Here is a 137,913-nt window from a genome sequence, read left to right on the forward strand (position 1 = left end):
CCCCTATGAAACCCACCCTGGCACAGCAGGACACGTGTGGCAAACCCTGCTGGGGAGGAGAGATGTCCCGAGTGGGCTTTTCCAGGCCAGCCTGGGCTGTGACCCCAGAGCTGAGTTCATTGCTGATCAAACTGACTTGATTCCATTCACTGCTGCAGGTTCTCTCACTCCTCACATTGCCAGGAGGAAAAGAATTCCCCAGACAGAGAAGCTCTCTGCAGCTCTCCTCGAAGCAGACTCTGCTCATGCCTCAGTTTCCCAAGGGTTTTTGCCACCGTCCCCCGAGGCCTCTGAGAGCAGAACTGTTAGGAAGGTGCTGAGTGATTATTATTGCATTATTTCAGGCAAGTGCTATAAATACCCAGGGGCACCTTTAGACACAACCCAGCTGCCCAGGGGAGCTGGCTCAGCCCCGCTCTGCGCCTGCAGTGCCTGAGGAGGGGATCGAAGGCTCTGGAGGAGTGAGGAGGTACCCTGGGCATAACCTGAGGGGGGACACGGTGTGGGGCTGGGGGGTGACAGGGCTGGGACCCTCCTGGCTGCACCCTGGGGCTCGGAGGAGCTTGGGGTGGGGGGATGTGGGTGCAGCAGGGTGCTGGGATGCTGCAGGGAGACGCTAACAAGGAAGACAAGGGGAATATTTTACGGGGCTGCAATGTAAACAGAGCTGGAGCAGAGCCCCTTTTTATGGAGTCCCTGTCCTGCCAGGGCATCTGCCAAGGCCCTGATTTACGCTCCTATTTAGATAAGGGAGCCAGAGGGGGGGAGCAGAGCTGGCGTCAAAGTCACAGGACACCCGGGGCTGCCGCTGGCTGGGCGCTGATAAGGAGGTGGCTGAGGGGCCAGGGCCAAAACCTCAGCTCCTGCCCCAGAAATGGGGATGGATGCAGGGCTTTGTGCCCCTGCTGGGTTTGGGGTGCTGGGGTTCACAGGGACCTGGGATAACCTCACTCCCAACATGCAGCTTTGGCCCCCTCACCATCACCTGGCGGTGAGGGAAGGAAAACTTTCTCTGATTTGAAGGAAAACAGGTGGAGAGAAACGTGGTTCCTCCTGCCATGCCAGCCATAAATCTCCTAATCCAAACTTCTTGGCGTTTTCTCCCCCATGCGAGTGGGGAGATGTGAAATTAAAGAAACTCACCAAAAGTTTGAGAAGTGCTAAATTTGGACGCCATGACAAAGGCAGTCTGGTTTGATTTAGAAGGTGTCGGCATGAAAAGGGCTCTGGTTTTATTATTTTATTAAAACACGAAAGATTAGAATGATTTTCCAAAGGAAAAAATCAACCCTCTGGTCCCACTATTTGCTCAGCTGAGCACTTCCAAACTCTGCAGGGTCCAGGGACCTCCATCAGGGGGTGGATTAAGCAAGATAATGCCCGGGCTTGGGCTGGACTTACCTGGCTTGGCAGCTGGAGGCTGGAGGTGACTCTGGTGTATGGCTCTAGGTGACAGCTCCCAGCTGGATGTGGCTGTAAGTGGCCTGTGCAATCAATGCAGGGCTGTGGGATCAAAGGGGTATTTTTGGGAGGTATTTCTAGAGCTGGGGTCGGGTGCCACAGACTCTCACCTGGCAGTTTGCAGGGCTGGGGAGGAGCTCAGTGAGGAGCCTGGGTGGTTTGTAAGAGGAGATCTCCACAGGTGATGCTCTGCCAGCCTGGAGAGGGAGGCATGGAAGTGGTACCCCTGAGCTTTTCCCAGGTGGGCACTGGGCTCCCATCAGCTCTGAGCCGGGCTCGGGGATCCCACCCAACCACGGCTGCTCTGAAGGAAACCGGGGACGCGACGCCCTACCCTGCCCAAGCCTGGCTCTAACAGGACAGTAATCACTAGCAAATGTTCGCAGGGCGCTTGTTTAAAGGGGGTGGGGGAGCGGGGTCTTTGCAGCAGCTGAGAACAAAGCAGGGGGGGAACAAAGCTGGGCAGATCCGGCACGGCCGCTCCCCCCCGGCCGCAGGACCGGAGACCCGCTCGCAGCCTGCCCCGGCCCCCCCAGCCTCCTGCCTCTGCAGCTCGCCTTGTAACAACTAACGATGGAAAATCCGAGGCATTTAAGTGGCTCCCGAATCCGCCCGGGAACCGTGATTGAGAGAAGTCAAATAAAATTTGTCATCTTTAAAATGCAGGAGGACGTTAATGGTGTGTTAGCCCGGATGATTAATACAAGCGCCTGCAAACAACCCTCCAACGTTTCCACCCTCCGCTGCAAGATGAATCGCTGGAAAGCGCCGCTAATCGCTAACATACCTTGGACCCAAAGCCCCTTCCTGCCCCGCCGGGCTGTGATCGCCGCTGCCGTGCCCGGCCTGTCCTCTCTGGAGTCTCTGCAGCAGAGCAGGGTCAGCCCCGGTGCCGCCCTTGGGATGCGGGTGAAGCCCGGGCTCTGGGAGGCATCGTCCCGGGGATCTGTCACCCATGGGTGCAGAGGCGAGCAGGATGCGCTGTCCACTTCAGGGCCCCCGCCTGGGCTTGGGTTTGGGGCTGTGGTGAAGTACAAGACCCCAACCCCAGCGGGTTTCCCCAGCCCTTTCGTGGCCAGGCTGGGACAGGGAAACGCAGGGCAGGTCCCCCTCTCGCTATTGTAAATACATTTGTGTGCACGGACAGTATAACTGTTATATATTTATGTATCTATGCAGTGTCTGTGAGCAGCACACACACGTGTGTTTATAAGCCATGTGTGTGATAGGTGTGCATGTGCCCCACGTGTGTGAGTCATGTACTTATAGTGACATTGTGCACGTGGCACATCCGTGGTGCTGGTGTGTGTGACATACGTGGGTGCACGAGTGTGACATGTTTGTGGAGTGTGTGCACAGCACAGAGTCGTGTGGTGCATGCCGCATCTTCATGGTGCGTGTGGGCAACTCGTGCAGTGCCCAGGTGTGAGCAGCAGTGCGTGGTGTAACCAACACGGGTGCAGTGTGGATTTGTGCAGCGTGCATTGCACAGCGTGGGCGTGTGCTGTACACGCGTGCAGTGCACATCCCTGTGCAGCTGTGCAGCGCAGGCGTGGGCCAGGAGCCCCAAGTGCAGGGAGGGAGCCCACACCCCACCCCTGCCGCCCCCAGCCCGCCTCACTCCGATACCTTCTCCCCCTTTTCTCCCCATCCCCCGGCCCCGAGCGCGGCCCCGAGCACCCCGCGCTGCCCTCCACAGCTCTCCGCTCGCTCGGCCGGGCCGTCGGGGCTCCGGACAGCAGCGGCCCCCCGCCCCACTGCCGGTTCTCCTCCCCGGGCCGGGCGCGGCCGCTCTGGGGGCTCGGACACCCCCGCCCCGGCAGCGGGGAGGCAGCGGGGGTCGGAGCGCTCCGGGACGGGGGTGGGGTGACCCTCGGCTCTTCCTCACCCCCTTCCCCCTGGAAGAAGCGAGGAGCGGGCGGGACGCAGGGCAAGCGGCGGAGGTGTGAGCCCCAAGCCCCGCGCACGCCCCCTCCGCCGCCCCGCTCCCCCCGGGGCCTCCGCGCATCCTCCCCTGCCCATTGGCTCCACGGCGGGGGGGCCGCGGCCCTATATAAAGGCAGGGTCGGGAGGCTCCAGAAGGGGTTAAAAAAACCCCAAACAACAAACCCAAAACCCCAAAGCCCGACCGCCCCCACCCCAAACCCTACAGCCGCCTCCGCCACCGGAGCCGCGCTCCCCGCAGCCCGCCGCGCCCGCCCGGCGGGGAGCGCCTCCCGCCCGGCCATGGAGCGCTGCTGAGCGGCCCCCGGGGCCAGCGGAGCGGATCATGAACCTGGTGGGGGGCTACCAGCATCACCACCACCACCACCATCACCACCACATGCTGCACGACCCTTTCCTCTTCGGGCCGGCGGCGCGGTGCCACCAGGAGCGCGCCTACTTCCCCGGCTGGGTGCTCAACCCGGCCGAGGCGACCCCCGAGCTCGCCGGGCAGAGCCCGAACTACGGCCCCGCCGAGTACGGCCCGGCCGGCCCGGGGCGGCTGGAGGCTCTCAGCGGCCGCCTGGGACGGCGAAAAGGTGTCGGGGGACCCAAGAAGGAGCGGCGGAGGACGGAGAGCATCAACAGCGCCTTCGCCGAGCTCCGCGAGTGCATCCCCAACGTGCCCGCCGACACCAAGCTCTCCAAGATCAAGACCCTGCGCCTGGCCACCAGCTACATCGCCTACCTGATGGAGGTGCTGGCCAAGGACAGCCAGCCCGGGGACACCGAGGGCTTCAAAGCCGAACTCAAGAAGGCGGACGGCAGGGAGAACAAGAGGAAAAGGGAGACGGTAAGAGGCGGATCGGGACCCGCGTCCCGGCTCTCCGTGGGCCAGGAGCGGGCGGGAATAACCCCGGGGCTGGGGGAAAAAATCCTCTAAACTCTCCCGGCCTTGCGGAAGCCTTTTTCCCCAACAATAATAATAATAGTAATAACAAATCTGTGAAGAAAAACTCGTGGAAAAATAGCCCGACGGGCCGGGTGGGCTTCCGAGCCCTTTGCACGAGGGGTCAGCCCGCGGGTCCGGGGCTGGAGCCTCCCCCGCTCTGCCCTTCGCCTCTCCCGGGAGCTCGCCCAGGAGCGATTCGGAGCCAGGGCGGCCGCTTCTCCCCGTGCTGCAGCGGGCGGGTGCGGGGTGGGGACCTCTAAAGCCCCTCTTTGTCCTCGGGCTGCCAAAGCCGCTCGGAGCTGCGGGGCCCGGGACCCCGCTCCGTTCCTGACCGCTCCTTTCTCCCTCCTCTCCTCTCCTCTCCCCATCTCCTCTCCCGCAGCAGCCCGAGGTCTATTCGCAACCTCTGGGTCACGGCGAGAAGAAGCTGAAGGGCCGGACGGGTTGGCCCCAGCAGGTCTGGGCTCTGGAACTGAACCCCTGAGAGCTGCCCCGCCCGCCCCTCCATGTGCAATGTCGGAGAGAGCCCAGCCCGGCCCCGGAGCCCATCCAGGCGCAGGACTCGGGGAGCAGGCCCGGCTGCCCCCCGCCCGGACGGATGCTCTCCGAGCTTTGCGGGCTCTCTCCTGCCCGCCTCGAAGGCAGCGGGGACCAGCCGGGCCCTTTCCCCCCGTCCCCTTCCCGCATTTGCAGTAATCGTTGCTCCCTCCCGCTGCCAGCAGCGACCGGCGGCTCCCGCCCCGCCGGGCCGGACTGGACGGTTCGATTCGTTTGCTGTTGTAAATACGAGCCCCCGATCCCCTGTCCCCGTCCGCTGCCTGACCGACGTGCGGCTGCGGTGAAACTACCTAGAGGTGCATTTGGGAACACTCCTGTGCCGGGTTTTCTACCTCAGATCTGCATGACCACTTCCCGAGGGACCGAGCGCGCCACACCACGTATTTAAAACTGAATAGCTAAAAAAAAAAAATTAATAAAATAAAATTTAAACTTTATGCAAACGGCCTCGGGTCCGAGCCCTCTGCTTTCCCTTGCTCCGGCAATCGCGCCGCTCTGGCCGGGTCCCCTGCACTGCCCACAGGGTTGCTGGGGGATTAAAGGCATCCCTGAAGTCAGTACTCTCCTGTGGGGCCGATCCATGCCAGGGAATTCCTTCCTGGGGAGCCCGGGATCCTTTGAGACTTGTTTATGCCGTCCTCGGTCACCGCGGGAGCTGATGGAGCTCTGCACCCGCCATCTCCTCCAGGGCACGGACTCTGCCCCTGCCCTACCACCCCTTCCCTTCCCTTCCCGCCTCAGGAGCCCAGCTAGAGGTTCTGGACTCGTACTTGGCTTGGGGAAGGATGGCAGGATCAGGCCTTTCCAGCGTCTGATGGCACCAGAGAGCTGTGGAGCCCCAGGTTTTGTTGCTGCCACGCAGAGAGCCGGGGCTCGGCTCCTCTGTCCTGCCGGGGCAGCGCACCCGGCTCTGGCACCGGCAGCACTTTCTGACAGGGATCCCCTGTTCGGCGCTGCCCCGGCCACATTTCGGAGGAGCAGCGTCCCCTCCTCGCCATCCGAGCACGATGGATGTCACCAGCCTCAGACACAGCAACGCTCACGCAGCCCGAATTCTGTCACCACTCAGGCATAAATCCTTAATAATCCTTTATAATTAAAGCCAAATCCTCACCACTGTGCACACACGGTGCTCTCACCAAAGAGTTCCGAGACGTGCGTGCATGGGCTCAGAGCCCGATCCTGCCTTCCCAGCCTGGCCACGCCGCCGTTCCCAGAGACACCGGGATAAACCCTGACACTCGGGAGGCTGCTTGGGGCAAAGAAAAACAGTGCGAGAAAATGTGTACATTATTCTAGGGCTAATCTGAGGGGCCACAGCAGAGACATTTACATTTTCTGTTTGAAACCAAGTTTTTGATTGCGACTGAAGGTATAGAAATAATGATGCAACGTCTGTAAAATACTGACACGATTAATCTGCACACACCAAGAATATTCCAGTTCACCCATCGGGAAGGGGCTTAGGTTTTATAGCCACTTTGTGCATGTGTACAAATACAGATGGAGGGACACACAAACATTGGGGGGTACAGCCAATTACAGTGTAATTAACTCTCGACGAAGAAGAATCTGGCTGCCTAAATCAGCCTTCCCTCGCTCCGGAGCCGCTGCACGGCCGCCTTCCCTGCCCCGATCTATTTTCTGATCCCTTTGAGCGAGGCTGAGATGAAAATTGACTGCCAGAGAAGAGCAGTGCCCGCCCGCAATGTTACTTTTTGTTTGAGCTATAAGAGGTTTAGCATGATAACACTTCCATGAGTGAAGTAGAGTAGGGTACTCCTAAACCCGAATGCATTCAAGGGGGGAAAAAAAAAAAAGAAAACGTACAGAAACTCAGCCTCAAAGATCCTATTTTATGTCTAAGTTTCACAGTCTCCTAAAGGCTGGGTTTTTATGGGAAAGCTCCCAAGCTGTCACTAACACTACAATCCGGCGCCCCATAAATGTGTCCGCAGCCCTGTTCATATGTGCCAGCCGCTATCCGTGTATCCATCCAGCGCCAATCGGGGCTGCCCTTCGGCAGCGATGAGGGAAAGGGTTAAAAAGAGACTCGGGACTCGCTCTGCTGTGAGGCAAAGGTGACTCTGCCCAGGATTCGTGTCCCCGGTGCCGGCACACCACGGTACATCACTCTCAGCCTGCGCACCTTTCACCCCGCCAGAAACCTCCGCTGGTTTTTACCTCGTGTGTTTCCAATTTTGCTTCTGGGAAGGGGCGCCCTGCACAGCCAGGGCAATGTTCTGCCTGCATCCACAGGAGTTTTTCTCTTCTTACAAGAGGTCTCTGGTGGTGGTACCTGCTGGCTGCAAACTGCTGGGGAAGGTGTCCCCAGTGCCAGCCTCCCCTGCTCCTCGGGATTTTGCAAGTGAAAGAGCTCTCCGTTTCCACGGCTGCAGAGGATTTCCCTGCCCAGCAAAAGGGTTTTCCTGTAATGTAGTGGCTCAGCGTTTGGGGGGAGAGAGGGGGAAAAAACCACTAAACATTTCCTACAGCCTCGGGCTCCCCCGCTCACCCAGAACGCTTTGGAAGGGCTGCGTTTGCCAACAGCGAGCTCCGTCCCAGCTCCGCACCGGAGCTCAGCCACTCCGGTGCCGGGAAAGGGAGTCGAAATTCCAGCTCAGCGCCTGTTCCCGCCTCGGATGGGGTCACCCCTTCACCCCCAAAGGGAGAGGAGCTGCAGGGGATGGAAACCTTGCACAGGGACAGCCTCCCTTCCTCCGGCAGCGAGCCACGGCTGGGAGCGGCGTCCCGGCGGCGCTCGGCAGAGCTCCCGGCACCAGAACTCGCTGGAAGAGCGGTTTGGCCACCAGCTTTGAGATTTTGGCTGTCGAAGTGCCCAGCTCATCGGTCAGGGGACACGGCCCTGCACATACCTTCGGCTCGACCCTGCCGTGAACTTGATGCCGTTGGGAAGCAGCCGGCCCGGGGCCCGGGCAGAGGAACACGCACGCAGGGACCGCTTGGCCCCGGGGCAGCGCCTGACGTGCCAGGTTCCTGCCCTGGAATCCAGCCACCAGGGACACTGCAGGGGACACTGCTGCCAGCCCTGCTTGGCCCCTGGCTCCCTGTCCGGCCGTGGGGGCAATGATGTGGGCAAGGAGGCTGTCGGGTGCTTCCCACCCCTCGCTCTGCGCTCCTGGTTTGGCATGCAAAGGAATGGCTCATTTTTTGATTTTTTTTCCCCCCCTCCTTTCCTGCCAAGCCCAGACCCCGCTTCTTGTTGTTGTAGGTATTTATGGGCCTGTTTATCTGATCTCGGGGGAGCCTATTCTTATCTCAGAAGCAGCAAGGGAAGGGTTACACTGGACAGCTCGGTAGACAGGATGGAGCCAAATAAAATACCAATCTGACAAAAAAAAAAAAAAAAAAAAGAAAAAAAAGGGGGGGGGAAGAAAGAAACACCCAGACCCAGCCACCCCGACCGATCGCCCATGAGCACTGTCCAGGCTGCAGGCAGGATTTGCCAGCTCCCAAAACAGCTGCTGGTTTTGGGCAGACATCACAACCCTGGGCAAAAAAATTCCCAGGGACAGAGCAGAGGAGAAGACAGGGTAATGACACTGAAAGATGGGGAAAAAAATTTTTTTAGAAGTTTCAGGTCGGTTGCTATGGCGGTTCAGCCGTGATGCTGCTGTCCCGTGTTTCTCGGGGCGAGCACGGAAATGTCCCAGCCTGGAATGAGAGGCAGAGCCGGTCCCCAGCCCGGGCAGGGACTCGCTCGAGGTCGTCCCGAAGGTCACGGCCAGGGCCAGGGCTGCTGCCTCCCGTCACGGGGCCCCTCTGGGCTGGCCCAGCCGGTGACACAGGGCTGGGGGAGGCGGGGGACAGGGCAGCCCCCACCCCGGACAGCAGCGAGCCCAAAGTGCAGCGGGGATAGGGCGGGATAGGATAGGATGGGATGGGATGGGATGGGATGGGGCTGGATGTCCCCTCCTGCCTTGGCAAGCAGGGCAGCAAGGGCAGCCTCATGCCAGGGGTACCCCCAGTCCTTGCCCCCTCCCCACCCCACGCCCCCCTAATTACCGCTCTTAAGGAAGCGCCTGGGAGTTGTGGCCATTTAAGGTAGCCCAGCCCCTCTGAGTAAGGGTAATTGGGTCATAATTTGTTTTCGGTGTCAAGATGGCGTCAAAGATAAGACAAAAATCTCCAGGTTTGGGGGCTAAAGAGACAGGAGAAATCCTGACCCGGGGCCGACCTCGGAGGAATGGCCACAAGCCCCAGTGAGTCACATGGCAGGTGAAAGATTTACTGCCAGGGGAGCTTTTTGATCCTCTCCCAGCACTTGGAGCCTCTCAGGCCAGTTGCTGGCTCCTAAGTCGGGCTGTCTCCTGGGAGCCCTGCTCAGGTGGGAAGGTTTTCTGCCAGCCGAGCCCCACCCAGCTGCAAAGTTCATGACATTCAATAGTTCTTCCTCAAATCTCCATGCTCCTGGAGTCCCATGATGCCCAGACCCATCTAAAGAGATGATGCATTTCTAACCCTTACCTGTAGGAAGGATGCACGGGAAGACTCTACAGCCAAAGGTAGATGAACACTGACTACACCGACTTTTTTTTTTTTTACTTTCTTGCTTTTATTTTCTAAACCAAATCCAAACTCTCTGGGTTTTCACCCCTGTGGCAGTTCCTGCTTGGCTCTGCTTGCACTCAGCTCTGCCCAGGGTAAATTATTCCATGCAGCTGCCTTTGTTGGGAAAAGACCAAGAGTCCTGCACCTTGGGCCAACCTTTAAACAGTGGACAAACCCATCATCCATCCCATGTCCCTGCCTCTCCAAAGCCAGCCTGCATTGCTCCTTTACTCCATGAAGGCTCTTTCTCCAGTGCAGAGGACTGGGAGACCTACAGCTTTCTGCAGAATTACCTGTTCTTGTCCTGCTCAGTGGCGGAGCAATCCCCACAGCAAACACCTTCTCTGGCAGTGCTGACACTGCTGCAATTTCCCAGTGATCTGCCACAACATCTCAGCCTCAGGTGAGGGTGGGTGCTGTGGGGTGGCACAGCAGCCCACCTGTGTCTCATGCAGCAGCTGGATTTAAGGCCCAGGATGGAAGGAGCGGCAGAGGACCAGAGCTGTACAGCTCAGGGGGTGGAACCATGCAGGCACTTTGCTCAGCAGCACTCAGTGCCACAGCCCTGTGATGCTGGATGAGCTCTGTCTCTCCTGGTTACTCCAAAGCTGAAGTGCAGTAACAAACCTGGAGGTGCTGCAGCTCCAGGAGCCCTGGAGCTGATCAGAGGGGCCAAGGAGTCACATGGAGCTGCTGGAACAGGCTGGGAGGATGATGTGCACTGGTGAGAGGCAGTCACCTAGGAGCAGAGGGGTTGCTGAGATATAGCACAGGCTTGGAGCCTTGCTGAGCCCTTGTGACAGATCCCCAAGGCAGGGAAGGCCCTTCCTGCTGTTTCCTTTCCCCCTGATTCTTCTTTTGTGTGAGGAATTCAGGTCCTGACCACCCTGAAAGACTTTACAGTAACCAGAGAAGTAAGGGAATTTATGGCATCACTGGCAGCTGAAGGCTGAGGGATTGAGAGGAAAAGCATTTTTTTTTCCCCCTCAAACTGCAGCTACCTTGACAAAATTGTCATGGCCTGTGACTGACCTGCAGGAGCAGCTGAGGGGAGAGCAGGGGCCAGAGCAGGCTGGTTTACCTGCCATGGCCAGGAGCTCCTCCCAAACCGAGATGGGAAGGATTTATGAGTTTGAATTTGGAACCCTGAAACTCCCTCTGCTCACCTGGGTTCCTCCCAGGCCACAGCTGCTGGGCTGGGGGCAGGAGCTGAGAATCCAGACAGCAAAGTGAGGCGCAAAGGAGCTGGATCCCACAGGCTTTGCCCACGCAGGTGTCAAGGCCAGGAAGACACGGGGCTTGTGGGGTGCCCATCACTGCCCTCTGGCAGTCCATGGCAGTGGTAGGAGAAGCAGCAGAGCCACCTCAGCTACCTGAGAGTTCCCTCTTCCCCACAGCACCAAGGTACTCCTGCTGAAGGTGCTGGGGTGCTTCCTGCAACAGGTAAAGGGATCAGATCTTGGAGAAAGTGCAAAAGACAATTAAGTAAAAGCACACTGGGGAGTTTTCAGGTACTCAGGAAAGAAGCCAGCACTGCCTGCAAGGACAAGAGATGTAAAATGGACCCCAGCTCCTGGCAAAGTGAGACTGAATGCTGGTGGAGCCGTGTAGTTATTCCTTATTGGATAGAGCATTTTTTAAAAAAAGCAGGAAAAGAAAAAAAAGAAAGCAAGTCCTGAGTTTCTTCCCCCCACACTCCTCCTGCACAGCCACATCTCTAAGACACAAAACCATTAACTCCACATTCACATTTTTCCCTGGTCCTCTGTGCTGCCCTTTCTGCCGGGGAGCAGGGAAGCAATGCCTGGTTTCCATCAAGGCTGCGAGGAGGCCGCGGCACGGCTCACGCAGAGGATCGGACGTGTTCAATTTCAATGTCCAACCAGGAAAAAAACCCTCAAAACCCAAACAAAGCGTTTTTATGATCTCCACATCCCAGCACAGCATCATCCCGCTTCCGGTCTCTGACAGGCACAGCCAGCTCCTGCCAAGGAGGCGTCTTGGGGATGGGGACACGGCCCCGGTGCCCCCGCGGCTGCCCTGGGCTCGGAGGGGCAGCGATTCCCCCTCCGCCTTGCTGAGTGAACACTGCCCTCGCACGGCAGCCGGGAGTGCAGAGAGGGATGTGCTGCTCCCGGCCGCCAGATCAATCTGCTGGCTCCTTTGTCTGGCAGTGCGAATATCTTAAAAAGACTGAGCAGATTCCGCCTTGGTTTCGAGGTTGAAATCTTCTGTGGGTTTCTTGGCAGGGAGCAAACCTGGGATTAAGCAGCATTATTCATTACTCTATACAAATAACAGAGTAACTGGCAGTTTATTTCTGTCACAAGTTTGCATTATACCCTCTTGTACTAAAGGCAGCACCTGCACAACAGGTTGCTGCTTACAGCTGTCCTCCTTTAGCCCTGCTGCCTCTCCTCTCACTGTGCTGGCAGAAGAGCCCCCAGTCATCAATTTGGGAATGCAAATGACAGAATTTTCCCCTTCACTGGGTTATGCTGCCCTTATCCTCCCCTGAAGACTCTCCCCTGACACCTCCTAATAACCCTTGACAGACACAGGTTGTGTGACGTGATCATGGTGCCCACCTGTGTCACCTCTGGTCTTGCCTTCCTCACCTGAGAGCTCCCCAAGGCAGGGACAACCTCCTGTGGCAGAGCAGCATGTTCCAAAATTATCCTTCTTCATGAAGGCCTCCAGACACCTCCACAAAGGCAGGCACTGGGGACACCAGGATCTGTTTTGGGTGTAAAGCTTTTGACATCTGATCATCCTCCTCTGTGAGAACCCAAGTGTGTGAAATGCTACACTACAACCTCTTCTGGCTAAAAATCAAGGCTAAAAGCACAACTCAAACAGTGCCAGCAGAGCCTTTAAAAACACCATGACAGAGTTCAGACAAACAAATACTCAAGTCCCAGTTTCTTTCACTTGCTTTCTCAGTGCAGCAAAAAAAGTGAGGCACCTTTGCTTGTAGGGCTGATGGTCAGGAGGAATATCAGAAAAAGAAATGAAACAAAGCATTTCATGGCAAAGGATCTTGAATGCTGGGATGGTCCATGTCATTACTGCTCTGGAGCAGTGCCCACCTTGTCAGCTGGGCATGCAGCTTTGACTCTGCACAACAGGAACTGTAAATCATGCATGAAACAAAGCCAAGGATGTGCCTGAGAAAGGAGCAGAAGCACAGGGCTGAACTAGACATAAAGAAGATTCAATAGGAAACATGAATCAAATGAGAAGCTGCACTTGACAGACTCCTCATGATACAGGAGGGGAGGAATTCCTATCACAGAAACACTGCCCAAAATGCAGGGGCACGTGGCTCTTCAACAGCCTCTATATTTCTTGCAAGTTGTATTTTTGTATTTGTATTTCTCGCAAATGGTATTTTTGTTGCATTCAAAAGACTCCATGAACTGCACCTGTGCAACCTACCTGGGTTTGTCAGAAAATATCCCATCACCTGAGATTTGTACTGCAGGCTTGGCATTCCCACTGAGCAGTCCCACTCTCTGCTCCATGTCTGCAGTGTTTTCAGCCCTGAGAGGTGGGTGGGAAAAGGCAGTGAATCTGAGAAGCCTGGCACAAAACATCCACACAAAGCAGAACTCCCCTGGCTCTGGAACCATCAGTGCTGAGGGCAGAAAGGCAAACAAGGGAATGTGGGCCTGGTTGCTAGATAGATCATTTATTAAAGTGAAATTCAGAATTTTATCTTTGTCAGACAGTACAGAGTTAAAGTCTCATACACAGTGGAAGCAGGACATTTCCTACACCTCAGAGAAATGAGTTCTACAGTTTTTGCTATAAGTTACTAAGTTGCTTTAACAATACACAGCTATATTACATAGTTAAAAATACAAGGTGTCCAAAACATTTGGCATAAGATCAGCACAACACATGGAGGCCAGAAACAGAAGAGGGAACACAGTTTTCTCTCCCAGTAAGCCTGCCAAAAGACTCCAAACCATTCTGCAAGTTACCTGCTACCCACCTCCCCTGCAGCAGCTGTGGAGCAGAGGTGTGGGTAGGACAGGAGTAAAGCCAGCCCTGGTAAGGCTCAGGTGAGCCAGAGGCTCCTGGAGCCTGCTGATGCACAGGATGGCCTGCAGAGCAGCTTGCAAGGGAAATTCAGGTTTAAAGCAGGAGCCTCCCCCTCTCCCCACACTTTGTTCAAGCATTTAGTTCATCCCAACCAGCTGTGTTCACAAGCAAGTCAAAAACAGGAGACCAGGGATAGCTGTGAAAAGTGCAAGGAGTATCTTACATCCTAACAGTTCATTTACACTCTGAAAGTGGAAAATGAGAACTCCCTAACTTGATAAGCTAGACATGATTAAAGGGCATCAGTGACACGAGGAGTGAGGCATCAATAACATTCCTTCACCTTTGGGACTCTTCTGTCCTTCCTCTGGGCAGCACAAGGACTCCTTTTGGAAGGGAGGCCACCTTGTATTACCCACGTTTCTAAACTGTAGAGACAAAGTGACTCTAGTGCTCCAGGCAGTCCAGGGATCTGCAAACTTAAACAAAGAGTCCCTCAGCAGACCCCTCCTCTCCCCTCCAACTGCAGTTCCTGCTGAAGATCTCCCATTGGTATTTACATTTGGCTCAACCAAAAGATGTAAAGTGCACAGCTCACCCTCCTCCCCCTCTCATAAAACATCCATCACAAGAGCTGACACAGAACAAATCTCCCTCCACGCTGCTGCTGCTGTGGAAGTGTGTTTTGTTCAGTCTCCCTGTGGGCCATGTCCTGCTCTATCCTCCCTGTGCCATCATGACCCACGTGAAAACTCCCATTTACTGTAGATTATTTCAGCTCTTGTGTTCAAAGCTTCTCTGAACCCAGCTTGCACTTTTGGCTCACTTGAAATGCTAGGCTTGACATGTTCTGGTCAATTTTTGCACCCTGGGGTATCTAGTGGTTTACAGCCACATTTCTAAGGAAAACTGGGACACCAGAATACTGGAGAGAAGTGGTACAAAGCTCTGCTTTTCTCAGGCTGAGCATCTAAAGTGCCTGGCAAAAGAAACATTACTTTTTACTGCAATTGTTTACTTCAGGTTGATATACAGTAATCTTTCAGATTATGACATTTTGGAAACTGCATTCTAACAGAGCCTCCTTGGATGTGTTTGCACTTTTCAGCCATCAGGCTGCTACTGACTCGAGTCTTTGCATGCTTCCAACTCCCCTGAGTTGAGCTCAAGCCAATAACTACCAGCAATGATTTCTTCTTCTTCCCTTGAAGTGAGCAGAGGGTCAGCATACAGGATGAAATTAACCCCAGAAGAGATGTTTCTGCATTATTTGGATTGCATACTAATGGCTTTGGATCTATTCAGAACTCTAATTAAGTTAATGGAACACTGCAATGAGAATTGAGCTAGGCTATGGAATTGCATTAGGCTATATAATGGCTGGAGACCTTCAGAGACAATTCCTCTGCCCCAGGGTGAATGTCACCTATGCAGGCTTGTAGGAAATAAGCTTCCACTATTATAAATAGAAAATGACATCTGGTCATCTTCCATGCCCCCAAGGCTTGTGCTCCATGGTTCAAAGCTAGACAGAATTTAAGGCCCATCTGTGAAAAGCAAAATGCAAAAAAAAAAATATCATACCAGCCAAAGCGATTTGGGTCTTACACCTTTCCAACAAGTCCCATCTAAAAGTGCTGAGAAAATGTCCCACCTCATGGCTTCACAAGTGTGAGGTTCAAACACATTTAATCTGACATTTAAAATAAAAAGTTGGAAAGTCTTTTTTTTTTTGTTTTTACTTGGCATGCAGCATAAGGAGTCGAACACACAGCACGGTATCGTACACGACAATTGCATTGTTGCGTTTTCTGGTTATTAGACACTAAATGCTTTTCAAGAATCACAGGCACCCTGAACATGGATATTGCTACTGAATTGACATGTGGTTTCAGTTCATAGCATGGGAGCCAGCAAGTGGCTGACCCTTCCAACAAGACCATCAGCTTTCTGTTGCTCAAGGTGTTTTGCTCTAGCTAAGTTGAGAACAAGGTAATAAGGCATTTGCAAGGGGTTTATAAGGCCATGGGGTCTGACAGCCAAAGATTCTTCTGTTTCTTTGGTGTCTTGCCTCCAAGCTTTCCACCTTATAAACAACTGCTAATGGCTGGTAAACATCTCTTCATCATCACACTTCACTAAGAATTTTTTTTTTTTTCAAAAAAGTAGAATTGCTTTAGAAGTGAAACCAACAAGGATCACGTTTAACATCAATTGACTATTTCAGGAAAAAAAGAAAAGAAAAGTTTCCGGGATACCACCTCGGCACAAAAGCATTCCAGTGAATACACCTGAACAGATGGAACCTGCCACCATATTTCCTTGAAAAGAATCATTTTGCTGCTGGCTACTAAAACACCCCAACAGATTTATTTACTCTTAAAAATAAAACAAAATAAAATACAACCACAAAAAGAAAAGTAAATCCCAAACAAACTACATTTTTACAGTTTTGGTCTAGAATCACAGAATCACAGAATCAATTAGGTTGGAAAAGACCTCTGAGATCATCGAGTCCAACCTATGACCAAACACCACCGTGTCCATTAGACCATGGCACCAAGTGCCAGTCTTTCCTTAAACACCTCCAGGGACAGTGACTCCACCACCTCCCTGGGAAGCCCATTCCCACATTTAATCACCCTTTCTGTGAAGAAATTCCTCCAAATGTCCAACCTCAGCTATCCTGGTGCAGCTTGAGGCAATTTCCCCTTGTCCTGTCCCTGGCTGCCTGGGAGAAGAGGCCAACCCCCACCTGGCTCCACCCTCCTGTCAGGGAGTTGTAGGGAATGAGAAGGTGCCCCCTGAACCTCCTCTCCCTCAGCTATTCCTCACAGGACCTGTGCTCCAGATCCTTCACCAGCTTTGTTTCCCTTCTCTGGACCTGCTCCAGCACCTCAATGTCCTTCCTGAATTGAGGAGACCAGAACTGAACACAGCACTCGAGGTGTGGCCTCACCAGTGACCAGTGGAGGGAAGAATCACTATGAGGCATAACCCTCTCAACTCAGAAACTCCTTTTCCCTTGGTAGCATCCTCTGATTACATGAGCACTTTGAAGGTTAACATGCACTCAGAGAATGTACCCTTCTAACCATCTGTCCTGAATGAGACAAGCCAGATCGTGTTGACTGATGTGGGAACTACTCCACCCTTTCAATAAGGAAAGGATCAGCACAAATAGGAAATTTTTAAACATTCATGAAATACTGACACAAGACATTCTCTCCTCATTCCTTGAACCTCTCTCTTGTATGATGTTCTAAAAATCCATACAGAATTGAACAAGGAAATGCTGAAATAATCACACTCCCCAGATGTCACAAATGGGACATGTACCATAACAGAGTATTTCTGCCTATGACACAGGACTTAAGACATGTTGAAGTTTGTTGAACATGTTTTTGGAGTATTAGCAAACAATTCAGAGTGATGTGAACAACTTGCTTTAAACTGCGACTTCAATTTTAAAGAGACCCTGGGAGAGCTTTAACAAGAGCTTCACTAAGTGAACCCTTCATGCCTTACAAAACACAATGCAGTACTAAGCTGGGACCATGACCAGTGTGTTCAGCTCTTAAACAAAGCTTCATCCAGTTTTGAAATAATAAAACCTGCCATTTACAAAATGCTAGCTGAAGTTTTCTACTGTTCATTTCGTTGCTTAAGGCTTGTTAAGAATATCCTCTCTATGTGGAGTCTTGGCATCTTGTACCAGAATGGAGACACTGGTCAGGACAGCAAAGAAACAGAGCAGTGCTTTAAATCATGAGATCCCCTGAAGAGAATTTGAGGTCACTGGAGAACAGTCAGTCATGACCAACACTTTTAAAAGCTCCTTTTGCCAAAATAATCATTGTATTATCTGTAAGGGCACCTCGGCTTTAAATAAAATCAGGGTGATCTCCTCCTACAGTGCCCTGCCAGGGAGCACCAGTGTACCACCCTCACTCACACAGCTCTCATGAAAGCACATGTAATGTTCATGAAAGGCAAATGCTTTGATGCTTCTTGCCCATTGCAAAGGGAAATGAAATGAATCATGAAATGCTCCAGTCAGATCACTGCCCTGGTTATGGTGCCTCACCCATAAATCTGCTTTATACTAAACAGAGCCCCTGAATGCACACAGCAGTTTTGTGCCACCTGCTAAAGCTTCAGTATAAAATGCACATCACTTGTGACCAATACTGATCTGACACAGAAATTAAGAGACCGATGTCTCAAGCCATTGTTTTACCTACCATCACTGAAATATGCATAAATCAATTAAATAAGCACTTCTACCAACATGATCAGACATAGCAAATAGGTTGTGTTTGCCTTAATACCACATTCAGAGAAATGCAGAAATTTTTAAATGCTTACAGAAAATTTAATTAGTGAGTTCTTAAAAGAAATTAGAAAAGAGACTGCAGAGAGTTGGTTGGCATCTGTGTCGGATGGGGTCAGAAGGAAAAAAAAATGGCAAAAAAACCCCCATCAATTTCAGAATGGTCAAGTAGCGTTCACTGGAGTAGATCTGGTGAGCTGGAGCATTTGTAGAAGTTTGGGACTTGAAGCACTGACTCAAGGCAAGACAGAGCATGTGTAGGTGAGCAGCAAGCTTCAGACAAACTTCTGACCCATGCACCTTGATCATGAATTTTATCTCTGCTGCTCTTCCAGTCCTGTACCAAGACAAACTGCATGGTGGTTTGTGATGCAGCCTGAATTCAGTGAAAAAAATTCCATCTGGCATTTGAATTGCACTGAGATGTAGATTTCCAGAAATGGTTTAAAACACCAAGTTGACAAACTCCACAGTTCTACAGATTTATTTGGTTTCCCCATTATCCTCATTTCTTTATTCCAATATGACTTTGAAATGAGGGGAAGAAGTCTTCGGAAACATGCTGGACACATGTTTTCAAATACTCCTCTTAAGAATGTCTATATTTTTTTCTGTCATCCCGACACTGCATTTAAAAAAATTTACAATATATTTTAACAGTCTTTATAAACCTAAAATGCACAATACCACATGTTCCTTCAAGGTCTCTCTTATTCCAAGCCTTCTTCATCTTCAATCGAGTTGTTTGCTGCCTTCTGATTTCTGGTCCAGCCTGCTCTTGTTGTTCTTCACCATGTAGATGAAATATGCAAGTGTCTCCTTCTCATTCACTGGAATATTCCTGAAATGACGACTGACAGTCTAGAAGGACAACAGGTAAAGGGACAGAAATGCTGGAATTAAAAACTAGAAATACTCAGAACAGGGTTTCTCTTCACTTTCCAAAAACGATTTTATGGCCACTGAGCGCATTATCCTTTGAGTGAAACATGCACCAATTCCAACTGTCAGTCCTCATTTACCTCCCTCTCTCTTTACAGCTGGAATGTGTGTATGAACACAGCATAGCCTTGCTATGTCAGCAGGATTTGCAGCCAACCTACAAGAGGAATTTGGAAGCCAGAATGTCCTCCTGCCAAAGCAGCACAGCTTCTCCTCAGCAACATTTTGTGCTGAGATTATTTGGCGAGGGAGTTTTCCCTGCACCTCTGTGTTCTGAAGGAGAGTGTCAGAAATGCTGCAGCACCTTGCTGTGTGAACCAGGTGGAGCAAAGTTTTAGCCAAAAACATTTCCTCTGCATTCTTAGGTTTTCACTGAAAGGAACATCAGGGAATGTGCAATGGGAGGGTTAGGGTTTGGTTAGGGCTACCCCTCTCTGACAGTAGTAGAAAACATGTTGGAGCTGGACAAGATCTGCTCCTCACATAGAAGAAACTTTTTTTGGTACCCAACACAGCTCTAGAACAGGATTCTGATGCAGGTTGAGCAATAAGTCACTCCTAGGAGATTTATGGAAGCTTGAGTTTCCCTTACAGTGGGACAGCATGAGGAGTGAAAGAGCCTCAGGCAGCAGTGATTCAAGCATGGGAGCTGGATGAGGATCCAGCAGAGAGTCAAAGCTGCTCAGGCTTCACAGGAAATCTGGGAACTGTGTGACAGCTTTAAGTTAGGTTCCCTTTATTTTCTGCCTGCACAGTAATTGAGCTTTTCTTTCCTCTTGGGTACATTCATGGTAAATTCCTTAAGCAGGCAGTCCTTCATGGCAGGAGGCAGCTGACAGACATGAATTGGTTAGTTAAAATATGACAAATCAGGACTGCTAATGAGGAACAACGCCACCCTACTTTGTTCAACTTACTCCTACATGCCCTACACTGCACATTCTCTATATTCTATATATTCACTCCCTGGATGACTTTGAAAGAAAGACAATGTCTTGCTGACTTTTTTGGTCTGTCAGGTTTTTGTTCTTTAAATCAAAAGTAAAAGCAAACCAGACAGTTTTAGGCAGACAGTTGTGAAAGCCACAACTTACAAAATCAACCTCAGTACTAATCAGTAACTACTGCAGTTTTTTCAAGTTTAGAGAAGATTTTTTCCACAGCATGGCTTCAGATCAACTCAGGAAAGAGAGCAGAGCAGAATCACAGCAAGCACAACTTGCCCAAATACCAGAGAGATACAGAGAGTTCTTTCTGAACAAATAGCCCATATGGTGAGAAAGCAGCAGAGGCCCTTAAGAAAAAAGCCTTTCATAACACAGAATTGTCAGGACAAGGGAGGGAAATGAAGACTCTGGATCCATGGACAGTGATGCTGCCTTTAATAATAAGCAATTCCAACAAGTTCAAGTGCCTGTGAGGAAAGAAAAACTAACAGGAGCACTTAGGGAGACGATGAGTGGGTTAAATCTGAGTTTCAGCTGAGCAGCCATCCCCAGATAACACCCAAAAACTGGATCCTGTTTCTGTTCCCTAAAGGGCACCAACTGGGACTATGAAAAAGGTGGGAAAGGAAGCAGAGACAAGCATGTTACTGAAACAGGCTTTGAACAGCCACTGTCTGTGCCTTCCAAGCCTGTCCCAGGTGAAAGCAAGCAGGCAGCTTTCTGTTGGCATCACTCCCTGAAACCTTCCAGTGGGCACCTGGTCCATACCAGTGAGTCCCACAGGTGTGAATGCCCACAAAATCTGCCCTTGAACAGAGGAGATAAAAAGTTTTCTTGTAACAGAGATAACACCACTGCTGTCTTCACTTACTTCTGCAAGCTGAGCCTTGTTGAGTCCAGGCCTAGTCTGCAACTTATAATGTCTCTTGTAACGTCGCAGGGTGTTCACTTGGAGCTGGAACAAGTCAACCTGGAAGTGATAAAGAGAAGAAGAAGGCATGAGCACTGCCTTTAGCTTCTGTGAGTAGTTATTTTATCTAAAAATATCTAAAAATAACTACTTCTTCCTCAACAGGACTTCTCCTTGCTTGCATTCAGAACCACACTGGTTTGTCTTACTGACAAACCTAAGTATATTTTGTATTTGTTAATGCTAAAGGACCAAAATAGCCCCAGGGAAATAGAAATTTTTGTTCTGGTTCACATGCTGTCAACAGAATTGCTGGCCAATTTCTGCTCTCAATTACACCTCTGCAACCTCCAAGCAAAGGGGAACCTTTTGTTCCCACAAGGTTTAAAAAGCTCACACATGAAATAACAATTTAGCAGGCACTGAACAAACGGCTTGTGACATAAAACAGAGTACAGAGATGAAATGAAATTCAAATACTTAAATAGGAAGTGCAGAGTTTAGAAGCAAAGGGGGTGGTGGCGAGGTTACAGCAAGGAAGATGAAAAGATGAAGATCATGTGGGAAATGCCAAGTTTCAAAGACAAAAGGAATCTCTGCTGAAAACTGAGAGGGAAATGACATTAAAACTAACATGGTGCAGAGTTCCCAGTTCAGCTGGGTGACGTGCATCCATCAGGCTTCAGTCACCAAATACTCTGTGTGCTCTACAGCACCAACATTTTTAGATGCCAACTGGGTCTTCAGCAATCACCCTGGCAACTACTGCAAAGCTTGAACAGGAAAGTTTTGATGGAGAAGCTTGTAGAATGGAAACATGAGCAGTGATAAAAAAAGGTCAGGTTATCTTAAAAACAACTCCATACCAAAAACTTGCTACTCTTTCAACACCTCCACACAAGAGGTGTGTGCACCAGCTTTGCACCAAGACACAGCTTTCCTGGCAAAATGACTCTTGGTGGCTTTTTTTTTTTTTTTTCTTTCAGAAATAAACAGCTTTTTGCCAAAAGGGTTGGCATTTCCAGCAGAGGGCTCTGCTTCTCTGAACATCACCTCTGCACAACTTTTGCCATGTCAACAGTACCAGACACATCACTGAAGGAAGTGCAGCACGCAGTGGCACAGAGAAAGGATTATTCTAGAGTTCTCTATCACAGAAAACTTCCCCCAGGCCTATCTCCTGAAAATAAAAATGTGTCACAAACTATTTAAAGGTAGATTAAAATAGTGCTAAAAAATACCATATATGCAAATATCTGGAGCAGCTCAATATCTCTGGGTATCAAATACCCAATCAAAGAGAGTGACCTATTGAATTCTGTAGTGTGTTTGCAAAATGATGCATACACAGTAACAAGGAATTATGTTAGGGCATCAGACACCACCAAAAATAACTTATTTTTAGCCTTAAGAAAAATAGATTAAAATACAGTTTTAACTGTATGTACATGAAGTTACCTTATCACAGCTCTTTTTATAGAAAACTTTACATGGGCAAAGAACTCATAGGGGAATGAAGAAAATTAGGACACTACACGTTAGAAAAAATTCTTCCTTGAAAGTGAAATTAACTCCACGGCAGCTTCAATGGCCTTGCAATTTAAAATATAAACATTTTCTGAAAGATGAGAACATCCAAGTGAAACTTCAAGATGCTAAGAAGGGGTAAAGCAGCCCACGAACCTCCGGGACATCCGTGTCGTGCTCAGGAGAGTCACCTCCATCATCGCTCGTCTTCCTCTTCCTCTTGTTCCGAACACTCTGAATGAAGTTCTTGTGGAAATCACAAATGTACAGATGTCTCACCTGAGAACCAGAAGTGGTGAAAAAGCAATCAAAAAAGATACTGTGAAACAGCATCCAACAGCAGCCACTTCAACAGCAGTGTCAGGTGCATCCCTCAAGACTGGCGCGACCGACTGACATCAAGGAATTTCTAATCTTAAATCCCAGCCCTGATATCACACTCTTTATTCAGAGATAACTCACCTTACAAAGACTAAAGGCAAAGAAAACAAAGAACTCAAGCTCCAGCTGAATTGAACCTCTGGAGATAATAAATTTCTTTTTTATGGCTGCATCATATGTCAGAAAAAAAAATGGGTGCTTGTCTGGAGAAAGTGCATTTATTTCAGGACTTACTAGCAGGTAGCTACCAAAAATGTATTCTATTGCATTCTTGTGAATTTTCTGGCTTGAATAGTACAGAAGATTATTAAGGCAAGTGTTTCAAAACCTTGACAAATAAAACTTGGGCTGATCACCTCAATTAAAACAGATCAAATGCAGAATAGCCTCCTTCTTATTGCTTGTTCAGCAATGGAATCTCCCTTTTACCAAATATAATGTCACTAGAGTTAGCAAAACAAAGGACTTCAAATGATCCAAATTATTTGGTACCTATAATACAGGCAAAATATCTTCAGATAACACAGGCACTCTACATCCAAATTCACTCCATGCAGCCTGCTTTACACTTTCCCTTTGTTCTGACTGCATTAGTCTCATTTCCCCTTTTTGTTTCTAAAGCCTGGCATCTGTCAACAAAGACTCATTTCTAAAATGCAAGAAATTACTACGCCACTAGACAAATCTGCTGAGAACTACAACTGGGAGAAATGCTCTATTTTTTTAAGAATATGTTTCAAACTGAGTCACTTTTCCCGTGACACGATGCATTTCGGCTGTGCAGAAGGGACCCAATCAACTGGGGGAGCTGCCAAACAGACTGACTCAAAACTTCACCTTTTTTTTTTTTTGCTTTTGCTTTGTTTTCAGCGGTTTTGATCTTTACAGATCAGACGAAAAAAAAGCATACAGAGCTGAACTCCGTTAACGAAGTCACTTCTGAGAAATTCCTCCTGTGATCTGCTCTGCTCTGCTCTGCCTATTTCTCTGCTGGGCAAATATCCCGTTTGTATCTCGAGCTGACAGCTGTCAATGTCATTAGGCAGCAAACCGGGCTGTTCTGTGTGCGAATAAACCCAGCTAAAGAAGCAGCGCATCTCACCGCCAGCTCGGTCTTTAACCTGCTTCACCACAACACCAATTCTTACCAATTAAAGAAGTAACGTCAGTGCCGCCTGACTGAAGCAGCAAGCACAGCGCTGTTTTCACCTGACAGCAGCAGCCTCTCCAACCCGAGCCCGCAATGGGAACAGCACTCTTGCCTCCGAACACTGACAGCTCTCTCCTTTGCTTCCTCGCACACCAGCCGCCTCCCAAACACTGCGTTTAGTGCTTTAGCTACGTTGAGCTTCAGCAGGCGGGCAGAGCCACAGGGAAAAGCCGGCTCTGCACCCGGGGAACAGCCGGGTCCACCCAGGCACGTCCTTCCCTTTCCCGAGCGCTGTAGCGCTGCGGACGGGCAGACGCGCTCCGGAGGCACCGGGTGTGCCCCGCACAGCCCCGCAGCCCCAGCGCGAACCCCCCCGGCCGCCCGGGAGCTCAACTCGCCGGGCGGATCCGCATCTCCCCGGAGGCACCGCAGTGCGGTGGCGGCTGGGGCCGGCCCAGCCGCCCCTCCGGAGGGCTCGGCAGCGCCCGGCAGCCCCGGCCGAGGCCGCACTCACACTTTTGTCGATGTCCAGCTTCAGCTTCTTCTGCGAGATGCTCTTCTGGATCCTCTTGCTGAAGGACGCGTTGCCGGCGGGGCGCACGCAGCGGTCCCCGTCGTCGATGAGGCAGCAGCTCTGGCCGTAAAAGGGGGCGGCGGGCGGCCCATCCCGGCTGTCCTCCTCGGTGCTGAACCCATTCATCGCCCACCTGCCCGCCCCTCACCCCGCGCGGGGAGCCGACAACCGGGGGACCAACCGGGGGACGAGCCGCCGTCACTACCTCGCCCTCGGGGGGACCCCGCCGCCTCCGCGGGGGCCCCCCACTACGGCAGGGGAGGGGACCCCCCCTCCACCGCCGCCGTTCAACGCTGCCCGCGGGGTCGGGCCGGGCCGGGCCCCCCAAGCGCCGCCGCCCGCGGGGAGCCGGGACCGCGCAGCGCTCGCACACACAAAACCGCCTCCCCGGCCGCGGAAGTCCCGCCCCCGGCCCGCAAACGCGGCTCTGATTGGTCTGCACGACTGGAGGGGCGGGGCGCCCCGCGCCGCTCCGACCGCCGATTGGCTGCAGGAGCTGTCCGTCCGCCGCCACGGCCCGGCCCCCGCAGCCGGAAGGTCGCCGTGAGGGGCGCGCGGAGGGAGCGGCGGCTCGGCCGGCCGGCCCGGCCGCCCGGCGCTGAGGGGAGCCGGCCGCTCCCCGCGCTGCTCGGCAGGTGCCGGGCTGGTTCCGCCCGGAGGAGGCGAGAGGCGTTCCGGCCCCGCCGGCCTGGAGCTTCCCCTGCTGCCGAGACGCGCACGGGACGCCCGCATGCAGCCGCGGGACCGCGGGGTCCTGCAGCCGCCCGCGGTGGCACCGGCACCGCTCCTGTGACAGACCCGGACCTTTAACAGGCCTGGAGCTGCGGCTCCCACCCGGCCCTCGTACAAAACTCGGGTCGGCATAGCCACAAATGTCTGTTCTTGGGTCATCGCCTAGGCTGGAGTTCCTGGCTGAACTATAATTTTTTACGTTATAAGAAATACAGTATTTATTTATTCTTTTCTTATTCTTTTTTTTTCCTGGTGACAAGGCAGGGATAGTGAAAAGATGGGACCTGGAGAAGTGTTTCTCAAAGCAATGTGACTTTAAACTTCGCATTTTTCACCTTCAGGAAAAAAAAAAACCAAACCCCACCAAACCAAAAAGAATCCTAAAAAACAACAAAAAAACGCACCCCAACCCCCAAATCTCCCCCAAAATAAAAAAGGGGACAAAAAAGGAGGAGGCAAAGTTGGGGGGGCAGGGAAAGAATGAAATTCCTGCTGATTTGTGAAGAGAAGCTGTAACTTCTGGAAATGCTGTGACTTCTGTAATACCAGACAGCAAATGCTGTTGTAGAGCTCCTGAGCAGCTCTAAAAGGAAAAGGATTTCATCTTCCTGAAGAAAGGACTTTCTGCTCAGACAGAAGAAAGGTTCTATCGACTAAAATGACTTCAAAGCCTGAAATCCTGCCCATGGAACAATGTGAGCGAGCACTGGGTGAACTGTGCTGAATCACACCAAACACCTTCGCAAGAAAGAGACTCTTTAAAGCCCTTGGTCATCAGCTCAGGCTGCTCCACACAGCAACGCTGGCAAGCAGTTCTGCATGCTCTGCACCAGACAACTGAGAAAAGCCATAATCTGTATTTTCCAAGCACTCCTTAGAATACCAAACAAGCCTCAGAATAGATCTGGAGGGCAGAGACTTCATACTCCTCAACAGTCCCGCCTCTTGTCTTGGCTTTTACTGCGGGTGCCCTCAGGCAATTAGTAATTTCTGTTTGTGCATGTGACCACAGAGAACCACAGTGCACCCTCCCGGGGACACGCTCCCTCGGAGCCGGCCGTTCTCACGGGAAGCTGCTGGAAACAAATGGCTTTACCCACAGAGCAAACAAGCAGTTAGCAAAGAGCAAAGAGATCTAAAACAGTAAAACACTACGGCTTATAAAAGCCCCAGACCAAACTGATTGGAATCTGCCTGCCTGAAGTAGTAGCCTCCTGGCAAAGCCATACAGATATTCCCTTGTTTGGGGGAAAGGGAAAACACCAAGAGGCTGACAGAGATCTCAGAGCTGCTGATAACAAGCTTTCTGGCTTTATCTTCACATTACCAATAAAAATCAAATGGCTGGCTGAGGAAATCTCGCAGAAGGATTATCTTGACACTCAGGAAGCCAAACCCACAGACTGTAGGGATAGATGATAATAACTGCAAGCAAGGAGATAAAGGGGAACAAGCAGAACTTCTTCCTGTCCCCTTGAGGAAGAGATTGTGCAGGTGCTCCCTGACTATATTTTGGGAAGAAACAGGCACCATAAGTATCAGAACAGGCTGGTACTGACCATCAGATTGTATTTCATCTTGAGCTGCAACCTATCATCCCTGCAGATAAAAAGGTTTTAAGTCCTTTTGCAATGCTCACTAGAGGGAAAAACCCAGCTTTTGTCATTGTCTGTTTGCTAATTCGATGCTAATTACCTCCTGCTCAGGCTAACACGATGACACTTTTTCCAGTCTTTCAAATAAAAAAAAAAGCATGGAGGTGTTTTTATAATTGCAGTTTATTTCAGCATATTTATCCTCGTGGGAACCTCCAGATTTCACAGTCTGCTAGTCTGGAACAAGCTTTCTGCAAAATAAACTGCCTCATCGAGACATTCTTTATTAGGTATCTATCACTAACCTGATCCAATAATTCTTTGTGGGAGCTGCAATGAAGTGAGAAACAATGTTTCATAAACCCATCAGTACCCAGGCAGCTTTAGTACCTCTGAAGCAGTAATAGCCTGGCCATCCCAGTCAGCCTCTAATCAAATTTGAGAAGCCTGTGCAGGCCTGTAAATCTCACCTGGAGCAGCACTACCCTCTAAAGAAAAGTCAGTGTAGCTGTCATCTGGAACTTAATATTTTAATGGAGCCATTCAGGGGGCTCAGGACAGAAATACTTCTCTCCCAGTGGTCTGTGCTGCTTGAGATGTCCTGGGAAGAAGGGTTTTTTAAACTTTTCATCATCAGAAATCAGACCATTTCCTTCCACAGTACCTTGGGGAGGCCAATGAAAACACTGCTCTGGCACCTTCCCCCAGACTCCCACTCTCCTCAGCACTTTTCTAGGGTTGCACATATTGAACCTGCTAAAATGCTTAAACTGTCACAGCTTTTGGCACATCCTTACCCTGGGCAATGTTCCCGTGGCCAAGAATCACAGCACAGTCTCCCCTGGGGATTGTGCCTTGCTGGTCCCCCCAGAAAGGCTCCTTTACCCACACACGCATTTTCACACATTTCATTGTTTGTCTCCCATCCATTTTTCCCCCAGTGGAGCTGAGTAAAAAGGAGCATTGAGAAGGCCACTGAAGAAATGAAGTGGTGACAGTAGGAAGCACTGAAGGTCCCAGTGGGAACATGAGCAATGCTGATACACTTCTCTAGTGGAGATCAGAACACAAACAAGGCCATGAGCTGTTAAAGCCCGCCCCTGCAAACCAAGGGGTGGGGATGGATCTCCCAGCAGTCACTCCCAAGGCCAAGAGGCACAGAAAGAAGAGTGACAGCTGGGTTATCTCTGTTCCTCTGTGCTCCCCCCTGTGCCCTGCCAAGGCCAGTCCACCCCAGGAGGGTCCTACCTGGGCACAAGTCATCCATTACATCCATGGTTGCTTCAGGATTGCACCACTGGGCATGGAGTGACAGGAAACCTGTGCTGGGGAAACACCACACCAGGGCAGCTGAGTTTATTCTCACAAGTAGAAGAGAAATCAATCACTGGAGCAAAACAGGCAGGGACAGTCACGTCTGCATACACAGTTTTCAGAAAACACATTAAAAATTTATTTTAAATATATTATAAAAGGAAGTCCATTCAACTTTAAAAACACTAGGCATTCTATCAATGATTCCCAATTTATGAAAGCTACTACATTAAAGTGCTACAAGTCCTTTACCACCCCCAGATATTAGGCTGTTGGTCCTAATACGCACAAAATAAATACACACTGATTCAAGAGGCACCATCCAGTTTTACAGAGAAAATGCATGCAGTACAAGGTACAGACAAACTTAGACCTAATCACCGAGATCCTAGAGAATGCATTTTGAAACCAATTCCCTTCTCCACCCTAGAGGCTAAAGCTATTTGTTGCTGTTATCGTAAGGGCTAAGGTTTCAGGCTGTTAGCTTGATCAGTTTTTATCTTGTTTTGTGGCTGAAGTTCACATTTGTTTGCTCACTACCAGGGATTAAGACTTTTCTCCATGAGCTGAACTAGTATATTTAAAACCACATTGATCCAATGGCTTTATATAAACTCCCAAATCACTCACAACTGCTGGAATCATTGAAGACTTTTGGGTCATACAGAAGCATCAAGAAAGCTCAAATGCAGTCAATTGAGGAGTGTACTCAGCTAGCAGAGGCAGAGTCAAAAACAGACACAGGTTTTTTATTAGGGTTTCCATGATCTATCATTGCCTAGTTCCTTACAGATTCTCCAAGCTAAAGCAGGGCACTACAAAGTAGAAATCAGAGCAGGAGGTGAGCTTATTTTGGTTACACTTCAAATTTATAATGTGAATAAATCAATCTGACTGGTTAATGAGGAATATGAAATGAATTGATGAGTCTGTGTTGAATGCTGATGGCAATTTCAGATCTCATTTCCCATTCTCCACCCACCACATCTCTCTCCACTTGAACCAGGTGAGGATTTGCAGCTTGTTTTAAAATCTGGACTCAACACTCATTAGGTCAGAAAATAAAGCACTTAAAGGCGAATCCTACACAAGCTGGGAATTGCAGCACACAGACTTTCCTTGCTCAAGGTAAGTAACAGGCCATGGCAGCTGGGAGCAGGGCCCAGTGCTCCTGACTCACCAGCCAGCTCCCCTTTGCTGTGTAACCCATGAACCCACCCAGAACCCAGGAGCCCCAGCAGCTGGAAGTGGCTGTGGGATGAGGGTACACCTGCATCACTTGGGCGGCTTCACACTTGGCTTTACCAGGGCTCTTCTGACTGCCAGCGTGACAGGCTGACTGCCAGAGGCTGGCTGTTCTCTCCAATCAATTCCAAGTCCCTGTCTGTATCCTGAAAGACAATTTAGAATAAAATCTTCTCCCTTTTTACCTGGCAGTTCCATGCTTGCCCAGTCTGGCTGTTAGGAGATGTCTCCCCTGGGTGATGTGAGCCAGAGCAGAGCTGCTGTCACAGCCCTGCAGCAGCCCCAGAGCACTGTGCTCCTGCAATGCTGCTGCTGCCTGTTTGACTCTCAGGGAGAAGGAAAGTTTGCTGACTGGAACACTCCAGTAGTGAAGGAAAGCAAAGCCCTGTGCACAGACTGCTGTAAAACCAGCCATGAGGAAAGTTAGGCTGAGAAATTGCTTTCTTGCTACTTCTGTATTAGAGATTTTAATACACTCTGGAAAAAGTTTCCCAGTGATGGAAGGCATCAATTTCTTCTGAAAGACACTTCTGCTACAGATTTTATATGCTTTTGGGACTTTTTGTGATTTGCATACTTAGAAAATAAAATGCAGGATCCTGCATGCCCGTGAAATCACGAGCCATCACCATGAGGTGAAACATCCAGCAGCTCACCAAGACATCTTCCAGTACAGCTTCAGCTGTTAGAGCACATCCAGAGGAAGCTGCCAACCTTTCCAAGTCTTCTATTAGGAGTGACAAACCTCCCCAGAGTCATTAACCATATCGATTTAACAGAGGGAGCCCAGGAGCTTCTGAATTACTGTTGTTCACACAAATTTTGCACTGAAAATCAGACATTTAAAAAAAAAATCCCACACAGGCTGCAGGAGTCAAGCCTTCTCTTACATCCTGATCCCCCAACCCCTTCCCCTCTCCTCTCTTGTCCAGCAAGGCACTAGGAAATGGTTCAAGTTTAAGCATTTGCTGTACATTTACATTTAAAAAGGCACATCTTTATTTTAATGATGCTGTATTCCCCTTTCAGGAAGGCTCACACTTTCTTCTATTGTGGTTTGAAAAAGATAATTAATTTCCTAGGTATGAGAAAAGACACCTTGCACATATGAGAGCCCCAAACCTATTTACTGTCTGTAGGCCTTAGAGATTAGCACCAGTATAGATCAACAACAGCTTCAAGAGCAAATCAAAGTATTTTTATGCAACATAACACACACCCTGTAGTCAGGGATTCTGATACTTAAAAGCGGCAAAACTTATGCAGCCACAAAGAGAGGGGTATTTCAATACCTTTGGGGGGAAAATAAGAAAACATGTATTTGGCATTAGATAATCACCAGTATTTAATCTCCAGTCTTGACTTGCATGCAGATGTGAAGATTTGATTATGTACTCATGCTTTAGTGATTTTGCTTACAAATAACCAAAAGTAATTAGAATAATTAATGAGATTGCCCTGCAAAGGCTCAGTTAAAGATGCAAATGATAAAATACAGCTTATATTTCTCAATCAGTGGATGGTTGGCTAATATTAAGTCTTTGCATTAGTCAACAAAGCCTCTAGGGTACTGAAAAGTGTAACTGATAATTAATAGCTCAAAGCCCAGTGAGCTAGTCAGAAGCATACAGAATTTGTGAGGCTCTTGCCACATTCAGATCCCAAACCTTCAGAAAAGAGATCAACCACACTGAGATGGACCTGGTGCAAGCACTGACACTAAATCTCTGGTTTCTGTGTACTGGTGGTGGTTGTCAAACAGGAATTGCCTCAACTATTGCTTAATCTGTTGGTGCAAGCTGCTAAGAGCTGACCTTTCTCTCCAAATTAAGATTACCAAGTGGTAAAAGATCTGTTCATTGCTGCAGCTCTCTCTGAAGCAAGAATCCAGTGAGCCAAGCAAGGGGGCTCCCTTCACAAGGTGAGCCCAAGTACAAAGCAAGCCATGCAGTTTAGAAACAAGCTAATCCTCTCATTAGAAAACTGAGACACACAAAGCTGCAACCTGCAAGCAGAACAACCTACAGTCCATTTATAGAATATGCTGATTGTGTCCCAGTTATAAAAAACTAGCACTGTTCATGGACAAACAGCTTCTTGTTCCACAGGCATTAAAACATTCATAAAGACATCTAGTCAGGCCATCTAGTGGCTCCACAGTCAGCACTACTCTGCTAATGAGAGCATTAATAACTTAGGGAAAGCAGCAGTCAGGCACAAAGTGCTGGAAGGTGACTCAGGCTCCCACAGAAATGCAAAGGGATGTAATGACAGACATACTGTAGTAACTGAGAACATAAGATGTCAACTCTGCTTGAAGCTAGTCTCACTTCCATCCAATACTGCTGCAGAACTGTCACAAGGGAAGTCTAGGGCTGCTTTTTCTTTCTTCACTCCCAAAATCTTAGATACCAAAATTTGCAAAGCCTGGTCCCAGCTGCAATGCAGTGCCCATGTTTCCTGTTCCTCCATGGACCAGCTAAGTTGGCAGGAAAGGTCAGACATGGCCTCAGCTGTGTGGATGAGAGAGGTGGAAATGATTCTGAGCCTCCTACACAATACACCAGACTGGAGAGTTTGGGGACAGACAGATTCAGCATGTCCTACACAATACACCAGACTGGAGAGTTTGGGGACAGACAGATTCAGCATGTCCTACACAATACACCAGACTGGAGAGTTTGGGCACAGACAGATTCAGCATGTCCTACACAATACACCAGACTGGAGAGTTTGGGGACAGACAGATTCAGCATGTCCTACACAATACACCAGACTGGAGAGTTTGGGCACAGACAGATTCAGCATGTCCTACACAATACACCAGAGTTTGGGGACAGACAGCTGTGTCCTTGTTTGCTCCCAGCTGCCAGGCACAGCCCTACATGGCCTCCAACACATCTGAAACAGGGGACACAACCCTACAATTGGCAACAAAAGGGCTTTTGCTTCTGGAGCTCTGCAGAGGGAGCTACCCTGCTTGTTTTGGGACACCAGGGAAGCATCTCCTTGCCTTCACTTGAGAGACATCCCAGAGCAGAGCTTCCCTGTGCCTCTGAGGAGGGGCAATGTGCTAACCATGCTCATTGAGCATCCCACAGAGGTCCCCTCCTCATCACCCCAGAACTGGGTGCCTGCTACCTACTCTTGCAACACCCCTGCATGGGCAGCTAGACAAACCAAGGAGCTGGGCAATTCCTGGCAAAGGAATCCTGTTCACTGCATCATCATTCCCAGCTTTTACCAGAAAATGCCACTGCTCCCCCCTTCAGTACAAGACTAAGTCAGGGGAACTAGTAAATGTGTTTTTGCAACAACTTCATTTTAAACCAGATTTTTAAAAAATACTTGCTTCAGATAGACTTGAACCAATGGTCCTCCATTCATTCTTTAGTGTCAGTACATTCCAGCTCCTGGGATGAGACAATCCTGGTTCATGTCTGGCAGATCCCACAGCCAAACCAGAAGGGGTAACACCTTGCACTGCTCACTCACTGCACAAAGGAGAGGGTACCAGGAAAATGGGTCCATCAGTCCCACATCTCTGCTAAAGCAAACAGATTTGCAGTCACAGTAAACTGTACAGTGCTGTGGGTGCTGGGAAATGAGAGATTAATAGCACATTTCCACAAGGCTAGAACACCACTGACCACACAGGACTCAAGAAACTACAGACTGATGAACAAATGGATAAAGACCAATGGCTAATCTCAGCCCTGACTTTATTATCCTGAATTAATCTGCTCACACCAACTGTAAATTAACTTAGCCTTCAAAGCTTTAAAGGAAGAATGGAAATTGTCTTCATGCAGTAGATTTAACTCAGAAATCCTAGAGATGTCTGTGCTAAAAAGGTTATAAGAGGCAAATTTGGAACCTGATATCCAAAGGCTCTTAGCATAAAGTCTTTACCTGTAAGAACTTATTATTTAAAAACCCTCTGCTAATCTTTCACCTTGAAGATTCAACAGTGAGTGACAAACTGACTGCAAAGTGAATGGACCAGAAACTCAGATTCCTCATGGCTAATAACAACAGCCATATTCCCAACACTTGGCTGCACTTCCACTAGAGCTCATTCCTTCATCAGAGCTATGATTTGGAAAGTAATAATACTCAACCTGTTTGAAATATATTTGGTTCTGGGCAAAAAAAAATACACATTTCATTTTACAATAATGGGCTTTTTTTTTTTTTTTTTTGCTTGGAGGCTTAAATCTTGTCTTCAATATTTTACTTATATGGAGTTTGGAAGATAAAGCATCTATGTGGGAATGCTTCAGTGGGTGGTATAGCAGCTACAAAAAGTCCTGCAGGGTCCTGGATAACAAAATCATTTAACACCAGACCCCAGTGGGAAATAAAACAAAACAAAAAAGGTAAAAAATAAAAAGCGCCATTTGAAACACATTCAGACTCCTCTAAAAACAGAGTTTCTGTTCAGTCTCAGCACAGAAGTGGCTCTGGCAAAGCCTTTAAAATTCCACCATCCCCAGAAGAGAAGGATGCAGCATCTTCACAATAAAGACTGGCCTGCAAATTAACCTTCTCCTGAGATTCTCCCTTTTACCTTCATTAAGCGTTTAAAAAAAAGTATTAAAAAATTTTTTGTAACCCTCCCCAGTAAAAACTATAATTGTAAAATATATATATATTTTCTCTCAGTCTTTTAAAGATCAAGATTTCTGTTAAATTTTTCCAAGATGGTTGAGTTTGTGTGTTCAAATATCCACTGCTGTGTTGGAGATGAAGGATTGCAGCTATTCATAAAGATCTTTCGATCACTCTCACTGCAGTCCATACAGCTGCTGCTGACTGGGTGGTAGAGAGTCTTGTCCTGGAGGAGAGAAATTTGATGTCAGGTTGCTTAAGTGGAGAAGAAAAGTTGTTTTAAAACCAACAGAAAGAAGTCTTAAAAACCAATTATGTCACTTGTTGAAGTTGTTCCACACTTAAGTGGTTGACAAGTGTCTGGGTTCATTCCCACCCCTTCCAAGAGAATGCAGCCCAATCCCTCACCTGCACTGGGACCCTCTAAAGCTTCCCAGGGGCTCTCACTGGAATCCTGCTGTATCCCACTGGGGCACCATGCCAGCAGATTGCAAGGCCTAGGACAGAGCACTTAAGACAAGAATTTACTTACCTGTGGCCTACAATGGCATTGCTTAGTAGGAGAATGAATAAATCCTTATCTACTTTTGGCAGGACATTGCAGTGCTCAGAACAAACCAACTCTCAGAACACCTCTTTGCAAACTCAAGGGCATTGCACTACCTCACTGTCAGCTATGGGGACACTGCACAGAGACTGTCCCCTGCTCAGGAGCCCTGGGGTCCTCACCTTTCTAACCAGTGAAACAGGGGAGTCACCTCTTTTTAACCAATGGTACAATGACAACAGGCTGTCTGCAGATTCTCTTATTACAGCTACACCAAGAGAAGGAATAAAACGTTGTGGTGACATTTTCAGGAAACGTAAGCGCCTCAGGCAATTTGACACCTTAGATGAGAATACACCCACACACACAGACTCACTTTTCTGTATCTCCAGAGCTGGTTCCCCTTCATTCCATGACAGTCATAGAGGGTCACAGGGCTGCTGTGGGAAATGGCATCAAAACAAAACTTCTTGGTGTGCTGAGGATCCCCTGGACGGATGTCCTCTCTCCAGCTGAAGGTGAAAACCTGTCAGGACAAACAGGACCCTCACAATGGCTGGTCATAATACTTTCACTGGCAGAATGCTGTTCCCTGTGCCCACAGGGTGGGGATGCCTTCAAGGGAAGGACAGCATCTCCTAGAGGAAAAACTCCTGCGTTTGGGACAGGGACAGTTGACCAGGGGACTCTGTACCAGCTGTCACACAGCATGTGAAATGAGCCTGTGCTGCTGCAGCCAGCCATGCTGGTCAGCCTGGGTACTAGAGCAGCCCTGGATGTCTCTGCAATGCAGACATACATCAAGGATTAGGTGAGCAGCTGACCAATTACAGCCCTTCCCAGCCAGCAAAAAAAGTCAGACAGCTCCAGCAGCTCAGAGTTAACGCTGGCAGTGAACACCAGAGGCTGTACAGGCAGCCTGCAGTCACCTTGAGAAATTGTCCCACACTCCTGGGACAAGAGAGCAGGAGCCACAGCTTCCCACCCCACCCACAGGAGAGCAGGAAGGGCAAACACTTGGGCGTTGCTTCCTGATGCTCCCTTCTACTGACCCTGCAATGAACTCTCAGCACTGCCAGGTGAAATGAAGGAGGGACTCTAGAGAGCAGAGGAAGAGCTTTAACTCCAGTAACTGAGCACATCTATGCCTGGCAATGCAGTGTCCTGATGAAAAGGCAGCACTGGCCCATGTGCTTCTGCAGGGCTGCCAGCCAGCACGCCTCCCTTCCAGTCCCTAAGGAAAAGGCTGCTCTGGAGGCTCCTGTGGAGGCAGCTGGAGAACCAGTTCTCCTCAGAGATCTCTCACAGGACACTCAGAAAGGCAAGTAACGATCAGGGAGCTGCTATTTGAAGCAGTGTGGCCAAAAACTTTTGTACAAAGAAACTACTTTGTTCTTGGCTGTCTTTTAAATCCCTCTTGAGACAGAAATTACCACAATCATTTAGGCTTAATGCTACTCAGAAGTTCAAGCCACATTCTCTTCCTAAACATAAGCCAAAAGTAATTTTCAAGATCCTCCTGACACAACAGAGGCTTAGTTTTGGACTGTGCCTGAGTAAATTGGTTTTGTTTCTATTTTTCACGCATCAAATTGATATGCAACAACCCTCTGTCTCCTACTACTGAAGCCATTCCCTGAAGAGTTATGCATGGCTCTGTAATAGAGGCATTGTTTTCTTGATTCTTTCTCAGCTCAGCTACTACAGTTTAGACAAACTAATATTTTCCTCCCTTCTGTTACAATAAAGCTGTCGTTTCTGGCACCTCATATGTTGAGAGGGTGAATCTATAACCTGGCTGGTTTCATCTCCCCAGCAATGGCTGGGTGTTTATAATGCATTTGCCTCCTGTCAGGAGGATGATAGTGAACAGTTATTGAATGCTCCTGCAAGTTCATTAATATGCATGATGCTCCTCTATCACTTCTTTCAGCACAACCTTTGAAGTTAATATTCACTTTGTTACATATTACAGCTGCCTTGTTACTGGTTTATTGTTTTGGCACACTGTTTTCTTGTCATTTCTTTTGTTCACTCTCAGAACTTCAAAGCAGGGGTAAAAGCTCTGCACAACCTGCCAGGCTCCAGACCCCCCTGTGCCACAAGCACCAGCCACATCCTGTCCCAAAGCACAAGCAGCATGTGAGCCTTGGGGTGCACCTGACAGCTCTGAATGCCCTTCCTTCCTTCCTTCCACACTGGTCCTTGGAACCTGTCCCTGCCCAGATTTAGTGACTGATGATTTCTCAGGCTGTTACCTGCACGTTGTTCCATGCTGCCTCTCCTCTGTCCTTCACACAGTTTTCCAGCCTCAGTGGGGATCCCAGGGCTCCATGCTTAGTGTCCACACACAGTCCAGTTCCCACATTGCGGATCTGAAATAGTGAATTAATCACTCAATCTCCTACTCCTACCAGGAAAGAAAGCTCAAATAGTCTCAAATTGCAGCTGTATTTATAGGAAGGTAGTTTTTAAGATTCCTCTCTTAACTATGAGTCTGAGCTGGTCAGTAACAGCTGGAAGAAAGCACAGAACTCAAAATGGGACCCAGCTGTACCCCCCAGCACACAGCAAAACCCAGCAGTGACAGGACTGCAGAGCCCACTGTGGGCTGGGTTGTCTGGTAGTGCCATTTCTCACAGGTCTGTACCTTGTACCTCCTCCCTTAAGTCTGTGCCAGTGTGAATATTCTATAGCAAATGTACAATGAATGCTGCTCTTCTAGATTCTTAAGTACTTTAGATTTGTGAGTTACTCTTGTGCTGTAGTAAATTCTAAATGCAGCTTTTGTTGTATTATTTAACTTAAGCTATAGATTAAGTGCTGTTAAGTTTAAATGCTGTTAAACCTGTTGGTTGAGTTCAAAGCTAAGTTTAGTAAGGGGGTCCACTCTGAACCTTGTGACTCCACAGAAGGATCTCCCTTATTCTTTTTTATCCTTAAGCTTTTCCATCTCCAGTCTTCACACAGGCTGATTTCAATTTTAGATTAATTGATTTTAGATTTTAGTTTGCTTTTTCTCTGTGTGCTTTAACCCTCTAGAAAGTAGTAGAATGAACCTTACCAATAAATTTTGTCATGCTTTCACTTTTATATTACACTTGCTTTTGCCAATACCTTTGCCAGTGAGTCTTTGACCGACCCAAAACACTCAGCCGCAAGAGTTGTGTGTAACAATTCACAGCCTCAATCCTGTGGTGATTCTACTCCCAGAAGACAGCTGACTTTGAAAAATACAGTTGGTTTTCCTGCCTTTCACATGGGAAAGCTAAGGACAAGAGTAGCTCAACACAGTTGTGAAGCCCTTTGAAAATACAAGATTTCACTATTGCTCAGCTGCCGCCTCTCCCTAATCCTCCCTCTGGCATATTCTGCTTTCTGCTAAATACACAACATGCAGAACAAGCCAAGTCTCTATTCTCGTTGGAGCTGTGCACTAACAGAAGCAGCTGCCTGCCCAACTGCCTGCTTTGATCAGGCCAGTGCAATGGTAGAGGAGTTTTGGGTTTTGAAACATCAAGCAGATCTTTAAACACTCGCTCGCACCTTACTCACAGCAACCGAGGCACATGGGCAGCCTTAAAAAACCAAACTGCAGATGTCAGAGCACAAACTTGCCTCTCCCCAGGCAGCTGCTGGAGGCTCCACTGGTGGGTAGAACTTTGGCAAGTCCCAGGCGACCTCGTTCATGAACCACTTGAAGCTTTTGCAGTTGAGGTTGTTGCGCAGCTCCTTCTGCGCGGCGACGTCGCCCGCGGAGAGGTGCCGGTACTCGGGTCTGCGCTGGTAAATGTACTCTGCATATTCATCCATCCACACCTCAGCCACCCTCTTCAGGTTCTGGGGGGGGAGAGTGAGAGGGGAAACCACCTGAGAGAGCTGCACAAACCACCATTAGCATTCAGAGCAGCTCGCGTGTTTTTGCTCAGAAAGGATTTTCATTCACATCCACTCTTTCTCTCCAGCTTCAGGACAAAGATTATTTTTATTACTCTGTAGTTCCAAGGGACTTTTAGAAAGATATTTTCAGTTGAGGTCAAAACAGAATCCTGGCACTTGGCCATTATATCTAGTTCCTTGTGGCTAAGAAAAACAACATTAATCAAAAGTTGTTTTTTTTTCCTTTTTTCTGTAAGGAAAGTAGTCAGAGCATGATGCTGGTAAATACCACAGGACATTCAAAGGTCTCTGACAAAAAGCTGCTTTCTTAAATCCTTCTTATTGCATCTTTTATATCCATCTAGGAATGGGATTTGAAGTACTCCCTTCTGAAAAGCTCTAGTTCACAATACTCTTTCTTAGCACTATTTTTCCATTTTCTTGGGTAAAACTCTTGAGATACCTCAGGAATACAGAGCTTTCAGGTGATGACCCTTCAGAATAGAAGCAAAGGGTTTTATCTTGTGCCAGCAGCACATTTCATGTATTACTTTAAAGCTTAATCCCCTGTGCACCTCCAAGACAGCAACAGACACCACCCACTCAAGACAACCTGCTTGTCACAATGCCCTTGAGAATGCTGGAGCTTGGGCTGCTCTCTGGGAACATCAGGCAATTCTTGGTGCCCCTTGGTAATGTGCCATGTGCAGCTGTGGCTCCTCACCTGAAGCTGCTCAGTCCAGCAGTGATCATTTACTGCCAAAAAAGTTAGGAAGCTAAGAGTGAGCAGTGTGCTGATCCTGCCCCCAGTGCAACCTGCACACAACAGGAGCAGGTGTTTACCTCAAGGTGTCTGTTAAGATGCCAAGAATCAGCCTTTCCTGCCTCTCTGCTGTCTCCTTCCAGCACTGTGGGAGTTCACAAGAGCCAAGTACTTGAAATCAAAATACTATGAATCAAAAGAAGTACAGCTTCCTCCTGAAGAGATGGCACAGACAGGAGAGTGCTCTGCAGCTCTGACAGGTCATTGCTGGGCTGAGGAATAAATCCAGATCTATAACTGGGGTGATGCCATTAAAGCATTGTAACACTGTGTAAGCCTTAAGATTTCAGAACAGTAGGGCACCTCTCTGAGGTTTTTAGTTTTGCAGCCTTCCTGCTTCTAGGATGTTTTTCTCCCACCAGAGGGCAATGCAATCCCTCCTCAATTTGAAAATTAGCTAGAGAAACCCAGTGCAGGATAGAAGAAAGCTCTTTCTTCTTTGGGCTACACTAGATTAAGAAATAAGATGGCAAGGAACATTCCACTGTGGAAAATTACAGCTTGCCCATTCAGTGGTCTGTGATGCTTGAAGTTGAGAGGTCTTTCAATCACCAAAACCAATCACCACGCTGAAGCCTGCTGCTCTTAGAGAGCACAGCTATAAAATGACTGAAGTTATTATACAAATAAAGCCATATCTTGTTTTTATAGCCACGAAGTCCCTGCCTAGCACCCAGCAGTGGCTGATGTCTGGAGCATGGCAGCTGTTCATACACACATCTGCAGCTCCCTGGGCTCCCCTCCCTTTGTGCTACACATCCACCACTGCAAAACTGCTCAGCTTGCACTGTACAAGTGCAAATTACAGACAAAACCCCTGCATTTGCCTCCCATTGTGGGGTGAGAGTAGACAGCAGCATGGTCACGCTGCAGTCAGAGTCCTGCTGTGGGCAATGCCACTGCCACTTACTCTTGCCAGGCTGACTCCTGTGGGAACCTTGTATGGAACATATTTCCTGTAGATATGACCAACTCTAGAGCAAGGGATGTCCTCCATGCGACCTCCACACATCCATACCTGTGGAACAGCAGAGAAACACATTCAGTCTTGGCTTTGTGGAGAAAAATGAAACAGAAAAGACTTCCAAGTAATAAAAAAACTTAACCCAGATTTTTACATTAAAGTACACTCTTCCCAAATCCCCTGCCCTCCCTGCCTTAGCCCCAAATCCTATAACAACCTGCTTAGAGCCATTCAGCAAGCTTTGATTTAGCAAAAGTGCTCACAAGCCTTCTATACAGAAAAGAACAGGGAAAAAAATTCAAGCAATGAGAAAACAGCACACACCTCCCTTTAAACTGATATATGTTATTACAGCAATAGTAACCACAATAGTTAAACTGGGCTGCCATAAAAACCCCTGGGTGTGGGTTGTGTAACAAGGCTGTAAAAGGGAGGCCATCTCCCTAGTACAGGTGATCATGTGTTATGCAAAAGGCTCCAGGGAATTCATGAGCCTGTTCAAGTGCCAGGAATCAGAAGAAACTGCTACTTTTTCCTGTGGTTATCACTGCTCTTTTATGGTTTCATTGCTGACATTCATTCATTGCTTTTGCAGCCTTACAATTAAGTGGAAATCTCTGCCTGGTGAACACATAAATAGCTTTAAAAAAGCCCTCAGGAAGTCACTAGAACACACTGCTAGTTTGAGATGACTACCTTGATGTCTAGGGTGGGCCCAAAAGCTTCCTTCCCCATCTGGGAAGATTTCACTTTGTTCCAGCACTCTGCAACAACTTTCTTTTATTCTTTATAGTGTGGATGTAGTAATTTTGTCCAAGTGAAACAAAAGGAGACGCTTTCTAAACAAGCCAATCTACCTCATTAGATTTAAGAAGTATTTCAGTGTTTCTCAGAAATATCCAATCAATACTTAAAGAAAAAGTACCCTTTAGAATGCCAAAGAAATGACTTTCTGAACTCCTGAAGGGAGGCTCTGCCTTTGCCCTTCTGTTTGTCCCCAGATCCCATGGGAGTGCCCCAAAGGCCGTGGATTTTGGTGCAGTGCTCTTGGTTTCCCTGTTCACTGGGGCTAATTTGAGCCACCAGAGTTCACTGTACAATGAGCTTAGTCAACAGCTTCACACAGAGCAGGCAATTCCATTAATATTCTACAGCGACAATATTAAATACTTAGCTTGGAAGAGAAATATTTGGCCAAGGCTGCTGCATAATTATTAGCTCTGACACTAAAGTCCTCTGGAGTTTCAGCTCTGTCTGCTGGCCCTAATAATTACAGTCATTTGCTGACTGCATATAACCTAATGGAGGTTGGTTGCTCTCAGTTAGAGAAATATTTTTCACGGGCAACTTCTAAAGTTCAAGGTACTTAATTACATGTCGTTATGGTGAGAGAGACAAGAAGAAAGTTGACAAACACTCCTACAGAATTTCATTCCTTTTGTCCCTGCTGTGTCCTGAGAGATGAAAACGAAACTAGCACTCAGCTTCTGTGAAGTTTCTTATGGAATTAGAAATGCTTTTTATTCTGCAGTGACTGTGCTTTTGACTGCAAAGGGCCAGAGCGTGATTTCACTGCTGGGAAATTAACAGGCTGAGAAAACAAGGATTTGGACATGGTTTGTGTTTCTAGGACAGAAATGGTTTGTGCAAGGCTGTAAGAGCTGCAACAGTCCTGGGAACCATAAAAACCTTCAGGAGCAGCAGCAGAAGCCCAGAGCTCAGTTGCACAGACACACACACTCCTCAACAACCTGCACTGTATCCTGCAGCAAGGAGCCTGAGGGGTTCACAGCAGCTGCATTTTGGTGTAACACAAGCCTGGCTGCAAACACCAGCCTGTTCTCCTTGCTGCCTGCCCACAGGATGCCTCACCTGCCCTGTCTCTAAGGAAAGCTTTCAGCCAGGCCACCACAAACCCAGTTCTCTGGAACATGAGGTCCCTGTGTAAGCTGAGCAGCAGAGCCCTGCTCAGTCAGTACAGCTGGAGAGGAGAGAGCTGTCCTTGTGCTACAGAGCTGGAGAGGCAGCAGGAGTGGGAAGCTGGACAGAACTGATGGGCCAGGAGCTCCAAGCTGGTACAAGACTCCAGGCAGAGATGACAACATCACACAAACACATGCAATGTGATCAGAAAAGCTACTTAACTGAGTTGCTTAATAAATAAAACCTAACATCAGTTTGACTTGCTCTTTTCTTGCTCACGCTTTTAAATATTGCAAACAATGCTGCAATGGAGGCAATGGAAGGCTTCCTAATCCCTACCAGCACAGCTCAGTGACCCTTTCAAGGTACTTTGCCACCTCTGTGCCTTTTTAACGTTGCCTCACACTGCAAGTGACAGTATGGCACCCGCAGTACAAATCTAATTTTAAAGGCATGCTTTCCATTCATTCGTTGCTGCTTTGATTTATTTTATTAGTGAGCTGCTTTGTGTGGTGACAGAACTCATTACAACCTCCATAAAGACAATTACCAGTCCTTATCTATACAACTGGAAGAAAGGGGAGAGGGAAAGAGCGTGATATGCATTGGTAAAACACAGCTAACAAAAGCACTAGAAAGCCAGAGCTAAAGGTCAGAGAATCACATCCAGGGGTCTGTCAAAGAGTAAATGCAAGAGAAGCAAACCCAAAATAGCTGTGTGCTAGCTGAGGGAATGCTTCCACTCAGCTACTGATATTTGGTTGTTTTTAAACAAGACTACAGTTCCCAGGCATGACACACCAGAACGTACACTGCTAAAAATACCGTGCTGTCAGAGAGCTGAGATGGTGCTGGGCTGTGGGGCAGCACCTCATGCCTTCCCCACAACACTGACTGTCACTTACTGCCTTCTCTAGGCCTGTTTCTTCTAGGTGTTTTACACACCTTGCCTCACTCCTCAGCTGACAGGACAGAAAACAACAGAGCCTGTACTTGCACCTGATTTTCAAACAGCCATTTATGCCATAAGAAGAAGAAGAATTAAAGCTGGTCAGGCAGACAGTGCTTCTTACAATAATCTAATCAGATCTCATCAAGAGAGGACAGGAAATTTCTCTTCCTCCTCAGGCACAATTTTGCCAATCTTCATTTTGGGCTTGGAATCCTGCAGCTGACAGATCTAGAATTAAAGGAAAACCTGGCTACACTGAGGTCAACGGGCACACTGAGCAGATTTAGCTAAGGCCACAATCTCACCCTAATAATAAAAACTACACAAGGGAAATAAACTAGCACTGGTGATATTGCTTCCATCTTCCCAGCAGCCTGGAGAGCTGTAACTCCATATTCATAAAGTGACTCCAGAGCCTTTGATTCAGTCAGTATGCTGTGAAAGCAGCAGATAATATGCCACCTATTCTCTACATGGGAATGTTATGCTGATCCAATTCCCTTTCTGCAATTTCAGAAAACAATGTCAGGTAAGACAGCTGAACCTCTCCTCTCAAACACACAATACAATGCTGCAGTTGGTGTGTGAACACAAATTATCTGGGTATACAAGGTTTATGGTTTCCAAAGACTGCACCATGATGAGCCAATGCTTCCCAAGAGAGGGAAAAAACACAAAGGATAGTTAAGCCTTGAAAATAAAGCTGCTTCTGCAAGAGACAACAGAAATGAAGACCATGGGATGGACCAACAGAGAGCAGCTGGCTGGTTGTGTGAGCACACACTGAAAGGTGGGAAGAAAAGGGCACAAAGGATAAGTCAAGGGGGTTCTCTTTCTAACAAAGTAGGTGAGAGGATGAAAAGCAAGGGCAATAACTCAGGGAAATTGTAATCCTCTATACTGGAAGCATCAGCTGCTCCTGCTGCTGGGACTTGGTGCTCTCTGAGAGATTAAGGCAGCCCATGAGGCTGCACTGGGATCTGTGTGTTTGCACAGCACCTTCTCACACACCACACATCAGTAAAGCCCCTCCTCACAATCTGCAGCATTTGAGGGTAATGACAGCACTTCCTAATAATCACATTTCAGGGAGTGGAGGGGAGCACTTCCCTGCTGCTGCTTGGTGGGAGGCTGCTCAGGAGCCTGAACCAAGAAGAGGGTGCACAGAGGCAAAAATTTCAAGGCAATGGTCTGAAACTGATCTGTGCATCACCAGCTAGGAAGGGAGAAAGAAGCCACCCTGTACTGCAGCTGAGAGCCTTAGAATTAAGCAGCATGTGCTGGCTAAAAAAAACAAAAAACCACCCACAAAAAAAAGCAGCAGAATGCCTGGCCTGTTCCAGTGTGGGCAAATGTGAGCTGCTGGAAAGTGGAGTGAGGATGTGCCTGGAATAAGCAGTGCAGGCTCACAATCAGCACTAACTTCAGCTACACAAGTGGAAATGCTGTCAGAAGGGATCCCTTGGCAGCTGCACCCAAACTACCCACCTGCCAAAGCCCAGTGGCAAAATGGGAATCAGAAAACGTGCTGCTGGCATGGGGCAAAGGAGAGGCAGGCATTAGACATGTGAAGAGAAGCTGTGCAGCACTTGGATTTGTTGGAAAACATGTAACATGGTTTAAGCTGTGGAAATCAGAAGCAACCCACATTGATGGTTTGGGAAAAGGATCTGGAAAAATGCAATGACCTACAATGACCAGAATAAGTGCAATGGCTCTTTTCCCATTGCTGCAGCAAGAATTGAAGACCACAAGTACTAACCAGCTCTTCTGTCTCCCTTTTAATTGTTCTTTCCAGGGAAACTGTCAATTTGGCTTGTTTGCATGGAGCCCTTAGCATTTTATGAAGGCTTTACAATCTCCAAATTACAAGACAAACGTTTCTAAAACTGAAATGATTTATCACCTGGAGAGGGACATTCTGGATTCTCATTCTTTACTCTTCAAGCACAGTGTGCAATTAAAGGACTGAGAACCACACCACTCGGATCTGAGACACAAAGTACATCTCTATTTATGCCTACACAAGTCAGACATATCCCTTTTTACTCTTCTGTTTCCCCATAACCAAAAACATCAGAGACTATGTATTTATGGAAGAGAGGTGTGAAGCAGTTTAGTGAAGATTTATGTAAGCCAAACAGAATAGAAGCCACAAAAATACTGGAAAATAGGCAACACCATCTCAAATAAAACTGAGCATAGATAAGTGCTGTACAAAGTAGCACTTGCAGAAGGGAACAGTTTAAATGCTTCACACATACTGCTCCAAATTAAATGCACTTATGTCAAAAAAAATGAAGTGGTTACGTAGGCAGCTGTTAAATTGTGTTTAGAAGAGGAAAGCTCCATTATAACTTTGGGTAAAGAATTGAGTTTTGTTTCCACAATCAGGAAGATTAAAAAAAAAAGACCAGGAAAAACTGCAAGAGAGGAGAGGTGAGGAAGTGACTCCAAAAAAGCAAAGAACCCCACCTGAACGAAGCCTGCTGAAGAGAGGAACCAGGGGGGCAGCAGAAAGGAAAGGTGACAAACGCTCCACAGAGACAGTGGGGAATGCTTGTTTACCCTTTCCAAAATCCAGGAACACACTTCAAGGTCAGCAGCACCTGGGAATTCACCTGTAACCACCAATGCAGCCTGTGATCTGTCTGTGATCTGTCTGGGGTGACCTGAGCAGGAACCCCCCTGACAGACCCTGAGCTGCTGCAGATGCACACAGGGCAAGAGAAGGAAGCAGAGCCTGTTTTCTGCTTCAATGTGGAATGGATAGATCAATTCCTTCCTTTCTGAACTAGAAATTTCTGTTTTAAGGGATTGCTAAGATCCAGAAAACAACAAACCAGCATCGAAGGTTAGAAAGTTCACCTCAATTTTTTGTCCCTCCTACATGCAATGTTTTCTAATGATGTTTGATGCACACGTTTCATACAAAGTGCAAGGCTTCTAGAGTTTGATCTACCCTCTAGCTAAATATTTTCTGAGGTGTTAAACACTGATGCTTTCTCTGTTGGCTTGAAAATTTCTGCTCAGAAGGAAGCAGAGCCAGCTGATAACAGAAATACGTATGATTTCTAAAAAGGCAAGAGGTTCCTAAATAAACTTGTTTATTTCCAGTCTCTCAGCAACAGAGCCCTGGATTTTAAAATAAAGGCAAAACCAGCAAAGCACAGTCCATGAATGGCCAAAAAAAGAATATGCTTGAGGCAAAAACAGATCCAAACCACAAAAAACCTCCCCCAGAAGTCCTGTACTCCTGGTGAGGCTCGAGAAGGGCAGATCCAATGCAATGGATCACAGGCCAGCAGTACAGAAGAATACCTGCACCCACAACACCCAGGGACAGGAAGAGATTCTTTATTAAAGGTGGGCTGTAAATCTGGCATGCTTATAATCTGAATTCCCATGAGATAATGTGAAAGCAGGCACCCCACACCTAAAGCCAGAGCTTTAAATTATTTGACAGTGCACCTTTAACTACAAAATCTCAGTCTGTTTCTAAAGGTAAAAATGTAGCTCTAAGCTCACCAGGAAATGTCACAGCTTCATAAATTCTATGAACAAACCTTCTATTCTTGCAATTCCAGCAGAATTATTAAATCTATCAGCCACAGATGAATGTATCAATTTATCTTAATTTCTGAAAATACACTGAGCCTCTTTCAGTGAAAACTTCATTTTTCTGTTGCACAATGAAAGAAAAAAGGGGGTCTTTGCAGAGATTAATTAAAGCAAATTTATCCCTCCATAAATTACCATCTCTGGACTGAAATAAAACACAGCATGTTTCAGAGGGGATAAGCAAACAGATGAATGAAGCAGTCTTATTTCCTGCAGATCAAGCAGTGTGACTGTCTGCTGTGGCACTGGAGACAAAGGGCTTGCCCAGCCACTGTCATCACTCTTGGAAACCAGAATTTTCAGAGAGGAAGGGCCTGAATGCTGCCCCTCCTGCAGAGAATGAGAGCCTTACACAATTTCATTACAAGCAACACAAAGGTGAAATGGCTCTAACCACAGTGACACCCCCAGAGAGGGTGCCCCAAGCCCTCCCTTCCTGCCACTGTTACAGAGGACAAGGGACATCCAAGGTGACTGATGGGTTCTGGTGAGGAAATGATGGAACAAAAGGCTGTCCCAAAATCAGTGTCTTTTCTCCCAGTTTGCTGCCCAGTAGCACATGGGGTGTGTGTATGGCAATGTGCCTTGCTGAGGATTGATATTCTCTGAACTGCACAGAGGCATGGAGATTCTGGAATCTGCTGTGTAAGATTTTGTAAGGCTGTCATATCAGCCATGACTTGTCAGGAGAGACAGGCAGAATTTTAGCTGCTGAAGCCAAACTGTGCACCACATCCCTGCTATCCTCCAGCCTCGTGCTAAGGTCAGCTAGCTTAGACCAGTGGCATGCAGACACCTGTAAAATCAAATATTCAACCTCTGAAAGAAACCTCAAACAGAGTTTAATGTAGATATCTTTACTCAGTTTGGTCCAGGCTATGGGAAGGATTCCCCCCACTGAAGGGAAGACTGGGCACCTGCCTTCAGGGCTTTGGGACATTCTGGTGGGTTTCCCAAATTGGATTTCAGAGTGCCATATTCCAACCTAGCACAGGTACCAGCAGTCTTGGTGGGTTACAGTGACTTGTTATTCTTTGTATGCATTTTTGGTCAGCTGGCTAACTCTTCAAGCCCTCCACTGACCAGCTCAGTCAATCAGTAGCACAACTGTCCCCAGGCCAGGCAGATAATGACCCAAAGTCATTGTCAGCAACAGTAATGACTGCAGTTGTTGAAGATTTCTTCCCAGGTAAGTAAGCTTGAGTTCCTCACAGCCAGGGTCAGCTGGATTGAGTTCAGACAAAGATGTTCTCCTCTCTGAGAACTCAAGCTGAGCACTGAGGTCCTCTGGAACTGGAATCCTCCTTCCCTCAAGGAGAGGAGTATTTCACATCTTGCCAGGGTGAGCATTAAGCAGGCCCAGAGGCAGAGAGCTCCACACCAGCTGACTTACCCTTGCTGGGAAGAGTGCTTGCACCAGAGCTGTGACCACAGAACAGGCACACCCCAGCTAATCCTGCTCCAAAACTCACCCTCACAGTCACTGCTCACATCAGTGCTGATTCTTCTGGGCACTATCTTACTATTCCCAGCTCTTTCACCTTTAGTCACATGTAAAAGCAAGGACAAGACAGATCATTCATATTCTGCACCTCAGAACAAATTCTTACTTTTCAAAACAAAAGTAATTTCCAGAGAACATGGCTCACCTTAAAGGATATTTCATACTGCTCTCCTCCCCATATCTCCAGACCTGCATCATACCCTCCCAGCTCCCAGAACCACTTTCTATCGACTGCAAACAGTCCTCCAGCCATTACAGGAGACCTTAAGGAAAAACCAGACTCCATATTACAAACACATTACAAAGACACAGATCTCTAGCTAAACATTTAAAAAACAAAGCAAGATTTGACAAATATTCTTTTCACCACCCAGTGTTCCCAGTGCCTGTACAGCTCTGTCAGTACATCAAACAGCTGTTTTGGGGTTATCTACTGATTTCCCACTTGCAAAGGAGGAGGATCAGACCAGGCTCCCTTCAGAACCTGCCAATGCCTCTCCTCCAAGCAGGCAGGGAGTTGACTATTAAGTGACAGGACACCACCTCAGCCCAAGGGACCTGTATGCTGATGCTCTGCTTCCATTGTAGGACTGAGTCTTTGAGTTTGACCTCAAAAAGTGTTTTGTTGTTTTTTTTTTTTTTTTTTAAACACTGCAGAGTATAAAGGACAGCAGAACTGTCTCAATGTTGGCAAGCACAGCAACAGCAAAGCACAACTTGATCACAGATTTTCTTCTGCAGTGCACTGTAATAATCAAAATTGCTGTAATTATTCTGCTAAGTTTTCTTCTTCCCCCACCTGGGAACGACACATAACCCACAATTGATTTGTTGTTTTTGGCAGAGCAGTAGGGATACTAAGTTATGTTTGAAAGATCTCAGTAATAAATGACCACATTAATTGTTACACATTAGAGTTTTCAATGAAATGTTAACTTCTGCAGGAATTAACGTGGCAAAAAACAGCAATGAAAAGGAGAGTGTTCACAGCTACTATACAATGCATTTCTTTTAAACCAGCAAAGCAAACAGCTGCCAAAAAAGCAAGTAGCTTAACACCAGCTCCTGGCTTTTGTTACGCTGAGGTGTAAAGCAAGCCTGCAGCAGGGCGTTATTTCATTAGCTGGCTCTTAGCAGTCTCAGTAACTTACTCAAAGGGATCACTGGGATCAGGTTTCTGTAACTCAGGAGGAATAGGGATCCTCTTGTAATACATCTCCCAGTCAAATGCCCCTCGCATTGCGTCTCCAGCCTGGGTCTCGTATCCAAAGTGGTCGTGATCAATGACATCAATCATTGGGCAGACGATGGTCTTGCGGTTTCGGGCAATGCGATCTGAAGATGGGAGAAACACGTTAGAAAACCTGCACCAGCTGGTTCCTTTCACTGTGAAATTACAAAAAAAAGAGCATCAAAAGATGAAGTTGTCCAAGAATGACACAGCTTTCTTCCTGTTCCTTCTCTTGTGAGCAGATGCTCCAATTTATATCAATTTATCTGCTCCTTCTGCAATCACTGAGAGAAAAACACCAGGCACCCATCACCCAGAAGCAGAATGGGAAGACACAGCCACACTACCACAGAGAACTGACTGCCAGGCTAAAACCAGACTTCTTGTACTCAGTGAGCAATCCTCATTTCCACAAGTGACCAGGATGTGAACCCCTTCTGTGCAGATCCAGATCCAGGGATTAACCCACTGCACCACCCAGCCCTAATTGCCACACCAGAATCTGGCAGGAAGCATTTCAGACTAATGGCATAAGTACTCTCAGCAGGCTCAAGAAATGCAAGTCTTACCTCTTTCCCTCCAACCTTTTCTTCCAACCAAATAATACAACACAGGATAAATTTCTGCATAAACATCTGGAATTCCTTAAATACTTTGTTACTGAGATGGTCTCTTGTTGGAAGTTAGTTCTCAGAGCAGAGGCAATAAAATGATGTTTCAGCTTCCAAAACACATCTCACAGAAGTCCTTTCTGTGCTTTAAAAATCAAAGCATCCTCTCTGTGTTCTCATTTAAATGGCACTGGAGCTAATTCTGTCCTCCCTCCCTGGGGTTCATAAAGCTGCAAATGTTTCAAACTATTGCCAAATATAAACTGTAGTGAAAGCAACAGGATAACCATCCATCGATCCTGCTGGAAAATCCGACTCTTTCTTAAACCTCTGCTTGACTATTGTTGCCACAGCCTATTTGAGAACGTCACACCTCAGAGAGCTCTGACAGGTCACTGGCAGCAGGGCTGTGAAGGAGTTTGGTACTGGCTGGAGGCAGGCAGGTACCAGAAACAGAAGGCACTGTCCCTTCAGTTAGTCATCCTTGAAAGGAACTGACACCTCCTCGAAGATGGAGTGCTGCCTTGGAAAGGGGTGCCCATATTCCACAAATCCACACCAGCAGCTCTCATTCACAAGAAGTATTTTTCACAGCCTTGCAGACTATGAAGTTAAATATAGTTATATAGGAGATAAAACCCTTAAAAGCTACTCAAAAACTGTATGTAAAAATCTCTTCTGTATCATAAAGCCATTCCTCTCTGCAAGCTGATGCGATAGTTTACTCTTCTAGCAAGATGCAAATTATTTCATTTAATGAGGAAACAGAAGAATACGATTTCTGCTCTTTAATTAACAAAACCACATGACAAGGTTACCGCACAGTGCAGGACCCCAAAACAGAAAAAAAATCTCGTACTGAACACTACAAATTGCCAACAATTCACTTGAGTCTTGTGGTTGGTTTGCTCTCTCTTTACACTATCTCCCCTCTCTTTCACCCACCTACAGCAGGAGGGGAAAGCAGCAGGTGGGAACAATTTCAGCGCCCCTGACTCACCGAGCAGAGGTGGCAGCCAGTTGACATTGGCCTCGCAGTGGGAGTCCAGGAAGGTGATGACGTCCCCGATGGCCACCGAGGCCCCCAGCATGCGGGTGCGGATCAGCCCCTCCCTCCTCTTGGTGCGCAGGATGCGCACGCGCGGGAACTGCGCCATGTAATCCTCCAGCCGCTTCTTCAGGTGCTCTGGGGGCAAAGCAGACACTGGCACACTGCAACAAACCATTTACTAAACGTGCTGCTCGGGCTTTACCAGGGGGAGGTGGATTTTGGAAGTGTGGACTTAGCAGGTAACTATGGTGGTGTTCGCAGGGCTCTCAGGACGAGGGAGGAGATGAGAATGTGGACTCCATGTTTCAGAAGGCTGATTTATTATTTTGTGATATATATTATATTATATTAAAACTATGTAGCCATGATATCTTCTGAAAAATCCTTTCCTGAGGATTTTTCCTCCTGAGAAGCTGAGAGGCCTCAGGAACAAATGCTGTAGAACGCAACAGGTGCCTCTTTGATTGGTCTCATGTGGTTGTTTCTAATTAATGGCCAATCACAGCCCAGCTGGCTCAGACTCTGAGACACAAGCCTTTGTTATCATTCTTTCTTTTTCTATTCTTAGCTAACCTTCTGATGAAATCCTTTCTTTTCTTTTAGTATAGTTTTAATATAATATATATCATAAAATAATAAATCAAGCCTTCTGAAACATGGAGTCAGATCCTCGTCTCTTCCCTCATCCTCGGACCCCTGTGAACACTGTCACAAAACTATACTGAAAGAATAGAAGCAAGGATTTCATCAGAAGGCTAGCAAGGAATAGAAAGGAATGACAACAAAATCTTGTGACTGACCAGAGAGTCTGAGCCAGCTGACTGTGATTGGCCATTAATTAAAAACAACCAGATGAGACCAATCAAAGATGCACCTGTTGCATTCCACAGCAGCAGATAATTATTGTTTACATTTCATTTCTGAGGCACCTCAGCTTCTCAGGAGAAAAATCCTAACAAAAGGATTTTTCATAAAATATGTCTGTGACAGGTAACAAATGCAGTAACAGGAAAAAGGAAATAAAACTTACTGCTTTTAAAGGTCAAAAAATAACTGCCTAAGCAAGACTTTTGCCTAAGCATCTTTTGAAGATGTTCCAAAACTTTAGAAGCAATTAAACAGAGGAGGAAAAAAAAAGGAACAAAAAGTATAGGATGAGAAAGAAAGAAGCAGAGGAAGAGAAAGAGGAATGAAAAGACAGCTGAGCCAGGATTCTTGGACACTTGTGGAAAACCACCGTAATTTAGAAAAGACACAGGGGAATTGGTTTTCAGAAGTAAACCACACTCAGAGCATTTAAGTTCTCTGTGGTTTCTTCAAAACACACAATATAACAATCTACTCATGCATAAATAAAAGCCAGGGAAAAGCCAAGTCAGACGCCCCTCCAAGCTGCAAGGCAGGCACAGCCACAGTGTGTATGGGGATGGCTTCCTTAAATGCTTATCAGAGATCTGCATTAAAATATGGAAATATTTACACAACTGAACGTGGACTGGAACCACATCTGAATTAACACAGTGGCAGTCACCATGATTAACAAGAATTCAAACAGGAGAGCTGCAGAGAAAGATCACTGAGTGATCAAAACAATGGACAGCTTGTTCCAAAGTGGAGATAAAAAGTTTGGTCTGCATAACGAGCGAGGGGAACACAGCTGTCTTTACATCAAAGAGTGAAGCAGCAAAGAAAAACCTAAAAATAGGCTGAGCTAACGCTGGCCTCATCACTAATGGGTTGATCTTTCAGGCATCTGAAGTTTTGACAGCAAAGCCCATTCAGAGGGTGCCAGAGATTGTTCATTAATGCCCCACACCACCCACTGCAGTTAGCAACAAATAACCCTGTGAGGGTATGTGCCTTCTGTAGGAACACATCCTCTCCACTCTGTACAGCACATCTTCCTCAGCTTCCAAAGCAGAAATGAAAGGCAGGGGCTGGAAAGGCCAGCAGCAGGAAAGTGTCCCTGATCAGGGCACCAGGGAGGCTGGGCATTGCAACAGCTCACTGAAAAGAGCAAAGGAGCAAATAAATTTAACCTAGTTATGAGCTCTCCCCCTGGCAGCTGTGAGAATGGTCAGGAGCCCTGGGCTAACACACACTCTGTGCCTGCTCTTTGAAGCAGCCATCAGGTGCCTTCTTTCAAACATCACCCAAATACACCTCCTTGCTTTTGAGGTATTCCCAGCAAGCTCTCTGCCCTGTTCAAAGCTTTGCTTAACATTCCCCAGGATTTTATTTCACAGATCCACTTTAGTGTTTTGCCTGACAAGTGTAATTGTCTCACAGTATCTACATAGGTTTCCCTCTCAATAGAGCCCTTAGGACTTCTTGATGTCTAGAGTGCTTTTCCCTTATCCTTTTCAGGTCTCTTCTGAATAGATCCTCTCAAGCAACCAGAAATTCTGTCCACTCAATTACAGATTTTTCAAATAAGGGCCTTCCACAGAGACTAGACATATTATTAGTGCAGCTGCCTTCCTCCTGAGGCAGTGGGTAGACTTAAAACGAGAAGAGAAAAAAATAAAAAAGAAAGAAAAGCTACCAGTGTTTAACATCACAGCTCATCCCTTGCCATTGTTACTTTGTCACAAAAGATTGTTTCATCACAGAGAACAAACAATCCTCACTTCAAGCATAAATCAGCTAAGCCCAAACCAGGATGCAGACTTTACTTAATGTACCCAAGACAAGATAAACACCAGAGTGGCTGCTGGTGCTCGTTATAATAAAGGAGGGAACTGTCACACAGACACTCTCAGTCTGATTTCCCTAACAACAGCCAGAGATTGATAATAGCAGAAGACACTTGGAAGATCAGACTAGACAATACTTACATTATTCAAGCCAAATCTGTAAAGCACTGGAAAGTCTTAAAAAATCCACAGCTCCAAACCAATGGAAAACACAAAGAGCCTTTCTTCAGCTCTTTATTTTGATTAAAATGAGAAAATGAGACTATGAAAGATCCCAGAGGTTTGCCTACCACATGTGCATTCATCATTTCCATTTTAGCATCACCTGCCTTTCTGAACTGCTCTGGTTTGTGGTGCAATTTCATCTGTGGGGACACCTGGGGCAGCTGAAGTGACTCCTCCAGGGACACAAGCACAGCATGCTCAGCCTGCTGCCAAACACAACAATGCCCTGGGATCTGCTCTGACACAGCCAGAAGGTGAACACAGAGTCACTGGACTTGGCCACATCAGCTGTGAGGATGATGATGGCTGCTCTGCTACACTGACTGAGGACAGGGTGATTTGTATCTATTGATGAACAAGCAGCTAGAAATGGAGATTTCCCCATTTTTATAGTGTAATGAGGAAAGGAAGGCATTGGAGGCATGGAGTTTTCTCAGGCAAACACTCTGGAAAGAGACAGCAGAAAGCCCAATCCACTGACTTCTCACTGCATTCCCAAAAGCTGGGTTTGCTTCTTCAGCACTTCACTACATTTCCATAGCAAGAAAATACCAAAGCATTCCACGCTTGCAGAGAGGAGCCTGCTGTTTGCTGCACTGCTCAAGTGCCTCACACATCAGGAATCCTGCCCCTGATGGTTTGGAGAACAAGGAGAAGCTGCAGGTGCTCCAGCAGCACCTGTGAGCTCACTCTGCTGCAGGGGACACAGCTGCTGAGGGCTGTCCTCAGGGTGATGCTCAGCTAAGCTGCTCCTCCCACCTGCTGCAGAAAAATCCATCTTTGGTCACTGCATCTTGTAAGATTAAGACTTCTCTATCACGAACTGCAAGTGGGCAGAGTTTATTGCATCTGCTTTGCCTAACTGAAGAGTCACAGACATCTGAGCAACCTCACAACTCAGTAAAATGTGGTTTTCAAAGAGATTTTTTTATTTCCTTATCCTTGTGCTATTCCTGTCACATGGCCTGGCTTCCATGCACCCAGATAGAAAATAGTTATTTCATTCTATTTCAAATATTGTCCCAAATAAGCCAAATTTTGTTTTTAAAAGAAAATGAAAAAAACCCCCAAACAAGTGCCGTTAACTACTACAAAATTTAATGAAGCTTTTAAAAAAATATTATGGAATCTTGTCACACTGAGTAATTTTTATTACAAGGGCAATTTTCTTTAATGAAGGTTGTTAGGTGAACTGGACAGATTCCAATGGCTGTGCCTATGCTGGGCAAAGTAACACAGCCCAAAAATATAAATGAGAGTAAGATTATCTGCAGATTAAAAACTATTCTGGTAGTTTGTTAGCACACTTTGCAACAAAGTTGATGTACAGTGTATACCAGTCAAGAACTGCTGCTTTCCTTACTTTGAGCTGTAAATAAAGCTGTGTGAAGACAGCAGAGAAGCTTTAACAAGCAGCCTGCTTTACAGAAGAGCCCCAAACCTTCCAAAATAAGGCATTTTTTTTCCTTAGGTCAAATTTCTCTGGTGGTCTTACTGTACTTCTTCCTACTGGCCTCATCTAAGCAGAGCTGCCCTCAGATCCCTCTAGTCATGGCAAGGACCTTCCAAGATTGGAATTCCTCATATCCAGTTGACTTTTCATTCCAACATTGTACTCTGCCACCTGAAGAGGCACCTAAGAAATTCAAAAACAAGCATATGCAGATGCTGGAGGAAGACAGAAGAGTCCAAGGAGGCTTTTTTGGTTTTTTTTTAATAGCTTATACTCACTGTAACAGCTCTGCAGTATTTGGCAGGGAAGGGAGTACCAATATTTGCCATAGAAAAAAATTACCAGCCATGACTTGAAACTATTAAAGTGATTTATGTCCTGTGAAAGAACTATGAGTGAAACACTTCTGTCCTGCCAGTGCAACATTTCATGGTTCATATGATACCATCAGCTTTGGTTTCTGAATTTTACACTGTGCAGCACATCTGTAGCTCCAGTGCCTTTTCCAGATGTGTATAATGAACCCAAACCAGAAGGAACAGCACTGCAGAAAAAGGAAACATTCCCAGACACCTTCCCATGTTACTCAGATGCCATGGATAGCACCAAAGGTCCCCCTGCCCTACAGGACCTGCTGAGGTGCTTTAGTTTACACTCAGTCCTGAAGCTGTGGAGATGGCAGAGCCACTGCCCCCTGAAAACCCAGGGAACCTCCCCCTCCCAGCGAAGGGCACAGGAGGACAGGACTGGAGGATCTGCAGAATTCCATTTTAGGCAGAAAAGGACCATTTCCCTTCTCTGCAGGTTATTTTGGCTGCTTTCCAACAGCAAAGCCTGAAGTGCCAGCATGCATCTGGCATTTGTTTACAGGTTACCCCAGCCTGCCATCCCCACCCTCCCACACACAGACATGCTTGTTGAAGATTACAAATGAATCCATTCATTTTTACTTGGCTACTTGGCCCCAACGTGCTGTTTAACAATTTAAGAACGAATTATACTTCTTCCTGAATCCATCATAATGTGCAAGCCAGGCCTCCCTGAAATAGAAGATTCTAAATCATTGGAATTAACTTCTCTCCCTGTTTTGGTGCAGATGAGTAATCCTTTGAAACAGCAAAATGTGCTGTTATCCAAACAGGCAGCACTTCCACTAGTTTTAATTTTCTTTCAATGTTTTCACGCTCTGATCACTGAAGTTGGTTGGGAGGATAATAAATTGATTTAACAAATTGTACTATGAGCATCAGTCTCAGTAATAGAAAACTGATTAGGCTGATCACAGCTTTCCAAGCTGAATCTTCTTACAAAGAGGAAAAGGCTTGAGAAGGGAGAGAATTAATATTTGTTGCTTCACTGATTACAGTTCTGGGGTGGACTCCAAAAGGGGAGGGGGTCCAGTTTCCACTGCCCATTCTGCATCAGTGCTGGGTCTCAGCACAACTTTAAAAACAGAAGCTGAGGGGGAAGGGGTTTCTGTGCATGAGACAATAGCTGAATATCACTCCACATGATAATACAGCATGGTTTGGACTTCAACAAAGATTAAAAGGGTTTGCTGAAAACCTTACTGGTTTTGTTCTCTTTCTAAATGGTTTCAAACCAAGCTTCTGTTTCAGGTTCAATAAAGTGAACAGAAGTGGAAGAATGGTGGCCAAGAAATAAGCCAGACTGTGAGTTAGTGGGGAAAAGACCACCAGGTGTGAGCCTGGGCTGTGATAAACTCAGGTTCACAAACTTCTGCTGTCCTGCCCGTGCCATCGATTCACCCTTCAGTTTGCAAAGGGAACTCTGTCAGTGCTTCCTCCACCCTGCAGCAGACATCCCAACCCTGCTCAGGAATCCTTCAGGAGATACCAGCACTGAATGCAGAGACAAAGGTGTCATTTTAAAATGGGGAAATTCACACTTACTGGCATCAGTATATAAACACACCCAGACCCCAAGGAAAGTTTAGTAGGATGTAATTTCAAGCAGGGAAACACACAGGGAGCAATCATCTCAGTGACAGCACAACCTCTCAATCTCTCAGGAAAGTTTAATTTGTAAAGGAGTCTGTTCCAAGTGCTGCTTTCTGAGGGAATCCAGAAAAACCCATTTACTTATCTTTCCTTCAGGCTGTAAAGGTGTAAACCTCCTGTTCCTTGGGAGCAGTGCAGCCACCCTGTGGTGTGTGCATCACCTCCTAATTCCTGCACACTGACCTCCTGGCTAACCTACAAGAGCAGTTTTTCCCCCTCTGCCAGAACCATCTCTCCCAGGGGAAACAGTCAAGTCATTCTCATTAGTTTACTCTTCTCCCTTCCCATTTCATTAAATATGTATCAAGATTAAAGCACCCACTTAGGTTTTTTCCTCTTCTGTTGACTACATTTCATCTAAAGAGGGTATTTTGTGACTCTCAGTGATTTCCTGTTGATTGCTTTTAACCTCAGAGCTGCTGTGCTGGCACACACACACTGGAGAGATGCAGGGTTTGGCCTACACAGCCTTTGTAGCTGCAAAACAGGGGAGAATTCCTTGCAGTACACTTAATATTCAGCTCAAGTTTGATGTAGCCATGGTGACTGGCAAGGAAGGGCATTACTGTCCCAAATTCCTGCCTTCAACCCAAGCAATCTCTGCACTCATCTTAAGGCCACATCAGTAGCTTTGTCTGACCAGTTGTTTAACCAAAGGAATTCCTGCACTCTCAAAATCTTTAATTGCTTTGAACCTACACCATCAACTGCTTTTGGAGAGACAAGGAGGGGTGCAAAAGCATCTCAGAATTTTGTTCCAAAGCCTCCTCTGTGCCCAGGGAGTGTTCCAGGACACAGCCACTGCTGCCAGTGATGTTCTGCACAGTGTGTGATGACAGGAGCCTAAAGCCCATGACCAACAGCAAGGCAAAACTTGCCATCATTTGAAGAGATGCAGGCAGATGAAGTGTTAAGACAGTTCCTACTGAAACATTTTGGAACATATCAAAGTTGCAAGATTAAAGCCTTAAAAGTCACTGAGTTTTGCAGGGGAAAAAAAGAAAAGAAAAGAAAAGAAAAGAAGATGCCAAAACAAACCAATCCTCAGAGGGCTGGCTTTGTACATGAATAGTGCTGATAGAGGCAAAGAACTTCTTGGCCTGAAAGTATTTGCTCTGTGCAAATCATCAGAAAAGGAAATATTCCAGAAACAGCACAAGGATTGACAGAGAAATCTGCTCCAGACTTTTGCCTTGTGAGAGAACAGTCCATTAGAGATGTAACTCACTTGAAAGGGGCTTTGATTTGGTAGGAATGCACCCTTTGGGTCCCACAGGCTCTGATCTCAAGTGTCTAAGTGAGGAAGAACAACTATGAAACCTAAAATTAATAGCAGAGAACTACAGAGTTTTTGCTCTGGGGTTGCAGCCAACTTGGAATATTGGAAAACTCACTGATAATCCTTCAGCCCTACAATGATGTTTGAACATTAATAACCATGAATGACAAAACAGAAGGAGTTCTGTCAGAGAACAGAAAACAACGTATTTGGCAAATGAAAAAATTAGCAATACAGCTGCAGGGAGAACACACACAAATGACTTGCAGTAACAAACTCTGCCATGCCACAAGTATAATTTACAAACTCAGACTTTACTCTTCTTTTAGACCTCTTCACCATAAGTTCCCAACACTCTGGTTTACTTTACTCACAGGAAATGCAGCTATCACAGTAAGTCAGTGACATCTGCTAGGAAGGTCAATAAATCTATTAAATCCTGAAGCACAGATCCAGACCTGTTCCAGCTGTACTGATACCAAAACTAAGCCATTTTGTGGGCAACACCATTCTCAAGTAACACATTAATTTTATCTGGATGACAGAGGACAGGGCAGGGCTGATGGCTGAAGGTCCCTGCTTTTCAATCTGGAGCTTTGGCTTCCCCCTGCCCAGCAGAGTTAAATTTCTGTGCTCCATCAGTGCATCCCTGATGTGGGGAACAAACAGGCAGCAGTGCTCCTCAGGAGCTGATGCTACACTGACAGAACTGTGTGCCATTTCTTTACTAAGAAAATATAACTGCAATTAAAACCAGAAAAGGACTGTGGTTTGGTTTATCCACTTTTATTTCTCAGTTGAAGCAGCGTTTAGCTTCCAATTTTGAAGAAGCTAAATGCTTTTTGAAGAGTGGAAGTTTCCACCTTTATCAGAGTCCCTGTGTGGAACAGCTGCTTTGTTAATACCACTCCAAATGCAGGTTTAAATAGCAGAAACTATGATTACCAGTAATAGATATCATATATGGGCAGAGGGTGTTTGAATCACATTTCTAATTAACTTCTATAGAGAAGCAGCTGTAAAGCATTAAAATGCTGATTTGCACTGCAGCTGGCAGATATCTAGATTTTTGACTCCTAGCAGATGAGGACATGTACTTCAAGGTGAGGAGAATGAAATTAAAGCTGTTTTCCTGCAAAGCTCCTCTAACAGAAGCTACATGTGTAGGGTTTCTTAGTAGCAAGCAATGCACTGAGATTTACTTAATGAGCTGTAATGGAAACTCTGCTCCTCTATTATTTATTTTTTTTAAACTTTAGACTGCCAGACATCCTTCACTACACAATAATTAGCTGAGGAAGAGGTCACAGTACACTCGACCTTTCAAAGCCACCTCATTTCCTTTCTAGAAGAATCTTTCAGCCACAGCAACTGATCTTAGAGAAATAAATACAGGATGATGAAAAGTAAACTGGTTAATTTAGGCTGTCACAAACAAAGCTGTAGTAAACAACTACAATAGGCCCTCACACTTCTTAAAACACCAGAGAATAAACTTTTAATGCTCCCCAGCCATTGCCTAATGAACAGTGCAGGTTTTAGACATCCCTTTATGAAGGGAATACACGAGTACAGACATGAAACACACATTAAAAATGGATACTCAAAGAAGGGAAAACATGAAATTGAATTTCATCCACATCTCACTGATCCAAAGCAGACTTTGTCACTGTTATCTAAAGTATCCCACACTCACAAGACACTGCCAGAAATGGAGAATAACAAATTACTCGGTTCTCATAAACAAAAATGGGACCTCTGCACCAGTTTTTATTTTATTGCTCCCTTTGGTGCTCACTATGGAAAAGAATGCTGGTGAGTTCACAAATTCACTGCTGGTGAGTTCACAAATTCACTCCCACACTCATGTCCCTGCTCTGCTCTACTCCCTGGGAGCCATGCTGCAGCTTGGGGCAGAAATTCCACATCTCTCCACCCAAGAAGAACCAACCTTCTCCCACTCACCCAAAGGGAGATTTATCTCACTGTCTGTTACTTCAAAGACATTTTTCATTAGTCTAAACAGATCTGCAATGAATTCTAACAAGGAAAAAAAAATTCCTCTTTATTCTGTGACTTAATTTACAAAAATAATCTTTCTATCAGTTGTTTGGGACAATATTTACCACAACTTTTATGAGACCTTGAAAGCAACACTTAAAGGTTGTGGAAAAGCACAGTTGGCCCAAAAGAGCTTGGCTTTTTCTTCTTTTCTCCATACTTTCTGGTAAGAAGCTTTAAGATGAAAATATTGATAATTCAGCAAGAAAGGCTGTCATCACTTTGTCCTAAGCACAGGCACTCCATACTGAGATGTACTAACCAGATGCACTCCAGTGCATTTAAGAGAAAAAAAAAATTACTTTTGCAGTGCATGTGCCTGAAGATGAAAAGATAATCTCTTTAGCTGCATAAATCTGTTACTGTTCCATTTAAAGATCAAAAAGAATTCAAGTATTAAACCTTTTTCTATTTCAGATACTCAGAACATGATTTCTTTCAATTAAGGCCTGGCAGATGTGGTTAATGGAACAGAGCTGTATTTGTTATACACCTGCTGCTGCACCAAAGGACACATTAATCACCCCTGGCCTTCTCCTCACTGCATTACTCAGTGACTTCTGCCCTCCAGACCAAATCATGCTGCTCATGGTTCAGCCAAGTTCCCTCACTCACATTTGGTTTTCCATTCAGATTATCCCATACCTCCAGAATTACCTGTACTGCAATATAAAGAGAGGTTTAAAATGTCACAGGGATTTATCTGTCAAGGGAAAAAGAAGGATTTGGTTGTGCCTCCCCTCTGATAGGGAAGGAATTAAAAAACAAAATTTAAATGGTTGAACATATAAATAGAATAGACTCCTAAAAAGAGTTTTCACAAATTAAGATGAGGTTCAAGGTAACAGAGTAGTCTTGGAAGATGAAGCTGAAATCCAAAATCTCCATAATGCCCACCCAAGGGAAAATGAGTTCCCATACACATTCCTCAGAACAAAATTGTCTCCTTGAAATCCCCTGCAGCCAAGGATGTATTTACAGAGCCTCCTGGACAGCCTAAACCAGGCTGTGTTTAAGGTAAAGGCCAGAGGGTTCACTTTGCAAATGTCATTTTCATATTGGGTCAAACACATTCCAACACTTGGGCTCAAGGATTTGTTGCCTCCCAGTGCCAGGTGCAGATTTTGCCTGGCTGCTCTGAGAAGGATGCTCAGATTTCACATCTTGCCACTGTACAGACATGCAACACCCTGGGCACAGGGCCCAGCTGGGTTAACACTTCCAGAACAATCCTGATGTTTGGAGACTGCAGTATTTTCAGTGCTGCCACATCCAGCTTGATTATTGCACCAACAGAGTGCTTTGCATGTAACTCATGCTCTGGAGATGACTGATGCTGCAGTTCTCATCTTCAACAAGGGACAACATTTGTTCTAAAACACTGTCATTTCTACCAAAGTAATCTTAAAAACAAGTAAGAACAGGCTGTCACTCAACATGCAAATAATTGAATGCTGAAACGTGAGTTTTATGGGAAATTCAAGCACTTAGCCACAATCACTGATTTCTGTCAAGCTCAGCCATAAAATAAGATAAACCCTGTGTGGTGTGTAGCCTTTCCTCTGAGCACACAGCCAGCCCCAAGTACACCACAAGATGCTTCTTTTAATGACATTCAGCAATTAAGTCACAGCCTCCTGCACACAGTAAGCTCCAAATGTCTTGAATAATTTTTAAATTTCCATTGCTGCAAAGGGTGAAAAGGTAAAAATCCTACCATGCCTGACATTAGGGGAAAGGCTGAAAAATCCATGATATCAGCTTGCTCCAGAAGCACATAAATACAAACAATTAGTTTGTTTTAGAGGTATTCTTTTACAGGTGTTTCCTAGATAAGTTATAGGAGCTCTGCAGAAAAGGACCTGGGAGTCCTTGGGCACAAACTGAAGCACAGGAAATGCTGGTTAAGCATAAGGTATTTTTTAATTACTTTTTTTTCAAACTAGGTCACTGACAGAGTGACTGAACAGAAGAACAGGCTCCCCAGAGATATCAGGGAGTCTCAATCCTTGGAGATTTTCAAAATTTGAGTGAATAGTAAGATCTGGAGAAACCTGCTGTAGCTGAGCAGAGGGGCTGGGTTAGATGATCTCCAGATTTCCATTCCAAACTCAGCTATTTGTGATTCTGCACCTGTAAGAGACCTCTCCTCCAAAACAGAGGAGTTTGCCTTCTGCCTTTCAGCAGGAGTGTTTGATGTTCCACTGCTGTGCTGGGCCACCAAACATGCACCAGGTGAAAAGCAAAGCCCATTCTGACAGACATCCTGCAAAGGGATGTGCCATCCCCTGCTCCCCCAGCTCAGGGCTGACCATTCCTTACTGAGGCAGAGGACAGCTTTACATCTGTTCATGCAGACACTGAGACAGCTTTTACAGCAGAGGTGTCCACGAGCTGCAGGAATTAGGTGGAGACCAACAATTCATTTAGTACAAGACAGACACTAGAGCTGAACAGCTCCATTTCTCACCACAGCAATTCTGCTGCAGGCCCAGGGACTGAAGCAGACCCTGAAGAACCATGAACTGCCTGCCTGTGACTTGTTCCCAGCTATCAATAACAAAATGCCATCAGAGCTGACAGAAAAACCTGCAGTGTTACAAACTGACCTGCAATTCCACTTCAGTTCTCCTCCTGCCATTTTTATGAATACAACCAAATTCCCACTCAGCAGCATGGTAATTAGATATTCAAAAAGCAAACAAATTTCACATGACAGTCCCCAGGAAAAAACTGATATACATGGAAAAAACATTTTTGTTTACTTAGGGCCATTCTGGTAACAACAGGCTTGGAGGGATGCAATTAGTATCCTGCAAGCCAGCATATGAAAAGGTTTAATTTAACCTATCAGACTGAAAGAATAGCTATAGAAACTAAAAGTGAAGCCACAAATCCACACAGGACTGCCACAGCTAGGAGTTTGTATGATCAGGAATTCTAGAGTGGTAATTCACATGTGCTGCATTCAGGATTCTGCTTATCCAGAAGGGGAGGCATTATTTTGGACCACCCTGCAAGAGCTGAGGTTCATCAAACCCTGGAGGTCAGCCTGTGGCTCTCCAGCAGTTCTCTGTTCCATGCAGGAAGAAGCAACCAGTGCTGGCCAGGTTAATTCTTATTCTCCAACAACATTTTGCTGAATTGGTGCCTCCCTCTTCAATATATTGAATTATTATACTGTATATTCAACTTATTATACAATTATACTCTATATTCAACTATTTTCTTCTGCACAGAAAATCCCTACAAGTGTTCTGAACTGGGGAGAAAGTTCTTACATCACTCTCAATCAAGTTTGTGGGGAAAAAAAAAAGCATTACAGCATTCTTAATGCAATGCTACACATACAACAGAGACTAGCAGTAGAAAAAGTAAAAAAACAACCCTGCAATATTCACTCTGCTGTGACCAATGGCACATGATGGAAAGCAGCTCCTTTAAAATCAACCCAACCTACCAAGGGAATCCCCACAGAGGAAGATTTAAGTGTCAGAAGGAGCTGCTGGAGGTGGCAATAACTGCAGCTGGAGGCAAAGGGGATGGAGCCACCACACCCATGGACAGGCAGCCCTTCCCACAGCACTCTGCCTGACACAGAATCCTGCACAGAATTTGGGTGAGAATTTGGGTGAGGTAAAGCTCTAGCCTTTTTTTAGATTTGGACCATTTGCATTATACTGCAGGCATACAAAAAACCCCAAAACGTTCCAGACAGCAAGTTGTTCCAGCACATTTTGACTTTCCAAGTACAAAGCAAAGGAAACATTTAAAAAACATGTCTTGTAAAGCTTTTGCTGCTCCCTGTTAAGATTTGCTGTCATCGGGACAGCATTTTTTGGATGAAAAATGTTTATTGCTAAAGGTCACAGAGTTGTCTCTTTCAAACAAATTAAGAAATAAATGGCTGCTGACACTTCCAGATGATGATTCATCTGTCCAGGAGCTCCAATAATGCACAGCCACAGCTGCCCCTCAGGTTTGCTGCAGACCACAGCAGCCACCAACCAACCCAAAAATCTGTCTTCACTCTCCTGTCACTCTGTTAGCCAACTTCTCAGCCCTCTTCATAGACACACCAAAAATTCCTTACACTCAAGCTTAAAACCAGATGAAAAACATATGAAAATAACATCTGTCAGGAAAAACACTGTTTACAGTAGCCAGGTTTCCACACTTACTATTTCCATTATTACCAAAGTCCTCTTTTCTTCATGTGCAGCAAAGAATCTCCATGTATGAGACAAAGGGATGAAAGAGGCTGATGGATCAGCACCAACATTCCCAGAAAGCAGTGAAACAGCAGAACCCAAAGCAGCTGGCAAACCCCAGCACATTGAACCCCAGCACAGGTCAGCACACCAGAAATGCTGGCAGGAGAGAGACAGAGAGAGAGAGAGAGAGAGAGAGAGAGAGAGAGAGAGAGAGAGAGAGAATCTCCTTGCCAGGGAAGGTCAAGCTATTGAAGAATATACTTTAAAGAGTTATTAAAGTTCTGGAGGTCTGTTTAGACAACCCTCAAGTGAAAGGCCAGCATGAGATACAGCAGAGATATCCAATGTTTTATCCTGTCAGAGTAACATCTCCATAAAAAAAAATTAATAATAGATTTTTATTGAGTGATTATCCTTTCCATCCTTGGCTTTTCACTGGAGTTTATGGTGACTATTTACTGATCTCTTCAGGGAAGGAGATGACATTTACTGTTCCTCCTGTGCCCCTCTGATCTCAGCCGTGGCCTCTACTGTCACTACATCCAAGAGTGATTCTGTAACTTTAAAAGATGCTGCTACAAATTAAGGGGGCTATTATTTCAAACAGAAGCACAGAATTCTTGAGGACAATACAGAATACTTTGAAGACAATGCAGAGGACCAATCATTTATGACTTGCAAAGAAAAATCAAGAAATTTCTTCTCATTCTTTTTACTGCTCTCCAGTTCTGTGGCACAGCTGTGATGATCATGAGCTTGGACATGGAGTTCTTATTATCTACCCAATTTAATCATAAGAAACAGATAACCAGAGCAGTTGCCTAACAGTCCAAATCCAAAAATGTGCTCTTTTCGAACATATAAGATACAAGTAAAAGTTTTCCTGGAACTTCTGCTCCTTCATGCATTTCAGTTTGATACATTAAACTATCAATTCATCAATTCCCAGTTACTGGGTTCAGGTGTTTGTTGTTTAGGTTTTGGGGACTTTTTAATTTGTTTTTTGGGGTTTTTTTGGTTTTGTTTTTTTTTTGTTTGTTTTTTTGTTTTTTTTTTTTTTTTTTTGTTAAACAGTGGATAAATTACAACCAGAAATTTGTAACCTTTAGCCTTTCAAGTCAAGATCATGTGATTAGGATTTAAGAGCCCTAAGGATCTGTTTAAGCCCACTGAGGGATGTGCAAGCCAACTCCAGTGTGGGTAAGGAAGAAAAGTGCAGAAACTGACAGCACTGAAGGAAAGATGTTTCATCCTAACCAGCAATTGTCCCAGTGTGCAGAAATCAACTCTGCTAGCAGGAAAATACTGGTTTAAAAAAAAAAAAAAACAAACAAGAAAAATCCACCCCAAAGAGAAACCCCACACCAGTTTTTCTTAACACACTCTCTTTGCATGAGTGTTATTCTCTTCCCTTGATTTAGCCTCCTGTCCAGCACCTGGAGTCTTTTATATCCATTTATAAATAGATGCTGCACACAAGTGAATCCCAGCTACTTCTTGCAACCTTTGTATGAAAGATGGATGACCAAGGGAGAAGAGTTTTTGTCTGATCAGAGGCAGGGGGAACAGAGAAGAGTGAGCTGGACAAACAGCACAGGTACAGACTGAGGAGCAGGGGTGGAGCCAGGAGGGCTCTCTTTCACCTGGTCAGGGCACATCTAAAGAAAAAGGAAAACAGACCCACAGGAAACTAAATTTCATTACTTCCACTTCTCTGAAAAGAACCCATTTGTACAATTCACTCGTGGTTACAGCATGAGCTTGTCTAATTTGCTTCTAGACTGAGGAGCAATAAAAAGACCTTGTCAGGAAGGTGGGTTTTCCTTCTCCTCACCTTAGCCTGAAAATTCTCTTAAGAAATACTTATTTCATGTAACATTGATTTGTTCAATGCAGCATGCCTTGCTTGCAAACTAATGAGAGAAGAACTTCAGACCAAGTACTACAGCAGTTGGGTAGTGCCTATTTGGAAAGCAATATAGGTCAGAACACTAAATATTCAAAAGCTTGTTTCCAAGCTCATTTAGGAGCTTCCTAGGTGTAAGGTTTTTGGAGATGTATCCTTTAGGATCTGTACAGAAAGCTCTTTTGCCTCACTTGATCAGTGGCTTGAACACTCTGCAGCTCATAAAGCTAAAAAGTAACTTTACAGGAGAAAACAGAGTTACCAGATCTGACCATAACCCCTCAAAGTCACTGTGCCCTCTTCAACACCAGTCACAGCACTTCCCATGGGATTTCTCCCCCTATGCAATGTCTACATGATGGGGACATTGATTCTTCCTTCACTTGCCTTTTCCACCACAGCAGGAGTGCAAAACACAAGGCAAAGTGCAGCTTAATTTGCATCAGGCACCATTTAAATGGCTCAGAGAAAAAGATCTCAGCAACCACATGCACACATTGCTGCTGCAATGACAAGTGGCTGTTCCATTCGTGGTGATGTGTGAGTGACTCCACACCTCTGCAGACAGCACTCCAACCCAACCCAAAGTGATTGCTCCGGGCACTGCAGTACAGAATACTGAGGGAAGTTCCCAGAAAGGGAGAGAAAAGGTTTGGATGCTGCACATTTACTTTTCAGGAGCACCAAATTCATGAGAAAGGCAAGCCAAATCATAGGCAGTCCCAGATGGGAACCTTTTATCAAGGATTCTTTTACATGTTCTGCATCAAGAAAGAAAAAAAAAAGTAGAATGTAAGGAGTGAGCTATTCCCACCTTCCCACCTCTTAGCTTTTTTTTTGTTATTTCAAGAGTCAACATTTAACATTTTACATTAAGGGCTACACAGGTCCTTAGCTGAATATTAAAACCAGCTTCTCTGGCTTTTGATACTGCCCAGAACACAGGACAGCCCATCCCAGCAGCAGCTACACCAGCACACCCTGAATACGGAACATGAATTTTCTGCTTTCAAAGGCAGCAAGATTGCCCTGAGCTCTGCTGCTGGCAAGTAAAAACCCTCAGGTCATTACACACGTATTTACAAGTGCACTGATCCCTCAGGTAGGGAAGGCTGGTGGGAATGTCACAGAAAACCATCCTACCTCTGTCACTGAAGTCATCCACCAGCACGATCTCTGCCACCAGCTCGGGCGGGGAGCGGTTCAGGACGCTGTGCACCGTCCGCAGCAGGGAGGACCAGCCCTCGTTGTGGAATGGGATTATCACACTGGTGTTGGGCAGCTTCTCCAGGTACAGCTTGTTCTTGCAGCTGGACACACACAGAGCAAGTCAAAAGGTGCTGCCAGAACACACCAGACACACCAAAAAACACCCAAACCACACCAGCGCTTCCATATTAATTACCAGCAAGCAACTTGGTAAAATAAATTTAGTAAACTTCTTTACTCCTCAAAATGATGCAGAGTGCATTAATTTTCTTGATTTTGAAAAAGGGGTAACAAACTCTTGTGGAATGGGATTATCACCCTGGTGTTTGGCAGCTTCTCCAGGTACAGCTTGTTCTTGCAGCTGGACACACACAGAGCAAGTCAAAAGGTGCTGCCAGAACACACCAGACACACCAAAACACACCAGCACTTCCATATTAATTACCAGTAAGCAACTTAGTAAAGTAAATTTAGTGAACTTCTTTACTCCTCAAAATGATGCAGAGTGCATTAATTTTCTTGATTTTGAAATAGGGGTAACAAACTCTTGCCTTGTAGGGTTTGTTTCAAGGTAGCATCATTAATAAAATTCTGCAGTATGAAGTGCAGAGTTTACTTTCCTGCAGGTGTGGCCATAAGTGGACTTCACACCTGGTTAAACAGGTAACCTCTAAGGCCACACAGTGACCCAATGTACTTAAAAAAACACCCAGCAGTTCTTCAGTAGGGGCCAGAAATCTATTCCATCCCTGGAGCCCCATGTCCAGAACCAACCAGCGTGTGCCGTGTGAATGGAGGTGGTACCATGAGAGTGCCAGCAGGACAAGCTGCCCTGTGCCCAGGAGCAGGACAGGGAGGTGCCACGCTGCCCCCTGTCCCTTGCACAGCCCCCAGGCTGCTGTGCAGGCTGTGCCCTGCCCTGGAGGCTGTCACTGTGCACCATCCCATGCACACAGGCAGCAATTCCTTGCCCTGGCCCCCGGAAGGACAGACAGGAACGAGAGCAACGCTGGCAGCAGCTTCTCCCTGGTACCCTTCCCAGGGCACAGAGAAGGATGTACCTATGTTATACAAGCTCAATACATCTGTGCCTACAGGAAGTTACTCTGGAGCCTGTGTGAGAGGACAGTAACTTATTCTGGGTGCAATGAATTGTGCTGGGGTGCTGCCAAGAGCCTGCAGGCTGTGGCTGCAATGCACAGATGCAAGATGCAAACTGAAGCTGCAGGGATTGCTTTCATCCAGCCCTTGGCATTGCCACCCTAACCTTCTTCCAACAGCTACTAGCTACAGCTCTGTTCCAATATGAACCAAGAGCCCTTGAATTGTTTCTAACTCTTCTTACACTGGAATCCTCATTTTCTAACTTTAACAAGTGGAAAACTTTAGCTATTAAGTTTAACCATTAAGCACGGAGAGAAATTGCTTCCCTCCAGCTACTGTATCTACAATTGCTTTACAAGACCTGCAAATTTAGTATTTAATATTAAAAACCCTAGAGGAGCCTAAAGGAACTGTTATCAGGGGAAGACATGACTGTTGAAACAAACAATTGTATGTGTGCACCAGGCAGATCCAGTACATGCTGTGCCCATCTCCCTGAGTCCCACAATTAACAGAAAGCAGACACACTGTTTGGTGTATTAAAGTCCACACAAACCATCAGCTGCTTCTCTGCCCTTCCCCAGCCAGGGCAGCTGTTGGGTGGAAGCCCAGCTGTGGCCCCAAAGCTCAGGGCAAGGCAGATGATGCATTTTTCCCCAGCACACCTTCTCCTCGTGCTCCTCACTGCATGTAAGAAGCTCTAAACCACAGCTCCCCTCTTCCTGCAATCCTCTTTATGGACTTGTAACTTTATGGCTAGGTCTCAGCCTAACTTTGTTCTAAACTGCCCTCCTCAACCTCTCCAGTAACACAAACCATACCATCTTCATGCCTATCTTTTTTAATGGGCAGAGAGAATGCACAGCAGATCCTTCCAGTTGTGAATTCCTTCTCTGCACATCCCCACCATGGGTAACCCAGCTCAGCCAACCCCAGCACCATTAGGCACATGCTGTTTATCCACTCCTTGAGGCCCCCACAATTACAGCTGGCTGTGCTGGGGGAAAGGATTTGTCAAGCAACAAGCAAATCACTGCAGCAGCACCATTAATCACAGATTAAGTTGTTGGTGTCCCTTCACTTCACTTATTAATTTTATCTGGGGCTGGAGTTAGAAGTTTCACATTTTACAAAAGTTTAAATAGTAGAATTAGCAACACTGAGTTGGCAATTTCAGGAAACACTGGAGCATGTGAGGTAACACATTTAACCCTCAGATAACAAAATACTGGCATTATCTGATGTTCAAGTTCCCAGAGCCCAAGGCAGACCCTGTAAATGGAGGCCAGGTAGAATTTAGATTAGTGAACTCAAAATGTATTTCCTAGAACTTGAACATGGGCTGATCCACAAACATCTTCAGTTACCTGATTTATCTCTATGTTTAAACATTTCAGCTGCATGCCTAAAACATTTATGGAGCTACACTCACTACCTTTTTTATGTGTTTATATTGAGAAAGAGTGTCAAGCCAGTGTATTTGATTAGTTTGCTGTGACAGCTGAAGAGGTAATATCTCAATTGTGCAGTTAACAAATTATAAAACCTGACTTCTGGAACTTGTGTCTTGTGAATAAAGTAGATGTTGAATTCAGATTTATTAAACTGTGATAAACACAGCTTTACACAAAAGAATCTCAGATTCAAATGTCTAACAATGCTTTCACATTAAGAACCTCACAAGAAGTATTTAAAAACCTCTCAGCTTTGTATAAACAAGGTCTAAACCCTAACTGGTGCACTTTTGCAAGAGAAAAACTTCTGGCTTGCCCAAAATCCAGTTCGGCACCATCCTACAGCACAATGTCCAAAACCAGATGAACTCTAAAGTCAGTATTCAATTGGAACTCGTTTCTACTTGTAAACCCTGATGAGGCTGCTTTTATGAGGACAAAAATAATGTCCACAAAAATATGTCCACAAAAATAATCCACAAACCTGGTAAAACTCTTCATACATAGTTGAGTGAAGCTACTCACATCTTTTTCTGCTCCTGAGCATTCCACAGTCATTTCCAGCTAGGGGCCAACATAAGTGGAACCTCAGGGTTACATTAAAGATTTCTTATGAGCAGGGTTGCAAGTTTGTGGTAATTTTAAGTCTTTTGAAATCAAAAAGAGATTTTTTTTTTTCTCCCAGATTTGATCTCTTCTATTTCCCACTGAAATTACTATACGCTGTCCTTTATTAAGGAAATACCAGGATCCAGCTGTGCAAAGATTGGATTTTATGAGCAAAGGTACAAGAGTCCATAATAAAAAAGAACACATTCCTGTAGAGGTGGTAATTTAGGGCTTGCAAAGCTTCACTCCTAGAAATGCAAACTGTATACTCACTTTGGGTGCCTGATGTCTGGAAGGGAACGATTCAGAGAAATTTTATCACTCACAAAGATATTAAAGCCATTTTCCCTGTATGCCTGGTCCACTCGCTCTGCATCAGTCATTGGGTAAGGTTTTCCCTGTTCTCCATTTCCTGTGGATAGACAGAAAGTAAATACAGATCATTGCTGCTAATTAGTGCTTAACAGGCCAGAAACTAATCCATACAGCAGAAAAAAGAGCATCTTAGAGTCCTTTGAACATTACTTTATGAGTTTTGTGCTCTGTGTCATTTAGCACCAGGTCAACCATGTCAATTTAACAATTTTATCTGATAAGCAGTTTTGCTGCAAACCACTCAGCTGTGCAAATCCAAGGTAAAAATCTTCCTCCTAACACCAGAAACAGATGAAGGGGTTTTGGCAATGCTGTGGAAGATCTCCAGAATGCCTTTTGTTTCACACTGGGAAGAATCCATGTGGTTTGAATATCTCAGCACTGTTGGAATTCTCAGCACAGATGGATTTGTGCTCTTGCACTGAGGGGCAGAGCTCTTGCAAACACATCAGTGTAAAGCTGTGACATTCAAAATGGGCCTTGTTTGCAATGCAAGACAAACCCCAGAATTATGGAATGGACTTGCATGAATGTTATAGTCCAGAACGTTTTTCTTATTCTCCCTTTCTGGATTTCCCATTTTTGGGAGAGGTACATGCACACACTTTTTTGAGGGAGGGGGGTAAGTTTTTTAAAATCAGTTTTCCACCTGTCATAAAAACACCAAGATTTAAGTGATGCATTTGCGCCTCAAAATAGTTACTGTGGAGATGAGGAAAAAGGAATTTAACTGGGATTAACACAGTTAAAAGATTAACAGATGAACTGGCTTTAATGCTGCATCATGTCAAGAACATCACCTTGACCCTAACATTGAACATGTTGTTCTACACTCAGCCTACCAAATAAAATCAAAGTTGCAATCTGTATTAAAACATTTTTATAGCAATCTTACATACCTACACGCTCTGAGTCCCTCCTTATGGCTTCTTTGTTGTGCCAGTCCTTTTTCCTTTGTCCATCAGCAAAGTAAGGGTCTTTCTTTTGCCTCACATATGGTGCCTTTTAAACAAAAAAACTGGATATGTAATAAATACACAACAAATGAAACCTTTCCTCAGCAGCCTCCCCTTCCTGTAAGAGGAAATTAAATATCTCCCTTAAGGTAAGAGCATCACAGGCAAGTGGCTTTTAGCCTGAAAGGGGTGAGGGAGGACGTGAGTTTTGCTTGTCTCAGAACTTTATCTGTGTCTGTTAAGTGATATTTTTCCAGGCACCATCACATATGCAGAACATTATTTCTTAATCAGAGAATCTATTAAAAACTCCCATTTTCATTTTGAAAACCTCCAATACATCTTACAGCCTTTTTGTTAATTAAATAGGATGTATTGGGAGACCTACTGCAGGATCACTATTAATGAGACACTACCACGCCTGAATAAAATCAAAATAAGATTTAAAAGGTCATTTATTAAGACTCTTGCTGCTGAACCCAATTAGAGATTCTATTTCATGATGTTGTTCCTGAAATTCAAGCCACAGGTGCTTTGAAAACAAGTCAGCAAATGAAGATCCCCAGAAATCCAATGTCTCCAGCTCACCTCTGACTGCTCAGGATGGAGACTCACATTTGCTGAAGGGAAGAGGAGTCATGAGAGGCACTGCAAAAGCCTGATATTGATTCACATCATGCAGGGGAAGGCAAGTGCAGCCCCAGAGCAGCTGAGCTGGTGAAAAACCACACACTCCTGTCCTGGAAGGGCTCACCTGAACTCACCAAACATAAATATCAAACTAATTTGCTTAACCTGCTTTGTGGTTTTCCAGCTGTCCTATTTAACACCACTGTTCTGCAAATTCCTGCCTGGTGATAATGCCACCCCTGCTAATAATTCCCACTAAACAACCCACACCAGAGCACACTGCCATGCTGTGACATTTTTGCCTCTGTTTTACAAGAACAATTCTTTGCCAGGCCAGCTCACTGACCAGCCTTCTCCTCTGCCAGGAAAAGTCCTGGAAAGCTCTCACAGACCAGAGCACCTCCTTGCCAGGAGAGTTTTGCCAACTTTCTGAGCACTAGCCTCCTGCACAAGGATCATAATGGGCACAGGAACAACTGGCAGGTCTGAAATTTTTATATTTTAGGTCTCTTTGTCTCTTGTTTGTAGTGTTCTGGACTGAATGCACACACCAGGAGAATCACCGACAATGCCACTGTCCCTCCTGCCATTTGCTGGATTAAACATGTGAAAACCCCTTAAAGGCAGTTGCTGTGGAAACCCCTCCCAGCCCTGCAGAGAAGAGCATGGCCAGAGTGTCCAGGGACTGGATCCAGAAGGAAGAACACACAGTGCAACCCTGAACCTCACAACACCCACTGTGCTTGTGGCAGCCCAGCAGCCCAAACCAAACCCAGACAAAGTGAGCAGGGAATTGAGGCAACCTGGGGAAAAAGAGGAAAACTCAGACCCACCAGCAAACAGCAAATCCAACCTGTCTAACAGAGCATTGCTTAAATCTCATCTCTTTCTGGGACTGGGGCAACTAAAACTAGAATTACAGAGGCACCTCCCTTCCCTCTGAAAACATCCATGGAAAACACCTGTCCATGCTGCAGGTACCCACCCATGGGGACTGCTCTCTGAGCTGGTTTTGGCCAGGGTAGAGTTAATTTTCTCCACAGGAGCTGGTATGGGGCTGTGACTTGGCTTTGTGCTGGAAAGTGTTGATAAAACAGAGATGTTTTTGTTGCTGCTGGACAGGGCTTAGCCGGAGTCAAGGCTTTTTGACTTTGCCCTCAGAGAGGAAGGTGGCAGAGCATGGGAAGCTGGGAGGGGACACAGGCAGGACAGCTGTCCCCAGGGACATCCCAACCATGTGGTGTCACACTGATAAAGCTGGGGGAAGGAGAGGAAGCAGGGGTTGTTGGAGTGATGACATTTATCTTCCCTGCTTTCCTGGGGAACGCTGAACACCTGCCTGCCCGTGCCAAGGAATGGATCCCCTGGTTTGTTTTGCTTTGTGGGGTTTTTGCTTTACTTTTTCCAACTCTTTCTCTCAACCCATGAGTTTTCTCACTTCTAACTCTGCCAGCTCTCAGCCCCACCCCACGGCGGGGGTGAGCTGCCAGCTGGGACACAACCAGGACACATTCCAGGCCACACTCCTTCTGAAACACACTGAAATGCACTAAGGGGGTGGATCTGGAGCTGTCCTCCACCACAGCTCCCAGGAGATGGGAGGGAAGTTGGAAATACACCCCAAAGGATTCACACCAACATCTCCAGACCCCTCTGAGGGAGGCCACAGCACTGGGCTGGGGCAGGAGGGGGCATCTCTCACCCTCACACAGCTGTCCCAGCACAGCAGCAGCCTAAAAGCCATTAAAAAGCACTCACAGCCATCCCTGCTCAGTGTGTGCAGCCCCAGGCTCTGGGCTGGACTGGTCCTTGTGTTTGTGTGCTCAGTGCAGGATAATGTGTACAGGGAAGTAAATTTTCTGCACAGCTTTGAGCCATTCTTTAGAGGGGTCAGCAATGTGCACGTAAACATGCTCAGAGCAAGCAACAACCTAATGCAAGCAATTTAAACCCTGAGATAGAAGGAAAGCAGGCAGCAGCACACCATCCTCCAGGGCTGTGAAAATAAAGGAAAACAAAAACAGGGAAAAAAAAATCACAGAGACTGCCACTGTATTACCCACTGCACCAACCAGACACATAGACAGTAGAAAGCCAAGCACATAGATGCATTTCTCTCAGTCCCAGATAAATTTACACACAAAAGCATCTGTGAGCTGGGTTAAGCTAACCCTGTCAGGGCCACACATGTCAGTAATTTGTAAACTTTAAATTAAGCAAGAGGGAAAACGATGAAGCACATGCATCAGTTATCCAGACCTCTCTGAACTGCAGTGTGGGACTTCAGAGGTGCACAGAGTGAGAGTTATTGATCCTGAAGGGCTGGGAACAGGCTCTGTACTGCTCTCAGTCTGGAGACTTACAAGGATCAACACTTCCTCATGCTGGCACTGAGAGAATGAAATGAGGACTGTGCAGGGTGAGTCATTCCCAGCTCCTCTGCCTGCAGTGCTCGTGGTGCTTCTGCCCTGTACAGCTCACCCCAAACTGTCCTATTCACACAGGACAAGCACAACCTGAACCTCTTGCTGCATGTACACAAACCTCCAAGTGGCTTTTAGAATCCTGAAGGGTAGACACAGTTCCAGGTCATGGCAGATATGCTGCATTCTGGAGCTTTTTTTGGTCTTTGGCAGAGAAGTTACCTTAGTTCATCCAACACTGGAGTCCTCCATTACATTTAATTCAGCCTGGGTAAATGTTAAGAGGTCAGAATATTTCTTACTGTATCCCTTGCAAGCAAACACCCAATGCTTACACTGGTTTTGCAGGTCGCTGTTAAAACACCATAACTGAAAAGTCTGCTGTGAGTCACTGACAAGTTCTGTCAACAGTGTCTAAACATTCATTTTGAAGTGACTTTCAGTGCTAGAAAAGGAACATCAGTGTCTCTGCCTCAGTGACCTTGCCAGCCCTCACCATGCACACAGCCCTGGAGGGAGGAGCTGCAGCAGCCAGATCAGCATTGCATTTCTGATTAAAAACCCCACTTTCAACAGCAACTTAATTTGAGCGGACCACCAAAAACAGTCAGTGTGAGCTCTAAAGCATTTGCCTTGCCCCTCCCTGACTGACTGCAGCTATCTGATGCCATCACTCTCAGCAGAGCTGTGTGTAAGGCTGCAGGCACGGTGCCACCACGGGCAGAGGAAGGGTGTGCACACTTTGTGTGTCCTCAAAGTGCCTCTCACTGGGAAAATGGGCAGATTTTGGAAGATCTTTTCCTTCTTTCTTGCTTTACCCCTCCAGCCCCCTCTTTGTAAAAGATGTCTGAGGCTCTAGAGATCCAGACACAGCATACAGAGAGACCAGAATGTTGCTTTTTTTAGTGGTTTCCTTCAGGGATGCTGCATGGGATTTGACTCAATTATGCAAATCACATAACTTGATGATACTCCTTCAACAAATGCTCTAGACTGTGATATCAGAGCAATCTGCAAAACACAGCAAGTTTCCTAGGACTGATTTTTTCTTTAAGTCTTAAACAAACATCTCATTTATGGCGAGTTATGTCATACATGTAATGCTGTATTTCATCTCAATTTACACTCTCATCCTAATTTTCTCATTAATTCTAACTGCATAGCAGGAGGTAGAACATTTTTGTCCAAACCCTCCACCACATCCCCCTTTATGTGCATTTTATCTGTGGAATGCAGTGACCACTGTTTGAACATTGGAGCTGTCAATTCTGCATGGTTAGGGTAAATGCACATTATGGATGTGGATTTCTATCCCTATAAAAGAGGTCAGCAATTTTCACTTCTGCTCTGTGTTAGCTTCCCATTTTGCAAAAATATTGCTGTTTTTTTAAATGGTCAATTGTAAACAACACGTAAAAATCAGATTTTAAAGCGTGAAGGTTTCATTATGATCACCTACTCAGGCTATATAAATGTACCATTGAATTCCATCCAGGAACTCCTCCAACAAGCCCAAAAGTTCTATTTCAGCTCAAGCACATTTTCTTTCCCTTAAGAACTGAAAGTTGTTTACCACTAAGGAGTGATTACTTCTCCAGCAATATCTTAAACCACTCTCCTGCCTGTTTCCAGCCTTCATTTTTTAAAAACTGAAAATGAACTAAAGTAGAAAGGCATATTAAGCAATACATTGAAAATGGATTTAGACAGATTGCTGTAAATAAGCCACTTCTGTTGTCTACCACACTGTTACTTAACACGCTGCCAAAGCAATTGATCAGCGTTCAAACGCCAAATGCACAAAAACAGAATTTTAATTTTTTGTTTAATCACTATTTAGTGTGTCTGGCTGCAGCCAAAATAAAAAAAAAAAACAACGAAGTGCAGATCAACACATAAACCAAGAGTTTTCTACACACGAGGAAAAAAGATTTGCTGAAGCATTTATGTTAACCATAATGCTGTGGAGATCTCAAACCCTCTTCAAACATTTGTTTTGCTGATTTATTACTTTCTTTCAAACCAAGTAGCTATAATCAGACCCATGATTTTTGGAGACAGTGTCAAACAGGGCGTCTGCTCCGCTCCAGATCACTTATCCCAGCATCTCAGCAAGTCTGTCTTGCACTTATATCCTGAAACAAGATGTTGAAGATGCCAAAATAATTTAAGGAAAACAAAATAGGGAGCGGGAAAGCAGCAAATAAGAACCGTTCCTCTGTTTATTAAAGGAACTTGCAACCTGAGGTGAACTCAGTGGAACACTCAAGAGCACACACCTGGGAACAACCCAGTTGTCACACTGTGTGACATGGCAAAGCAGAAAGAGAAAACATCCACAGGCAGATTCTTTCCAGTCTTCCAAAACCTGCAGGAGCTGAGGTGTTTCAGGAAGCAAAATGTGAGGGAAGCCAGGTCTAGGAGAAAACAGGAGGAATCCTCCCTCTCACTGCAGCAAACTCAGGTTTTAATGATCATAGGGCCATCCATGCCAAATGTAAGTAACCCTTTCATAAATAAATAGATGGCAAGTGTTATTGCACCATGAAGAAATGAAAATTCTTTTTTTTTTGGTTTGTCAGAGCTCCATCAGCAAGTGTTGAACAACAAACTGGTACAGCACTCACACAGCACAAACAGACTGCATCCTTTTCACTGGCAGGAAAACAGCTGAGACTTTCAGATGAGCTAATGAAAAATAAAAATATCACCAACATCAGCTGGAGGCTGCTCCTGGGTCAGGAAGCTGAGCATAACCTCAGTCAATCAAAGCTCCTCATTTACTGGAACAGGAGGCAGCACACTACTGGAAAAAAAGGCTGCTAAAAGCCTGTTGTGTGATCTACCCAAGTGTTTTCAAAAGGTTAATTTTTGAAGCTATTTCAGTCCATAAAAAATTTAAAAGGTACATTAACATAATTCAAACCTCCAACATTTGAGGAACTATTATAAGGCAATGCAGGACTAAATGGCATCCCATCATGCAGAATTTTCAAATGCTTTCAAAGACAAAGAAGCCAAGTTCATCATCACAGCTTGTTGGGACTCACATCCAAGCAACAGGCTTGAACCAGACCTGAATTTTTCCTGCAGAATGCTATACCTTGGCCATCATTTTCTTTCCCACCTGTAACACCAGTTAAAATTTGAAATTCAGATTTGTGCTTTGTTTTTGAGGAAGCCAGGCCTCGGAGCATGGAAATATCCTGATTCCTTCAGCAGCCCCAGGACACTGTGGGCACTCCTGGATCAGTCCTTACCCTGTGTCAGAGAATGAAACCACAGCTGGACCAGCTGAAGGGACCAGTGCAGACAGGCACAAAGCAGAGCCTTTTGTGCAGAACACCCAGGGACATTTGGGAGCTGTAGAGTTATTAAAGAATATGTTCCTTGCAGAACACTCAGTGGATGGGACAGCCTGCTGCTTTCAGCTGACTCTGCTTTTTAATGCAGTAAGTTTTTTGGATCAAGTGCTAGAACAGTATTTGTTTGAACTGAAACTCCCCCCCCCCCTCCTTTAAATTCCTTTGGTTAACAAGTTTTATTCAACATCAACTGCTGAAAGTCCCTTAGCACAAAAAAAAAAAAAATTCATCTTGCAAAAAAGTCCTGGATCATCAGTGGATTAAAGTCTGCAGACATCAGCTGAGGACAGTGATATGACATCCAGCTTAGTCATCTATCTCTGCCAAACCCCTCACACTTTGTTCTTTGCTTACCTTTAGAGATAATATTGTAGTTTTGTGATCTCTGCTGTTCTGAACTTACTGTTTGACTAATTCAGCCCAGGCCTGCAGAGGCACAGCCCCTTCCAAGGTCAGCACAGAGCACCAAGCAGCATTCTCCTCCCTGATTTAAGCACATCTTGTGGTAGCACAGCAGTTTCAGTCTCAGACTTTCCTTTCAGCTATTAAAACCCCAGCTGGCCTAGTTTTAGAATTCATTTGCCCACAAGAGCTTTCTCATCTTTTCTGCTCACTAAAACGTTTACAGCCCTCTCCATCTCCAGAACTGCTCCACCTCCCACACTGAGCCTGGCTCAGGAATCTGCTGAACACCCTGGAAAAAGCTCCTGCAGGCATTTAGCTGGGGTAAACCACCTTGTTTTCCCCTCAAGCAATAGGAATAATTCTTTGACCTTGCTCTATGATACAGCAACACCCTATAAAATTCCCAAATAACATCTCATACCCTGGCTAGCCTCTGGTTGATGGAGACAGCCCACTCCTCACCTTGCCTGAGGTACAACAGCAGGAGGGGCTTGGACAATAAACATACAAAATGAAGATGTAGACAAAAGTAATCTCTCAACTGCCATTCCAAATGAGATTAGACTTCCCACCCCTCCCACCTTCCCCTCCTGCTGGAAACATAAAACTAGATGAGCTCTCCCAAGGAAGCAGGGCACATTCAGTGTTTTATCACACGTCCAAGAGCTGGTTTAGGACTGAACTCCTGGCAGAAGCTAAGGGCATGAAATCCAGAGAGATGCACTTTGTTTTCCACAGAACCTAGTGCTAGCTGAAGCTGTCTAAAATACAGCCTTACATACAGAAGGAGGGAGCAAGCTGGTTTTGACCATTTGAAGCAGAAGCTGGCACATGCCTGCAGATACCCACACTCCATTTAACTCAGCTGAACAGCCCACAAGGTGTAGTGGCTTCCTACAAGGGCTAAATCTGGAGCACTGTTTCTGAAATCTGACTTTCCAGTAAGACCTACAGATTATGCTGCATATGCAAAAAATAGGTGAATAATCTGTATGAAGATTTATTAAAAATGCAGGACACAAACCCTATTAATTCCATCATTTTAAAGGTGAACTCCCTGTACTCGAGCCATAAACTCCAGATGAGATTATAGGAATGTTAAACCAATCAAGGACTGCTCAGATGAACACAACTTCCAAATATTTTATACACAAACACAGAAGCACACCCTGTATAATATTAGCAGAAATCTCATTAAAAATACATCAAAATGAGCATCCTGAATATCCTCAAGACAGAAATACTGCACAGAGGTGAAATTCCCAGCACTCAACCAATACAAGATGACAACTCAGGTGGTGCTGCACGTAGGTGGACCTGGCAAAGCTGTGACTGCAAATTTGACCTGTTCATTTTACAGGAAAAAATGTACAGCATTTCTAACTCTTTGAATGATAAAACATGGTAATTTGTGCCTTTCATTCAATGGAATCCACCTGATTGGGTCCTTGGGAAACCCTGGTATAAACTGGCATAACTGGTATGAAAAAAGAAATCAAATTATAAAAAAAAAAAAAAGATAAAGCTGCTAATGCTTCAATAATCACTGAAGCAAGGACAGGAAAAAAATGTGGCTGCTAGACATGCAAAAGAAGAATGCTAAGTACTTTCCACAGAGACAGACATTTCGAGAGGAAAACACTTAATTTTGGGGACTTAGCAATGTGCAAAGTATACTACCAGGACACTCTGCACTTTGTGATAAAGGCACAAGCGAGACTGCACTAGAACATGTTTTCTGAGGTAAGATGAGCGAGGCAGTTTGAAAGCTTGCCAACAGTTATAGTTCATAATAGTAAACAGAAATGCTCAGGATTTTGCCCAAAAAAGCAGGCAGAGCACCATAAGGCATCCATAAGCCTGAGAGAGCTGCTGCAGTCTGCAACAGCTGACAGTGTAGATCAGATATTTACCTTTCCTCATGGAAACTGGGCTGCTGCCAAACTTACACAAACAAAATTCAAGGGCACGTTATGGAAGGTTTGATGCCTAGTGAGGGGCAAAGATTTGTCAGCAAGCACAGTACACTGGCTTCAGAAAGGTTAATGCTCTTCTGAAATCTCCAAAAAGGTAAAAAAAGACCCAATGTTCAGCGCTATGGAAAAATATATTCAATCCATACAAAACCTACATGACAGATATGACTCAAAAACTGGAATAAGAACTGGAGCTGCCACTTTGTTGTGTGCCAGGTACTGAGAATGTGTTTTATGTCAGCACAGTGCTTCCCACAGCAAGTTGCATATCATACTTAGAAACTGTTTCTCCTCTGAATTTTGAAAGCTACTAGGAAAAAAAAAAAAGAAAAAAAAAAATCTGTATTTTAGGTTTTTTTCCTTGAGCCTTGATCCATCATTAGGAGTTACATAAAATTAATGAAGTATCTGTAGCCAGATATTTGAGAGGAGGCACAATCTGACTGTCATCTGTGGAAGAGTCAGACCCAAAACCAGAGGATGGCAGAACATCTATGAACAGCACCCACCAACACAGGAATGATCCCCAGAGCTGCTCAGCAAACCATGACTGCAGCTTAACCCTCAAGTGTCCCTGGAAATGCAGACAGGTGCACAATAAATACTCAGCCAAAAGGATTTTAGGGAGAACTTGAGCCATCAAGAGGCCTACAGCTATTTTCAGAGTGCACTCTTCCCCCATTTATCTCCTGCTACCAGGAACAATTAGCCTGCCTACATAACACACACATCTTGAACCAAATAGTTCCTGCTAATTCCAATAAAGCAAAAAGAACCACAAGCATTTTTCTGTTTGATTTCCCACACTCTTCAGGCAGTACCTTCAGTGCTGACACTGCTCACTTGCCTTGCAGACACTGGGAAATCAACAACCACTCTGACAGCTTTAGTTCAGGAAAAAAAAAAATCATTGTTTTCAATAAACTTTTACTATTCCTTCAGATGGTGCTCCAAAACAGGTTGGTTGCCTGATTCCCACCAACAGCATCACCCTCAGCACAGCTTTTTCTTAGCAGCAATACAGAAAACCCACAATTTTCTGGCTTTCATCAACAGAATACTCCTATTTCCCTTTTAGCTGTTTAAAGATTTTGAAGTGAATTCCTTATCACCTTCCTGGCAAACTTGATGCTTCTTGACAGTGTTATGTTAAATGTTAAACTGAAAAATCAGCACTGAAAAGAAACATTTAACAGGGCTCTTCTTCCCAAGGAGTTATTTAACTGTTGCTCAGCAAATGCACAAATTCCCAAATTCTCAAAGATCAGAGTGCACAAAAATCCCAAATTCAGTCATCAACCTCTTCTAGGAGACCAGGTCACCACTGATGGGTGGCAAAAGTGACTGGGAGAACACACACATCACACAATTATGGACCAGAAAGTCCACCAGGAACCACTCAGGGAAGGTTATCCCATGGACGAGTGCTGAGCATCTAAAAAATAATTTACATTTGCATTTCCAGCAATGTTCAGAGGGCTCTCAGCAGTTAAAAGCTGAGTGCAAAGCACAGCACACAGTGAGGGAGAGCGTCTGGCACCCCTTCCCCACTCCTGCCTCCCCAGGGAAAGCTGGCAGAGCTCCCTGCAGCACTCCTGCTCCTGGGCACCCTGTGTGCATCATCTCCTCACACTTCCCAAGGCTCATACCCCTCTCCCAAGCAAGCTGCTCACGAGGCTTCACTCCATCCCTTTTTTCAGCCACTGCATGGAGCTGGGAATATCACACATCTTTATGCCACCCCAAGGTTTAACTGTCCATGCCTGCAGCCTGGGGTGAGGTGAGGCTGAACCAAGGACAGGAAAGGTTCAAGTCCCTTCTAGAGATGCCCTCGGTAGTGACCACTGAGCCTGTAATAGGGGAAATAAGTGGCTGGAAAAACAAATTAATTGGGTCTGGGAAGAAGCTGGTTGGCAGTGTTAGGCTGCCTGTGGAAGGCAGATAGTATTTCCAATAAGTGAAAGATGCTGAACACTCCTGGGGAATTGAGGAAGAGCAGGGCTGGAGATACAGACACCAAAACATCATATATGTCTAAAAGGTGACAAATCACTTTTGGATGTCATCTTAAAAGTGACAAACTGCTGCTAACTACAGCACTGTCAGGATTAAAAGGGAAGAAACAAGCAGACCAGGCAGGCAGGAGAGAAAAGAGAGGAGTCACTCAGTGATGTAAAACTGAGCATGCTGAGTCTTGTTATTGTTAATATCCAGATTGGAATTCACTCAAATCTAATCAAAACTTACAAATTCTGATGCAAACATTCAGGTCATGTGTCAAAATAATCTTTGCCAGAATCTTTCTAGACCCTGTGAAATTATCTATCGATTTCAATCCTGGAATAGAAAACAGGCTTGTTAAATCTGCTGATGTCGCTAACTGGAGAATGGAATTAAAATTCAAAAGCAGTCCTGGCCACAGAAAAAAGCATCAAAAATTTAGGATACAATTCAAAGGGTAAAAAAGACATTAGCTGCACAAATGTGAGACTTCAATGATTTTTTTGCAGCTGTTCAGCAGCTGTTCTATCATCATGACTGTATGGAACTCTGTCCTGCTGTTTGAAAAAAGCTAATTTCATCCTGAGATATTTACAAAAACATCACACGCAGGAAAATGCAAAATAATGGATGCTGATGAGGGCAGAGATGACTGGGCAGAAAAGGAAAGGCATGCATTACAAACAGCCCTCACACTTTTCCACACTGCTGCAAAGAAGAAACAGCCAAGCCATGAAATTGGAAGTACCACACATGGAATTATGGAAGAGGCTTTTCAACTACGTGAGAAATTAATATATTCCATCCTGGTCCAAGAGGTAATTAGACTTTGAGGAGTTTCATTTCACCACAAGGATCTTAAGGGAGGTCTTCCCCTTGAGAATACACTGAATTCCTGAAATTTTACATGTCCACTTCCTGGATAGAGTTATAGCAGCCAAACATCCTCATGAGCATCCTTTAGGCATCACATTAAATTATACCACAATATTTTCTCTTTTCCTAGATCTATTCTAGCTCCTATAGCACAGCAGAACTAAATTCCAAAGAAGCTGAATTATTTAGAGCATTTACTGTCCTTCAGGGTCATTACAAGAGCATAGAAGTTAGCCCTATGATAAAATATAAATTCTCTTCTCTACGGCATAGTCTGACCTCGCTATAATGAAGCTCCATGGGACTGAGAAAAATTGCTGTACAGCAGGACAATCTCTGAAATACAGTTTTTGTAGCTTCTCATACCAGAATAAAGAAGCACCCAATTTGAGTAGAATTTGTTATATCTGGTATTGAAAGAATACTGCTTAAACATCAACCGAAAGGGGGAAAAAAAATCAATAAAGAAATAAAACGCATGGTTATACATGAGATGCAGCAGAGAATGACAGCTACAAACCCCTCAGATTTGCTTAGGTGTTTGTTCTACCAAGTCTCATTAAACAGGAAAAGAGAATTAAGTTCCCACTGCTGGGACTGTTTCAGAGAGGGCAGCTATTAGCAGGTCGTGTTACAGAGTGCCTGACTAATTCATTGTGTGTTCATCTCTCTGGAGTCCTCTGAAAATTTATGGTGTAACACCTCATGGCAAAAACAGCACTGGCAAAACAGTGCTGGCTGCTCAGCTCACACAGGGAGCTCCACTTCAGCTCTTTGGAGGAATTCTGAAGGTGAATCTCTGTTCAGCCTTGTACAGAGCAGTATAAACTATTTTAAAGCCTCCTTTTGATGGGGAGAGGGAGTGAGACACAACTTGTATCCTGGATTTTGTGTGTTCCCTGGACTCAAGGACAGTTGTTCTGGGAGTATTCAGGCAATGCTCAGATGTTCCTTTTAAGAGCCACATTCATTGGCTTTCAGCACAGACAAGGATAGCTCTGCTGAAAGGGGTTATGGTTAATACTGTTCTGCACAATGTGAATGAAGGAAGAAGGGCCACTGCCCTCTGGAGAATGATGTCCTACAGAAAAGCAATGGGAAGATCATGGGTGTAACACACAGCATTTTAAAGAGGTTTTCAGAACAGCCTTTGTGACACTGACAATTTTTCCCCTCCCTGAAGCAGTGCAGATGTTTTGAAAATGGAGCACTCCAAGCCTTAAGCATTTCCAACTGTGGTGGGCAGAGAGGAGAGGCTCCCCCTGCTCTGACGTTTGTCTGCACTCACAGCTCACATCAGCCAGACTTCCTGAATCCTGTGACGTGGTGAACTGCAATCAAACAGAACTGCTTTAACAAAAACTTCATCTCCTTCAAGCTCTGTGGTTTTTAAACGCTCTGCCAGACTTGCACATCTGTTGAGTGAGGAAGTGACCTTGGAGGAGAGTAAGGAGGCTGAAGAAGCTGCTGGGAACAAAGAGATGCAATTACTGATGATGAACTGGTCTTATTACCATAGAAGACTGAAGTTCAAGTCTTGATCTGTGTCATAAGTGAAGAATCAATCTGGTTAATTTTGCCAATAGCCATTCTTCGGAAACCATTTTTCATTACTGCCCAAGAAAGAGCTCTGACCTGAGGAGTGAGAGCATTAACCAGAGCATTTTGGGGCAGCCAACACTGCCTGGGAGCTGCTGCCCTTCAGACCCATCTCCTGACCACAAAAAGCTTTCACAGAGATCCCTTTTGCTTGTGACAACAGCCTGTTTCACACACACTTCATGCAGAGAATCTTAAAAACCCTACCAATGCTGGAATACTATTAAATATTAATTTAAGACTGAGATAATGGGCATGGGCTTCCTTCCTCTCTTCCTGCAAGTCAAAAAATAGCTTTCCATTCAAGAATGATTTTGAAGAAACTATATGACATATACACATTTAGCAACACAGCCTATCACAAGTTTTTATCAAAAGTGACAAGCTCGTGGCGTGAACATTACAATGTCTTAAAACCTTTCAGCACAAAAGAACAGCTAAAAAGTCCTGAATGACTTTGCTCAGGAGATGGACGTTGTGTGTGCTCCAGCTGACCTTACTAATGATCATTCAAGCTTCAAATCTGCTACTAAAGTCTCTGTTGTAAGCAATTATTTGCTTCTGTGCAAAAATGTTCATTTCATGCTCTGTAAACACATCTCCTTGTGAAAGACCAGCCTGCCCATAAAGATTGCTTCTGACAGCCTGCTGACCATCTCCTGCAGCAAGTGCCTGGAGCATCTTTTGGAGGCAGAAACATCTGCTCTCCCCTCCCAGAGAAGAGAAGATGTTTACAGGTGAGCCATGTACAATGACCTTGACAAAAGGCAGCTGGAGAGTGTTGGCACTTAAGTGAGACAGAGTAACTTGACACTGTAAAATTAAAGACAGAAGCAACTGCTTTCAAGTAGCTGTAATAATTTGTCATAGCATTTAATCAACTAACCTCTTGTGGAAAACATCCCCTCTGCAGTGCTGCTCTCAGGGTAAGGATTCATGGATGACACAGGCTGTGGTAAGAAAGATGGCTTTTTAAATAAAGGTGGAACTGCAACAGGATGGGTGCCTGTCAAGCTTCAGGGGGAAAAAGCACCACACTGGTTACCAAAACTAGCAGTAATCAGCAGGCAGGTTATTCAGCCCAAACCACAGGCAGCCACACCTAATCCTGTGAGCAGTCTCTCCCCATGAGATCATGAAACATGATGCTATATGGCAAGCGTGTTTTGCCCAACAAATTTAGTCTGAATCCCAAATCCATTACATACAGTGCCAGTTTTGGGTGTCAGCACATGCAAAACCACTGGGAGACAAGCTACATATTTTAAGGTAATATGAAAAAAAAAAAAAAAAAAAAAAAAGCAACTGCCTTCCCATTCCCAAAACACAAGGTAAAATGTTAGATGTGGAAGTTGCCACCTTTCCTAGAAAGGCAAGAGAATCATAAATATGCCAGACATTTAATGCATGGAAACAAGTCAACTTTGAATAATTTTATGCTATTAAGAGATGCACATTGAATACGGACCCAGATCACTTCATAATTCATATCTAACACATACTAAAAGTCAGCCTTGGCATTTCACAGCAAGATGCCAAGCAGAGTGGTCTTTCAGATGCATCCAAATTCACTTCACCACGCAGACAGAGCAAGGAAACACTTTCACCCCTCCTCAGTATCCACCTCAGAGAGAAGTGCCACTTCTCTCTCAGTACTTCTTCACAGATGACTTCAAGCAGACCTACTTTCCAATGCCTCATGTCACAAAACACTCCAGAGGCCATGCATAAAGTGAACCAGTCTTTTTTATTTCTAAGAACAGCTTCTGAAACTTGAAGTAAGCAAAGAGACTTCAAGATTTAAGCATCCACATGATGCTCCCAGATTAGGAAATATTTATGTATTTCCATAAATTTACCACTGTGCAAAGAGGCAAGACAAGTTCACCATCCCAAAAAGCCTAAGCCAGAGCAGTTGACTATTATGAATTATAAAAGCAAAAAGCTCAGATAAATGTCTATGTTTCAGTAATCCCATTTAGGACAGCTGCTCACAAGAGCCTACATAGGACAGGATTTTCACAAATTACATTAAAAGGAGGGAGGACCATAACACTTACTGTAATGATGAGATGTCAATCTAGCCAAAAAGTAAAAAGAAAGATTTTTAGTACATGCAATTCAGTGGAATTAGTGTCCAATTTGCATAACAAAACAAAAATCAAGGCTGCTCTGTACTTTCAAGTAAAGCTAATCTTAGATTGATAAATCCTGACACTTTTGTCCATGGTCTGAAGTAAATCCTTGCAAATTCCTTGAAGGGGTGAGACCAACAATCTTTTTACTCCACGCAGCTGAGCAAAACCAGTTTGCTGAATTACACTGCTGTTCTGCACTCATCATCTTAAGAAGCAGGGCTCAGTTTAAAGGCTTTTTTCTTCTCTCAAACCCAGCTTCTCTCATCGACCTGGTTGCAGTAAGTCCCCATCCAGGGCCAAACCAGCTCAGTGGAGGGAAAAGTAAAGTGGAAGATGGGGGCAAGATCATCAAATTGCCTCTATTACTGAGACAGCCCCTGTCAAAGTCCTCCTTAACAGGCCCTGGTTACTGCATCCTTATTTTTCAGGCAGCAGAGCACATTCAGGCAATTAATTTACTATTCCTCCTGCCATCTCTACCACTCCAAAAATCAAACTCTTTCAGACTTCCTCATACAGAAACATGTATCAATCTCCACCTCCCGCTAACTTTTAGGCTTATCAAACCAAAGAGGTTAAAAACCTTTTGAAGCAGAAAGTTGCTTCTGTCAAAAGAGAAGGGAAACCTCAGTGCCAGCCTTAAAGGAATCAATAAATAATTATTAGTAGGTGAGAAATTCCACACATTTTTGTCTGCTCAGTACACCTATTTTAGCATCTCCAAACAGTTGAATCTAATTTGTTGCTGCAATTTAAGCCACCTTCCCTAGATGGAACTTTAAAGAGGCACTTGCTTCAGTTTCTAGAACTGCATCAATCCTGTGTTAACATTTTTAATCTCAGTAACAGTCAAAGAAGAGCCCGATTAAACAACTCCACAGTAACACTGTTCTATTTAATCTTCTTTGCAAGCTTCAGAAAGACCTTTGCATAAAAAAAAATCAAAACAAAAAACAAACCCAAAACCCAAAAAACCCAAAACTAACCCAATGCTCATGTAGTTATAAAAGCTTTCATCACTTAATCCTCTATCCTCTGTAAGAACTCTCCTGACTCTAGAACACTTTCTGCAGCAGCTCTCACTGCATTAAGCTCAACATTTCCTCCAAGAGGGGGAAAGTCTGAAGAAACTACAGTACATGATGAGTGACATGGGAAAATCAAACACTTTAACCTCCAAAATTCCTTTAAATGCATTTTTTAAAAAGCAGCAGTTGTTTCGAACAAGCCAGGATATTCCACTTAGACCACAGAGATGAGAAACCACCCCAAATTCCTTCCAGTTAAATGGAAGCCAACCTTCTGCTAGATTCCATCAAAGGTAGGATCATTTTCTTTTCCTTAAGAAGATGCAAGCCAAAGTTCATAGCTTCTATGGATTTCAGAGTATTCAGATCAATCTTCTAAGAGCTCTACAAAAATACTGTGTGCTTTTGACTGATGTTTCATGTTTCAGAAAATGAACTGTGGCTTGTCTTTTAATCTGGAATGTGAGGGATTCAGGCTCCACACACAGTAGAGAAAAAGGACCTCTGAGCATAATTATGTTGAGACAGCTGCAGCTGAGGGGCACGTACTATCTTTGAGATTTTTTTTTCTGATGGAGTGGTGGCATGACACCAGAGCAAGCTCAAGAGATGATGGAAATATCCTGGGTGACTGGAGGAAGAAACTTCTTTGTGGCTCAGGTGAGCAACCACCAAGAAAAGATTCATATTACAAACATCAACTTTCAATGTATAAACTTTCTCAGTAATGCTTTGTAAGCCAAGGAAAAATGTCCAACTCAACACATGCAACCAGTAGCTCTGGAACTCTGAACTCAGCACAAGTTCTCCTCCCTGCCAAGGATTTTATACATACATTCTGTGATTTTCCAGAGCCACCACACAACTGGCAAGCATCAAACTAAACCTCTGCCTGAATGTTTCATTTGTTATAGCATGTTGATACAAAGACCCATTTTATGCTCCTGTACAAACAGAATCAGACATGAAAACTTCTCCTCTTTGCCAGGCACCAGAGAGAGCCTTTGTTCAGCTGCACAAGAATTCAGTGTAACCAGTTCATACTTAAAAATCAGCGTGCAGCAGCCAATGTTCACCATCCCAGAGCATGGAGAGATTTGCTGGGGGGATTATATCTAAGCAGTTTTAAACACTAATGTGAAAATAGCAAAATCCAAATCATTAGACCTGCATTTGCTGGGCTCTGCTCCCACCCAGGGCACTGTGCCATGTCCCTCCCAGCAGAGCATGCAGGTCCCTGCTCCAGCACTCACCCATTGATGCTTCCAGCCCTAATCTGCCCTTGGAATGGCTCCCCAGTGCCAGGCAGACCCCAGGGATTCCAGTGAGCACAAGCTGACTTATATTTAAACCAGACCCAGGCTCTTTGGGGGTAACACAGACGGGCAAGGAGATTCCCTTTGGTCACCCTGTGTGGCACAAACTAGATGCATTATTAACCTTTTATACATATAATCAGTACACACCATGTTCTGAAATATCTTTTTACCAAAACAGCTCTCACACACACACACACACACACACACACACAAAAAAGAAAAAGTTATTGATAACACTTCAGCAATTCCCATTTTCCTTTAAAACTCCATAAAGAGTTTTGGCAAGACTCCCAACAAAATTTCAAGGAGCACCATTACTTGGTGAGCTGCTAACATATGAACAAGCCCTGTCAGATGCAGTGCCTGTTTGGAACATCCCTGCCTGAAGAGGTATTTCTCCTACCCAGTTTTCAGCCTTTAGTCACTCAGCCTGTCCCCTCAGGACACCTCCTTCCCCTCCTGCCTTGACCTGAGAACTCTGAGAGCTGCATATGGAATCACATGGTAATGAGGTGTCTCCAGCAAAGCACAGATATTTTCCCACTCTCTCTCAGGGTATGGAAAAATGAATGTGAATGGTTTATGCAGTGATGAATCAAGCTGTCTGAATTTTGCAAGTCAAGGACATTAGATACAATTCCCATGTCAATATTCATATGGTCCCTCTTTCCCCACAAAGCCACACATCTGATACAGAACCAACGTTTTGTATCCCATATCTATGGGATAATGTCCTTCTGGGTGATTCAAAGGATTCAAAGCTATGCAGAAAAGATAAGCACAAAAAAAAATCTTCAGTTAAAACTATTCACTTCAGTCTTGAACAGAGTAAGTGAAATATCACAAGTTTTTGTAGCAGAGGGCCATGCCCTGCTCACTGATGCACAAAACACAACGTTCCCATATGTTTTAATAAATGCTTCAATTTTTTTGCCTTAATGCTGAATAGCTGTACACCTGTTACAAATTCCAGGTCAGCCTTTAGTTGTATGTCAAGGTACCTTTTCAGGTGTCCACCTTCAAGCATTAGCAGTAGAGGGCCAGTAAATAACACCATGCAAAACCATCTGTGGCAGTATTTGTTCCAGTCTCCATGTGTGCCTTGACTAACATCTGTGCCTGTCTCACAAAATAATGGTTTCAGCTAGCAAATCCCCCTGAGAGAGGCAGAAAGTAAATTTTCTTGATTCAGACACTGAACATTTAATTCCTAAAACTTTATTTTCAACATTTCCTTGGAATACAGTGTGTGTAATATTTAGAGCTGCTGGCTTCCAGGAGACATTTGTCAGAGCCCATTTAGAAGCGATAACTTCTAAAACATCTGCACCTGGTTATAATGCATCAGGAAAATAAATTGTCTGGCCTTAGCACCGTGCCCATGTTTAAAGGAAAATAAAAAATCAAAACCATATGTCTGCTCTTAGTTTAGTCTCAAGCGATCCATATTTCATAAGCTAAGTTACCATTAATTTTTAAACTCCTATGAATTGAATTCTACTAATTGGACTTCTTGGGTTTTTATAAAAATGCTTTAAAAAGCAACCCCTTAAAATTCCCCAAATCCAGCTGGTTTTGATTGTACCAGTCAAACATCCATAATCTTTCTGGTAAGAGGAGCAAGAAGTTATCATAAAAGTGCCATGGCTGAAATACCTCCCTTGGCTGCTCCCCCAGAAATAAGTTTCCTGCAATTGTTTTATTCAGCTTATCACCATTATGGGTGCACAAAATGACATCCCTTCCCAAGTAATTTACATTGTGGGTTTTAAATTTAACCTTCATCTCAAATAAATAGTGGCTTACTGCTTCAAAAGAAGTACATGAGAGCAGGGATTTTAAATCAGTTAGGAACTCAGTGTTGACCCAGGTTTCCATTCCCTCTGAATGAGAGCCATTCAAACAAGGTGATGGGATTTTCCTGCTGCAAAGGTTCTTGAGCTGCTGCTCCTATGGCCCTAAACAGGCACTCCTGAATGTAAGGCTAAAGCCAGCTTAAATAACTTGTGCTACAGGCAGTCAAAAATGTTCAATTTAAATAGCAAATGTTCAGCACAATTTTGTGGCCTCTGAGCACAGCTCAGCATCACTAAGGACACTCCACCAGCCAGACCCAGACCAAGAGCACTGGGAGATTGATGTACTGCAAATGGGAATGCTCTAAACAAACACACAACTTGTGCTCCAGATTGCAGTGAAATGGTTAAAAAACTATGTAAACCTTCCCCAAAAACTCCATTTTCCCAATAATACTTTTTTGTTTTGTGGGTCAGAAAACAGCAACTGCTCACACAGGCATGATGCTGCCTTGTCTTTTAAATGCAAGCAGCTCTAAACTTCATTTTACCTCTGCTGCCCTGGAGAAAGCACCTCTCACAAACCAGGCACATCTGCAAAACACTGAAAACAGAACAGGAACAGAGGAGCAGGGCTTGTGCTAAAAACCTGACCTCTCTGGGCAAGATGTTTTACAAAGGAAGCATCTAGCACAGTGATAGAAGAGGCTGAGCACAATGCATTTTGAGTTCATACCTCCTGTGAAACTTAAGGGAGATAAACAGCCCTGTCAAACTTTGTTATCTTAGGAAAAGAAACATTTTCTCAGCGCCATGGATTAATGCACTCACTGCCTTCACTGCTTAGACTCTGATCTCAGTGCAAAGTTTGTAAGAGCTGCCTCCCATCCTTTTTTCAGAACACAAAAGACATTTCAAGATTTGTCTTCTGCTCCCATGTGCTCCATAGATGCAGTTTCCCAGTAATGCTTTTGCTGACTGACCCCTCAGCAGGCTTTCCCATTCCTTAACAGCAATTGCACAGCAAACATGGACACAGTCATCCATTCCCACTGCTGAACTTTTAATAAGGAAAGATAATTACACAGCTTTTGATACAGCAGAAGATTGCAGAGCAAACAGAAAACAACACTTCACTTACTGTAAAAGATTTTGGGATGATGCACATGACAACGGTGCTCTCTACAACCACACATTTGTTTTCAGGCCAAGTTCTGACCTGAAATGCTCTTCCAAATTCCAGTCAGAACTGGAACATGAACTTTATCAGCTCTTTCACAGCTGCTCATGGGTCCCGAAAAAGCAACATAAACTGACAAGGTTCTCATTCAATTTTTTTTTTAAACCTTTTGTAACTTCACAGAGCTGAGCAGCAAAATGCCAAAGCAAACTGCAAGCTCAGGAAGGCACCAGTGCCCTGACTTTACCTTGGAGCCAGCAGCCAAGGTTTCCTAACACTGAGTCAAGGGGACATTGATTTCATCTTCCTGCAGAAGTTAACTACACCAGCCAGGAAAAGGTGACAGCTCCACTGAAGCTCCTCCAAAACACCTGCAAAATAATCTATGCAGAACTCGGATCTGCAAAGGAAGCAGAACCAGAGCTCTCTTACAAACATGTATTTTAAGCTAAGAAATCTACTGCTACAGAAATCCACTTCCCTCTGATACACAGCCTTTTCAGGTTGATACACAGAATCTTTCTGGTTGCAGGGTGCCTTTAAAACACTAAGAGCCTGATTCAAACCCAGACAACAGCACTCAATCCATGTCAGCATACATCCACAGTCAGGACAGGGTTTGGCTCTGAGGCTCTCACTGCTATTTTGGTGGCTGAGAACCCTCTCTTCTCACAGAGCCTGGCAGGGACAGACCCAGGACAGCACAGCTCCTCTTGCTCTGGCACTTGTCACCTTCAGATCACCTCAGCAGCACACTGAGTACTTGCAGAGCCACAGCTGAGTGAGCAAACTTGCCACACAGTGCAATTCTTCTGTATGACGCAAAATCTATCATCTATGATCACCCAGTCTTTTAGAAGCAGACACAGGTTCTGCAAAACAAAACCAAACCATTTTAGATGGCTGTTAATCCATTGCCCTGTGCAGCACTACCTGTTCTGACACAGCCAGGGATTTTAGCAGTGCCCTCCTAGGCACATGAAGCTTTTGCTTCCATTACTGCTGAAGAACCACAGCTACACAATTGCAAAATCCTAAAGAGTGACTCAATAGCAGTGTCAGTTCACAAAAAAGGCAAACTACTGCAAAAAAAACCCTAACCATTTGTTTATTTGAACTTATCTGTAACCCACAAGCAGCACAATATTACTTTGTAACTCATAAGAGGCAGTAGATCAACTTTGAAAGGAATGTACAGTCAGCTTTCAAAAAGACTTCTACAAAATGCCTGGAACATTTTAATAACTTAATTCTGACTTAGAGAAATCTTTAATTAACAGAGCGTTTAGAAAGCATTTTCAGAACAATCTGGAATCCTGTGGAATGTGTTAAGGCCTCCAAGGAAGGCTGTTCTGCCCCAGCTGAGATCAGTCATGACTTAAAAAGGGAAAGCAGCAGTCAGAAGCAGCTAGCATCATCCAGACCTGAACACACAACTCATCTGCTGTGCTGGTATCTGCCTCCAGGATCACCCCTGCCACTCTTTTATCACTTCATTTGAGGAATTTGCCCTGCTTTTTCCACAAAGATGGCATTACCCAAATCACAGCCATACAGGACTTGACTTACAAGAATTAACTGCTGCTTACTTTTGCACCAGCAAGCCACTGCTAATCCATGCTCCAGCAAAAAAGCAAGTGAATTAGGTCACGGGAGCTTAGGTGTTGCACAGCACCTTATATCCACAGCTCAGACAGCCCTCCTCACCCAGGAGCAGGAGCAGACAACAGTAAGTCAAGTCCAGATGGCCAAAGGGCCTTTGTCTGGACACCAATGAACTTTCATTTACTCTTTAAAGAAGGCTTATGTCTTGAAATGCCTTATCAAGTACTTATTTAGAGGAGATTATACCCTGCTGGGCGCTGTTTTGTAACTTCTTTCAACTGTAACCTTTCCAAAGTACAGCCAGTCCCCTTCTAGCAATAGAAATGATGATAGAAATAGATGGAGCAGCAAAGCTCCAGCAGAGACATCTTTCTCTTTCTGAAAGCTGCCCATCCAACCCATGCCACTCTTTCTGGATGGTGCCTTCCACTGTAAGATACCACAACACCTCAGTGTTTACAGTTTGTTATACATAAACAAAAATGTTTACATGACAGATATTTCCTCTCAAGCTGCAGACCAGGAGAGAAACCAGAGCAATTCTGACACGTGAAAGCAAGAGAGAGGACACACAATGATCACCTCAGATGATCATCTGGTGCCAAGGCCAGACAACTTTATTTTCCTGATGCATTTTAACCTCAGAGTGCTGCTTTAGTGCAGCCACCTTCTGCATCAGCTGCACACTGGCCTGCTGAAAACACAGCTCCCACCCTGGAGCTGGCTGGGAGCCTTGGGAGCAAATATTCAACCCCACAGACTTCAAACACCCCCTTGCTGACTCCACAGTGAAAAAACTAAGGCCACTGAGGCAATTCCATTAGCACAGAGCAGGAGTTTTGTCAAGCCCCGTGTCAGATCCACAGGATGCCAGCTCCTAGCACACAGCCCATCAGCTTTCCTGGAGTTAGTGTCTGCCCATCACAGCCCACCCTGGCTGCTGGGTTTGGGATTAGGATGCTGCCTGAGGAGCAGATGAAGAAATGGATGTTTCTAAATGCCCCTGGAAAGCTGTTCTGCAGTATGTTTGCTACAGAGCCTGTTTGATGCTTGCACTGTTCCGGCTGCAGATCACAGAAAGCTCTGACACGCTTGCCATGGGTCACCCAAGCCATCCTGCAGACCAGCAAGGAGGAAATTTTCATAACAAACTGAAGCCAAGATTACTTTGAACCACAAAGGACACTTAAAACTCAAGGAGCCTCAGGAAACTAGCTGGTATCTTTGCAACTGCTGTCTCTCCCTCTCTGCTTTTTCAAGTATTTCCTAATCTTTAAATCTTTTGGACGAGGTTCACTGTTACACAAAGAGTTCAGCCTCATTAGGTACTGAGCACAATTGCTAAAGTCAACATGAATTGCACAAACCCAGACATGCAATTAAAAACCTTGGATTACATTTCATTAAATTTTAAGAGTACACTATAACCCATCAGATTTCAGGGTCTTGTCTGCCAACCAGTCTCCTCTTCTGAGGAGCTGCTGAAAGGTTTTAGAGGCTTTAGAAGCTTTTCACCCTGTGATTTCAAACGAGATCCAGGTGCATGATCTGATCCCATTATTTAAATCCTGCCCCTTCTTGCTGACTGCACAGAGCCCAAGCAGGTTGCACACACACTGAATGGTGATGTGTGTGTTACAGGCTGCTCCTGTTTAGGGAGGCAGAAGAGAATCCCAACTGCATCATCCAGCAGCACTGAGCACAAGCCCAAACTCACTCATGTTAAGCTGACAAGGTTCCTAAGCAGGATGGAAGGAAATTTCCTCTGTTAGTCTCTTCCACCTCCCGAGCAGAGATCACTGCAGATGATGAACAAGTCCCCAGTAACATCACAACACTTCACCAAGAGCCACAGCTTCCACCACCCTCCAGCAGAAGAGAAAAAACCCCCAGACTGTATCTGCAGACACAATGAGAATCCATTTCAAATGGATCCAACTTCCACAAGCTTGACAACATTTTGCTGAAGACACCAAGCTGTGACCCCCAAATGAGGTAAGCTGGTGCTCCTCCTCTTAAATGTTTAGATCTTTAACAATTGTAAGGAAGCAAAAAGATTAACTATAATCAAGGTTTCAAAGTCAGTTCCTTTCACAGCTCTGGCAAACTAAGGAAGAAGAAACTGGATCCATGAATCTCATGCCTGAGCCAGCAGATTCAAGTATGAAACAATCACAGAACTTAGAGACATCACATATCAGACTGAAACCACCAAGATCTTTAAACACTGGATTCAGTCACCAGTGAAAATCCAGATGCCCCTTTCAGAAATCCATGCAGTACTGGTGACACAGTACAAAAATCTAATTATTGCACTGCTGAGAAGCTTCTTTTTTTTGGTACAAGTACCAGCAAACAATCCAATTTTTAAGATATTTTCTACAAGAGCAAATTCAGGGAAGGAAAATAAATATATACTTTCAGTTTGGGTTATTTTATGGGAAACAGTCTGCCTTTGGGTGCTTTATTTTCTCCTTGCAGACTTCTGACTAGGCCTCCTGTGTGCTACAGAAATACAAATCAAATCTCATGAAGCCTTCGCTTTTCCCCAAAGGGCCCAAATAATTTAATTCTATTTTTCCAGTTATCTCAAGAGTTATTCAAAAGCAAGAACTTTACAGGATTTTTTAGCAAAAACCAGACCTAAAATAGCTTTAAAAACACTTAAATATGAGGGAAAACTTTGCCAAAAAAGTCTAAATCAGGTAAATCACAAGTGTAGTGAGCTGAAGACAGTTATAAAATAACTGGCATTTAATTGAATATTGCCTGGCTTCTTGCATTATTTCTTTAAATATTAATAGCCAAATATCTGCTTTGCAGCAGCAGTCTAATTTTGATACCAGTTAGGTAATTCTATGTAGCAATCTAATCTATTCTTTTTCCAGTTTTCAAGGATTCTCTAACTTCTTCTGACTTCCCCTAATACAAGTTGTATTGAGCTGCTCTGACAAAAACATTTCAGAGGGAAAAACAAGCGGTTTTCATAAACAAATACTGGCAAAGTTCAAGTACAGGCATCAATTGTGATAAAGGGAACAGAGCATTTTCATTTTCTTCCCATTTATGTTGAATAGCAAAAATTTTGGAGCACACCAATGTAAGTGACAAGATACGAAAAACAGGGTGAGGCAGCAGAACATTTTTGCAGTCTTGACTGATGACTAACCTATGATGTCAAGGGCTAAATATACAAGAAACTTGAAAATCACAAGGCTGTGCATCTTGCAGCTCAACTTCCAGCTTTGTGTTTCCACAGTGGGGTCTGTGGGCACTTTCAGGATCCCATTAAACAACTGGGTACGAGAGGCTTTTCAAAATTTACGTACAGTGCTGCCTGTATATCGCACACAAATCACTTGTAGCTGTTTGCATGCTTTGGTGCCTGCAAAGAACACAGATATTTGTTATTCTGGATGGTCAAAGCAGGGAGACAAAGTCAACTGAGGGCTGTAGCTACTGCACTGCAGCTCTGGAGTGAAAGCTGTCAGTGATGCTGGAGAAGGGCAGCAGGGCTCCATCCTCCTCCTCTTCCTCCAGCCCAGGAGTTGAACACAAGCACCCAGAGTCCCACATGGCTGGTGCAGAACGTGGGGCTGAGAGCTCTGCTCTGACCTCAGCATCCTTCCCAAGGTGGCTCTGGGGGGAGGAGGAGCTGACAAATCCCAGCCCAAACCCAAACATGTGCACACACCTCATGGGCTCGACTGGAGCCAGGGTGTCAGGTCTGGAGAGTCTCATCTGGCTCCTGAGGATCACTCTCTGCCTCAGCCCTTGAATGCACAAATTCACAAAAAGGGGTGGGTGCCAAAGTCTTTCACTTCCTGAGGTTTCCAGTTCACCCTGAGTATACAAACACCTGCATTATGTAACACCTGCAGAATGCAAACAGCGATCGATTCAAAGGGAAAACAGTTTTCTACACGAAGAAGAAATTAAGGGGAACACACAGAGAAAGACAGCAGTCATCCTCTCAGTTAAGCCTCAGTGATTTGGAAGACAGCATGTCAGCTACATACAGACATCCTAAAAATAACTATTTTCCATTCCTACCCTAAACCTGACCCATAAACCACTACATTTCTCACGTTTCTGTCCATTCAGCTTTTTTTTTTTTCACACAGCCATATTTCTTCCACTTCATCCTGCAGCACTGGTCCCACTAATCACTGACATATGCTCCAGCACAGAGTATTTCCTCTGGCATGCTCTAAAAAGAAGCACTGTCACCAGAGCAATATAAGTGCTGGCAAATATGGTCTGTCAGGTTTTGTTTTCAAGGACTATAAAAATAGACTTCACTGCATTAGGCTTGAAAACTCATACCCTCTAGAAATAATTTCTAAAACAAGTTTTCACATGACTTGTTATTGTTTTTGAGTATCCAGAGAGAAATATCTGTTCTTTTCTATTTAATTTCACATGTTCAGTTTTAGCCAACATTTGAGTTCTACCACACAACTGACAATTCCCAGCTAATTTATCAGCAATGCCAGTGCTCTCTGCTCATGTATTCATGACAATTCATAACTTCTCAGACGCATTTCTACCAGGAGCAGCCACTTATTATAAAAATATCAGCACTTGAAAAGCCACAAACCATCAGTTGTTTCCACAGCTTAGGCCTTTCACCCAGGGTGATTGGTGTCAGTTTATGCTGATAGCAGCTTTGGCCAAGATGCACAGAAAAGGATGTTGGCACAAATTGAAATTCAAGACGCTTTCTTGTTAGTTTGTAATTGCTTTGCCAAGGACTCTTTTTCTGTAATCAGCAGGCCCAAGTTCCTATTTGCAGAAAATATGACAGTACAATGAATGAAGACTTGTTATGTTTTATACAGATTTTACACAGATTCTGTGCAGCAGTCAAAATCAAGGACAACAAGTAGGACCTTCACACATTGCAGATAAGACTTTTCCCATCTCCCATTAGCAGAGCACACAATTCACATCTGAAGATCAGAAACAATCTGGGGCACAATGGGTCAAGAATCACATTTCCAAAAATCAGCTACAACAGCAACAATGATAACCTGGATATTTCTCTGGTCTCCATACACATAACGAGATACAATTCTGCCAGTTTCTACATAAATATCCCAGGTCTTCCAATACCTCACAGATATTTTTGCAGTTTACTTCCATGTCCTCAGTACCAAGCAAGCAAAATAATCTTGAGAAATTTCACTCCAAACACTTTAACAGTCCCAATATAACTTCTTCACTGCTGCAAATAAGACCTGTGAGCAGATGCTGGTTTTCTGAAGGGAGATTTTTTTTTCTAGGCTAAATTAGTACCTTGAATCAGTTTCCAAAACAGCCACACACATAAAAAAACAGGCAGCATGCAGCAGCAAGATATCCATAGGAGTTTTAAATATTTCTGAGACAGCCTGAGAATCAAAGGGAAGTGACAGCCCAGAGTGTATTTGGTGGATCAGCAAAACCAACAAGCGCAGGAGTGGAAAAAAGGAGTTATTCCTTCTTACTTGGCTATCACACATAAAACACTGGCAACAGGCCACCAGGGAGATAAATGAGAAAACAGACGATAATCACAGGGTTCACTTCTTTTTGAGATCCTGAACAAGCCTGTTACACAGTAGCTAACATGGATGGACAGGTTAAGTTTAAGTCACCTTCTGTAATGTTACAGAAAATTACTTCCTTGCCCAATGAAAGCCTTTTACAACACCATTATGTCTTATTTATCTAGTTTTTGGGGTTCTGATTTTCTTCAGTGATGGAATATATTTTGCTTGTATTTATCTGAGCTGAAATTACAGTCTCTAAAGAGAGCTACTTCCAAGGAAGCAGAGTGAAGATTAAAGTAAGTCTGAGCAAAGTGAGGGAGCTGCTTACTCTTTTAAAAATATTATAAAAACCCCCAAAAAACAAACAAAAAGAAATCTTATGGGATGCCAGTCCTGGTTGTGGTTATTTTTATACCATACTCTAGATCAAAGTCACTAAGACTCTTATTTTTCAAAGGAACATCATACTCTAAGACATCTTTGAAAACTTTGGTCTAAGTGTTAAGAGCACTCAAACTCTGTTTCACCTGTTTTATTTATTAAGAAAACGCTCATGCTTACTAATCCCTGTGAACATTTCTTCTTTGGACTCCATCTGAAGGATGGGAAGCATTAGGGAAGCTCAAGAAAGAAAAAAAACCCCAAACCTAGTTTTTTGCCATCATGGAGAAAAATTGTTTCCTTGCTAGTGTGATCAACTAGGTAAAAGCAACCTCCCAAATGAATCTGAACACAAACAAAGGCAACTTACAGAAAAACAAGCCTATGTGATCTTCCACTGAGAAAAAAACAAGACTGGCTACTAGGGGGATTTAAATATTAGGTCTTCTGAATAATCATAAGCAGATAGAGAATGAAATGACTTTGCTTTGAAAAGTCACCTTAGCTTGCACATATAGCTGCAAGCAAAGGATTTCAGGCTTTAGGGATCAAGCAGAGCAGAACTTTTCATAGCAACTTAAGCTTGTAAAAAAGCCCCAGTTGTTCAGGAGGGCTGAGGCAAGGCAGCTCCGTGTGGAGGAGGGACAGCTGGCTGTGTTTACAGACAAGATCTGGTGAAGTCCCAAAACATCACAAGACCTTGACTAACAAACACAAAATGCCAATCTAACCAGATTTTTTGAAAGGGAGAGTATTCAAAAAAGAAATTCCATGCATCCAGAAAATGAAAACTCTTGCAGGAGACAGACTGATTTACTGTTATTCTGTGAATCTTTTATTTTTATGACCAAACAGTTCTGCAGCAGGAAGATAGGCTTCATTTACAGGCATCCAAGTTTAAGACACGAGTTCTTTTTGTTTGAAATTTAACCCCTTTGCTGGTCATTATTTTGGTAAACAGCTGCACTTTTTGTATATTAAAAAAAATAATTCTGATATGCCTTTTGGAAGTTCCACTTCAGCAGTTGCCTTGTGATCTGCAACCACAAAGAACAAGGACAAGTTCTCTCTTTGAAAGCTACATCAGGGAAAGGTGTCAGGTCACTGTTAGATCAGCTACACATGGCACACACATGAGAAATACACATTAGTGGCGAGGGGAGAAGCTTTGATCAGGAATTAGTTACCTCTGGGCAGAAGCAATTTGCAGCCTAACAGGGAAGGATGTCAGCATTCACTGTTTTCAAAGACAGTGTTTAGAAGTTGCTTTCTGTTACTTGTGCTAATTGCAAAGGAAAAAGGTATTAAAGCTGAGAAATTAATAAGAAGTTGAGACTGGAAGACACAGTCATTTTATTTGGTGACATTAAGAATGAGCTTCTCCACCAAGCTGGGCAGCACAACACAGTCAAGCCTTCCTAGACTCCATCCTCCTTCCCTTCCTTTGCTTTCTGTTTCTGGCCAAAGAAAGAATCAAAATATCCACAGGAGTTACATGAGTTTGCTTAAAACGGGGTTTCCATTTTAAACCCTCCAGTTCTGTGAATGTACTCATGAGGGAATGAATGATTGGCAAGTAGAGCTGGCAGCCTTTGTTTCCAGAAGATGACAGGGGGGCTAAATAAAACCTTTTTATTCTTGTGAGCTAGAGAGGACATGCCATTAATGGTCATGAGCTTTAGGAAGATAACTCAGCAAAGTGGGAAGGCATGAAGCAGTATCAGAGGAAACTCTGTGAGTGGGACAGCAGAGATTTTGTTTGTAATAAAATCAACAACTTTTCTGCTGAAGCAAGTTTCTCCCTTGGATATTGGTCGCAGCAGAGCACCGCTGATGCTCCACTGTAATTGTGGTTTAAAAGCCTTAATTATAGATATATGCTCTAGGGAGCTCTCTTATAACCTAGAGCTAAGATTAGAGAAAATGGAAGAACTGCAAAAGGGAAGAAAGGTAATTATTTAGAAAGAAAAGCAAACTTAAGCACCAAAAACTGGTAGACCTCCCTTCTTTGAAGCTGCAAGTTAAAGCTTTATCAAGTTTATACAAGGAACAATAAGGAGACATGTCAAACAACTCATTTCTTGTATTTTAGAGGGTGCAGAGCTGCCAGCAGATCTCAGACATAGTAAAGTTACTCTTCTAGCCAGGCATTTGAAAAGGAGGCCTGCCTGGCAACTCTTTGTGCTGGTATTGATTTACTGATCTGTAGCTTTCTGCAATCGTTTGCCAGACCCTGTAAATTTAACAAAAGAGGCAGAGTCTGACAAGTCAGCCATAATTTGATATCCACTACTACTTATATTCTTAACAAAGCTGTGTAGATAAACACTCCATTCCTTGTTGCCTATCCATCACCCATGCAGGATAACACAAATGCAGGAAATACCACCATGGGTGTTGGTTACACTGATAAAAAAGATACCATTGCCACTGAGGGGCCAGGCTTCATGTGGAATAAAGCAGGACCAGCAGCACTTAGTGGCTCTCTGAGCTGTAAGAAGTCATGACCTGAAGGGAAAACCACAAGCACACTCTTCAAGAAATAACAGAGAATAAAGAAGTTTTTTACCACCACCAAGACAAAAGGCAGTCTGAAAGCAGAACATGAATTTTTAAAATTAGAAAGTGGGGGCTATTATCCCTGGATTTGGAAATTAAGCATCACACTGTTACACTCTTGGAAGTGACTCAGGCACCAGAATTTGTTCAGGAGTCTGTGAAACATGATAAACAGATTCACACTATCCCTGAACTGCTAAAAATCCCCACCGACAGCTTTGGTTCTGCAAACAATCTGGGGCCTGAAGGCAAGATAGAATGTCATTTATACTCCCTAGAAGCACAGGAATCCCAGGCCAAGCTGTATCCAGAAGAAATATCCAAGTGGCCAAACTGCACTAGCACTGACCAAAATCCTTCTGTCCAGGGACAGGAGATCAGGTTAAGACAAAGTGCAAATGTCAGGCAGAAAGGCTATTCCTGATTTGATTTCAGAATAGGAACAGAGAGCAAATTAAATTAACAGAAAGTAACTATTCCCAATCTAGTTCAGTCTGACTGAAGCAACATTTAAATAATATTTAAATGAATGACTGTTAAAATAATCATTAATGTCTGCTTGCCATCACAGCAGACAGTTTTTAATGCATTCAGGCTTTCCAGTTTTCTATACACAAGGAAGCAAACACAGAGTGACAGGAAGGGAAACTGCAGCCCTTTATCTTTTCCTAGTGACACCCGTACCTTGTATTCAAACAGGGAGTGGAAGGTGGCACTATATAACAAAGTCTGGTTGATAACATTTTCCTGCCTAATTTCACCAACCCTCCTCACTGGCAGTAAGTAACTTCCTGTTAGTTTTTCCAGTCCTCTTAAGTCAAATACCTGATAGTTATCTGTAACTGTTGTTGCTCTTAAACCAGTTGTCTCTTAAAATTTGATTAATATTCTTTCAGCAAAAGCACACAGCTCTGGAGATCACCACACAATTATGGTTTTCACCAGTGACCTAAAGCACAGTCCAGATGCCAGGAGCAAAAAAGTTTTGCAGTAGAAATCTTCCTACTACAAAGAAAGGTCACCATTGCAGCAATTAAGTGCATATGAAGCATGTTTGAACAGTGAAACAGAACCACTTTTCCAATAACAGAAGGACCTGCTCAATGATGAAGAACAAAGTATAATAAACCATTTATTTTCACATGGCATAGGAGACCTACAATACAGCCCATTTGTTCATTCAGCTCTGTGTTGCCATTACAACAAAGATCACCACAATGAGACCTTGAGTGAAGGCCACTGAAAGCTCCAGTCTCTTTATAAGCATATTTTCAAATTTTACTTTGCACTTTACAGCTGTGAGATGGTTTAGACACTTCACTTCAGCTCCCTTTGCCAACCACAAGTGCAGGACATGCTTACCTAGCTCAGGAAACCCTGCTCATTTCACAAGTGCACTCACTCAAGTGATAAACTTCAGAGCAGCCCACATTCGACCAGTCACTCTTTAATTAAAACAGGCTTGTTCAGCTGTAGCACTTGTCCTCCAGTCCTTAGATGCCAGTTGTTTTACACCATGCTTACAAAAACAAGCTTTTCAAAGTTTCCCTTTCCATCGGCTGATGAGTGCCTGGCAAACACAGCAGTGCCCAAGAGCTCTGTAGAGCAGCAGCAGCAGGGTCTAGGACAGGACCAGTCTGCCAGAGGAACCTGTGAAGCACAGCAAGCTGGCTGTCCAACTCCCTTCTGGCTGTCCAACTCCCTTCTGGCTGGCAGAGAGCAGAACAGTGTTCCTCTCATTTTTCCCAAGCCCTTCTCCTCCCTCCCCAGGTTTTTTTCAGGTGTTCCACTAATTTTTCCCAAGCCCTTCTCCTCCTTTCTGTTATTGGAAAAGTGGTTCTGTTTCACTGTTCAAACATGCTTCATTATGAATTTAATTCCTGCAATGGTGACCTTTCTTCATGGTAGGAAGACTTCTACTGCAAAACTTTTTGGCTCCTGGCATCTGGACTGTGCTTTAGGTCTTCCTTATTAGTTTTTGCAAACCACACCACAATGCTGACAAACCTTGACAAACTCACAGCTGCCCCCAGGTCAGAACAGCAAAGCCCATCCTCTTCCTCAGCTGAGGAGGACATGAGCAGAATCACTCCCCACTCAGTCCTCACCAGGGCTGCATTTTCAGCCATGCTGGCTGGAGACTTTAGGCTCACTGGCACTAAAGCCAAAGTTTATCACCCCAAACTTTCCAACAGCAGCACCCTCCCCAGGCATTTTTCAGCCCCAAGTTTGCAGTTGGTTTCTGACTGCCAAGGAAGCAGCAGGAGGGTGTACCCCACATCACTCCAGCCAGCCGGCAGCAGAGGGCACCACACAATCACCGATGTGATTTATACACTTCCATCATGCTCCCGAGCTAATTTATAGAGCACAAATTACTGCCACAACAAGCTACAGGGCGACTCCATAAAGCATTCATCATATCAGATAAAAACGCACTGCCACCAAAGGCAGCTCATTTGCTACAGTGCTTTCAGCCAGCAATTCAAAGAAAAACCTTCCAGCTTAGCATCTCTGCGAGCTCAAAAGCCACATTCCCAGAACAGCAGGTTTCACACAGGGAGGATCTCCAGCCTGACCACAGAAGAGCAGAGCAGCAGCTCTGCAGAGCGCTGAAAGCCACATAAACACTTGCATTAGCCCAAACACAAGCCACCAGCCCACAGCCTAACTCATCCAGGGTTTACACACTGCAAAGCTACATCCACATCAATTAAACATTTGGGCTGAGGATGCTCAGCAGCCTCTGAGGCAGACAGCAGAGATCCAAGAGACAAAAGGAATAGCTGCATTCCTTCTGCTTCTTCCTACCCCCACACCCACAGATCGTATGTTTTTACTTATTGAATAGTTGTTAAAAAAAGAAAAAGATGAATCTACAGAAAAGTCAATCTGCATTCCGTGAGCACACTGAGACACACGTAGTGATGAGCAAACAGCACAGTCACGAAGTCAAAGCAGCTTCTAAGCTGTCAGCAGAAACGCTTCAGCACCACGATGCCACCAGCCCCATTTAATGCCAGACCTGTTACACACCCCAGGAAAAAAGGACTTCACAGATCATCTCCTCTCTGAGCACTGCACAGAGTGACAGAGGCCACTTCTGAGCACTGCACAGAGTGACAGAGGCCACTTCTGAGCACTGCACAGAGTGACAGAGGCCACTTCTGAGCCCACAGCAGTTAAGCAAGGACTAACTCAGAGCTCCAGCTTTTCTGAGGAGATCTGCAGCACGACCTTGAGGGCAAGACCTTGCTGACTTCTCTCCATCTCTCCTCTGTGGAGGGAGAAACACCCACAGAGCTGCAACAGAACGAACCCAAAGGCAGAGGAAAGAGCAGATACCTCACCCTCCTTATTAAAGCAAGACACTATTTTCAGCCACCATAATGTTTCCCCTGAACATGTAAATACAGAAGCAATTAGCTGCCTAGGCACTTCAGCAGAAACCGTTTAGAATAATCTTCCCTAGAATATATTTACATCGTTTCTGATTGCTTAATTTTCTGACATATTTGTTTCGGGCACTAGAAAGATTAAATAAAGCCAAATCACCTATAGTGATGCATATTGCCATGTAACTGAAGGTAACATGCAGCACATACAGACAACAAAAACTCCTGGGTGGTTTCAAACTTCAAAATTTTAGCAATAAGACAAGGTTCTAGGAATTGTTTTATAGCTTTAATTCAGCTGTTTCTTGAAACGTTTCCCCCTCTTCTGCTTTTACTCTGAGGGATAGAACTACTGACTGAAACAGCAGACACCATTTAAAGAGAAAGAATGAGCCTGGACAGAGATTTCATTGAAAAGCTCAATTCTGAAGTACATAGGAAATGTCCTCAATTCAAAGATTAGCCTGCACAAAAAGGCAAATTAAAGACAGAAACAGAAGAAAATCTTTTCTGACTGCTCTGAATATATTTTTTCATTATATTGTCTCCTATCATCTGGAGTTTTTGTATTAAGAAGTCAGCTCTTTCGAAAGGCTTCAGGAACAAGAAGAATATTCAGACAAACAGCATATTCATTTACAAGCTGGAAGTTGATTATTAAGTACAAAACCCATGAATGCTTGTTGGGACCAAGGAAGGGAGGCTGGAACCATTGGTTGTGAGGATGCCCAAAAAACTCTCTGCAGTCAGCTGGCAGATACCTCTATGACAACAGTAAAACAAACCCACACAACTAAACAGAAAAACAAAATCACATTTGAGTTGTTTTTATCCTGCTTCATCTGAAATTATTTTTACCAAGACAGCCTGTTGTCCTTAAGGCTATGTTTTCCCTAGCGCAATGTAAGTGGAGCTATCATTGCAGGGCCAAATCATTCAAAAAATAAGCCCATAACACAAATATATCTTCACTCACAGACCCCCCTGCAGCCCATAACTCCATGTTAATTAGACTGGAAGATGAAGCCTTCAGCCTAAAACCCAGCAGCTCTGATTTACACAAGTGCAGAGAGGTTTTACTGCAAATTTTCCTGCGAGCTGCACAGGCGTTTCCAACTCCACACACCATCAAAACAAAAGCAGATCTCAAATCACTGACAGCTGCCATACTTTACAGAGACATAAAGAAAAATGGAGCAGGCATTGTGTACAACACGGGCAGCTCAGGATAGCTGAACACTGAGAACACTGCAAGGACACAGAAATCAGGAGAGATGCTGCCTGGCTTACGTCTACCCAAAGCCTACAGTACAAGGACAATTTTGGAAGACCAAAACCATAAAAGCCAACTTGCCACTTTAAAGTCTCCTAAGAATAATTCCCAACTTTCTCCTCATTACCTCTGGAGGACACATGATTTTACAAAGGTCTTCATTTCTCCCTAACACATGAAGCTATGAAGCAGGGCTTGGTTTTCACCAGCCATGCAAAATAGATTCCCTGCATCCCACAGAAATACAAGCATAAGGCAGCAACATCAGGAACTCCAGGCATGTAATGATCACTGTGTGGTCAAGTCAAAAGGACTTCTGTGCAGATTTGAGGATCTGTTGCAAATTTATGTTTTATGACAGGCAACAGCTGATCCCCTTCCCCAGCAGCATGGGACATGAGCATGGTTTTATCCAGACTTACACTAAAAAGCTTGAATTTGAAAAAGCCTTTCTTGGGGGAAAGAAGAGCTCAGTCCCAGTTTGAGTACAGCTCTTTGAGAGCCTTCTCTCCCTCAGAGCAAAAATTGTCACAGCAGGTTTCTCCACCTTTACGGTGCAGTTACAGCAGGAAGTCTCCAAGGAGGGGAAGATTTAGAAGAATAAGAGTTTTAAGTGGTTTTGAACAAGCAGAGCCTTTTAGAGTGGCAGCTGAACTGATAGTTACACAATGACATTTCAAGCTTTCAAGTCCCAATCATTCTTAATGGCACAAAGCTAAACCCAGAAGGGGACAGAGCTATTACACAGCCAAAAGTAAGTGCAGCTAAACTGTGCTTCCAAACGTCTAATTTGGGTGATCCAGCCTTCCTGACTCACACGCTGCACAGACAGGTTTGGCTGTGAAATTTACTACTACACCAGTGGGACAAGAAAGGAAAGCAGCCATGTGTTGCAACAACCTCAGGCCACATATCCGGCGGGCATCCTCTGCCTCTCAGGAAGAGTTATCCGCTTTTCCCAAAGGAGCATCACTCCTCTGACACAACCCGCCAGCTCCACCTGCTCCTCCCTGCGAGCCCTCGCCCTGAGCTCTGCGGGGACGCCGAGTAACAGGTGATGTTTGCTTCCCACACCCTTCCAAGGCAGGTAAAGAGAAATGGCACGGAGGCACACCCTCGAGGAGCGGAATCGCCGTTCTTTTCTGTGCACGGCTGGGACCAGTCCTGCCTCGCTCCTTGGCGCAAGAAGCAAAGACCTTGCTTTATTCCCTTACCACGCTCAGCCGAAAAAAGGCGAGGAGACCCTCCCGTGAATTGCCAAGAAAGTACTCGCGCTCCTCCTCCACCGCAGGCACAGGATACACAGCCCAGCTCCTTCCCGGGGACCACCGAGCCCACCCCGGCTTCCCTGCCCTGCCCCATCCTCTCATGGGGGCGGCTGCCGCTTCTCGCTGCCCTCTGTGCTGGGAGGGGTCGCGCCCAGCCCCGCACACGCCCCGTGCGACAGCGGATCCCACCGGAGCCCCCCGACCCTCGCCCGGCGGATCCCACCGGAGCCCCCCGACCTTCGCTCCCACCGGAGCCCCCCGACCCTCGCCCGGCGGCGCCCACCGGCCCCCTCGGCACAGCCGGGGCCGCTCAGCCCCCCCAGCCCCGCCACTCACCGGCGCCTCGCCGGCCGCTGCCCCCGCGGCGGCCGCCCCGTCCCCGCCGGCCGCGCCGCCGCCCTCCAGCTGCCGCTCGCGGTACAGGGACCAGAGCCCCACGTTGGGCAAGAAGACGAGGGCGGCCAGCGCCAGCCCCACCGCCTGCAGCAGCCGCTTCTGCTTCCGCCGCATCGGAGCGGCTGGCGGGAGCGGGCCGAGCGGCGGGAAGGGGCCAAGGAGCCGCGCGGTGAGCAGGGAGCGCGGTCCGGCCGCCCCCGCCGCGCTCCCGGAGCGCAACTTTCGCCCGCGCTCGGCGGCAGCGCCGGGCGGCAACTCCGGCACTTCCGCTCCGCTCGCGCGGGGGCGGGGCCTCTGAGACCCCGCCCACCGCCCGGGGAGGCCCCGCCCCGCTCCCCGCTCATTACCCTGCGCTAATGACCCTCCGCTAATGAGCCCCGCTAATGACTCCCCGCTAATGACTCTCTAAGAACGGCGCTCCCAGGGTGCCGCGGCACGGCGGGGTGTCTGGGCGGAGCGGGATTTGAAGCCGCCGTCGGTGCTGGGGGGTGGGGGTCACAGTGGTTAATTGGCTTAAAACGCCTTAATGGGGGAGGGACCCCTTGGGTGGGAGTGAGGACTGGGAGAAGCGGGGCAGGCTGAAGGGTAAGAACTGTAAATGCTCCCCAAAGGGTCTGGGTGGTCCCCAAAGGGCTGGGGTTCGCGCTATGGGCACACAATAACTGGGGGACAACAAGGCAGTCTCCAGCAGGGATGGAGATACCATCGAAGCATCCCTCCAAATCCATCCCCATCTCTGGTTCGCTTTAAAAACCAGTGCTGTTTAGCCGGATAGCAATTAAGTGGCTTTAACTCTAATGAAAACGACATAATTTAGAGGTACAGGATAGTGTTTGGAGGGTGTTTTTAGGGAAAAAAGCAATGGCGGCACAGCTTTCCCAGGAATGGGGAGCGGATCCGTCTCCTCAATGAGGAGCAGCAGCCCCGACGCTCGCTCGGGAAGATGCTCTGCCAGCAAAACAGCCGTGAGGCTCGGCTGTGTCAACAGCAAGGCTCTGACAATCCGCTGCCCTGCTGGGCACTGGGAAAATAAATATTAGTTCTCTTCTAATGCAACCCCCCGCAGGGAAATACCGAATTTCCTGGAGCGACAGCAAAAAGGAATCATTATGCACCCCAGCATTTGCAGCTCTTGCCACCCTCGCCCCACATCAGCAAGTGGATTAAAACTTAAATAAACTTCCATAACCCACTAGATGGCATCTTCTAGCAGATTTCAGTGCCTGCTGCTAGAGGCAAATTATCAAGGAGAGCATTTAATTTAGAGAGCAGGTTAGGGTTCCTAAGTCTAACTACACGTTAAGGCAGCTCGCGCTTTCATTTTAATTATCGATGAGAATTTGTCGCCAGCTGATTTCTTTACCAGAAGTGTTAACGCTTCCATTGTTTCTCCGTGGGTGGAGAAGATAGCGACCCGTGAAATCCCTTCACTCCCGCTTTAGAGCAAAGCGTATTCCCTTTATCATCGCTGAATCACCTCCGGCAGTGCAGAGACTCGGGCTGCTCCTGAATAATGCATAGCCACTAAAATTGTACAACAATAAAGCTACATATACATTACCTGGTACTGTGAGAATCCGGGCTGGAAAGCTACAATTCCTCTGATTTAATGCTGCAGTGCCAGTGTACTGCCATATGGACCCTTATAATAACATCCACATCCCCTTACCCCTGCAAGAGCTCTTTGAAAAGTGGCTGTGAAATAGCAGGAGGTTTCCTAGGGATGCACACAGGCTCACAGGCTGCCCTTGGCAGAACATCCTCGTTTATATAAAGAAATGACAGCCACAAAGTTTGAGAGTTAATTAAAACAAAGCCACTAGCTGGCTTGACATATGTTTAAATTTAGGATTGTGAGCCTGCTCGCTAAATTAAATGTTTGCTTCATAAATTGGCTTCAGCAGAGTTGCACAAGTTTTAACTGGGAGCAGATTATGGCTGGTGCTGCAGGTACATTAGTACTTTGTACATGTGAGAGCATCCTGAATGATCAAACCCTCTGAAGAGCCTCTTAGGAATTGCAGTCTGGCTGCTCCTCAGTGATCACTCTGGAAATGGATGTTCCAGGTCTTCCCTTTCTGCTTTAAGAGGGAGTGAGTCCTGTTGGGCTTACCAATTAAAATAATTTATACGCCATGCAGCTGCCTTGGTCCCAAATAAATAGATGTTTCTTCTAGTAAAGGTAGAGCATGCTCTTTCTCCTGAAGTGTTTTGGTGGAGACAGAGCTCTGATTTTGGCCTGTTGGATGCAATGCCTTGGGGATTGATGGAGTACATGCAAAATAAACATGGATTTCCATTTCTGAGAAAGGAGAAAGCCTGTGGCTGTTAAGCCTCTAACTGGAAAGGGAAATGGTGTACCTTCCCCAGGCATCTTTTCAAAACAAATATAGGATAAATTAATAGCAGCTCAATCCCTGTCTGGAAGCTCTCTTTGCTAGCAAGCTGGGTTGCCTGGTTTGCAGCTCGTGTGCTGAGCTGCTGCAGGGCAGAGTGCAGCAAAAGTGGGTAACAGCATCATGAAAATGAAAAGCCTTGATGAAGGACGAGGAGCAGGGTTGACCAGAGGGACTTGGTCAGCAGATGCTGGGAAAGGGCAGGAGAGCACTGAGAAATGCTAATGGGAGTGGATGTGACAGGAGTTCCTGGGATAAAGCCCACAGGTGGCATGACAGCATGGAGATGAGATGGCACAGACTGAGGGAATCAGTGTTCTCCTGCCTTCTGGTCTCTGCCTGCAGCTCCTCAGGGCAGGGACTGACTCCTGTGAAGGGCTGCATTTCGACCTTGGAGCTTCTGCAGGGGTGGCTAAAGGAAAGCAGGGAGTCCTTTGGATCCCTGCAAGTGAGGTGAAAGGTTATGGGATCCTCTCCTCTCCTGCTAAGTGGTCATAAGTGAGACAGGAGCTGGCTTTCCATGCTCCCACTGCTGTGCCAGCCTCACAGCATGGGTTAGGGGAGAAAACACTGCCAGAGGGATGGCATATCTGCAATGGGAATAAATGGGGAAGAATATCACCCAAGAGCCTGCTAGGTTTTTCCCTTGGGTTCCCAGATGCTGCAGGTACACATTGCCACTGTGGGGGATGGAGTCAGGGAGCTCCATCCAGGTCTCTGTGTCCACCCTGTGTCAGATGGCTGCACCCATAGGGAAAGGCAGCTCCTTTTTTGATATGTGTTTGTATGCTGGTGATGCTTTCTCTTTTCTGAAAATCTCATTTTTAGCCAGGAGGAGAAAAGAAAAAACAATCTCTAAAAAATGAATGAACCTCAGCCATGGCTGTGTCACAACAGGACTTTTGTTTTCGTGGCATTTCTTTATCCTTCGGTGTTTATTAGTTGGAAGTTCAGCTCGTATTTCATGTGAACAGAATTGATTTGTTAGGGTTTTTTCCCCCTTTTTTTCTTTCCTGATAAAAGACAATGCAGAGGAACCTGCTCACCTCTGGGCAGGAGCACAGCCCTCCTCTGCTCAGTATGGGGGTGCCTGTCAGCACAGCCCCCCACAGCCACCCTTCTGCACTCCCCCAAACCCTGGAGCTGCTTCCAGCCAGCACTCAAGATGCTGAAAAACAATGTAAATGCCTGAATAGCTCAGAGAAGTGAGATGATTACAGGCTTTTAAAAAGAAATTGCAAACCTTGTCACTGCGGGAGAGCATCCAACCCTCTCCCCATCCCTCCCAAGAAATGAACAGACAGCACCAACATCCATGAATCCTTGTGTCCTGGCTGGGAGTTACCTGTGGCATGACTGACCTGGGGTTTTATCCACATAGAACAGACTTTTAGCAGAAAAATAAATAAAATAAAAAGGGTGATCCACCGGAGCAAGCAAAATCCCCATGGTCAACAGGTAAATCTGCCTGAATTTGCTTTGGACAAACAGAGCCCAGCAGTGCAGGGCAGGAGAGGGTGGCTGAAGCTGGATGCTGGTGGAAGATGCTCAGAGTCCTGTGGGGAAGTGGTGCCATCACCAGTGGACACTCTTCCAGCCTGGTGCAAAATGGAAGAAGTGACTGGGTCTGTCTGCCGCTGGGAGATGTGCAAAAGCAATGAAGCTGTGGAAAGAGTTTTCCAAAGTGTAACATCTTTGACTCCTCTGGCCTTAAATCAGGTAATTTCACTGATTGCCTGTGGCAGGGGAAATTGCTGATGTCTAAGTTGAAGCACAGTCCTGGAAGATGAGGCAGTGATGGCTTGCTGGGAGGATAAATACCACAGCAGAGTATGAAGCAAGGAGGGAGCCTCACACATTCCACATTGCAAACAGATACATATCCTGCATATCCACAGATTTCCTTTGCACAGGAATATATTTTCCCTCTGGAGAAACATGAATCCTTGCCCCTCTTGGCCAGGCTGCCCAATTTCAGGAAGATTGGTGGCCAAGAAAAGAAGTTCTTGCTGCACTGTGCAGGGTCTGAATGGTCCCAGCTTCCCTGCTGGACTTTGGTGGTGATTGAGGACACCACTTCTCCAGGCAAAGCTTTGCATGTCAGGCTGCTTCAGTTCTAGAACTGCTTTTCCAAAGCAGCCCTGACAGTTTGTGCATAATTATCAGTGGGGCTCAGTATAGGAAGGAGGAGACAGAGTGTCTATTCCTGGCTGTCTACTCAAGTAACCTTATTTTAAAGAAAAAAAACCGAAAACCACAAATGTTGTTGCAGTCTCTCTGGCTGGAATAGGCAATGAGCCTTGTCTGCTCCCTCTGCTCTGAATTCAGAGCTGCTGCAATGAACAGGACTCAATCCAAGGCTGGTGGAGCCAGGCAGACAGACTGCAGTCAAGATGTCCCCAAACCTCCCTGGATCCCTGGCTTCTCTGAGCACGCTGTGAATTTTGAGGCCAACACTCCCTGTGCTTCTCAAGGGGTTTGGAAGCTCACGCTCTAATAATTAAGGCAGCTTTGAACACTGTAGCCTTCAGCCTTGCTTTTCTGTTCCCTGAAGCAGCATTAGTGCTTGGAACAGGTACCAGCTCTTAGAATGGGCATGCCAAGGGCTTGCATGGGTTAGACAAGGAGGAATTTAAAGATACTCTCCAATGTGTGAGAGCAACAAAGAGCTGGTTCCAATGGAGGTTTGCAGCTTTCCTGTGAGGAGGATTCATTTCTACATCACTGAGCTGAACCTGGAGGATAGGTCTGCTCTTCTTCCAGCTTTCTGGATGCATTCTGGGGTGAGAGGAACATCACTGAGGAACATCCAAAGTCTTCTTCAGGGTGGATCTGCAGTGGATCAGAATGCCTATATGCTCAAGCTCTCTTTTAACAGATTATTTGCTAAGGGTGACAAACTCTGTTTACACCCCTAAAAAATAACCATGTATAAAGGGGAAATCAGGATAAAGGTGCTTAACCCACCACTAAAAAAAATTTGGAAAGGGAAAAATAAAGCTGATTATAAGAAAATTTAGGTGAAGTGATTAAAAACTTAAGTGATACGGATAATATCATCTGAATTACCAAGGGGAGAAGAAAAAGGGCTATAAAACCTAAATAGAGGAGAATCAAATTCGGAACAGATGTCAAGAAGAACCTTCCCAAGTGAAGAATCAAAAAAGCAGGGAATTACCTAGCAGGCAAGGCTGGAGTGGGCACACTGGGGCTTTCCAAGATGAGATGTGACCCTGGAGCACAAGCTGCTTTAGTGGTGGACTTGGCAGTGCTGGGTTAACAGTTGGACTCCATCATCTTAAAGGTCTCCTCCAACCTAAATGATTCCATGATCCTAAGCACAGAACAAAATGTGCCAAGTGGCTTCTGTGGGATCTTCTGCATCTGACATAAAATCAGCTTCAGGATTTTTCATACTGAGGAAAAAAATTATTGCCCCCAGCAAGGGGAGCCTGGGCAGCTCTTCCAGCCCTCTGGGTTGGAAGCACAACATGTTCAGCCTTGGGGGGGTCCTGAGCCCCCCAGCTGCTTTTGCCCACTCCAGGGAAAGGTGGCATTGCTGCCCCCCATGCCATGAGCCAGTGCAGAAGGTGTGCAGTGGGGGTTTTGCCTTCCCCCCTCTTCCCCATGGACCCTGCCAGGGTTTGTGGTGGAGGCAGTGATTTGTGCCCCTCTGGAGGAGCATTTGGCAGCTGGAGAGGCTGTCAGCAGGTGTCTCAAGTGCCCGACTGGAGGGCACAGCACTGAGCCTGCCCTTGCTGGGCCGCTCTGCCAGCACTGGGAAGGCTCTCCTCTCTTAAAATAGATCCTCTCCAAGGGCTCTTGTGCTCAAGAGCTAGAAGGAAACCAGGACCTCTGTCCTTTATATTCTGTCTCTACAAAGAAAGGCAGAAAAAGCTGTGTTTGAGAAGCAGGGAAGGAAGGCAGATGTGTATCAGAATGGGCTGACCCCCGTGGCAGGGAGATATGATGAGGAGGACTCCATTGGTATCAGAAGGCTAATTAATTATTATATTATATTACATTATATTATATATATTATATATTATATTATTCCATATTATATTATTCTATATTGTATTCCACTATATTACATTAAATCTAAACTGAATCTGCCAAGCACTCAACTGCACAGAGTCTTGTGACTGTCCTGACACACACACACAGACATTGGCCCTGATAGGCCAAGGAAACAAAACACCATCACTGTGGGTAAACAATCTCCATATTGCCTTCTACTTTGGCACAACACAGGCACAGCAAGCGAGATAAGAATTGTTTTTCCTTTCTCTGAGGTTCAGAGAATGTGAAACCCAGAAATATTCTTGGGAAGAATTGTGCCTTGCTTTCCTCTGTGAAGAGAAATGTGGCTACAGACGTGGTGTGGGATGGGATGAGAGGATGAGGCTGGGAGGGCAGGTGCTCCCTGGAGTGGTGGTGCTGGTCCCTGGTGATGAGCAGGGACAGCCAGCAGCTCTGTGGCACCAGGACCTCGCTGCTCAGGCCCTGCTGGGTCAGCTCAGACCTTCAGCTGTGTCTCAAAGTCACTGCCCCCTGCATCTTCAGGGAGCCTCACTCCTCCAGGCTGCCCTGTGGCTGCAGGTAGACATCAGCCAGGGATGGGGCTGCTCAGCTGCTCAGTGTATTTTACCAGTTTTTTATCTTTTAGAGATGAAGTCCTATCTTAACATCAGAGGTTTGGATACCTCATGTTTTCTTATTCACATCCCCAGGGTTGCTCTTGTTCTTTCTATTTCTTCAGAGCCTGATAAAGCTTCTGGCCTCTGAGACACACAGAGACGTTGTGGAAGGAATTGTACAGCTCCCATCAGCTGAATCTTGTAATTCAACACGAAATTCTGTTACATTTTGACTCTGATATTCAGAAGTACACAGAGATTATCTGGAGGTCAATGAAGAGGCAGTTTTCTCCCTGGAAGGCTCTGTCCCAACAGGCATTTCTAACAGGCAGCCTCTTCTTTGGAGGAATTTTCCCCTTCTTTGGCTGGGAAGATGTTACAGTGACTTACTTGGATCAGATGTTTGCACTTGGAGAGGTGAAGTTCAGTGCTGCCTTCATCCTGAAGATCCCAAATGTCCGTTCTTCTCCTCCCCCTGTAGTCTGCAGTTCATCCCTCCCATCCTCCTCCTCCTCCCTCTCCTCCTGCCCTGTGAGGCAGCCAGTAATGAGTCTCCTGGGGCAGCAAACATCAGCCTGAAGTGTCTGTGTGAGTGAGAGGCAGTGATTAACCTGGGAGCATCAGGAGCACTCACTGTGACAGCCTCTCAGTGCTCCCTGGGCTCCTTCTGCAGGGAGAACCCCATGGGAGGAGCAGTGCTGGGCTGGGCTGGGAGCAGGAGCAGAGGAGGGATGCTGCTGCATTGGGAGGAAGCCTGGGAAGCAAAATCCTGCATGTCCCACACCTGTGTTGCTTGGCAGGTGAGTCTGCAGGGCTGACACAAGGCACCAGAGACATCCCAGGCTGGGGCTGTCACATCCCACTGCTGTGGCTGCTGCTGAGGATTGTTAATTCAGCAGCCCCATGTTAAAGACTCGAGCCTGGTGAGCAAAGCCCTGTGCAGAGCCTTCTGCCTTATTCCCAGGGGATAGAGCAGGATGAAAGATGACTGGCAGCTGCTTTGAGCGTGCTAATAGGCATCTCCTTGCAGTACACAGCGCTGTAAGACAAAGCACTTCCCACGGGATTCCCCCAGACCTTCCCTCCTGGGAAACACATCAAAAAGTTTCACAGGAGACAGGAAAACTCCTGCACCCAAGGAAGACCTCAGGGTGAACCCTGTCCATATCACAGAGGGGAAATAGCAGGCAGAAATTCCTTGGCCTGAGCTGTGGGGTCAGAGGGGTGGTATTGGGGGTCCCCCTATTACCAGGGCAGAGACAAAGGGAAGGGGTTCATGTTCTTCTGTGCCTGAGAAGTCTCCGGTACAGTTCTGGTGTTTGCTTGCTTAATTTGTTGGAAACTGAGCAAGAAAGTCAGTTCTGGGACTCTTGGATTTCAGCCTGAAGCTGACACATAGATTTGCCCAGGAAAGCAAGCAAGGGAGGAGCTGGGTGAAGCAGAGTTGAGAGAGCAGCATCTTGCTTTGCTGCTGGGCTATCTGAGAAGGGAGAAGGGAAGGAAAACACAGCAAATGTGTCCAGCACTGGAGAAGGGATGCTCTCGTCTGGAAAATCACATTTCCCTGCTCCTTGCACAGAGATTGCAGAAGTGTGGACTCTCCTGTGGGAATAGTTCCACATGGACTGTTTCTCCAGCCACCATCATGCCTAGCTCACCTTTTCTTCCCTGAAATAAATACAGACAGACCAGGGAAGAGCAATGTGACTGCAAATCTTCTAGAGAGCTGCATCAGAGCCACAGAGAGTCTCATAACTGTGTAATGGGGTATGCAATGAGCCTAATGAATCTCCATCTCCAGCCCACAGGCGTGTCCTGGCCGTGTGCATTGTCCTCCAGCACCCTGAAGGCAGCCAACAAATAATCAAATTAGGACCATCCCAGACTGGCTGGTGATGGCTCTGCCAGCTCTGGCACAGGGCAAGCAAACTCTCCCCACACCATCCTGCTGCCCCTCCTGGGCTTGGGCAGGACCTGGCCCTGCCTGGGTACCACTGGGAAAGGATGTGCACTTGCACATCCCTGGAAATGCTGAGTGGCAGAGTAACAACCAGTGGTGATGGACAGCAGTGGAATGTGCTTGAAATGAGCTGGAGAGGCAGGAGGTGCAGGGCAGGGAGAGCCACCCTGGGGACTGTGTGTGGGTTGTGCATTTCTGCCAATGCATCAGTTCCTGAAAGAAAAATACAGTGACCACAGAGCTGGTGGGAAATGCTTCAACAGAACAGGGGTTTTTCCCCTCAGAGATTGCCAGTTTGTTAAATCCCAGCTGTTTTGCACCAGCAGACTTCAAGGACGCTGTGACAAACCTCAGACAGGTCACAAGCCCCAGCTCTCCAGCTGACAGACCTGAGAGCTCACATAAGGGCTCAGTCCTGGTGCTGCTCCCATGGGAAGGAGGGGACAGCACAGAAAATGTGACACACTGAAGCTGCAAACTCCCCAGTGCTGCTGAGAGCTGAGCACAGGGGCAGGGGGGCATTCCTGGTGTCTGTCACCCTGCTGACCTGCCCAAGATGTGCTGACACTCTGGTGCATCCCCAGACCCACAGCCAGCCACAATTATTACAAGCTGCTGGGCTGGAAGCACACAGATATTTCACTGCTGCCATTCCCTGGTGACTTTCCAGAGCTGCCTGTGTGCTCTGCTGGGATGCAGGCTGGGCAGAGGGCAGGGGACATGGTCTGGTTCCACAGCAGGCTGTGCCTGACATCCAGCTGGGGACCACAGGGGCTCTCAGCACAGAAAGCTGCTCCTGTCTGGCATTTTCCCTGGCTAGCACATGATTCAGGTTGGGCCAACATGGTGAAGATGGATTTTGAGCTTGCTAAAAACAAGTGCCTGCCCATCCCTCCTGGAGAATCACCCACCCTCGTCACAGGCATGTTCTATGAAAAATCCTTTCCTTAGGATTTTTTCTCCTGAGAAGCTGAGAGGCCTCAGGAACAAAATGTAACCAATGGTTATCTGCTGCTGTGGAATGCAACAGGTGCATCTGGGATTGGGCTCATGTGGTTGTTTCTAATTAATGGCCAATCACAGTCCAGCTGGCTCAGACTGTCTCAGTCAGTCACAAGATTTTGTTATCATTCTTTTTCTATTCTTAGCCAGCCTTCTGATGAATCCTTTCTTCTATTCTTTTAGTATAGTTTTAATATAATAGATATCATAAAATAATAAATGAATCCTTCTGAAACATGGAGTCAGATCCTCATCTCTTCCCTCATCCTGGGATCCCTGTGAACACCACCACCCACCCTGACAGAGGCTCTGTGCTGGGGAGAACAGGACACTCCAGGGTGGGAGCAGCTGTGCTGCTGATGTAGAGCCTCTGGGAACATTTCTAGAAGCATTTCTGCCATTCCAGGCACAGGGATGCAAATGATTGCTGGAGGGTTTCTCAGCTCTGGGCTGACATGTGACACAGCCAGGGGAATCAGGGAGCTTCTGTCCCAGCTGAGACAGCCTGGCTGAGGGTTGGAGCACTGGGAGCTGTTTCCCCAAATTGGATTCCCTGCAGCAGTTTGGCTTTGCTAGAAGTGGCATTTTCCACCTTATCATAGGACTGATACTGCCTGAATTTGTGCCTCTTAGAGCCTGGCTTTAGGTAAATGCAGACACACGTGGCTGCTGAGCTTTGTGTGCTGCCCTTGAACTGGGCCCATTTCCTCAGAGGGAAAAGGAAAAAAAAAAAAAAAAGCCAGAGGAGAGTAGAACACAGGGGAGAATCTGAGGGGAGACCCATAGGGATCTGCTGGGCTTGGAGAATGTGGGTGGCACCATATCTGGGTGGGATGTGACTCTGGAAACCATCTGAGGTTTTACAATCTAATGAGAGCTCAGGCCACCTCTCCTAAAGAAGAAATGAATGAATTTACAGCACCCAAAGGAGAGTTCCACTGGGAAGACACAGCTTGTGGGACTGGCAGAGCTTTCTCAGGAATGAGGAAGGAACCTTGGACTTGGCCAGTTACAAATAGTCCCAACCATTCAAAGCAAGTAGTCCTGAGAGAAACTGAGATACAAGAGGCAGGTGGCATTGAATAAAGTGTGGGAAAAACGTTCAAAAGAGCAGATTCCTCTTTCAGGCTTCAGAGAACCCTTCCACTCAGCACTTAGGTAGAGTCTCATTGGTGTGGGGTCAGTCAAAAGGAATCTGTGTGCTGGTGGGAGGGTGCTGTGGCCCTCAGGCACTCCCAGTCAGGTTCAGGGACATCTGCTGCCTTATGTCTCACACATGCATCCTAAATGGGCTTTTTCCTCCACAGACCTGAGATGTGTGCTAACAGCTTTCTGCTGTCCTCTGGGGGCTCTCAAGGCACTTTATGAAGGGGAATTCTGGTGTTTCCTTCCCAGTGTGGTGCCAGGGGACTCAGTAACCCCTGTGGAGCTGCTCAGAGGCAGAAGAGGAGCCTCAGTGCCCATTCCCTCGGCCCCTGCACCCACAGCCCAGGGGAATGGCCCCAGCTGTGCCCTCTGGCAGGTGCTGTGCTCTGCTCAGGGCTGCCAGGCTGCCACTGCCTCCCTGGGAGCTCTGGGGACTCCCAGAGTCCCTGAAATACAGGGCAGTGACTTAAGGGGGTGCTGGGAGATGATGCTGGACAAGAGGAAAGAAATTAAAACAGTAAAAAATGAGCTGACATCATTCCTCTGAGCTTCCACAGACATAAACCCTCTGCTCTACATGCACCTGGGTATATCTCATCAGCTTGGACTGGGCTGTTCCTCTGAATATTTTAGTTGTGTGGATGAAGAGAAAAGAAATGTTGTGGCAGAGAAGAAGAAAGACTGGAGAAGACTACAAAAAGATGTGAGCTGCCAGTGTGTTTTGAGTTGCTTTATTCTGAATCAATATTGAACTGAAGAGGAATTATAAATCTAACAGATTACAGCTGAAGCAATGCCAGGGCATCTGTTTCCAGATATTCTTTTTTATTTTTTTTTCTTTTACTGGCTAGAGCAGCTGTTTTTACAAGAATCCACAGTAAAAGAGTTATTAAAACAAAGGTGGGAAAGAAATAACAATAACCAGAAGATATATAGCAGACAAGGAGCAGCAGAGATGAGGGGCTGGGAAATAAATGGTAGAGGAAGAATTTGACAACCAACAGTTTGTAACCAGCATCAGGTGCTACAAAATCTGGAAGATGTTTGTTTTACAAGACAGTGATCCCCAGCTCCAGGACTGTGCTTGGTGATTTATGGCTCCTGGCAGCTGTTGCAGAGGTTGAACAAAGAGCAACAGAGACAGAAAAGCGCAAACCACCCCTGGTGCTCGCCTGTTGTTCCTAATGGAAGGGGATTTATCAGCAGGGAGCCCCTGGGGGTGGCTGGGGGCACCTGTGGGCAGGTTCCCAGCTCCATTTCTCCCCGTGCCCAGGACCAAACTGACTTCTGATGAAATCCAGGCTGTAATTAAGGCAAGGGCCACAGAACTGAGGGCATTCATGTGGCTTAAAGCCTGACTGAGCTTCAGCCAGGAGGATGCAGTCAGCAAAAGCATGCTGGTGGCCAGGCTGAGCATGGAATTGCGTGTCAGAATGGAGCTCTGGGAGGTCATGAAGTCACTTGTCACAGTCCTGGCTGCCACCACAGGAAAGTGTGACCCCCTCAGCCTGGGGTGCCTGGTCTGTGCATTGGCCTCCAGTGAGTTGCACAGTCTTTACCTTCCCAAACCTTTATGTATTGTAACAGATTTCCCCAGAAACTATTCTAAAACAGGCAAAATGAACCAAAATCTGGTGCCCCTCCCATAGTTTGACCTTTCCTTACACACCAGCTTTTCACAGTCTCCAGCTCTCCAAAGGGTGGCTCACAACCCTTGAAAAGCCATTTACAGTGGCATTTTGTAGGATTTACTCTGGTACAGCCCTCCAGTTATTTGGGACCCTCCATGGTCCCAGATTTTTGGGACCTCTGCCATACTCAGGTGCCATTCCCTTGATATGTACTTGAAATCTGGAAATCAAGCAAAGACCCCTTTTCCAAGCACAAGAGGGGGTTCATATTCCTCTCATTGCTTTACCAGCACTCATCACTGTGCCTGCCAAAACTAAAAAGAGGATTTTGAGTTGTATCTGAAGTTGCTTAAAAGCCAGAAAAGAAAATAATCTGTCAATAATCCATATGCTTAACTTTCTGTCCCAGGAATGACCCCTGTGCTGGCAAACAGCACCCCTGAGAGTCTCAGGGGGGATGTGGGAGGCAGCCCCTGCTGCAGCTGACACAAAAACCATTCAGGATGTTGAGGATTTGGCCTTGTGCTTGCTTCAGGTTTATTGATTCATTTTGCAACAAGGCATCATAAATAGATTTATTCTTACGGTTATAATCGAGCCGATGAGAGCTTGGGAAGTGGGACTGGAAGCAAGCAGAGCAGAAATCAAGCCTGAAAGAAGACACTGGTAGAATGAATACATCTCCCAGGTGGTGGGAAAGAGGAATTAATGTTTCTCCTCTGGACACTGCCCTGGAATGGCTCTGCATGCCCAGATCCAGCACTGCTCTCCTTTGGGGCCAGCTCCACTTGCCCATGGGGGACACTGTGCCCGCAGCCTGTGCTGTGCTGCCACCAAGAACCCACACCCAGTGCTCTGCTGCGTCCTTGGAGGGTTCCATAAGCCCCATTCCTCCCTCCCTCCCTCCCTCCCTCCCTCCTTTTGGCAATGCTCTGTCTGCAAACCTAAATTTTGCTACTTTTTCCAACCTCAGCCCTCTCTATTAAATGAGGAGAAGCAGAATTCTTTTCTTTCCCTTTCTTTTTGTAGCTTGTGCTTTTAATTGCTGAATCTTTCATCTCTTCTAAAGCATCCGAGGAGCACAGGGAGCAGGGGCCCTCCAGCCACTGCTGCAGCTCCAGGATGTGACCCGAAGAGAAATTATTCAAAAAAATTTGCAGTCACCTCACAAACAGCTGCTGAGCAGGAAGGCAGGAATCTTCCCCTAGTCCACAATTGGATGCAGATTATTCACATGGTGCTGCTGAGGAGTTAATACACTTGGCTGGGACAGGACAGAAACGATGCCTGCTTAATATGACAGAAAATAAATAGAATCTGCTTTCGAAGGATGCATTGACCGAGCTGTCGTGCCTGATGCTGGGGAGACAAGTGTCTACAAGCTTCAGCTTAATGTGGCATGGAAATGTATTGGGTTGTATTTATGGCCATATACAATACTTAACTGGCTATTGTGCTGATTAAATATTTAATTGACTGTCTGTGAGGAGAAATGCACCATTAGTCTATAGGGAATTACACTGTTCCTTGTGCCTGCTCTTAAATGAAATGTGTAATTCGTTGTCACTTAAGCATAATGTTAACTGCCTGTTAAGGACATATTTTCAAGGGAGATAAATACAAAACTTGCCTGCTGGCATGGCCCCAGGTGAACCCTTACGTGCCTCAGTGTGGGCACAGCCCTCAGGGGCATCCCAGGGCTCAGGGGACAGCAGGGAGGGACAGCCAGGGAAGGGATTTTGGGGCTCCTACACTGCCAAGTGGGTTTGGAGGTGCTGGTTGAGGATGATTGCAACCCCTTTTCCACTGGTCTTCAGCACTGTGGCTGTCCAGGTCCTGTAAGGGGAGAGAGCAAGGCCAGCAGGATGCTCCTGAAATACCTCTTGCTGCAGAGAGCTCAGCCAGACACCACCAGGAGAGTTTCTTTGCTTAGTTTTATTTGGGAGTCTGAATTCAGTGGGGAAAATAGAAGGAGGAAAGAGGCAGGGAGGAAGGCTTGTGAAAGAAATTGTTTCTTCCCTTCCTCAGGGCTACCCCAGGGTGCAGCAAAAGCAAAGTACACGGAGCAGAGCCCTCTTGCCTTGCAGGCTGCACTCTGCTGAGCACCTGCGAGCGCTCAGGAACGTGCTGAGTTTTATTCCTTATCATTATCATTATCATTTAATGTAAGCCCTGCAGCTTGTGATGCAAAACCTGCTGGTATTCTGTTGGAAACCCACCCTGCTCCTGGTGCCCAGCATCACACTGAGAGCTTCCAGCAGCACAGACCCCGATGGCTGCACAGCCTCTGCCGGGCAGAGTTCCCCACCACGGCTGCCACGGCTCTGTGATTCATCCCAGCAATGAAACTGCCATCTCTGCTGAATAACTGATCCTTCAGCAGTGTAACTCTTTTCCCATTGACAGTTTGGCAGGCTTTGACAGCTGGCTCCTTCTCTTCAGCAGATTTCCACATCCCTGCCCACGTGCCGGCTGCAGAAGCAGCTCCAGGGCAGCATCCTGACTTGCAGCGAGATGCCTGCTGTGTTTGATGCTTAAAAGCACTGGCCAGCTATTGACATTCAATAGCTAGAGCTCATATTCTGAATACTGCAGCTTTACCAGTGTCCTTAGAGCCAGCATGGATTGTGCTGAACTGTCTGGTAAGTGCAGCTCCGTGCCGCTCTCCCACGCTCCCTCAGCTGAGGGGGTTTTTAACTTCATGATGAATGGTCCTGAGCTCCAAAGCTTCTCTTAACAGGATTGACCTGAAGACACAACTATCCTAGGGCACACAACAAGGAAAGCCCTGCCAGGACTGGAGCAGTGAAAGCACAGTGTTAATTTTAGCCAGGATCCGTATCCTCGATAGGTGCAGGCAAAGTGTGGCACTCCCTGGGCTGGCACGGGCAGCTGGGCTTGCCTGGCACCAAGGCTCCCTGCCCATGGCATGCTGCAGTGTCCCCAGGCAGGATCACCTCCTACAAGAAGCCCAGCTCAGCTCTAGCACTGTGGCTGCTCATGTGGCTGCCCTCAGCCTGTGCTGCAGCTGGGAACTCCCCAGGGCTCCCAGCCTTGAAAGGAGCTGGCTCAGAGCTGGGGAATCCCCTGGGGATGACAAGGTGGTGGCACCAGCGATGCAGGACCAGGAGCAGAGCTGCATGCAGCAACAGCCATCCTCCAGTGCTGCCTGGCAGAGCTGCTTTGCCACAAGGGAGGTGGAATGTGACTGTCAGCAGCCAGGGCTGCCTCTTTCCTCTGCTCTGCCCTGTGACTGTGTTCACAGGGGTCTCAGGATGAGGGAAGAGAGGAGGATCTGACTCCGTGTTTCAGAAGGCTTGATTTATTATTTTATGATATGTATTATATTAAAAATATACTAAAAGAATAGAAGAAAGGATTTCATCAGAAGGCTGGCTAAGAATAGAAAAAGAAAGAATGAATAACAAAGGTTATGGCTCAGACTCTCTGTCCGAGCCAGCTGGGCTGTGATTGGCCATTAATTAGAAACAACCACATGAGCCCAATCCCAGATCCACCTGTTGCATTCCACAGCAGCAGATAACCATTGGTTACATTTTGTTCTTAAAGCCTCTCAGCTTCTCAAGAAGAAAAAATCCTAAGGAAAGGATTTTTCATACAGCATGCCTGTGACACTGCCCCTCCCTGATGGTAGGGGACACACATGTGGCTGGCACAAGCTCTGCTTGTGCTGTCCCAGACACATAGTGGTGATGGTTTGTAGGGAGCTTCATTCAACAGTGATCAGCAGAATTCAGAAAATCCAGCCTGGGTTTGCTGCAAACAGCTCCAGGACAAGGGACACTGCTGGGAATGAAGGATGCACCTTGTGCTGTTTCTGCATATCTGAGTCCCTGAGAGCTGTGCTGGCAAGAGAAGAGCAGAGTAGGGGTTCTGTCCTCCAGCTCCAGTGGTGTCACCTGCTGCCAGCACCCCCTACCAGCCCTGGGATCCCTTGCTGTGTGCTGGGAGTGTGACCAGTCAGTGCTGCCACGTCTGGGAGCACCAGGGAGGTGTCACCATGGCTCCCTGGAGGTATCTCAGCTCTGAAATACCCCAAGTACCAGGCCCCCACCTCCCAGCTCCAGGACCTTCAGGGAGGCAAATGCAGATTGTCTTAGGTTGGTTGGCTTCTCTTTATTTTTCTCCTGTTTTCTTTCTTTCTTTTTTTTTTTTTTCCCATTGCTTTCACACCTCCCCTCACCCTCTATTTTTAATCAACTGACTCAACCCTGGTTTCAGTGCTTGAGGACTGGAAAGGTGATCCCACTCCATCAACAGGGCACAGCCCACACATCTCCCCTCTGTGTTGCTCCCCAGCCCACACAGTTCTGCTCTGTCACGTGTGTATCCCTGCCAAGACACCACTATCAGATATTTTTGCCTCTATGGAGGTGGGGTTAAGGGGCTGAGCATCTGAAAGTCCTGGTTTGGAGCTGCATCAGCCCTTGGGTGATGCAGAAGAGCATCCTACCAGCTCTGCAGACCACAGATTGAAATTGGGATACCAGAGGGACATCAGCAGCCCTGAGTGGGGGACAAGGGCTAATGAAAGTGAGGGGCTGGTGGAGAATTGGAAGGAAGCTGATATGGGGTCAAAAGCCCCTTCCCAGTCCCGGGAAACATCTGTGGGAGCAGCTCCTGGGAATGCCTGTGTCAGCCCTTCCCAGAGCCAGAAGCACATCTGGTCTGCCTGTCCTTGCTCCAAGCCTGGTGGTTTGAGCCATGCAGGATGTGTGTAGGTCCAGTTTTGGACCTTACTTGGCCACCAGCAGTGATTTTGGTAGGACACCATCATCCCTGTCATGGGCTGAGCCCATCCCCTGCAGCCTGGGGAGAGGGGGCAAGAAGAAGCATGGGGTTTGAGCTTTTCTTTAGAACATTAATCACACTTTAATTATATTGAAACCTGGAGACATGGCAAAGGATTAAGTGGATTATCTTCAAAGTAATTTGTTATCAAATATTTATTCTTCTGGGAAGGGAGATGCAGCCTGAGAAATTCTGCATTATCTGTGCTGCCAGCCAAGGATGTGACATGTCCTCCATGCCTGCCCTGCCCTCACCCACCCTGACCCAGGGTGCAGGTTTGAAATGCAGAGCACCATCCCTTGTCCCCTGGTGTCCCCTGTCCCCTGAGGCTGGTGGCTTTGAAGCCAGCTCTGTGTCATGGGTTTGCTCCTGCAGGAGGGGATACCAGTGCCTCACTGGTGTCTCTTATATTGGAATATTACCAATATAGCAGGATGGGATGTGCCTGAGCTTGTCTGGGCTTGGTGCTGAACCAAATAGTGGCATTGTGGTGTTTCACCCCACAGACACTTTTGGCTGCCTGGGTGTGTGGTGTTTCACCCCACAGACACTTTTGGCTGCTGGATGTGTGGTGTTTCACCCCACAGACACTTTTGGCTGGCTGGGTGTGTGGTGTTTCACCCCACAGACACTTTTGGCTGGCTGGATGCTGCAGCTGAGCACTGCAGACAAGTCCAGGCCTGCAGGAGCTCTGGTGGCTGTGGGATGGAGCTTCCTCCCTGTAACAGGGTCTGCTCCTCGCGTTTCCCTCTGGTGGAGAAGCTTTGCGGCGATGGTGAAGGAAAGGAGTCGGTTCTGATGGAGGGTTTGGATCCAGAGCTTTATTCTGGCCCACAGGCCTCTGATTCCAGCAACTCCTCCAGCAGAACTCCCTGACCCCATGGTTGTTGTTCCTTTGAACCCCGGGGAGAGGGGGAGAGAAGGGGTAGGGAGCCACCAAGCAGGTACAGGAGAGGAGATCTAAAGGGACAAAGGACACCTGGATGGGCCAATGTCCCCCCAGGGGCAGAGAGCATCCTTTGAATCTGCCAATCCCTCGATGCCCTTCTGGAATGCCAGGATTGACAGACAGTGCTGGGCAGGGGTCAGGGAGGGGAAAGGAGAGGAGACTGACACACCTGGGAGGGAATTATCAGGGGAGGGACCCAAGGCTCTGGGGTAAACCCTGAAATCACAACGCAACAGTCTCTGCTGGGTGGGAGCAGCCAGCAGCGCTCTGGCAGGGGGATGGATGCTCCTTCTCCCTGCTCCTGCTCCCTGCTCCTGCTCCCTGCTCCTGTTCCCTGCTCCTGTTCCCTGTTCCCTGCTCCCTTTCCCTGCTCCTCTTCCCTGCTCCCTGCTCCCTTTCTCTGCGCCCGTTCCCTGCTCCCTGTTCCTGCTCCTGCTCCTACTCCCTGCTCCCTTTCCCTGTTCCCTGCTCCCTTTCCCTGTTCCCTGTTCTCTGCTCCCTGCTCCTGTTCCCTGTTCCCTTTCCCTGCTCCCTGTTCCTGCTCCTGCCCCATCCAGGCAGGGAAGGGGCCGGGGGCTGCAGCGCTGCCGGAGGAGCTGCCGAGATGCAGCCGTGCTAAATCGGATTCAGCCAGAGCTCTTTATCCGTTCGGCAGACAGTGGGTTTAGTGCTTGGATGCTTCATTAACTAATAATAATGAGTCATTGTATTTGCCTCCTGGGCATTGTAAATGATCCAGTGTCCAGAGACGCCGCGAGGACACGGAATCGCAATGAGGCTGAGCCTCGGAGCGCTGCTCAAACCGTGCAGAGGCAGCCCCGAGCTCCCCCAGCACCTGGGGACAGTGCCCGAGGAGGGGACACCTGCACAGGGACCTGGCCTCGCTGCAGAGCATGGCCAGCCAGGCTCGTGTGGTGTGGTGTGATGCCGTGGCTTGTCTCAGATACCCCGGGTTTCTCCCTGTAGATTCCTTCCCCAGCTGTGTCAGTCAGCTCTCCTTTCCCCCACCGTGAGCCTGCTGAGCGCTGTCTGTCAGTCCTGGCATTCCAGAAGGGCATCGAGGGATTGGCAGAGTTCAAAAGATGCCTTTCAGTCCTGGGGGGACATTGGCCCATCCAGGTGTCCTTTGTCCCTTACGACTTCGCCCCCGACCTGGTTGGTGGCTCCCTACCCCTTCTCTCCACTTCTCCCTGGGGTTAAAAGGAACAGCAACCACGAGGTTCAGGGAGTTCTGTGGGAGCTGTTATTGGATTCAGAGGCCTGTGGGCCAGGAATAAAACTCTGGATCCAAACCCTTCTTCAGAACCGACTCCTTTCCTTCATCCTCGCCTTAAAGCTTCTCCACCAGAGGTGAACCTGAGCTCCTGCATGTCTGGACTTGTCCCAAGTGCCCAGCTGCAACATCCAGCCAGCCAAAGGTGTCTGTGGGGTGAAATCACCACAGCTGCCACCTTTGGTCCAGCAGCGAGAGCCAGACAAGCCCAGGCACGCTCCATCTGGCTGTATTGGTAATTATTGCAATACTCGTGGCTGGGATGCCCACGCTGTTCCCCTCTTCCCTCTGCTCACCTGCCTGGAACAGAAGCTGTTCTCTCCATGTCCTTCTCATTGATAAAGAGATTTTTCAAGCCCTCCCTGCGAGCAGCTCTCGCAGTTCCCCTCTGGTGCTGCACCTCGAGGTTACAGGCACTTGGGCACCTGCCTTGGTAGGACATCTTTGCATTTTTTCTGAAGATAATTCCTCCTCAGGAGTGAGAGCAGGGTGATGTGCAGCATGGCAGAAATATGAATGGTAACTCCCTGTCCTGGCATGTGGGGGATGCCTGCCCAGTGCCCATCAGAGCCCTGCATGTCTTGGCACTGTGCTGGGGGTGACAGATGTGCAGGGCACTATTGGATGTGACACAGGTGCCTGTCCCCTTCCTTGTGCCTTGTTTGTGGGTCTATTTTGCCTCCAAAATATTATCCCTGATTAAAACAAAGGGGAAGAAAGAAATCAGCAGAAAAACAACAAAGGAATCATGGAAAGAAAAAGAAAAAAAAAAAGAAAAAGGGGGGAAACCAGCTGGTGGATTGACTGTGCAAAGAGCAGGAGTGCAGGTGAGGTCATTTCACCTCACACATTGTCGAGGGGGACAGGCAGAGTCCCTCCTGCAGGAGGGGCAGCCCCCAAAGGTCTCCTTCTGCCTCAGTTGACACGGGACACTCCAGGCATAGGAGCTGAGGGGGTGGCAGCAGGGTCCCTGTGCCTGTCACCACAGCCCCAGGATGAGCCTGTGCAGTGTCCCCGCAATGCTGTGAGCCCCACAGTTCACCCCAACTGCACAGCCCTTGCTGAGAGTCTGGAGTCTGCCAGCCTCAGTTTTGGGGAACCAGGCCCCCTTCAGTTCAGAGCCAGACCCCAGGAAATGTGGGTTGGTGCTGTCACCTCTGTTCACCCAACACCACCCCAGCACGGACTGAGCCAGCTTTGTTTGACAAGACATTGTTTTCCATAAACCATGTGGACTGGCATTAATTAGATTTCTATCCTTTAATTCTTTATTAATTGAATCTTACATCAGCTTGTCTTTTCCTTGCACAGGATTAAAGCCAGGCTGAGCAGGCAGCACCGATCTGGGTCATCCCCTGTTTTCTCTCCAGGAGCCAACTCACCTTCCCTCCTGCAGCATCCCTGGCTCTGGGCTTCACTCCAGGATCTGGCTCAGGCAGGGCATGGAGCTGAGCACCCTGGCCTGCCACTTCTGCAGTGTTTATTCCTGGCAGATGATATTTAATAAGGCCACATAATTAATGAACTAGAAAGTGCTTCAGCAGCTTGACGTGAGACAAATATAGCTGCCTGCTCATTTCCAAGCACCAAACAGAAATATTTGCTGCCTGTTTCTGCCTGTTATGTATCATTAGCAATTTTGCCATCTCTATTAAGCATTTGTCAGTAACAATACAAATACAACTCGAAAAACTCTGTTCTTATTGCCCTTAGCCCTTCTGGGTATGCTTTTTCCCTGCTATTTTCATTGTTTTTTGAATTCTTAACATCTCATATCTTCCATAACATAAGAACCACTATCTGCTTTTCCTTGGCCAGATATTCATATGTACATTTTCCCATTGCAATCGCTGCCTTCATTTCACCACCGACCCACAGGCTTCCATCTCTGACCCTGTAACCATCCTTGTTGGCTCTGAAAGATCCCTCCTAATTCCCAGCTGTGTATTTTTTCCATCTGATTTTTCTCCCCTCGCAGCCGGGCAGAGCCCAGGAGCCCTCCCAGGGCTGTGCTGGCTGTTTGCAGATCCTCCTGCCTCGCCCCGGGCACGTTTATTCCCCGCCATGGCAACGAGTTCTGCTGCAGGGATGCAGGGATGCTCCTGCTCAGCCCCCATTCCAAGAGGGCTCCTCTGGCCACGGATACCCAGGTGGGCTGGGCTCACTCTCTGCCCTCCCCTGTCCCCCCAGCCCGCCCTGCCGTGACTCAGTTTCCCCTCCCGAGGGCTCCTGTTACACAACACCCCCCTCCACTGGGCTGTGGGAGGTGAGGCAGTGAGAAAACTCCCACTGCTGGGGGTGGGAGCATGGGGAGAGGGAAAATGTGCCAGCAGAGCCTCTCCAGCAGCAGCAGGAGGACGCTTGTGTGGCTCTGGCTGTGTTCCCCCTGCGTGAGGCACCCCACAGGCCATGACGCAGGGCAGGGAGGGATGGACAAATGGACAGAACCTGCTGCAGGGAGTCAAAGCAGACAGAGACCTGGAGGAAACCCCCCGTGGGACTGCTGGGACAGTTCCACTGGGGAGATGTCCCCTGGGAAGGGGATGGTGCTGCTGGTGGTGTCAGGTGTGTGACAGGAATGGATGTGGTGATGTCCCACCAGGTCCCCGTGGTGGCAGCCCTGTATCAGCTCCTCTGGGACTGTCCCAGCATTGCCCTCAGACCAGTTCTGGGGTTCACTGCTGGACTCTCCATCTCTGGAACAGTTGTTTCCACCCCTCTGCTGAGCAGGGGCTGATGTCTGCCTTCCCCTGCTGATGAGAGGGGAAGAAAACTCAGGAGGAGCTCCCAGCTGAGCTGGTCCTGCCTCCAGGACATTTCCTTGTGTGTGGATTAGAAGAGAAACTAAGTGGATTAAGCTCTCTGCAGCTCAGTTCTTCCCTGGACCTCCTGGCATTTCCACCCATGCAGATGTTTGTTCTGGTGCCCAAGCAGCCCTTTGGCTGGAGGCACAAGAGGGAAAAACCACGTGGGATGAAGTTTTGGGAGCAGAGGAGCCAGTGAAGCTGGACTCTCAGAAAGCTTCCACAGTCCTAGGGTGGAGATGGCTCAGCCCTGCCCTGACAAAGCAAACCAAACTGAACACACCATGAATTTCTACATTTATTCACATTTTCTGCGATCTCACTATTCTCCTTTGGGTTTCTGAGCTTTCATGCCCGTTTGCATGATTATTTCCAGGCCTCCTCCTGGAGTATGAAATCTCAAAAGGTGCTCCTGGTACAAAGGAAAGGCGCAAGGCAAGGAACAGCCAGCCCTGGAGGGAGAAGGCAGCAGACACCACAAGGCTGGTGGGAATTAGCAATTTCACAAACTGTGCCTTGTGAGCAAATTCCCTGCTGGAAGCTGGCTGCAGCTCTCCCTGAGCCAGCTGTCTGCCCAGCCTGGGCAAGCACACACACAAAAGGATGAGCTTGCTTGGGCCAACCTTGGATCTGGAGCCCCATCTGGGCACTGCAGGAGCTGGCGGCTGAAATGCTGCCCTGAGCCCAGCCAGGAGCCCCTCCCCAGCCCTGCCTTCCTTGATGCTGTGGGGTTTTTACCAGCCAAGCCCCAGCATTACACCCCTGCCCCATGCAGGGTGTAGCAGGTTTGGGTTGATGGTCCCGGGGTGTGACAGTGTTCACAGGGGTCCCAGGATGAGGGAAGAGAGCAGGATCTGACTCCATGTTTCAGAAGGATTCATTTATTATTTTATGATATGTATTATATTAAAACTATACTAAAAAAATAGAAGAAAGGATTTCATCAGAAGGCTAGCTAAGAATAGAATAAAAAAGAATGAATAACAAAGGTTGTGGCTCAGATTCTCTGTCTGAGCCAGCTGGACTGTGATTGGCCATTAATTAGAAACAACCACATGAGACCAATCCCAGATGCACCTGTTGCATTCCACAGCAGCAGATAACCATTGGTTACATTTTGTTCCTGAGGCCTCTCAGCTTCTCAGGAGAAAAAATCCTAAGGAAAGGATTTTTCAGAAAATATCATGGCTACACCGTGGCAATCAGGGGGAGCTCTGGAAGCACTCAGTCTGTCCTAGGGACCACGTCACTTTGCTTACTCACTGCCAAAGAGGTGGATCAAAAGGAAAATATCAAGCTGCAATGGCTGGGACTTGAGGTTGTGTCACTCTTTGCCGTTCAGAAAAGCTCCAGCAGGATGGGATGTTCCAGAACACTGGGGACCCTCTTTGTGCCTGGGGTGAAGGTGGGAGAGCTGTGCTCTGGGCACACAGACACTGCTGTTGTGCTGGGAATAGGGTCCAGATCTCTGTGCAGGACAGAGCATCCTTCCTCAGGTGGCAGAATATCCTCCAGCTCCAAAACAGGCAGCCCCAAGTCAGTCAGGGGCAGGGGAATGCACGGGGCTCAGGGGCTCAGGGACAGGCCAGGGGAAAGGGCAGGAGGGGGAATCAGGGCCCTGAAGTGAAGCAGAAACACAAAGGAGATTTTCCCTGTGTCATTTAGCTGGCAGAAGGTGACACTGGGCTTGTCACCCGCTCTCATTACGTCTCCAGGGCTTTTCATGCAAATTCAGGCAAACAATTTCTCGGTTCCCTTTTAGCACTCTGGGAGGGCCAATTTCATTTCAGGAGCAGTGGGGAACAATAATCATCTTGAAGTGTCTTCCATCCTGAGAGACACAGATAAGAGCTGTGCAGTGGACTAACAGCACTAATTTGACGTTTTCAGCAGATAGCTTTGCAGATGACAAAAATCAGACACCATAAAAAGCTGGTAAACTCCATAGCAGCAGGGTTACCCCCTCCTGCACATCCCTCCCACTCCCCTCCTCTACCCTGAGAGGGAGATGAAACCCTGTCCCTGCTCACTGCCATGGGAGCGGGCTTTGCTCCAGCTGGGGCAGCTTTGGCTGCTGGGGAAGGAGCAGGACGTGGCTGGGGCAGGCAGGGAGATGCTGGTGAGACAGTCTAGCCCATTTGTGCTGCACTTCTTTGGAAAAAGAGTATCACCTGATTTCTAGCTTTTTGGAGAAGTCTCTGGTCGTGTATCCAAAGGGAAAGAGATCACTTTAGTGCTCTGAGATACCAGCTGAGATTCCTGATCCAGTTCATGGAGCCAAGCAAGAGAAATCCCACTGCAGCAAACCTTTCTGTGGTATTTTTCTGATCCCCTCAGCTGTCTGAGCCCATGAAAAATTTGCAGGCAGTTGTGCCCCTGCCATGCACACTGCCAGCCCCTTGGCTCAGGCAGGGATGCACAGGTTTGTCTTGCAGCTCAGTAAATCCAGCTCCCCTCACAGGAGGGGTGCCTGGGTGCCCAATCCAGCTGGGTACCCCAGCCATGGGTGGGTGCTGCTGCTGCTTGGGAAATCAAGTGGCAAAGTGACAAAAAGTGGCTGTAAATGCATCCCCAAGAGAGTCAGGCAGGGGCTGGCCCTGGGCTGGCTCGGTGGGAAGTGGAGCCATTGAGACCTCAGCAATTTGTGTGGTCCAGAGCTGTGTGTCCAGCCAGGATCAGCTCCCTCTGTGACCGTGTTCACAGGGGTCCCAGGATGAGGGAAGAGACGAGGATCTGACTCCATGTTTCAGAAGGCTTGATTTACTATTTTATGATATATATTATACTAAAACTGTACTAAAAGAATAGAATAAAGGATTTCATCAGAAGGCTGGCTAAGAATAGGAAAAGAAAGAATGATAACAAAGATTTGTGGCTTGGACTCTCTGTCTGAGTCAGCTGGACTGTGATTGGCCATTAATTAGAAACAACCACATGAGACCAATCCCAGATGCACCTGTTGCATTCCACAGCAGCAGATAACCATTGGTTACATTTTGTTCCTGAGGCCTCTCAGCTTCTCAGGAGGAAAAATCCCAAGGAAAGGATTTTCCATAAAAGATGTCTGTGACAGCCCCTCTGCTCTGCCCAGAGTGCAGCTCTGTGCAGTGCAGTGGCAGTGCCTGCCTCTCCCCAGCCAGCCTGCCCCAGGGTTAACTGCTGTCCTGGAAGGCTTTCCCTGATGTAAATCCCAATGTTCTTCCTGCTGCTTCAGTCCATCCCTCCTTGTCCAGCAGAAGATGAAGAACAGGCCCCTCCCTTTCTTGCCACCACTTTTCCCATTATCTCCTTATTACAACCTGCTCTTTCTGTGCCTAAAACCCAGTTTTGCCAGCCAGCCTTCCATGTGTCCCTCCTGGTCCCTCTCTGTCCCCTCCTGCCTCTGCTGAGGGTTCTCTTCCCTCCATGAGTCCCTCTGATGGATTAATCCCACTCCCAGGCTCACACCAGCAACCTGGAAAGCTGCACATCAAGGTTCAGTGGAGGATTCATTTCCCTGAGGTCCCTTTTTTATCTATTTTCCTCCTTAGATAAAAGACAGGATTGAGTGACCAAGCATATGAATCCAACTGGGCCCAGTCTCTGAGTTTTAATTTCTTCCAGGCTAGAGAAAAAACCAGAGACAGAGGCGCTGATTCCTCCCTGGTGCAAGCAGGAGTGCAGCCTGTGGAGCACAGCAGGGTCTGTTCACATGAAGTTAAGCTGAGCCACGGGCACTGGGAACAGCAGCCAATTAAACTGGTGACACTGGGGCAGGCTGGGCAGGGCATGCTGCAGAGAGCAGAGTCTTGCTGACATCTGCTGCCAGCTGGGAAATGAGACCCCACCCAACACTCAAAAATGTGTGATTTGGAAGCCATTTTTGTATACCTGAATTGGGGCGAAACACAATATCAGATTTTTATTTTCCATGGGAGGAGATGTTCAGCACAGCTTTAGGAGAGCTCAGTGGGGTTTCTCAGCTCAACATGTGACTGCTCAACCGGTGCCCATTAATTTTGTTTTCTCCCTGAAGGCAGAAATGGGACTAGGAGAATGGCTCTGGCTCTCCCACCCTTTCTCCCAGAGGAAACTCATATTTTTTCATCAATCTTGAAATATTCCCAAGGAAGAAATGTTCATTTTTATGAGAGTGGCATTAGAGCCAGCAAGCTGTAACCATGGGAAATTCCTACCTGATATGAAATTCACCTCACTCACCTGAGCTTTGATTGCTTCCTGCCTCTTTTTTTTTAATTATTATCTTGACCACAAGCTGCTGAGGACAGGCACTGTTCCTCCTGGGGCTGCTATGACTCTCCTGTGGGATGAAGGACAGCGATGCCCAGCCCAGACTGAGTCCTCCAAGAGTTTGGGAAAGAAGAATACCAAGTGGAAATTACAGAGCACCTACAGCTCTTCTTCCATCCCACATCCTTTCCCTCTTTTTTTTATTTTTTGATTGCTGATAGCAAGCACCCCTTTGAGATTTCCCTTCAAATCTCTGCTAAAGCTGGAGGTATAATTTTCCTGATATGATTTTTGAGTGGCTCTGCACCAGCCCAGCTTGGCTTTGCTCCTGCAGCAGCTGTGTCCTGCAGACACCTGGCGTGGGGAGGAGATGGCCTCAGCCATGCTCCATCAGCATCCCTTGCTCCATCTCACACTGCCCAGGGCCTGTAAGGGCTGGCCCCCTCCTCCTCCTCCTCCTCTGGCATTTATAGTGGCTCTGCCAGGAAAAAATCCAAAAAAAAAAAAAAAACAACCAAAAAAGCCCCCACCAAAAACAAAACAAAAAACCTCAATCCCCCAAAAAAGAAACCCCAAAAACCCACAAAAAACGCCCCAAAACAAACAAAAAAAAAAACCAAAACAAAAACAACAACAAAAAAACCCCAAACAAACAAAAAAAACCCCAAAAAACCAAAACACCAAAAAGAGAAAACAAACCAAAAAAACCAACCCAGCCCTGCTTGCTTTGTCCCTTGCAGGGAAACCATACACGATTTCTCATCTTGCTCCCTTATATAAAGGAATAATGTCTTGCTGGCCTGGCTGGTTGCAGTTCTGGGGAGGGAGGCTTTGCACAGTGGTGGTGGCCCCTTGCTGGGGTCGGTTCTGTGCTGCCCATGAGTCTCAGGTGGGTGTCACTATTTTTATTTTCCAGAGGCAGATTTCACAGGAAGGGACCCCCAGATGTCACCCCCAGCTCTGGGGCAGGGCCAGCTCTCCCAGTGCCAGTGTTGGTCAATATTGCCTCCCCTGTTTTTAATCCCTCCCTCCCATTTTCCTGCTCTTGGAGCTGGGATTCACACCCCAGCATCTCCCCCAAACCCCCTGTGCTCCAAACTGAGCCCAGTTTCCTGGTTTAGGGGCTCTGGAAATGTGTGTCCAGCCCACTGCAGTGGCTTCCAGCAGCCTGCTTATGCACAGGACCCCTGGGAATTAGCAGGGAATGGCCAGGGCATTAGACACGGGAGATAACACTGCTGAGATATTTACACTGCCCACTGAACAATTCCTCATCTTGCCAGAGGGCAGGCTCAGCCCTGCCATGCCCTGGCTGCTGTGAGGAGGAGAGCTCCTGCTATGGGAAAAGCTTTCTCTGTAATTGGAGCATCTAAAATATTCCTCCTTTCATTATGTATTTTATTTTATTTTATTTTATTTATTTTACTTGACTTTATTTTTTATTTTATTTTATTTTATTTTGGTTTATTTTATTTTATTTT

At 46.4% G+C, this 137,913-nt stretch overlaps 3 protein-coding genes across 3 annotated transcripts; 1 reads left to right on the plus strand and 2 right to left on the minus strand.

Annotated features, from left to right (window-relative positions):
• Window positions 1-3,730: 3,730 nt before the first annotated feature.
• On the plus strand, window positions 3,731-4,820 carry HAND1 (heart and neural crest derivatives expressed 1). Its single transcript, XM_066560357.1, has 2 exons — window positions 3,731-4,237; window positions 4,719-4,820. Exons 1-2 carry the CDS (start codon window positions 3,731-3,733, stop codon window positions 4,818-4,820), a joined length of 609 nt encoding a protein of 202 aa, XP_066416454.1.
• Window positions 4,821-13,141: 8,321 nt separating this feature from the next.
• SAP30L (SAP30 like) lies at window positions 13,142-24,615 on the minus strand. Its single transcript, XM_066559990.1, has 4 exons — window positions 24,218-24,615; window positions 22,329-22,451; window positions 20,607-20,705; window positions 13,142-18,707 (listed from the first exon to the last, which is right to left on the minus strand). Exons 1-4 carry the CDS (start codon window positions 24,401-24,403, stop codon window positions 18,579-18,581), a joined length of 537 nt encoding a protein of 178 aa, XP_066416087.1. The 5' UTR covers window positions 24,404-24,615; the 3' UTR covers window positions 13,142-18,578.
• A 3,418-nt stretch (window positions 24,616-28,033) lies between these two features.
• GALNT10 (polypeptide N-acetylgalactosaminyltransferase 10) lies at window positions 28,034-109,703 on the minus strand. The gene is made up of 12 exons (XM_066560080.1): window positions 109,530-109,703; window positions 72,386-72,488; window positions 71,385-71,523; window positions 67,879-68,045; window positions 50,830-51,015; window positions 49,139-49,322; window positions 48,133-48,250; window positions 39,934-40,041; window positions 37,940-38,161; window positions 36,580-36,696; window positions 34,698-34,847; window positions 28,034-34,000 (listed from the first exon to the last, which is right to left on the minus strand). The coding sequence occupies exons 1-12, from the start codon at window positions 109,701-109,703 to the stop codon at window positions 33,833-33,835; spliced, it is 1,836 nt and encodes a 611-aa protein (XP_066416177.1). The 3' UTR covers window positions 28,034-33,832.
• Between the last annotated feature and the right edge of the window lie 28,210 nt (window positions 109,704-137,913).

This window comes from Molothrus aeneus, chromosome 15 (genome assembly GCF_037042795.1).
Source record: "Molothrus aeneus isolate 106 chromosome 15, BPBGC_Maene_1.0, whole genome shotgun sequence".
In the NCBI taxonomy this organism is placed as follows: Eukaryota; Metazoa; Chordata; class Aves; order Passeriformes; family Icteridae; genus Molothrus; species Molothrus aeneus.

Coding starts and splice junctions, on each gene's coding strand:
- HAND1 (XM_066560357.1), top strand. CDS start 3,731: ATGAACCTGGTGGGGGGCTACCAGCATCACCACCACCACCACCATCAC. Junction 4,238..4,718: donor ACAAGAGGAAAAGGGAGACG/GTAAGAGGCGGA, acceptor CCTCTCCCGCAG/CAGCCCGAGGTCTATTCGCA.
- SAP30L (XM_066559990.1), bottom strand. CDS start 24,403: ATGAATGGGTTCAGCACCGAGGAGGACAGCCGGGATGGGCCGCCCGCC. Junction 20,706..22,328: donor ACGACACGGATGTCCCGGAG/GTTCGTGGGCTG, acceptor TATCACTTCCAG/GTTGACTTGTTCCAGCTCCA. Junction 18,708..20,606: donor ACAAGGCTCAGCTTGCAGAA/GTAAGTGAAGAC, acceptor TTGTCCTTCTAG/ACTGTCAGTCGTCATTTCAG.
- GALNT10 (XM_066560080.1), bottom strand. CDS start 109,703: ATGCGGCGGAAGCAGAAGCGGCTGCTGCAGGCGGTGGGGCTGGCGCTG. Junction 49,323..50,829: donor CTGGCTGCCACCTCTGCTCG/GTGAGTCAGGGG, acceptor TCCCATCTTCAG/ATCGCATTGCCCGAAACCGC. Junction 38,162..39,933: donor CAGGAGTCAGCCTGGCAAGA/GTAAGTGGCAGT, acceptor CTCCCCCCCCAG/AACCTGAAGAGGGTGGCTGA.